Source organism: Eucalyptus grandis, chromosome 9, assembly GCF_016545825.1.
Source record: "Eucalyptus grandis isolate ANBG69807.140 chromosome 9, ASM1654582v1, whole genome shotgun sequence".
Taxonomy (NCBI): Eukaryota; Viridiplantae; Streptophyta; class Magnoliopsida; order Myrtales; family Myrtaceae; genus Eucalyptus; species Eucalyptus grandis.
In genome coordinates this window covers 33175618-33312432 of record NC_052620.1, presented here as the reverse complement: position 1 = coordinate 33312432, position 136815 = coordinate 33175618, and the positions used below count along the sequence as shown (strand labels likewise).

At 41.0% G+C, this 136815-nt stretch overlaps 21 protein-coding genes, 1 long non-coding RNA gene and 1 other non-coding gene across 30 annotated transcripts; 14 read left to right on the top strand and 9 right to left on the bottom strand.

The window, feature by feature from the left end:
- Positions 1–7173: 7173 nt before the first annotated feature.
- On the top strand, positions 7174–12448 carry LOC104419428 (protein LONGIFOLIA 1). Its single transcript, XM_010031089.3, has 5 exons — positions 7174–8428; positions 8997–9049; positions 9128–11056; positions 11136–11283; positions 11484–12448. The coding sequence occupies exons 1-5, from the start codon at positions 8275–8277 to the stop codon at positions 12260–12262; spliced, it is 3063 nt and encodes a 1020-aa protein (XP_010029391.2). The 5' UTR covers positions 7174–8274; the 3' UTR covers positions 12263–12448.
- Positions 12449–15448: 3000 nt separating this feature from the next.
- Positions 15449–17607, bottom strand: LOC104419427 (transcription factor TCP17). Of its 2 annotated transcripts, XM_039301550.1 has the most exons (3): positions 17331–17607; positions 16052–16915; positions 15449–15964 (listed from the first exon to the last, which is right to left on the bottom strand). In XM_039301550.1, exons 2-3 carry the CDS (start codon positions 16761–16763, stop codon positions 15747–15749), a joined length of 930 nt encoding a protein of 309 aa, XP_039157484.1. In that variant the 5' UTR covers positions 16764–16915; positions 17331–17607; the 3' UTR covers positions 15449–15746. The 2 variants fall into 2 exon arrangements, with proteins under 2 accessions (XP_039157484.1, XP_010029390.2); XM_010031088.3 differs by having other exon boundaries at positions 15449–16915; positions 17331–17593.
- A 7173-nt stretch (positions 17608–24780) lies between these two features.
- Positions 24781–28695, bottom strand: LOC104419426 (LRR receptor-like serine/threonine-protein kinase RPK2). Its single transcript, XM_010031087.3, has one exon. It carries the CDS (start codon positions 28532–28534, stop codon positions 25151–25153), a length of 3384 nt encoding a protein of 1127 aa, XP_010029389.1. The 5' UTR covers positions 28535–28695; the 3' UTR covers positions 24781–25150.
- LOC104420696 (histone H3.v1) lies at positions 28679–33169 on the bottom strand. Its single transcript, XM_039301803.1, has 2 exons — positions 32341–33169; positions 28679–28861 (listed from the first exon to the last, which is right to left on the bottom strand). The coding sequence occupies exons 1-2, from the start codon at positions 33132–33134 to the stop codon at positions 28717–28719; spliced, it is 939 nt and encodes a 312-aa protein (XP_039157737.1). The 5' UTR covers positions 33135–33169; the 3' UTR covers positions 28679–28716.
- A 2147-nt stretch (positions 33170–35316) lies between these two features.
- LOC104419424 (protein CHLORORESPIRATORY REDUCTION 7, chloroplastic) lies at positions 35317–36804 on the top strand. Of its 2 annotated transcripts, XM_018862917.2 has the most exons (4): positions 35317–35494; positions 35636–35851; positions 36074–36207; positions 36401–36804. In XM_018862917.2, exons 2-4 carry the CDS (start codon positions 35842–35844, stop codon positions 36671–36673), a joined length of 417 nt encoding a protein of 138 aa, XP_018718462.2. In that variant the 5' UTR covers positions 35317–35494; positions 35636–35841; the 3' UTR covers positions 36674–36804. The 2 variants fall into 2 exon arrangements, with proteins under 2 accessions (XP_018718462.2, XP_010029388.2); XM_010031086.3 differs by lacking the exon at positions 35636–35851 and having other exon boundaries at positions 35318–35494.
- A 61-nt stretch (positions 36805–36865) lies between these two features.
- Positions 36866–37807, bottom strand: LOC104419423. The gene is made up of 3 exons (XM_039301510.1): positions 37494–37807; positions 37262–37367; positions 36866–37139 (listed from the first exon to the last, which is right to left on the bottom strand). Exons 1-3 carry the CDS (start codon positions 37709–37711, stop codon positions 37098–37100), a joined length of 366 nt encoding a protein of 121 aa, XP_039157444.1. The 5' UTR covers positions 37712–37807; the 3' UTR covers positions 36866–37097.
- Positions 37808–39198: 1391 nt separating this feature from the next.
- Positions 39199–42851, top strand: LOC104419422 (exocyst complex component EXO70E2). The gene has a single exon (XM_010031084.3). The coding sequence runs from the start codon at positions 40184–40186 to the stop codon at positions 42137–42139; it is 1956 nt and encodes a 651-aa protein (XP_010029386.1). The 5' UTR covers positions 39199–40183; the 3' UTR covers positions 42140–42851.
- Positions 42852–43628: 777 nt separating this feature from the next.
- LOC104419421 (glycine-rich RNA-binding protein 4, mitochondrial) lies at positions 43629–47484 on the top strand. 3 transcript variants are annotated; one of them, XM_010031081.3, is made up of 5 exons: positions 43629–43772; positions 44835–44976; positions 45061–45129; positions 45671–45777; positions 46713–47484. In XM_010031081.3, exons 2-5 carry the CDS (start codon positions 44844–44846, stop codon positions 47115–47117), a joined length of 714 nt encoding a protein of 237 aa, XP_010029383.1. In that variant the 5' UTR covers positions 43629–43772; positions 44835–44843; the 3' UTR covers positions 47118–47484. The 3 variants fall into 3 exon arrangements, with proteins under 3 accessions (XP_010029383.1, XP_039158161.1, XP_039158160.1); XM_039302227.1 differs by lacking the exon at positions 43629–43772 and adding an exon at positions 43861–43952; XM_039302226.1 differs by lacking the exon at positions 43629–43772 and adding an exon at positions 44057–44421.
- Positions 47485–47911: 427 nt separating this feature from the next.
- LOC104431167 (uncharacterized hydrolase YugF-like) lies at positions 47912–57935 on the top strand. The gene is made up of 11 exons (XM_039302553.1): positions 47912–47920; positions 52666–53175; positions 54130–54224; positions 54311–54408; positions 54519–54568; positions 54738–54833; positions 55247–55336; positions 56012–56104; positions 56240–56335; positions 57157–57222; positions 57602–57935. The coding sequence occupies exons 1-11, from the start codon at positions 47912–47914 to the stop codon at positions 57728–57730; spliced, it is 1332 nt and encodes a 443-aa protein (XP_039158487.1). The 3' UTR covers positions 57731–57935.
- Positions 49054–49127, top strand: TRNAN-GUU. Its single transcript has one exon. It is a non-coding gene; the product is annotated as a tRNA-Asn (tRNA).
- A 2406-nt stretch (positions 57936–60341) lies between the features above and the next one.
- LOC104419420 (ribosome biogenesis protein WDR12 homolog) lies at positions 60342–65752 on the top strand. Its single transcript, XM_010031080.3, has 14 exons — positions 60342–60649; positions 60963–61063; positions 61391–61497; positions 62364–62399; positions 62516–62601; positions 63153–63211; positions 63304–63414; positions 63507–63632; positions 64025–64168; positions 64358–64466; positions 64602–64738; positions 64838–64873; positions 64976–65069; positions 65170–65752. The coding sequence occupies exons 1-13, from the start codon at positions 60487–60489 to the stop codon at positions 65063–65065; spliced, it is 1305 nt and encodes a 434-aa protein (XP_010029382.2). The 5' UTR covers positions 60342–60486; the 3' UTR covers positions 65066–65069; positions 65170–65752.
- A 2421-nt stretch (positions 65753–68173) lies between these two features.
- On the bottom strand, positions 68174–68981 carry LOC104419419 (transcription factor PAR1). The gene has a single exon (XM_010031078.3). The coding sequence runs from the start codon at positions 68943–68945 to the stop codon at positions 68568–68570; it is 378 nt and encodes a 125-aa protein (XP_010029380.1). The 5' UTR covers positions 68946–68981; the 3' UTR covers positions 68174–68567.
- Positions 68982–74209: 5228 nt separating this feature from the next.
- LOC104419418 (40S ribosomal protein S19-3) lies at positions 74210–76127 on the top strand. The gene is made up of 4 exons (XM_010031077.3): positions 74210–74358; positions 75222–75312; positions 75401–75584; positions 75816–76127. Exons 1-4 carry the CDS (start codon positions 74275–74277, stop codon positions 75886–75888), a joined length of 432 nt encoding a protein of 143 aa, XP_010029379.1. The 5' UTR covers positions 74210–74274; the 3' UTR covers positions 75889–76127.
- A 1375-nt stretch (positions 76128–77502) lies between these two features.
- LOC120286044 lies at positions 77503–79725 on the bottom strand. 2 transcript variants are annotated; one of them, XR_005546507.1, is made up of 3 exons: positions 79714–79725; positions 79537–79672; positions 77503–77864 (listed from the first exon to the last, which is right to left on the bottom strand). It is a non-coding gene; the product is annotated as an uncharacterized LOC120286044 (long non-coding RNA). The 2 variants fall into 2 exon arrangements; XR_005546506.1 differs by lacking the exon at positions 79714–79725 and having other exon boundaries at positions 79537–79698.
- LOC104419417 (uncharacterized protein At5g39570) lies at positions 77769–81196 on the bottom strand. The gene is made up of 4 exons (XM_039302552.1): positions 80160–81196; positions 79714–80108; positions 79537–79659; positions 77769–77864 (listed from the first exon to the last, which is right to left on the bottom strand). Exons 1-4 carry the CDS (start codon positions 80992–80994, stop codon positions 77769–77771), a joined length of 1449 nt encoding a protein of 482 aa, XP_039158486.1. The 5' UTR covers positions 80995–81196.
- Positions 81197–95709: 14513 nt separating this feature from the next.
- Positions 95710–98615, top strand: LOC104445715. The gene is made up of 7 exons (XM_039302551.1): positions 95710–95782; positions 96376–96877; positions 96976–97043; positions 97289–97434; positions 97698–97802; positions 98005–98297; positions 98380–98615. The coding sequence occupies exons 1-3, from the start codon at positions 95710–95712 to the stop codon at positions 97022–97024; spliced, it is 624 nt and encodes a 207-aa protein (XP_039158485.1). The 3' UTR covers positions 97025–97043; positions 97289–97434; positions 97698–97802; positions 98005–98297; positions 98380–98615.
- LOC104420693 (RING finger protein 44-like) lies at positions 97723–104249 on the top strand. The gene is made up of 6 exons (XM_039302550.1): positions 97723–97802; positions 98247–98297; positions 98380–98469; positions 98517–98592; positions 100615–101142; positions 103734–104249. The coding sequence occupies exons 1-6, from the start codon at positions 97723–97725 to the stop codon at positions 104247–104249; spliced, it is 1341 nt and encodes a 446-aa protein (XP_039158484.1).
- A 2000-nt stretch (positions 104250–106249) lies between these two features.
- On the top strand, positions 106250–106720 carry LOC104420692 (RING-H2 finger protein ATL64-like). The gene has a single exon (XM_010032487.2). It carries the CDS (start codon positions 106250–106252, stop codon positions 106718–106720), a length of 471 nt encoding a protein of 156 aa, XP_010030789.2.
- A 3864-nt stretch (positions 106721–110584) lies between these two features.
- LOC104420691 (RING-H2 finger protein ATL79-like) lies at positions 110585–111055 on the top strand. The gene has a single exon (XM_018862462.1). The coding sequence runs from the start codon at positions 110585–110587 to the stop codon at positions 111053–111055; it is 471 nt and encodes a 156-aa protein (XP_018718007.1).
- Positions 111056–119706: 8651 nt separating this feature from the next.
- LOC104419416 (mitochondrial outer membrane protein porin of 34 kDa) lies at positions 119707–122684 on the top strand. The gene is made up of 6 exons (XM_010031073.3): positions 119707–119931; positions 120051–120118; positions 120768–120878; positions 121567–121653; positions 121749–121957; positions 122084–122684. Exons 1-6 carry the CDS (start codon positions 119883–119885, stop codon positions 122388–122390), a joined length of 831 nt encoding a protein of 276 aa, XP_010029375.2. The 5' UTR covers positions 119707–119882; the 3' UTR covers positions 122391–122684.
- Positions 122685–123306: 622 nt separating this feature from the next.
- Positions 123307–124924, bottom strand: LOC104420690 (transcription factor MYB35). The gene is made up of 3 exons (XM_010032485.2): positions 124792–124924; positions 124542–124671; positions 123307–124123 (listed from the first exon to the last, which is right to left on the bottom strand). Exons 1-3 carry the CDS (start codon positions 124922–124924, stop codon positions 123307–123309), a joined length of 1080 nt encoding a protein of 359 aa, XP_010030787.1.
- A 4579-nt stretch (positions 124925–129503) lies between these two features.
- Positions 129504–132178, top strand: LOC104419414. The gene is made up of 5 exons (XM_010031071.3): positions 129504–129803; positions 129892–129978; positions 131156–131305; positions 131389–131586; positions 131705–132178. Exons 1-5 carry the CDS (start codon positions 129582–129584, stop codon positions 131804–131806), a joined length of 759 nt encoding a protein of 252 aa, XP_010029373.2. The 5' UTR covers positions 129504–129581; the 3' UTR covers positions 131807–132178.
- On the bottom strand, positions 130407–134508 carry LOC104419415 (pentatricopeptide repeat-containing protein At5g15340, mitochondrial). Of its 3 annotated transcripts, none has more exons than XM_039302216.1 (2): positions 130813–134508; positions 130407–130716 (listed from the first exon to the last, which is right to left on the bottom strand). In XM_039302216.1, exon 1 carries the CDS (start codon positions 134350–134352, stop codon positions 132466–132468), a length of 1887 nt encoding a protein of 628 aa, XP_039158150.1. In that variant the 5' UTR covers positions 134353–134508; the 3' UTR covers positions 130407–130716; positions 130813–132465. The 3 variants fall into 3 exon arrangements, with proteins under 3 accessions (XP_039158150.1, XP_010029374.2, XP_039158151.1); XM_010031072.3 differs by having other exon boundaries at positions 130407–130990; positions 131067–134508; XM_039302217.1 differs by having other exon boundaries at positions 131067–134508.
- Positions 134509–136815: the final 2307 nt, after the last annotated feature.

Sequence of the window (136815 nt, the reverse complement as noted above, 5' to 3'; positions counted from 1 at the left end):
TGGCCGCAAGAAATTCCTATCTACTACCTGACACGGCTTCTGAGTTCTGACCTTGCAATGATGGGGGTTTTATCTTTTAAAAACTTTTCTGTAAGCCCCTCGCTTTTTCAAAGCCATCATGTGATTTCCTCATCATTTTCCTCGGCTTGCTCAGAGTTCCTTTCTTTCGAGGATGGGACCTAATGCCCATATTCTCATTGAACCCCATGCGCCTTTCCCACTGCGATCCAGCCCCGTGCACGAAACAAGGTCCGAAGTACACGGTATGATTGTACTGCCGCGTATATGATCGTGGCAAGATTTCAAAAAGGGCGTCTCAGCAAAGTGAAATCTTTTTCAAAACGAGTTTGGTGAGATGCTGATCGGTTCTTTTTCATCCGATGCGAGGGTATCTCAAAGTACCTCAACACATGATGACCACGAGGGCGTATTTCAAAGAAATGATTTGGACCCACCGCGCAAAAGATCATCAGGAACATACCCACTCGCTAGGGTTCGTTCTTGGCCAGCTAGTAGTGAAAACAAAAGGAGGGCACGTAAAACATATGGAAAGCATATAAAATGTAGAGAGATTGCATATCTCTAAAGTTTGTAAGAGATACATTTGCCCAATTGTTTAGCCCGATACAACTCATACAGTGCATAGAAACTACTTCATAACCATTTCCGCAGGTCGGCATGTGACGGATGGGGTTATTTAACTCCCATTGAACTGGCAAACTTGCGCTGCATGGCTTGTTCGTTGAGGATCATGGAAGTGTCGATCGGGTCGAGGGGGAATATCTAGTCCAGCTCATTTTAATTAATTAGGGCCACTGGTGTTTTGCTGCCAAAATGCTTCTTGATTCACGTGACGAGGGCTGTATTTTAGTGACATGCCAATGAATGATTGTGGGCTTTGCGTGCGCATTTCAACTTTGCGGGAATGATTAGTATAATGGCTTTTTGGTTGTTTCCTCGAAGGGCTAACTGCTCGATCGAGGGTGCCCTCTGCCCATCGGCAATTACCATGTCCTTACTTGAATTAGCCAAGAAAAAACACAAAACGAAACTAGGGTTTTGATTGTTCACCTTCGATGTACTCGAGGTTGCGGGAGAGGGGATAAGAGCGTGGGAAATGAGGAAAGAACATTGAAGTTTCATTGAATGGCATGGTTTTCTTCAACCTCACGCTGTGTGATCCGTGAGATCTTGAAGATCATTTTCTATACTTGTAGAAAAAAAAAGGGGGTAGGATGGAATCTTTTGACTTTTTAAACCCTTCATTAAATGGGTTTGTTGCACTTTGGGGGTGGAACCATCCCTTGTTTGATGGCCACACAACTACTTCTTGTAAAGCTCTAATCGATACAAGCAAGATGTTATGTGTTTACAAATATTTATGATTGCTAGCTAGGCCGACCAGATTGATCTATAAAGCGAATGGATTACGTGATGTGGGCTGAACTTTGAAAGAGTCATAATCGACACATAATAGCTATCCACCGCAAAATTTCGAGAAAGCTTTTTTGAAAGCTTCAGTTTTGTCAATAAAATAAACATACTTTTTTTCCCCGTAAAATACACTCATAATATAGGTGTTTATTAAGTTTATTGTTCATTTCAATTACTAAAAGGAACGGATACTTTTGCATGTACTTTTACGGAAAAATAACAATATATACCGCCCGCATTCTATTCCATATATTTTTTGTCCAGTGCATTACTAATAGAGCTTCAAAGTTCTAGGTTGAAATCCTCTTAATAATGGACTAATTAATTGTCCTATTGTATCCTTTACAAATCATGATAATCACCTTGAAAAGTAAATTAAGATGTATTATGCAGGTAATTTATCTATATCTTAATTTTTTTTCGCCAAACAATTAATTGTCTCGGTTAAGGTTTCCATAAATGGGTTTTCCACAAAATTAAGGTCATTTGCAATAATATCCCCCACTTGTGCTCCTTGTTGGGACTTTTCCATGACTTCGGTGCTGTTTTTAAGTTTTGTCCCAGTTTGCCTCCTACGTTTGTCCTTCCTATTTCCATAAGAAATCTTCAACAGGACCTCTTCGTTATTTACTTGGTAGACTTAACTTTTTTGTATCATATAATTAGTCTCACTTTTCTTAGGGTGTTCACTTCACCTTTCTCTCGTGTTTTTACCTTTGTAGAGTTTGAGATTATAATTGTTTTTAACAAAGCCTTACACATATAATTAATTTTCATATTCTTAAATTCTAATCTAACGTACTTCCTTTTTAATCGAAAAGTTATCAAGCCTCTTTTATCGCGTAGGAAATTCATCATACTCACCCTTAGATTAACTAATTAATTATTTGTGACCACGAGTAAGTATTTTATATCACATATGGTACGATCAACTTCGAAATTTATTTTTTAAGAGAAATTTATAGCATTCAAACTTTCTCCTTTCCCTCCTATCCTCCATCTCTGACCAAGATTTTTTTAAGCGATGAGATTCAAATTTCTTTTTGGGTGCTTTTCAATTGGATTGCATTAATCCTAGATGGGTTTGACCCACAAACCCCTCCCCAAGTTATTTTATTTCTCAAATCACATGGCAAATTGGGGGTTGAGGGGGGATGAGGTGGGATATCACGTGCCAATCCAATCATGGCGACTGATTGAATGCTCGAATACATGCTCTTGGAATATAATAACTTTCGAATAAAATATACACAGATACATCACAGATATTTTTATTTTTATTTTTTGTTTAGCATAGTGTATGTGATAGAGAAAGTTGTGGGCGGGTCTTTGGTCCCTGTCTTACGAAGCTAAGGCGACCTTTCATGTGATGCTCCTACTTTATCCATGTGGTTTTGTGCCCTCCTCCCTCCTCTCTCTCTCTCTCTCTCTCTTTCTCTCTCTCTCTGTTCCTTCCATCTTCAACCATCACCATCGTACTCCCTCTTATCCTATCGCATGTTCCCTTGGACATTTAGGGTTTGTATCTTTTCGGTTACGAATACTTGGGTTGTGCGTGAAGATATGCCTGTATCCAAGTTCAAAGAAAGCGTAGATGTTTGTAGGCCACATCATTTTCAGGGAATTTCTGTACATATCCTACGTATAAAAGTACACTTTCGTACCTAAAAATTCAAACCATCAAGCGAAGTGATAATGAGTTTTTCGCATGATAAATGTGATGAATAGCTCATTGATCTTTCTTTGTTTAACTAAAATTTTTAGGTATCCCTAGTTTATCCTATGCATCACTTCATTCATTATCTGTTCTTACCAAGCATGTAGACATGAATTCTAGCCTAGCACAAGTCCTGAAATTTTAAGGGGAAAAAGAGAATCTAGCACAATGGTTCAACATGCATGAGATCAAGAACATATAGGCGGAGGCCAAACTTGAGTTAGCTCGGATGCTTAAAGCCACAATATCTTTTTTTTTGGAAAAATACTATCGAAGTCATACTAACTTGCCAATTTATTGCCCAATTGTGGGTGTGTGTAGCGTTTCATTTCCTTCAACAATCTTTAGATCCATATCGCGTATTGCCAAACTGCAAGGTTGATTCAAGAGAATTCCAGTGATAATGGGGTCTATACTAAAGTCGCATCCAAGGAAATCAAGCAAAATATATTCGTTTGAAATGATTCATGCTACACATAACCGAACTACACAACCCGAAAAATATAAAGGACGAACAAGTACGTAATTCTACCCATGAGTATGACTGTATGGGTACGAATTGACATGTGGGGCATTCCCATTCGAAGATAAAGACATAAGACATGAAAATGATTTTCCTCGTGAAGAAAAAGTGGAAGCAAGTAGGCCTTCTGGACTCGCCAACCCTAACCGGCTGATTATTGGGGGATGGTGGGGTCTTCATGGAATCATACGCATCATCCAATGCAACATGACAAGGGGATGAACGAGAGCATCCTCATCAAGATAGGATGATCGCGTTTTCTTCCATTTTCCCCTCAAAGCACTTCCTATATATCGGATCTAACTAATGAATAAGATTACAATAGCTTCTCACGTGAACAGACTCTACCTCGATTTGCACTTGTAATTAGATATGCACGACTTATAATATTGTCGAGATTTATCCTTTTGTAATCTTGGGTTGGACGCCGATCTTGGGATTGATATGCTTCATGATCCTGAAAAGGAGGGGGAGATGTGTAGCTTGCGAAACAAATGTGCTACACATAACTTTTTTTCCGTGAAGATTGTTGCATTATTCTCTGTAAAGCAGCGATGTGACAAATGCACATACGATAATGTTCTATAGGCTGCATCGCTCCAGCGACACAGGAAACGGAAAATGATAACCCCGTTAGGACAAAACAGAATTGCACGTAAATGACAATAATCGCGTGAGAATGAAAAAGATCCACGGTCCATCTCAATCAATTCAATGGCCAATTTCGTGATAGAAAAAAGGAGTGGGGCAAAGAGGTTAGACTTTGGTGGATCCACTAGGGTTTGAGTGAATCCTATAAGTCATCCGGATAGCTATGTCCACAAAGAAACCAACACTCAATGTGATTGTAGGGTCACGCTTTTCCATACCTTCCAAGTCCAATCGAGGTCCTCGACATGTATGTCGCATATGAATGCAATTCGATGTGAGCATCAAAGGACTCATACGAATGTACTATACAATTACTATCCCCCGGACCAACTCTCGCATGTATTCAGAGGGACTACCAAGGTTATGTCATGTTCGGTCTAAAATGGAATTAGCTTGAAAATCGTCTCGGCCTACCATGCAAATAGAGAGATATTGCATTAGGATTGGCGATGAGTAGGGGTGAATAGTTCCAGATTATATATGGGTTCCTTTTAGAACTTGAAATTTACCCGATAGCTTACCCATCGGAACAATTTCCTCATCATTTGGAACATGGAGCACTGAACTGCATCTTTCAGATACTCTAAAGCACTTAACCTCATCATGTTTTAAAGTCTACTCAGGTTCTACCTATATTATTAATTGGACAATTATAATGAATTATAATTTTTAATGATCACCGCTTGCTATTACAATTCATTGACCATAACTTATATTTAGACACGTGAAAAATATGAATATTAATGAAGAAAAAATCTTGATCATAAAATGAAAGTTTAGACTAGTGCTTCTAGATTATATGCTCACCATCGAATAACATGAGGTATCGTAAAATCACGTGAAAACATGAACTAAGAAAAATATTAAAACTTATTATATGTTTGAGTTTACAAGTTTCGGATTTCTACGACTTAAAACTTGGAATTTACCTATCGAAATAAGTTTATCAATTTTTGGAACCTGAAACCTATTATACATACTTTGAAACCTGAAATTGTACAACTTCCCACCAATCCGATTTTCAAATTCCAGACTCCATCTTAAAATCATGCTTACCCCTAACGATCAAAAAATAATCGTATGATATCGCTCTACATTTTATGCATACTTTCTTTATGTGTTCACCATGTCTTGCACTTATTTTAGTTCCCTTATCTCCACATTACCTCTGATAGTGAAAGGAATTTTCTGGAAATTCTATGATCACCATCAAGGGGCGAATGCAAATACAGCGCAAACAGGCACCATAATTAAATATGCATTTAATGCATATAATTCAGCACGTAATTGTAGTTGGCACTACAAAAAATTTAAGACCGTACCCAAGACTAGATCACAAGGCACCGTTTAGCGCAAAAGAATAATACGAGAGATCATCCATAAAGCAGCACATAATTCCCAATTTAAAAATAAATAATAAAAACAAAAGCTTTTGTTGGAGTTTAAAAAAGGCGGTACAACAGTACGTGAGATACAATGCGTATTACACCGCACGACGATAATCTCTTCCAGAAGAGAATACATTCGTACGGAAAAATTTGAAATAATATAAATAAAGGGCGGAGGTATTTAGGATTAGGAGCCTCTACCTTATCTCTCTTTTTATATATGGGGGATAAAATTGAGAACAACATGCGAACATGTGGCCTAGGTTGCATGTACTTAATCGCAGATGATCTCAAAGATAAGCGACGAGTACATCGGATTCACGTTAATTGGGGGTACCAGGCTTTATGCGTGATCGCTGTCTGAAGTACTGTGTGTCGGCTGTGGCCACGCCCATCACTGTCCATGTTCTCCTGTCCTTCGCTTTAGGTTCATCAATGCTGCCACCATTCAATCCCCAAAACCAAGAGGAAAGGGGGAGATAAAAGGAAAAATTTAGAGATCTTTCGGGGGTTTCAAAGTGTACGAAGTTTCGTCCGCCACGGAAAAAACGGGGGGAAGAACACAGACGGATTCGAATTCTTGAGAATGAATCGTCGAATTGTGTTTAGGTTTCGCCCCAATGATCTTAATTACCATGTGGTCCACTAGTGGATATTACGTCGACGTGGCAACATAGATCGATTACGTTGCACAGAGGAAAGATCACGGCATTTCCCGTAGAGAATGATGAGAGTGTCCTGCCCACCGAGCGTAATGTATGTCCTGTAGCCAACCAAAAAAAAAATTAAAAATTAAAATCTTTACGTCTTACTATGAATGCGACCTCCAACTTTGGCCAGATCAAATCGGTGACTTTGCAGTCGAGCGTTTGTGGAAGCTGATTCGAGATATCATTTGACGGCAATAGAACAAAAATGCCACCCGGAACCCAACTAAGATACCAACGCAATGAGTCTACATGAGCTGGAAATCACTTTACATCTAGAATCTTGGGCAAGGCTGCTTCATATTTGGTTGACTCCGCCCCATGCTTGATTAGAGCCGTTCCTTTCGACGCTAAATCGCGAATGAAAGTTAATTAATAAGCCACCTACCGAGTCGATATACAATAAATAAGGGATAATTTACGTCCAATCAAGATTGCTAACCTAGGCATCAGCACTAATCAGGAAAACAAACAAAAGGTATAGAACCTAATCAATCAATCTCAGTCAGATTCGAGGCTCAAATTAGAAACCAAGGAGCAGCACTCTAGCTGCGGTGCCGCTCTTACCCAAAAGTAAATTTCATCCATGCCATGTTCCCTTTAACCTCTCTGTGCGGATCGGATCTCCTCCATGTGACCCATAAAATAGCCTCAAAAGTCAAGGAGAAGGAAGGAAACTTCAGGGGCAAAGTGTCCCAATGGGATCTGATGGAATAAAGAAGCAGAATTCGATACAGATCTCTTCTTTCTATCGTGTCCCAAAGATGGAAAAGGAGCGTTTTCTTTAGGAGGAGGAGAGGAGATTCCAGAGCATAAACCCGCGTTTTGAATTTTGGGTTTTGTTTTGCTCGATTTCTATCCATGGTGGCGTCGACACTGGCCTGACACAGGCCACATGGTCGTGTAGAGAGGTCCAGCCTTCCGAGTTCAGACCCACCCACATTACTCTGTCCACACGAAAGTGGAGGAGGAGGAGGGGGGATTATTAGATTAGGACCAGAAAAAATAGAAAAAACTTCCTCAGATCTGACCCACAATTTCCCACCTCCAATTCATTACTAGATTGCTGTTGGATAGCTTCTCTTCCTCTCCCCCTCTCCTCTTTTTCCTTCTTTTCTTTAATCTCTCTCTCTCTCTCTGTCTGAAATGGGAATAAGAAAAGCCTGTCACCACTTCTCATTCTCTCCAGAACTGATGTGAACATTGCTTACATAACAAACATTTCACATTACATCACACCCCTTTGTCTCTCTCTCCCTCTCTCTCTCTCAAGCTATATAGGCTAGCTTTTTCAGCAGCCTTTTTATACTAGAGAGAGCCAAAAAGACACAGCGTTGCTTCGTTCTGCGAGGAAACCCAGAAAAACATCTCTTCTCGAGCCTGCAGAAAGATCGCTGCTGAAATGGTCCTCCAGCATGGCTACGGATCCTAGCTCCCTTCAGTTTCTCATTGGCTGATCCGATTTTTTCTTTTGGGTCCCCCCCTCCCCCCCCCCTTTCATATAATCCCACCTCCTGAATTTCACAGGAAACTTATCTGCTCACCTCGTTCTTGAAAGTCCGTTGTCCCATGCGTTTGCTCCTGTGCAGCATCGCAGGATTTGGTCTCTTCTGTTATCCTCATTTTCATCTTCAATTGTACTTCCATTCTCACCCGCCACAGAGCCTCTTAGAGCCCTGTACATAAAAAAAAGCCAAAGCAGAAGGAGAATGCATCCATGCTGAAATGCATGCGTGATTGTCTGCTTTGAAACGCGAAATTCAGTGCTCTCCCAGTTTACCCGGAGTTTCTGCTGCAGCTCCAGAAGCACATGCCTGCACAAACTTTGTAGGTTTGGCATTGTGAGCGCAAAACATGTCGACGAGAATCCTGTATTCATTGACAGATGACAAGGCAGGAATGCAGAAGCAAATCGGGTGTATGAATGGGATCTTTCAGCTCTTCGATCGTCAGAATTTTCTCTCCGGTAGACGCTTAAATGGCCACAGCCACAAGAGGCTTGTTGCAGGTAAGAATCTCCTCGGGACTCCTTGGCCTTTTCATCTAAATTTATCTCCTGGTTTGTATATGTACTGCTGAAAAGCAACTCAGTCGATATGGATGCGCAGCAATCATGCACGACCACCACACTGCACATTGATCCTAGCCTCTTCACTTGTTACGGGGGTTTTCTACTTTTAGCTTCCATTACCATGGTGTAAATTTGCTCACTTGATAGAAGAAAATTGATAAACGCTCCGCTGCCCGTGCTCTGCGGAAGCGGGAGGAAAATGTCAGAACAGTTGCAATGATCAGTAGTTAGAACTCGTGCAGATTAACCATGTGTTATTAAGCCAAACGCGAATCAGAACTCGTTGGAGAGAAAAGGGTTCTCTTAGAACTTCTTTTCCTTTTCCAACGAGAGACCCCGCTACAAGAAAATGACATGGTGTGGATGGTTTGATGAGAGCTGAATATTATCCCTGTGACTCATGAAAACATTTACGCACGGATGATACATCAGTTAGCTTGCATTCCGTAGTACGTAAATCTTCTTCAGTGCTGCAAAATACGTCTAACTTCCGGAGTTTCCTCAGGTCAAAATGCCACTGTTGATGCAGAGGAAGAAGGGGTCTTACAAAAATCTGCAGTAAGTCATGCGAAAAACCGAAGCATATGATCAGCGCTAAATTTTCCAGGATGTTGATTAGATAAATTACCAATGCAGGTGAAAAACTCCAAGGCAACAAAGTTTGAGAGACACAGATTGTCATCTGATTCCTCAAGAAGCTCTGTCTCGTCTTCATGCAATTCTTCTAGTTTCTCCTCGCTTGAGGAGACTAGACCAGCAAAGTCAGAATCATCTCTGTTCAGGCTAAGCACAACCCAAACTAACCAGCGTCACGGCTCGCCACTTCACCATTTAAATGCCGCTGAGCATTTGAGTGGACAATCCCTTGACCTCCCTGATATCGCCAAGGGCTCCAACTACAGAGGAGCCCATGGGGTTTTATTGAGGCCCCAAACCACAGATAAAGCAGCTACTTTGACATATATAGACTCGCCTAGACCAGTAAAGCCGTCAAAGTCTGTTAAATCAAAAACTTCTCATGTGTCTGAATCATTCAGAAATCTTCCTAACCTTCGCCAACCTCAGACTTCGGCCGAACAGATGGAAATTGACAGTTTTTGTTCTCTGTCTAAGAAGGACGCTCCTCGTTTCTCTTATGACGGACGAGAATCAAGGGACGCTTTGAAGTCCAACTTCAAGGTGAAAGAGCTACCCAGGCATTCGTTGGATAGCAAGAGAGGCTCTATGTCATTTTCCTCTCAAAGTCAGTCGCGTTATTTGCAAGGGAATCATCAAAGGGTGAGCCACAGTATGGTTCAAAGTGTGAATTTACCCCAAGAACAAGGGAGCCACACGAGGCAATCGAGTGTGGTAGCGAAGTTGATGGGACTGGAAGCCCTCCCAGATTCAGTGTCAAGCACCAAGCTTCAGGTCGGCGATAGCAGAACCAACTCACCTGAAGCATTGGATCCCTTCTCCGTTTCATCGAGAACACCTGACGGAAACAAGCCTGCTCTGCTATCTGGCTCCCCAAGGAAGAGCCAAAGGTCAGCCATCTCGCAGCAGGAGGCCACTGCAGATTCAGTCATGAAGTTCAACGCAAGTTCACAGTTTCCAATACATGCAACTGCACGGAGGAGACCAGAAGGAAGCCAAAGTCCCGCAGTGCTGGTCCCTGAGTCTACGCCATCGCATCCAAAAGAATCAAATTCAACCCTCTCAGTTTATGGAGAAATTGAGAAAAGGTTGCCACAGCTTGAGTTCAAGAAATCGGGGAAGGATCTGAGATTTCTGAAACAGATGCTCGAAGCAATGCAAAGATCCAAAGAGACATCGGAGGGCAAGGAAGATGTCCAGGCTCCAGAGTCTATGCTTCAAACAAACAGTTGCAGCTCAGGCAGCAGATCAAGAGTAGCTCCCTGTGGAAACATAAAATCTGAAGCCCCAGATTCTCCCAAAATCAAGAAAATCAGTTCCCCAAAGAAATTGCAGTCCACTATTGTTGCCGCGAAACAAGAAAGAAGTATAGAAAAACTGAACATCCCTGGATCCCCTGTCAATTCCGCGTCAGGTCTCGCCAAGCTCCAGATTTCTCCAAGTAGCAGGAGAAAATCTATTGAGCAGCAACAAAACGAGGATCTCACTCCAAGAAAGGTTTCCAGTAGGCAACCCCAATTCCTGGACAGAAAAATTGGTTCTAGAAACACATTGACGCGAGTAGCAGTGGAGCACCAACATGTTTATGAAAACACCAGTTCAGGCAGGAATTCAGGAACTTCAAGCCCACGGCTTACGCTGAAGCAATTGAGGGCAACAGATGCTCAGGGGACAAGTAACCAGGGGAAGCAAACAAAAGAACCACGGTCTCCTGGGAGAACACCCAAATCCAAAACTAATCATGTGCCTCTTAGTTCTGACCGAGAGAACAAGAAGAGCAGCCATACAAGAGATCTCAGCGACCAAAATAACACCATTTCTCAGCAATCGGCAGCTAGTATGGACTCCCAGGATGACACAGAAGTTTCCAGTGTATATAGCTTTGCTGAAATCCGTGGCACATTCCCTCAAGATGACCACACCAGAAAAGTAAGTTGCTCTCCTTTAATTTAAGAACGAAGCATTATCAATAATGCATACTAAATGTACTTCGTTATCTCCCATACAGAAAACATTCCCCACGAGAGAACAGGAATTGAGCAGGAAACTTGGGATACCTACAACAGAACAACCAAGTCCAGTCTCCGTCCTTGATGCATCATACCTTGAAGACGAAGCACCATCACCGGTGAAAATGACCTCAGAACCCTTTAAAGGTGACTTGCATTCATAACTCCAATAATGTTTTCACTGATCCATAATAATATTGACTCAGAGAACATGACTTACTTGCTGAAAGTGCTCTAATTTACTAATATAATCATACATGTAAGGATACACCAGAAGGTAGTATTGATTGTGCAATTTTTTGGAAGAATGCAAGGCTGAACCAGTTTCTTATATATCCTTATTGCAGATGATGAAGTTTCTGGCGAGGTAAAGTGGAATTTGCGAGAGCTAAACAGTTTATCTGATAGCAAAAGAAGCAGCTTTGGCTCAGCTATCAACCAGAATAGCTTAGTCAATCTTCCCCTGGTTCAGAATGAAATAAAAGTAATCTCCACTAGACAAGGACCTGGCACAGCATTCCCAAGTGACAGCACAAGCTCGGATCATGCATACATTTCAGAGATATTGTCAGCATCTGGTCTGCTGAGTGATCTTGATTCTGGATTAATGACCATCCGGCTGCTTTCAGGAAACTTGTTCCACATGCTAGAACAAATCAAGGCAAGCAACAACATTTCAAGTGGAGATCAGGCCAGAGAATGCACCATCCAGTCAAAACAAGGCGACAGAATGCGAAGAAAGCTGATATTTGATGTCGTTAGTGAGATCTTAATGCATAGACTACTATCAAATTATTCCAGGAACTGGTTCTCATCAGATAAGCTGGCAGGGAGAAAGACGGCACAACAGCAGCTCCTGAAAGGGTTGTGCTCTGAGATAGATCAGCTTCAAACTGACCGCCCATATTGCAGGTTTGATGATGAGGACGAGGATTCGAGGACTATCTCATCCAAAGATTTGACCCATCAAGAGCTGAACTGGGCAGGTTCTGACGACGTTTCAGGAGTAGTCTTGGACGTCGAGAGATTGATCTTTAAGGACTTGGTTAGCGAAGTAGTGAGCAGTTTGGCCACCGGTCCACGAGCCCAACCGATAGGCCACTGCAGGCGGCTGATTTTCAAGTAGCGCCTTTTAGTGTGTTTTCCTGATTCTTCTAGTCGCTCTGTTTCTGTAAATCTCTTCTGACCCTCGGTGACGACAGAGGGATCAAAACTTTTCTTTAACGAAATAGTAGCGCCGGTACTGACAATGTGATTGTGCTCTTTCTAGCCAGTGAATAACACCTAATACAAGCTCCACCCCTTTGTGAACGCTCCTCAAGTCCTCATCATACACCGTTTCATCCCTGCCATGTTTCTATCCATCTCTTTCAGGAGTCACGCTATAGCTGGGTCCTCCTGCATGTTTTGCTTTTGCCCATTAGCGACGCTCCTGGTGCGTATGCACATGGCGGGAGCACGCACTGCCGCTTTCCTGCGGTCTGTATCAAGGACGCATCTGCAGTCCACGTGAATTGCGACGGCAAATGCAATCATCTCGACACCCCATGATCAATTTGATCCCCATATTTCGTACTAGATTCAATAGAGACACGCCCCTCGTTACTGAAACGTTCACGCCTGAATTCCTCGACGAGAGAGAAGCGCTGGGACCGCAAAAGTTCAAACCCAACGAGGCCACCAGCATTCCATTCATAGCTTCTGGCTTCACACAAATGGAGCAGATGTCGGTCCGGTGAAGTTTCAGCAGAGAGATTCGCATAACTCTACACTGCACAACTCCCCGAAATCACTTCTTTTCCCATCACCTCTGCGATCTCCGTCTGCACGGCGCAACCCCTTCTTCTTCTTCCTCCTCCTCCTCTCCTCCACCATTCGACCTCATTTCCTGCTCGTGCCAAATGAAAACTCAAATCGACATGACAGTGCCGAGGCCGTGTTGGGTCGCGTCTTGATCCGCAGAAGCGCTAAGCCACGAACTTCAATGGTGCCAAAATCTTTTAAGCAACCACTCTCTTTTGAACTCTCTTCTCCAATGATTTCTTGCCGCCATTTCGGTATTACGGTTACGCGACACCAGAAATCGGACAAGTTCATCCAGTTTTATATACTCGATCTAATCTAAGACAAGTCGTCCGCGCGGGGTCAAGAATATTCATAAGAAATTTAGTTGCTCGATTCTATGGTCGCAAGAATGCTAGCCCAGCAAAAATTTCAACATGAAATCCCATGCTATTTTCGGCGCGGGGAGAATGAGGGCACAAATACTTAAATTTTTTACTAGGCAAACTTCTTTTTTGTTTTGTTAATTCGATCGATCGGCTTTTCCAACTTAACTCAGTGCAAGGCCTCTGTTAAACAAATTGCCGTATCATATGGTTTTGCCCGACATGGCTCGCTTGCTCAGCAAAAGTTTAGCATGACCGGTGACATGGCTCGCTTCCTCGGAAAAAAAAAAATTTGTGTTGTCTCCATTCAGATTGTGGGCGATGAGAAGAGAACATGCATGGTTTCAGTCATCTAATACATCTCTACTGATGTACCATCATCTCAAGTGGCCATAATGGACACAAATATGGACGGTTAGGGCCTATTTAACAGCGTTAATGTCCATGTTGACATTTTCCGTTCGTGATTTTTAGGAAGCCTCACATTGATTTATACAAAAGCTGATGTAATTGATTAAATATATGTAAGTACTTACACGTTGTTTTCCATCAGGGGCCCCGCTATTAATCCATATGAAAAAGGAACATATGAATATAATGATTAACATATCAATCGTTAATATTTGTTTAGATATCGATGATGATTCTGAATGGAATAGAGGATCATTGTTGATTTTGGAGGGCTAATACAAGCTAAAAATACCCTCCATTGTGGTTGCTTAATGTGCTTACTCTCAATAACTGCATTTCCTTTATAAAGTTTATAAGCACCGGAAAAAAAATTAAATTTTGCGTACGGATAATACAGTACTAATATTACTATCCTTGTGCTCAAATCTTAAACCGTTAAAAAAAATCGATCAATGTGTTAAAAGCTTGTTTTCATCAGAGGAGTTTTTTTTTAATTAGAGATAAAAAAAAAAAAAAAATTAATAATTATAAAACATTTGGCAACTAAATTGAAATTTTTCAAATTTTAGAAGAATAAAACACAAATGCAACTTAAATAAGAGTCGGTACACAAATTAATTGGTAACTTGATAGAAGAAAAGTTAAGTGACACAAATAAAAGTTGATAATTTCATACATAGTTGGTTAACTTAAGTTATTGATACGAAAAGGTAAATAAAATTTTAAACATGACAAGATCACGTTTTTCTTATTAGAGATAGGACATACTGATAGTTTAAAAAAATAAACATTGGCAACTAAATCAATTAAGTGATGGTATTCTATTCGGAGAAAAGTTGGTGATCAGTTTATTGAAGCTGGTAATCATTTTATTGAAGTTAGTATTTTTTCTAAAAAAAGGTTGAAGAATCTCAAAAATAACTAAGTAATTAAAAGTGACATTTCAATAAAAGTCAAATATACGTTGCTAAGCAACTAAAAAAGTTGGAAATTAGAGAGTAATTTAATCGGAGAAAAGCTAGTAAGTCATACAAACAAAAGATGATGGATGTCAATATGCTAGTAACTCAATAAAACAATTGGTTAAATTAAAATAAATAAAAAAAGACAAATATACGTCGCTAATTAACTACAAAAAGTGGGTAAATCAAAATTAGTGGGCAATTTAAAGGGAAAAAAGATAATAAATTTAAGTCTTTTGCAAGGAACACAAAAGTTGATAAAAAGAATGAAATAATTGCTGGTAAATAACTTAAATTATAAGAGTTGATAACCTAAAATTCAATAAAAAAAAATGATAAATCACTCAAATAAGATTGGCAAATTCATATAAGAGTTGATAAGTTTGAGGTGTTGTTAAGAAAAAATAAACATTCAAAAAAAAAAAAAAAGTTCGTGATTGAACTTCACTTATTATGTAAATGTTTAGTTTGCTCTAATTAGACAAATTACATGTTAGCTATTTGTCTTTCATGAGGTCAAATGTTTGATTCCTACCATCGTACCTCTCTCCTTAATCCTTCGAAGGAAAGAGAGATGTGCTCAAAGCTGCAAACTTGCAGCCATTGGTAAACTTATTGTATCGTTTTGATTTGATTTAAATAGTTATGTTATTCGGTGCATTATAATCATAAATGATTCTTTAAATAACATTGTGATGTACATGATACACCACAAAATGACATTCACATTTAAAAGTATCTAATTGGTATGGCAGAAATCAAGTACATATATGAAAGAACGCTCCAAGATCACTGATTTTCATGTACTGTCCAATACTTATTTTTCTTCTGTACAATTAAGGACCACTTAGATTGGCCAGCATTAAGGGGAAAAAATAACTATTTTTTTTAATTTTTTATCTAAATGCCGTATTGCCAATCACTCAATCAAACAACACATCCGTGTAAAGAAAACCATAAACAAGAGCTTAATTATTACATGAGCTACTTTCACCTCTTCATGGTGGCAACTATATATTTGCGTACCCTATACATAATTGCTTCTGCGCCAAATACAATAATTTACCTGTCATGGGTCTTTATTTGGCTGGTCACTTCCAAAACTGTTGTGTGAGTGAAGACCCTCCTCAGTACAACTCCCGTCAAGATGGGAGGCTCTCATGAAACTCGGATAACTAGCAGAGATCAGAAGAGGTGGTGCAAGAGAACTTGGTAGAATGTTGTGTGAGTTAACTGAGCTCACAAATTGAAATTGATGATTGGCAGGTCGAGGATCACTATTGGAATCTGTTGAAGTCGCAAAAAGCGAAGGAAAATAAGATGGTGTTGGTGCAGTGGTCACTCCAGGAGGGCACAGGAATATCTGAGAGCTCCCTGAGTGTAGAGAAAATGGAATGAAATTGTTGACATTTTGATGGTGAGGGTCTCCAATTTGGGAGGTGAACCCATGGATTGCGGCTGAATTAGGCAATAGTGACATGTTTGGAGGCTCCAAATGGAAGCTTGAGCTAGTTCTTGACAAGAAATAGTTCTGTGCTTGGACTTTTGAGGCGCCACAGTCATTGGGTTCTTGATCATCTTCCTGATGATGATCAGAACATGACCAAGTCCTTGATCTTGATGACTTGACCAACCCATCTTTGCTTGATGAGTCATCTCCAACAATTTCATGTGATTTTGACAGGATTGATTGATGGATTTGATGACCTAAATTGTGACCTGGTTGGATCAGTGGGAGAGGTGGGAGTTCATCAATCTCGTGCTTAGCAACATCAAGCAACCAGTCCACAACCTTGCTTGGTTGGCTGAGCCCTAACCTATCTTGAAGATCATACAGCTGAATTGCAGTGGGGACTGAGAGCCTGACCCTCCTGTCTCTCAACCCTTTGATGGTGCACACTTTGCTGTGCCGGTCCTTGCCTCCGAAGGCTCGCGAGACACGGACAATCCTTGGATCTCTCGACCTTAACCAGTGCGCAGCCGAACCAGATGATGATGAAGCCTTGAGGATCTTGTGGTTGGTGCTAGCGATTTTTTCCTGTGTTGGTGGTGAATCCGCTTCCTTTGGTTCTATATTCATCATCATTGGTCTTCCATGAGTGCGATATCTATATTAACAACTTGGAAGAAAGCAGTGCACAATCGTTGGTCTGGTCATTCGTCAATTTCCTTTCAGTTTTCAAATCTGCTGCATATTAACTCTTCTTGAGCTTTCCTGTGACTGTCTGTTTTTGAAATCTGTGAAGCAAAGAAGACAAAATCAGTTTATGTCAATTTGAGTTTTTAGCCATCTTCTCCATCCTTGAGATAGAATTCAAAGAGAGATCAATATAAACATCGAAAGCCTTTTTTCTTGGGGTTATTGTTTGCATGGAGATAAAGGGGAGTAGAGAAATTATAGATATTCTGGAGAAAGTTTTCGAATTCGTTTGGATTATGAGATTACATCACCAAACTCTGCTTCTCACAAGTCTATGAAACTGAACTGTAGTTCAACGGACATCAACAAAAAAGTATAAACATCAGCGGGTGATGCAATTGCAAACCAAGTTATATTCATCTTGTTGCATTAAGCAAAGAGATTCACTTTGCTGATAAACGAAATCCAGATCTAGAATTAATCGATGATGGAGCAATAAATAAGATGACTTACATGAACTCGGAGATTGCAGTGCTAAGCTCCTGTTATGCGTATCACCAATCAGCTCCAAGAACTTATACTTCTGTGAAGGGAAAATTAATGATACCCAGCATGTCTTCCTTCCGTGCAACTAATTTCTGTGTGGACACAGCTCTATCAAATCGAAGACAGCCTCAGAAAAACGTGGAGAATAAGTTTAGCGCTGAAGTCCTATGGCGGAAAGAAAGATGCCGAATTCAACTATGCACTCCCTCTCATAAAAGAAAACACGAAAAAGCAATGGGGCATCCTCTGCCACGTGGCGTGTCGCGACATCCTTCAGATGGAACGCGTTAGCCAATGACATATCGCATTCTCAGTCGTCCTTATAGAGCAATCATGGGCACAAAAGAAATATATATATGATGAAGGGCTAATAATCGCCATTTTCTAAGTGAGATGTTTTCAAGAACACAAAAAAGATTCCAGCAGAACTTGACTATCACTTATAAACAAACAAAGAATGATAATTGCAACTAGGGGACCATCTACAAATATATAAGAAAAAAGCGATAAAAAAGCTTTATCGACAACTACAAAAAGATCTTTGGTCTGAATCCCTACCTTATAGTTATATGTGAGGCATGCTTAGTACTGAGGATATTATTGGTGATGAAAAGTGAAACGAGAAAATAGGGCTTGAAGACATATCTTCTTTATTAGCAAACTCAATATGTTTGCATTTCGTTGAGCACACCCACCAAACCCTTTCAACAATTACTATCATGCCATAAACAAATTTGCAGCCAGATCACATGGGCAAGGAGGACGATGCCAGAAGATAAAAGCAGAAATTCACATATATAAGTCCATTTCAAGGGCTCCAAAGGGCTCCAAAAAGTTGTGGCTTATAGTTACTATGCCATGTCATCTTGATGTGTATGATGGCTACTGTGAGAGAGAGAGAGAGAGAGAGAGAGAGAGAGAAGAGAGAGAGAGAGAGACTATCCAACCTCATAGATGAGGGACCAATCTCACTGATTCTTTAATAAAATCCACTCAGAACAAAGAGGACCACACGAGAAACTTTTTCCCTCGAGGGGGGGGGGAGAGAGAGAGAGAGAGAGAGAGATCTTGAATTATGCACAACTTGATGTAAATAAGCCAAACACAGCCAACAGACAAGTACAATTATCAAGTTGATTATTTTTTCACAACATAAAGTCTCTTGAAATACAATTAAATTAGAAATGGTAGAGAGAGATTCAGCATTTTGGTTTCCATAACTGAGAGGGTCTAGGTAATGCGCTTTTCTCTTTCTAGGTGTTGCTGTTGAGCCACACTTCAAAATCCTAAAGAGTCCTAATTAAATAATAAAGCCTAGCTTGTTATTATTGTTCCTGCTAGCCCTCAATACTAGCAGAAAACCTAACGTTAAGTTGTTAAGTAGTTTAGCTCTTCTGTCCCGAGGTAATTTGCAAGACTTGCAGTAAATGAGGAACCCATTATACAGCAACATAGCAGATTTTCTTAGGGCTTTATTTTCCCAGCTGGAAGAGTTAACATATAACCAAGTCAGTGAAAATGATGTGCTTCTCTATCTCGCAATTTGTAAGTGAAAGTAAGGGGAGCTCAACCAAGTCAATGTCTAATCATCTTCAACCCATAAGAGCATGGATCATTTTAGTATCATCTTAAAGTTTATTTGGCTGATTAAAGTACAAAATTTAGATGTTAGAGAAGAGGACTACTTACTTTTTTTTTTTTTTTTTTTTTACTTGCAGATTAAAACCTCATTGTAATGGAAGGCTTGAATTTTCGAAATAAAATAGGGGCATTTCCATATTATAAAGCTCGTTAGTGGATAAGCAATCTTTAATTATGTAGAAAATGAGCATCTTGATGGAGGTCGGCCTGTTGCTAGGAGTGGAATTAGCAGTCATGAGCTAAAACATTGAACTTATGGAAGGATTAATCTCTCTCTCTCTCTCTCTCTCTCTCTCTCTCTCTCTCTCTCACACACACACACACACTTACTTGTTTAAGCATAGATTGTTTTCTTTATTTGTACTGTCTCTCAAGTTTAGCAATAGATTTTCGCATAAAAAGGGAAGATTCAATTCCACTGCTATACAATTGTTACGAGCAAGAAAACAGAAGCATTTCAGGGCGTCCAATTGCTCATGAAGAGCCAGCCGAGCAGCACAGAGAGAGAGAGAGAGAGAGAGAGAGATGCCTTTCGCTTTAGAAAGCTTTCTATGAACAAGATGCCACACATCCAACCGACTGTGTTAAATATTGTGGTTTATAATTAATATGCATTTTCAAGCGCTGACCTATTTGAATGGGTGACCACATATTAGTATGTCACATGATGTGAAGTTAATGTACTTCTATCTTGCAAAATTTCAATGTGAAAGCTGCATTTCCAATGTGCCTTTTTTATTGCACAAGAGATGTAAAGTATTCAAAAGTCAAGCTAAACCTAATTGTGGGTTACACGTACTATCGGATTCGGTATCCTAATCTCTGTCTCTAATGCTTATAGAAAGAGAATTATATGAAACTAAAATGTCATGTGACATATTGATGTGATGCCAAACATCTAATTAAGCGTGCCACCTGATATCATTTGAAGTATGCACATTGAAAATGATGAATCAATTGAAGGAATAACAGCACACACATCAATAGGGCAAATTACCAACAAAAAATATAAATTTATTTAATTCTAAACTTTTTAATTTGATCTATTTAGTTTTAAATCTTTTACGATTTGTCAATATAATTATTTTGGCCAATTTTGTATAGCAATCATTGACATGGACAAATTTTTGCAATATTTTTTTCTCTTTTTTCCTATTTCCCTTCCCCAGCTGCCCTTGTCTATGGTCAGCGAACTCTACTAGCCATCACCAATGCCTCGAGTTCAGCAGAGGGAAATTGAGAAAAAAGTAAAAAAGAAAAAAAGAAAAAGAAATGAAAAGAAATGAATTATTATTTTTATATAAATTGTAAAACAGTCCATATTAATGAGTTTTTGTCAATTTCACTGGAATAACTATATTGGTAAATCATTAAAATGTTTATAACTAAATTGACTAAATTGAAAAATTTAGAATTAAATTGGCATTCGTATAATAGAGTTAGAACTTTTTTTTTCTTTTTCTAATTATTCCTACCCAGCGTATCAATGATATAGAAGAACAGATTTCTCTCTTTTTCTTTTTTTCCCCCTGGGTTTAGGTTTAGGGTTGGGTGTTTACAGTTGGCAGGATGAAGAGGATGTCTGACAAGAGAAAAAGGGTCCCTTCTTCTCCTTCTTCTTCTAGGGTTTACTGATACTGACAGGGGCTTTGAGCGGGAATCTCAAGAGAAAGGGAGAGCACAGTAGAAGGTTCAGCGAGTAAGTGAAGAGAGCGTGAACTGTGAAGTGCAGTTGATGCAGATTTCACAGCAACGGCAGAGGAGAGATATCATTATTGTCACTCAACGTATGGTCCCCCTGATCCGAGACACACACCCCCAGCCCCTCCTTTCATTCTAAAATGATTTGTCACACGCGCTTCTCACTTTTTCCCAAGAAACTCTCGAGAGTTTCCACCTGAAACGAGGCCCGAGCTTTCTCTCTCTCTCTCTAGAAAACCCTCGAACGCCAGACGCCCACTGATTCTTTTCCTGCTCCGTCCATCGACATGGCCAGCCTTTGCGAGGCGTGTGAGATCTTCTTTCGTTTCTTTGTTTGGACCCCAACCGCATCCGAGGAGCGAATCTTGAAAGGATCACAGGAAATCACGTTTCTTGTACTAATTGTCTTAATCTGTATCCAATTTTTGGTGTCTTGCTTTTATCTACTTCGAAGCGGTCCATAATATTTTTTTCCCAGCATTATAATCAGGTTGTCTTGATTTGGACTCATATTCCTCCACTCAATCAAGCCAAGGCGCCACCACATGCCAATGAATTTAGATCAAATCACCGAATCTGATTCGATTTGATATGTCATTCGCCGCATTATTGATTCTTATGGCTTTTGAACTCAACAAACTCAAGTCAAAAGTTTAAAAAGAAAATAAAAAGAAAAACAGCATCGGAATTAGGCTATCTAAAAATTGTTCGTACTGATATATGGTTTAGCTAAATATTATTTTTATGCCCTCCTTGAATGAGTTAGGTAAAGCACTTCCCATCGACTGTTTTATATGGTAGTTCGATTATAATGCACAAAAGAATGCTCTTTAAACTTACTATCATCGTGGCATGTTTTTCTCTCTCTCTCCACCCTAGGGTTTTCTCCTCTCCCCTCCCTAGGGCTTTTTCCTCTCCCTCTCACCGCCGCCTTCTCTAACTTCCATGGAGGAAAGGGTTTGAGCTAGATCTCTCCCTCCCCTTCCTTTTTTTTTTTTTCTTTTTCATTGACTTATTTGGTTCTCTCTTTTCTTTTTTATGCTTTCCTAACGTTTTGAGGAGCTTTTCTCTTCTGATCTAATCGAGATCTAAAAGTTTCTCTCTTGTTTCGAGGAGGTTTTTATCCTAATCTAGTCTAGATATGGTTTTTTTTATATGATTTTGGAGTTTTGCTTCACTCAAGTTTCGTTGGTGTGCAAGTCCAGTTTCATAGGAGATTGAGGGGTTTCATGAAGGTTTCACTCTCACAGGTGTTAGATCTATGTTCGTTCAGCTTTGTTACTCTAAACGGCCTAGTGGTGGGGACGTCGAACTTAGGGTGCATTGTTGAAAAGCAAAGCCGTACAAATAGTTGGAGAGTACAGTGATCAATCGTCAATTTTTATTTCAAAGAAATCATATATCTGCTCTTTAAACATGTAACCCATAACCTTATTCTGATGATTCATCCATTATATGGATTTGCTTTGAAATTGCTTGGGATTTGTCTTGATTTGTCGTTATATTACTTTGTTTCTTTCATGCATTTTTTTCGGAAATGAATGAAATGTTAGTTTGACAAAAAAAAAAAAAAAACTGAATATCATCAATGCTGGGATTACTCCTTGTTTTTTTGCTATCATGAACGAATATAGCATGTAAATCTCAATTTGATCATGGTCACAAGTTAATGGCCAGCCAGTTGCTTCAATTTATCTTCCAAAATTTTTCCAAATCTACGAAGTGTTATGTATCTGTGAAATGATCTCAGGCCAAGTTATTTGCTCGCTATTACTATGACAATGTATGCTGATTACTTAAAAAACCAAGGAAGAGACTAAAGCCAATGCCACCTAACTTTCTCGTTAATGGTTAGTTGGGATGGGGCCACTAATCCATATTTAATGTGGGCTTTCTCTTCTTACATGGATCTCCTAATCTGAGTAGTCATCAAACTAATCATTTAATTTCAGGGTCATTTGATTAGATTCCTGTCTGCTTATGATTTCAATTCCACCTTTATAACTGTTTCATTAGTGGATTATCAGTGAGCAGCAGAATGGCCCATTTAAACTACTTTAGGAATCTAGTATGCCAAAAAGAAAACCGAAAGAGAAACATCTCGAGTGAAAGTGACACACAAGTTCTATGGTCATCGGAGAAAAGATTGAAGAGTAAATGAAAAAAGATTTATAGTTTCTAATAAGAGTTTGCAATATCAATAGATCTGTTGAGTTATTAGAAAAGTTGACTATTTGAAAGCTACCTAATCCATGTTAAAAAGTAGATTAAATTCCAATGAGTTTTGATAGCCTATAATTAGTAAATAATTTTATCGGGAAAAAAAATTAGTGAGTAACTCAAAAACAGTTAGTATTTTTATAGAAGAGTTGGTAACTTCAATGAAAGTTGGCCGACCTAATCGGCAGTGTTAATTACGTAGGTCGCATAGGTTAGAAAGGTCAGTTAATTACTCCATTAAAGTTGTTAATTTGATATAAGGGCCAATTACTTCAATAAAATTCAGTAAGTAGTTATCTGAAAAGATGGTGATTCGGAATTGATCAAACAAGTATTAGTAAGTTATTCAATTAGTAGTTAGTAAACCTAAACTCGGTCGGTAACTAAATTGAATAAAACTTTATAATTCAATCAAATTGAGGTCGGTAACCTCGCATGAGAGTTGGCAGGTTTAAACCTTTAACAAGTTTATGAGCTAGACCAGCTAGACCAGCTAGACCAACAAAAAAAGGTGATAATCCATAAGTGTTAGCAGGCTAAAAACACAATCGAGTCGATAACTTTCCAAGATATCGGAGGACATTAAGATCCGTTATTTTTACCAACATTATTATTGGAAGGTTATAAACGCTTCTAGGAATTTATGGACACGGAAATCTTTTCCAATTTCTTCAAACGGACAAACTTGGTCCAGTTCCTTTACTGTGGCGAGACAAATCAAGCCGCATTTATTCTATTTCATTGAAAGGATGTAGATCACTCAAATCTAATCCATCCAACCGATGGATCAACTGAAAAAGTGGAAAAAGGAGCAGGAAGACGACACGACAAAGAGCGCAGAAAGAGCATGCGCAGATAAAGAGAAGTCCTGCAGAGGTTCGTTTTTGGAGGGGCAAGAGCAACGTCTCGTGAAACACTTACCAAAGATCGCGCATGAAAGAGATGTCGGGATTCATGATTGCGTTCCTTTTGCCCTTTTCTTGTCTTCGTCCTTGTTCGCTGCCTCGGGATCCACTTCGCCTCGCGCATGAATTGTTAAAGTCGGTGGACGCACCGACCTTGGAAAGGAAGGGTGGTTTTTCAAGAATTGTTGCTTGTGGTTGTGGAGCGTTCGAAAGGTATGCCGTGATCGTTTTCCAAGCAATGTCTGTGTATGAGCTACGTAGATCATGTGTAGCCCACACGTTCGCGCCAGGATATGTTGACCTGCATTACACCCGAGGCGAGCTAAGCGGACGGGACTCTCGGGAAAGTTTTTCGTTTTTTCTTCATGGGCTAGGAAAAAGAAAACGACCAAGCGAAGCAAGTGGCTTATTGCCACGAAGGGTCGGCTTCCGAAAGGCGATTAAGGATCGAGAACGGCGATGACTCGAGGGTTTTCGAAATGAAGTGATCGGTCTCGCGATGCATATCTCGTGAGAATGTGGTTTTTGGGGCTTCAGTTTTATGATCCTAGATGCTGCAATTTTTTGGGCCGCCAAAAACCCAAAGGCCCATGTTGACTTCTTGAATCTTGAGGAGTGCACACTGTTCACTGCTGGCTATTCAAGCCGTGTTTGTATTGGCATGTGACCAAAGATGCTAAACTCACCAAGAAAACCACCATCTTTGTTGCAGAGTACACGTTCACAGAAAATGCAGCAACAAATGAATACTACCATACTTTTTGGTCCTTCACTGTCACACTCCTGGGCTGAATGCTGAAGGTAACACAGGACTGCTACACTTGTAAAAATGGAAAACGAAATTTCCAGCTTTGTAATCAGTATTTGCAGCAGAAAATCAGCAAAATCTGATGGAGAACATAAACCGGAAAGCACCAAAATGCATATCATAAGATATCAGATGGTTGCAGTGATGCAAAATTGAAGCAGCCATTATAAAGAATGATCATTTTATACAAAGGGACAGGAGTCTAATTTCTACAGTTTTATTACAGCCGACGAACCTAGAAAAACAAAACCTAAAAGTACTCGTGTAAGATGCGGAAAAGAATATCTGCACTCTTCTGCAGCTTCATCATAAAATGCCCCGACACCGATGAATTACTGTGGAGTAAGGGGGCCATCACATCTATGGTACAACATCTATAGTATAAAAATTCTCAACCTAAGGGGCATCTGACAGACCGAGTGGAAAACCGACAATTACAGATAAATTACACCGGGCCCTTTGGCTCACTTCCTATAAACTGCTATTTCCCAGAAAAACTTCATGAGGGAGCACTAACAAGAAGGGGGCTGAAGCTGTTTCAGCCGATGTGCGACTTGCTTCATCGTGGGCCTATTAGAAAGAGTATCAACAGTGCAAACTACGGCCAAGTGTAGAACCTCCACCAGATCGTCGTGGGGGGCCACGTCCCACAAGCCTGCAGTGAAGAACTCCTTGGCACGACCCTGTCGCAGAAGCATGCATGCCCATTGGACAATGTTGAAGCCATTCCCATATGAAGAGAAAGAGGGGTCTAAAGCCTTCTTGTCCGAGAGCAACTCAAGAAGTACTACACCGTAACTGTACACATCGGCCTTATCAGAGACACGGCATGTCATCGCATACTCGGGGGCCACATAACCAAAGGTCCCTGCCACACCGGTAGTGGCATGGGTTTCTGAAGTTCCTAGTAGCCGAGCCAACCCAAAATCAGACAAGTACGCATTGTAATCATCATCTAGCAAGATGTTGCTAGGCTTGACGTCGCGGTGGAGGATTCGGGGTACACATTGGTTGTGCAGGTAGGCCAGTGCACGAGCTACGTCGAAAGCAATCTTGTGAAGTACCCTCCAATCCACAGACCTTGTGGACCTTTCTTTAATGAATTTCTCCAGATTACCGCCTGGCAAATACTTGTAAATAAGGAACATCTCAGTCTCGCTGGCATGATAACCAATCAAAGTAACCAGATTCCGATGGTGATGTCGTGCCAGGGTTTTAATCTCCGCATGAAATTGTTGGACCCCCTGAAAACGGCCCACCGCCAGCCTCTTTATCGCCAACAATACCCCTGGTGAAATCTCAGCCTTGTATGTAGCTCCAAAACCACCACTACCGATGCAATTGCTTGCGTTGAAATTCCCTGTGGCTTGCACGACATTCTCATATGTTAATGGAATCCCAATATCTATGAAAACTGACAGTTCCCTCTTGATAGGACCGCAATTCGGACTTCTATGTTTCCACTTCCTTGTGTAAACACATACACCAATCAAGACCAGCAGCACGGAAACAATCGCCGAAGCAGAAGATATAGATGCTATTTCTACCACAGTAAAACCATTTCCAGAACTTGGTGGTTGACCTCCTGAGGATGGAGCTGCATAACTTGCCATACTATCTGCCCTGTGCAAATCTGTTGGCAACGGGCAAGGCTCGCTAAAATTGTTTCCAATAACATTACTGCACTTCATCAACTTATCATTCAAGCGAAGAGGCCCAAACAAGTCGTTGAATGACACATTGAATGAAGTGAGTGCTGTTGCATTCATCAAACCCAATGGGAGTTGCCCAGAGAGCTTATTGTCATTGAGCAGAAGAGCAGTCAGATTCTTTAATTTCACAATGTCATTGGGTATATCACCAGAGAGGGAGTTGGATGAAAGATCCAGCACTTCTAAGGACTGAAGCTGCCCCAAGCTGGGTGGTATGGAGCCAGTAAGATTATTATGAGCCAAAGAAAGATATTTCAAACCCTTCACTTGACCTAGACTGGGTGGGATCTGACCTTGCAATGAATTCCAGCTGAGATTTAACCCGACAAAAGAAAGCAGCTCTCCAAGACTTGGGGGAATAGAACCAGGAATTTGATTCCGAGATGCATCCAAAAGAATGCGCGATCGGCACGATTTACCCATGCCAGACGGAATCGGAGCAGAGACTTTGTTGTAACTGATATTGATGGCAATTATGTCCAAGTTTTGACAGTTCTCAAATATATTTTCAGGAAATGGTCCAGAAAGACTGTTCTCTCCAGCAAAAAGGGCATAAATCATTTGAGCATTCAGCCTCCTAGGGATAATCGGCATTGAGCTCAATGTTCCAGTGAAGTTATTGCGCCCAAGATTGTGATATATAACAAAACCATTATCTGCTGGAGCTGATGGTAAAGGTAGACCGCCTTGAGCCGTATATGCAATGAATGACAAATATCCAGTTGACCAGTTAATAGCATTGGAAGCATATCCATTGGTGGGAGAAATAGAAAGACAGCTGCTATTATGGAATCTGGGTATCGAACCAGACAGGGCATTTCCGCTGACATCAAACACAGTCATACACGGAACCTCGATTTCTTCAGAAAGCTGCCCATTCAACTTGTTTGAGCTCAGGTCAAGGAAAACCAACTTCTTGCAGTAACCAAATTGTTGTGGTACCCCTCCAGTAAGGTAATTCTGAGCCAAATTGACCATTTCCAAGTTGTCGCAAGTGCCCCAGTCGGTGGGAATCCTGCCCTCCAGGTTTGTCCTTGGGGCCCACAATATGCTGAGCTTGGGCAGTTTAGTGATTCCCTCAGGAACTTCACCATGGAAGTAATTATACTCATCATTCATTGAACGAAATCTTGACAAGACACTCCCTTCTGTAGTATTCTTGTCTTGAAGCGGGTCGAGCAAGTTCGAAAGCACAAGCACAGAGAGATTACTGCAGTTTCCCAGCTCAACAGGTATTGAACTGCTGAGGGCGTTCCTCGAAAGATCCAACACTTCGAGCTTCTTGAGCTGCCCAATTTCAGCTGGAATGACCTCCTCCAACAAGTTGGAGTATAATAAAAGCGACCTCAACTCTGCACAACTCCCAATGCCGCTTGGAATTTTACCGCCCAAGAAATTACCTGACAGATCCAAAAGCTCCAGTCTGCCACAATCGTTCCCAATCTCACTAGGAATAGAGCCAGTGAACCGATTGAACGACAGATACACAGCCCTCACCCCACTAACAAATCCAGGAACGCTTCCATTCAAAGAATTTCCAGCTAAATTCAAAACGTCCAAATCGGCAAAATTTGATACCGGCACGGACAGTTCACCTGAGAACTGGTTATACCCGAGATTAAGCACACGCAGATTCTTCATCCCAACAAACTGAGCTGGCAAAGATCCGCTCAAGGAGTTCCCCTCCAAATCAAGGACCTCCAACTTCTCCATTCCCCAGATTTCAGCAGGCAATTCCCCATCCAGTCCATTAAAAGGAAGTGCCAAGACCCTGAGCTCAGTAAGCTTAGCAATCAAGGGCGACAATCTCCCTCCCAATTTCCCACCACTCCCCAAACAATTCCTCCTAACTCCACGCGCGTAAAGCGGGAACTGAGCAGAATCAGCACAAAGGAACAAGCTCCCCTTACCTGCGCCGCCGTCCCCAGTGATGTTGAGGGACGAAACCCTAGAATCAACGCCACAGGCGACGCCGAACCAGCCGCAGTGCCCAGACGCGCCCGGGCCTGAGCTCCTCCACCCGGAGAGCAGCCCCGACGGGTCGGCGAACGAGCCCTTGAGCTGGAGGAGGACCGATTCGTCGGAATCCCCCAGGACGACGACGAAGGAGGAGAAGGCCAGGAAGAGGAGCAAAGCGGGTGCAGCGGCGACGAACGGCGATGCTCGGAAAGCGGGAGAACCCATCTCCAAACACCCAAAAGGGTGTCCAAAGAACCGGAAAAGCTCGAGCCTTGGGCGCCCGGGACGGCGGTTCGGGAAGAAGGCAGGCCCCCCACTCCTTCTCGTCAGCGACGGCAGAGGGAACGGAAGAGGAAGAAAACCCTAGCTCGGGCCATGGCGTGGGCGAGGGGGGGAAGGGGACAGCCCTACCGCGGTCTTCGAAGGGAACGCGTGATGAGTCGTCGTCGTCGGCGTCGGTGTTGCTGTTGGCGTTCTTCTTCTTCTTCTTCTTCTTCTTCTTCAACCTGGTCTTCACTGTCTCCTTTTTTCTCTTTCTTTCTTTCTTTCTTTCTTTTTCTTCTAAACAGGAAAGCAGCGGTCAATAATTCCGTGTGTCCTTCGCGTTTTGCGTAGATGTCGATGCGTGGGGTTTGTCGTTTTGATCGGTGGGGCCCGGCGGGGGAATACCGGGTGAGGTGTAGGTCGTTCTCATTCTCTTTTTTTCTTTTTCTTTTTCCTTTCTTTCTTTAATTAAGAAGAAGGGAGAAACGATTAAGATTTTTTTTTAAAAAAAAAACAAGCTTATTGACTCGATTATCGTACCTTAATTTCCTTCCGTCTTAGGCATGACGTTAAACTACGGCCCCGTGTCGTGCCTCGGCATCCTTCGGACTTCAATCAATTGGATGACGTCTTTGAAGGTTTCGATTTTTCTCGTGAGAAAAATCCAAGTTGATGAATTATCCAAAAATTTGGGTCTTTGGTTCGAAGCTTCTTTTTGGGCTTTTTTTTTTTTTAATTTTATTCTTTCGTTCTTAATTTTGAGGTTAATTTCACGTCAATCGGCCGACCCAATCCATACGTCGGACCCGTCAAACTAAGTTTGCTCGATGTGGTTGGTCGGGAGATTCCTCCGAAGCCCGACGGTCAAAGCACATCGCACCACGAAGGAGTCCAAGTTGGCAAGACCATCATCTGTTCAATATCCCACAAATTTTAAGTAAAAGAAATAGAAAAAAATTCAAGGAAAAGGATAATTCATTTGACGAGAAATTTCATAAAGCATCGGGGGATCGGACTCGACGAGCCCCCTCCCATTAATTAAAGGGTTAATATCACGAAGAAAATAAGTTTAAATTGATACATTTATGAAAAAATTTTCTAAACTAATTTTTTGTTCACAAAAAATCATAAATCGATATACCGACAAATTCACCTTAAATGATCACAAAAATTCAAAAATGATAATATATGTAATAAATTTACATAAAACTAAATTTTTGAACATTAAAAATCGAAAAGTGTTACAGTTGTGACAAATAAGACATTTGTTAATTTAGATTAATACCACAAAAAGTCACAAAATTATTATAAGTAAGACAAATATAGAGTGAAATCTCAAACTAATACAACAGTTAATTGTCGCATGTCATTCAATTCAGCAATTTAACCGTAAAATTATAAAAGAAAGTAATTAATGATATATTTATTACAAGTATACTAGTTTGGGTAAATTTGTCAAACATGTACCGATTTAAAGTTTTTTATAATTAAAAAATTAATTTATGGTAAATTTGTAACAAAAATACTGATTTGAGATTTTTTTGATATCAATTTCTTATTAAAACGTATGAGTCGTCCCAAGTCCCCGGATACGTATGGGCTTGGAAACCGATTTGACGGGTCAGTGAGGGGTCTTGAATTGGTTGCGACGTGTCTTTCAAGAGATTCCAAATCCACCGAAGGAAAATACATTCATGCGTTTCTTTATCTCTCCCAAGAAAAACCAGTGGTGTCCCCCCCGGCCCCCTCCCTTCCAGTTGCCATCTAGGGATGTGTGTTCCATTACGTTAAGCCCTCCACCACTAAAGCACTACAGATCAGCTATTACTTTAAACGTTTTCCTGCGTGGAGCAATCCGCGCGCACCATGTTGTCCACATGGAATATACAAATGAGAAGCGGGGAGAGCACGATTTGGGGAAGCTAACATCTGGAATCTCTCTAAATGGGAGGAACAGACAGCGCCACTACAGGATGGCTGAACTCCAATTAGTATTGCAACGGTTGGCCATATATGATTCATGGGCTGAGGTTCCCGAGAGGGACGGATGGGATCGGTTCATCAGCAAAAACGTGATGATTCAAGCTTTTTTGCATCGAGGGTCGTTGTCGCCGCGCACCCTTTAGTTTACTGCAGGAAGATATTTGAGCAACCATGCCTTTTGCAATTTAAATCTGTTGGTGGCACAGAGGACATCATTGAACATCTGGTGCATTTTCTTTTTGCATGTCTTGTAGTGGAAGGTTATTATGGTCTGTTGTATATTAACAAAAGCGAAGGTAGCTTTAATGGCATTATCTTGAGTGGGTGTCCAAGGAATCTGTCGAGTCTCTTTCTGATATATCTATGGATGGCCAGTTTTCCATGGGATACAGAAGTTCTTGTGTGTGTCTGTGGATTTATATGCTTCCACTCAACTAGTTCTTCTCACCAACACTGTGCTTAGCACATATCTGCTAGCATTAACTTTGGAGACTCCGTGGAAGCATGTGTAGTCAGAATATCTGCAGCTAAGTTGCGGCGAGACATCTGATTCAGTCTCGGTTTCCAGACTAACTAAAATCGACTTAATATTGCATCGATCATGGGCAAATCTCCTCGACAAAGTGCATATGCGGGCATGCTTGTATTCTGTTCTATCGCTCTTGGCAAAATCAATTTGGAGTTCGAGCTCATCTTGCAGGAGTTCTCGCACCGAGAGCTACGTAGAGATCTTTGCAGGTTCTTCAGCTTTTAGAAAGTCAACAGCAATTGCGTTTAGCGGCGCATCACACGATGGATGTGATGGCGTCATTTTTGTTTGTAACCTCCTATTGTCTTTTAGCTCATCGCATTGCTTCTGTCGATGATCAATTGTTGAGAATATGAAGCGACGCGACAGATTGGCATATCATGCATCAGATCCAACCACATTTAATGCGAGGAGAGAACTCTGGAAAACGAGAAGAGAGGGTGTGACTTTTACATAATCTTCTCTGAAACACCGGGAGATTTGTAATCGCTATTCCTAATTACCATCTCTCTTTCACTCTAAAATTCAAGTTAATACACATGATGCAAGTGCGCAAGCCGACCAGAGATAAGCTAAAGCACATGCTAAGATATCGTTAACTAGACCCGCACTGCTTGATAGTAGCATGCATATAATATGCAGGCCTATTATTATATCTAAAGGGAAGAGAGGCGCTTAAAACTATCAGTTGGATTGATGAAATGGACCGGCACTGAGAGACGACTGCGCGACGTGTCTGCAATCTCACTTTGACTTGAGAGATATCGAACAGCGGAATGAACAGCAAGAGAAGCAAGAGAACCAGTTGGTCAAAGTAGTCCTCGATGTCGCTTGCCTTGGTTGAGATTGCTCCGGCAATACCTCTGGCAAGTGTTCTTTCTTCGGTACCTCCTTGATCGAGGGCTTCTTTTCTTCTGACGTCCCTCCCAGTCTGACACAAACAGAGTTCGACGGTTAGGCTTTGGGGAGAGGTAAAAAACAACAGTTGACATGCGAAAGTTGGAATTGTTTGATTCCAAGAGGACTATTTGTATGCTGAACGAAAACAAACCTATTTGCTCGCATGAATTAGACTATGCACTCATACAAATGGTGAAAAACTGACAAATAAGATAGGGAATGAAACAGTAAATCCGACTGCCCTAGGAGCACGAACTACCTGATGCACTAAATGCTACCGGTTATGGATTGATCTCGAGCTAATTCAACCACGACCGACAGAAAGAAACTAAAATTAAATGGAGTTGCAGCTTACATTGGGAATGCAAAAGAAGCGGTGCTTGCGCCGCTGCCATCAGAGAGTGTAGACATGCTCGTGGAATTACGGACATCCTCAGTAGGTTGCATCTTTTCCTTAGCATTATCATCTTCACTTTTCTTGATATCTACATTGCTGGTTCTTGGAGGCGTTTCCTCAGGGAGTATTTCAGTTATTTGGAGCGATGGCTTCACTAAACCAGCAATCTGGGTCGCGGACGATGATCTCGCGCTTTCCTGCTGATAACCCACGGCCTCTGCCACGGGGGGCAGGGTGGTCGGGACGCTGAACACCTCATCAAGCTTGGTTAGTTCACCCGATTTATACAGCAAGAAAGCCTGATCCCTGGAGAAGCTGTTGTTTCCCATGTGAATGCTGAACAAGGATTCGTTGGAAGCGACACTCCAATCCATCGGGTTCGTCGGCTTGCTGTTAAAGACGGCCACTGGAATCCTATTCGGGTCATAGCCAGCGGGTCGTCCTGCCATGTAGCTCGTGGGAAGTGGAGAGGCGATCTCGCCATGTGTGCTCGAGATCGGAGATTGAGCATAACTCTCTGATGGGGAGAGCCCTTCGAGCTCTTGTGAAGAACCGTTCGATTTCGTCAAGGAATCGCTCTCATCTCGATCAGTAAGGGTTGATTCCGACAAAGAGACGGACTCAGATGAAGAAGAGGAGGAAGAAGGAGGAGGAGAGGCTTCCTTTCTCGGTAGCGTGTGTGTTTCGTTGCTGGTGACGTCGAAATGAACCTTCAAGAGCTTACTACTATCCCCCTCAGCCTCTTTATCCATGGGATTGACGATCTCAAGATGCCAAAGCCCTCGGAGATCCTACACTGAGCCATTAAAAGGGCTAAGTTAAGCTACGCAGACCAATGAAGTCGAATCATTTTTTCTGAATCAAAGCAAATAATTCAAGGACTAGCACGGTTCCAACAATAAGGATCAGGAAGATGGTGTCTTAACAAGCACAAATACAACCTTAGCAGACACGTATTTTTTGTCTTGGGGACCAGACAGAAGTTCATTCCGACGCGATTCGGCTTATGGGTTAGATCCGCTATATAACCATTGAAACTCTTGCACTTTGCAATCCGGAATTTCATACGAATGATGCAGGCTCTTCAGGAGAGAGAACTGCTGATGCAGGTACAAACTTTTCTTTCGATGGAGGGGCGCGGGAGAGATGCAGAATGAAGACCGTATTGCTTAGTACCGCACAGGAACACGGTAAAAACTAGAGACGCGTCATGCGTATTGCCCTTGCCACGCTTACTCATTCACCGATCAATGTGGCTCGATCCACGAAATGCCACAATTGTGTAAAGAGCCCAGGATCACGAAAACAAAAATCGAATCGGGCAAGATGAAGAGGCAAACGTACCAGAGGGACAAAAGCTCCAGCTGATGGAATCGAATCGAGAAAAACCGGAGTTTCCTAATGGCGAATCGCCCAATCGGGTCACGAGGAATGTCGGGTGCTGCGATTGCCGAGAGTAAGTACAAGAAAGGGGATGTGAATTGGAGCAGAAAGGATGGAAGGCGGGGTGGGGGGACAGCAAGGGGTTTGCAAGCTTGATGGTGATAAGATGGGAGGGAATGAGGAAAGCTGAGTTAAAAGAGAGAAAGGACGGCGGGGAGACGATTTCGGTGGGGTGTTTCTTTATTTCAACGCGGGCAAAGAGAGAGGATTCCTTTCTATGCGACGAATACCAATTGTAACCGCATTAACCGTTTTTCAAACTGAGCTTTTACAGTTCAGCAGCAAGCCTAACAAGAGGATGGGTTTTTAAGGCTCGAAGATAAGAAAAAAGAATGTTTTTTAAGAATGATACTAAACAGAATTGATCTCAGAAAACGTGTTTGTTCATACAACGTTGGACGTGGAGAAACGGGGAGAAAAAAAGGTAACATTCGTGTTGGTAAATTTCTAGATGTTTTGATGAGTTCTAAATATAACTAATGAAGAAACAACTCGATGAATCCCTTCTTCAGTAACTTGTTAGTAAATTTTCAACTTTGTTTGGTTTTTTTCGAATAACCGACGATATTGTTAGATTGCTCACTTTGATCAACATAGCTTAAGAAGGTGCTAAAGTTTAGGGGTGAGTATGATTCGAGGGTAGAATCGGGAATGTGAGAATCGGTCCGATTCTAGGTTCTAAAATATGTAAGGTAGGCTTTGGGTTTCAAAATATGGGAGACCTATTTTGACAGTTACGCTTTAGCTATAATGTGGAACTATGAATCTAGAACAAGTTTTCATATTTTTCTTGTTCAATATCTTTGTGCAATCCTACAAAATTCCATAATGTCTAATGATGAGTATGTAATCCGAAACTACTAGTTTGAGCTTTCATTTCTAACAATACAAATGACCTAAATTTTTACTTTGTTAATATTTTGTAATATTTACGTGTCAAAATATAACTTGTGATTGGTAGATTGTAGCAAATAGTAATCATTAAAGAAAATAATTCACTCAATCGTTCAATTAAAAGTACCGGTGAAACCTAACTCTGGAATTGCTAGAATTTGTGACGGGGTAGATTCAGGGTTCTAAGTAGACAGGGGAGGTTTCAAGTTCCATGTTCTAAAAATTAGGGAACCTATTTTGACGAAAAGGTAGGTTCCCTAATTTTTAGGTAGAACCTAAATAGAATTCAGAACCTCTCACTCCTACTAAAGGTTCAAACTCTTGCGTGAAATTATTGACCTCAAATGGAATGGGCCACCACTTTCTCAAGTGAAGTTTCAATCGTATCTTGAGTTACCAACGGTTTATTTGAGCTATATAGTAACATTTATACAGTCGATTTTAACTTACTAGTTTCTTAATGACTTATTAATAATTATTGAAATTGCTTTTATAAAACTCCCTATCTTATTGGACGCGTGATTAAGTTGCTTTGTTAGAAAGAGCCAAATATCTCAAGAACCCTTGATGAGATATAACAGTCAAATTTTGGGGATAGGACGCCTACTAATGTAAGGACAAGAAAGGTCCGGTTTCATAACATTATCCAACCATGGAGTAGAGCCCCTCTGCCTGAAGCACAAGCTCTCGGTTTGCAGTTGAAGATTACAGATGACATCAATGGAACGAGCCTTACAGATGCAGATTCAATGCGCCGCAGCACGGGACCTGAGCAGTAAGCTCCTCTTTTTCCCTTTTCTTGTCCCTAAGCTTCGCTGATCCCGGGCATCTCTCGAAACTGTTCCTTTTCCAAATTCCCGGGGTACATGATTCTGGAGATGACTCTGAGAATAAGAAGTTTTTCCGTTCATGATAGGATTGGGGTTTCGGACCGAGATGCTGATTGGTTTTTCTTGAGTACTTTACTGGACGGCCGTCTGAAAATGGATAATGATGCACTGGTGGGGTTAACCTTTCCATGAGAGAGTGCCGAAGACACCTCTTCAATGCTCAATCTCTAGTAGGAATAAGAAGAACTGGCTGATCAATTCGATTCGGTCTGCACAAATTTAAGACGTGAAGATGCCAATAAGCAAGATTTCTTCTTTTCAACTACAAGGGCTTTGTGTGATTTACTTAGTATAGACATTGCGACAAAGTAAATATGGGGACTGAGTGAATTTCATAGGATATGTTTATGACACTTTATAGGGTAAAATGGCTTCGATTATGATTGAATGAGAAGATTATGTCTCATTAGGCTAATCACCGATGGAGTGAATTGTTCTAATTCCTGGGCTTCGCTTTGTTGCAGGCGAAACGACTATGAGGAATAAAATGAGGACCTCCTTTGTCGAAGCAAATTCAGTAGGGGCCGTTCAGTTCTCTCGTCCCTCCGAACACCTCAAACTGCACAAGACGGGGAACCATCTGAAAAACATAGAGAAGGTACATGAACATCCGTGTGTCGTCCTTTGTCGTTTAGACAAAGGATCCATGATCGGCTTGTTGTTGTTTCATTTCTGCAGCAGAGGGTCCTCTTTTTTCTTTGTCAATTTGCTTAATCATGTTCCTTCTCCCAAAAGAATGACCAAACTTCAAGGGGTGTCGTTTAATGTGCTATTGTCTTTATTATGCTCAGATATGTGCATTCAGGCGGAGAAGGGCAAATCAGCGCACCGAGACTTACGTGCTGCTGGAACCAGGACAAGAAGAGACATTCGTGTCCGAAGAAGAGCTAAAGGCCAAGCTCAAAGATTGGCTGGAGAACTGGCCGCGCAAACCTCTCCCTCCTGACCTTGCTCGATATGAAACTCTCGACGATGCCGTCTCCTACCTTGTGAGCTCTGTCTGTGAGCTCGAAATAGATGGTGACGTGGGCTCAATTCAATGGTACGAGGTCCGCCTAGAGTGACCGAAGCAATGGCCGAGAACATAAATTAGCGTGCTCCACTGTTTTTCTTAGATAAATGAAGTTACTCGTATCGGTCTCTGGCATACTTCATTGAATGGAAGAACTTAATCGGAGCAACATTTAAGAAGTCATTTGCATTGTTAACTTCTCTGTCGTTCATAGGAGTATCTCAGAAGAGTGCGCTGAACATGATTAAGCAGCAACAGAACATTAATTTCTACCCGACATTGCATAATGTGACTGAGAATTGTCTTACCAAAAGAGTTTTACAATCAAATGGTACATACAGTCAAAAGAAAAAACAAGTTGAGCTTTCCCCCAAGATCCCAGAAGACCACCTCTGCATCACCAGCAGTGCAGGGCTATTCGATCTCATCTTATATCAAAAAAGATGTGCCGAGTCGCATAATCCTTCGCTTCAGAGTTAATGAAAGAGACCGGCATCTTGAACCCGCAAGTCCGGAACCTGCAATTCCACAAAAAATTGGATACTAACCATCAGAATCCCCAGAAATCACGCAGCGAAATACCAGACCAAAGCAAGCAAGACCATGTTTGGACGCGATGCTATTGAAAAGTTGTGGATACCTTGAGCTGATCTTTACTAGGAGGCAAGACGACGCCGCCTTTTCTGCTTCTGGCAAGGAGGCCTTTTGTGACGGGAGACACCATCAGATCAGTTGGGCTTCGATACCTTCACGTGAGAAAAAGCACAAACCAATTCAAACCGAAACTCTCGGAAAGGAAAATAAAAATCAAAACTTGATACAGATTGCCAACACGAGAGAGCCGGGCAGGCAAAACCCTCGATCCGATATACCTCTCGGGGTACTTGAAAGCCTTGGGGACTTTGAGGCGATCCGGCGTGGCAGGCTTGCGCAGCTCGCCGGGGACCGGCGAAATTTGACGACTTTCTTGTGACTGTGGGGGTTTCGGAGGTGGGGTCGCGCACTTGCGCTCCGAGTCGGCGCTCTTGCTGCCGTTCTCCGATAACACCGCGACATCAACCGGCGAATCGAGCACTATCTGCTTCTCCATCAGGGCCTCTGTATAAGTCGACTAAACCGAGAGAGAGAGAGAGAGAGAGAGAGAGATGACGATGAATTGAATGATGTGGGGTGGGGGTGTGGGGACTGTTTGTGGGGGGATTGGTATTTGAGCAGCGGCGAAGGAGACGGTGGGACATGGTTGGTGTGCTCGTGTTACCGTTTAAACGATGAGGAAGAGCGACTATTTTCTAACGGTCAAATTTGGTGTCCCCCTCCTTTGAGTTCACAAAGGGGGGGGGAGAGAGAGAGAGAGAGTTGCCCTGTTCTGACTCAATTTGTCTGACTATGGAATGGGTCATGCCAGCCATGGCGCTCAAGGCCCATCGGGCCAGATGGGCTTGGACAATGCTATATTTTTTTTTATTTTGAACAAATTGGACAATGCTATATAGCATTCAAAGTTTTGTACGATCTTGATTAAGATTGCAGTAGACTGATTTGACCCAAACAATTTAGATACCAGAAAAATTGTGAACTCATCATACCAATGCCTATTCATTCCAATTTATCCAATTTCATCTTCAACCATTCGATGATTTATCAATATAGTTATTTTGACTAATTTTGACGGAAAAATCACCGGCACGCATTGATTATCACTACATCTCACGACTCAATTATGCAGTGTTTCAAGTCAAACCTGCTCAACACTATCTTTTTCCTTCAAATGTTTTTAACTTTTACTAAAGGTGCGTTTGTTTCATGAAAAAATCAATAATAAAGAAAATGCTTTTCGGAGAAAGTAATTTCCAAAAATACGGTTTATTTTCCTTTGTTTGACAATGTATAGTTGAAAATGTTTTTTGCTGTTTGTATCCCATTAAAAATAATCACTTCATCACAAAAAAAAAAAAAAAAAAAAATGAAGAAGCAAAAACTCACTGGTCGTCCTTATGGCCGGTGACGAGTGAAAAAGAAGCAAAAAGAAAAAGAAAGAAAAGAAAAAAAAGCAAATTCGAATTTTTTTTTAATTTTAAAAATGTTTTCCAAATTTTAATTTTTCTTAAAAATAAAATATTCAAATTCAATTTTTTTAAATATATTTTTATAAGAATGATTGTTCGTAAACCAAGCATCAAATCTAAGTTTTGGTAAATTTGGAAAACGTTTTGTGTCCTTTTAAAGGGAAAACTATTTTCCGAAATTTAAGCTTTACTAAAAATGACGGAAAATGTTTTCATCGACTCATTTTCTTAAACGATCCAAACGCCGGAAAATAAAAAAATATTTTTCTCGAAAATATATTCCGCGAAATAAAGGCACCCTAAGTTCTATTCCGCAAGAGGAAGGGTGTCAGATGCGGCCTATCGAGTTTCTCTCACTTAGTTGCTAATTGAGGCATTCTTGTGATATGATTGGAAACGAGGCTTACAACTTAATCTGAATTTTGACCCATTAAACATCGTTTCCTCGAGCATTCGCCGAAAGTCCGAGGACGGCGGTTACCATCATTTCCTCGTAAGAAGCGAAATCATCATCTAATGTGATGGCGTAAATCTCTCCGAAAAGCCTCTTCCTCTCCACCTGTCCCGACAAGGTTGAAAATTCTTGAAAGGCTTTGGCAACTGCCCCCCGCGGGGACCGAGAAAAGTCCCCATCTCCCCGGCGATGCGAGGCAAAAAGGGAAAGAAGGAAGGCAAAACGAAGGAGAATACAGGGGAAAGAACTTCCAACGAAAGATCAATCATTTGTGTATAGATTAGTCGGTTTCGGGGGCGACAAATCCGCCATGGGAGTCGCGGCCTGACGAGTGACGAGCCTCCAGAGATTCAGAGAGAGAGAGAGAGAGACCAAGAAAAAGAAGCAAGTCTTTGCTTTTAGTTTCAGTCCACGTACCCTTTTCTCTGATCCGTCCGTACATCGGCTCCGTCGTCGTCCTCCTTTCCCCCCCCTGCCTTTAGAGATAGATCCTTATTCTATTCGGTTCCGTATTCGGCAGCCGTTTGACCGCCTTCCCTCCCCGCTTTTGCTGCTCTGTTTTAGCCCCTCTAGGATCAGATCTTCGTTGGGAAAAAAGTCCGTCCTTGGCTTCTAATGCTCGATACCCTCTTCTTCTCTTTCCGGTTCTTGCTCGCAGAACCGGGAAAGGAGGCGCCTTTGAGCTCGCCCAGGTAAGTTCGCGAGCTCCCGTCCGATTCTTTTTGCACCCTTTTCGCGTTCTTCTGGGAATGACGAATCCTGAGTAGCCATCTTCTTCTGGGTCTTCTCGTTGTCAATCTTGAAGTCTTCGGTTTGTATCTGCTCTGGCTGAGAAGCCAAGTTGTCAGTGTTTTCTGTTTGTTCATGTTCATTGGTTTGGTCAAGTCCAGAGGGTGCGACCTTTAGATTCAGGGAGTTTTTAGCATTGGGGTCCTAATTTTATCTGGGATCTTCATAGTCTCCCACTTTTAGGTGATAGAGGATCAGCTATTTTATTTTGGTGAATAGTGGTTTTCTAGGGTTCTTGAGATTTTTCTGGGATATGGATGATCTTGAGAGTGGTGCCTTGGATTCAGAAGGAGAAGGGAACTTGATTGCTGCCGCGCAACAGATTGCGAGGGCGTTGGCGTCGAAAAGAGAGCTAACTGATGAGGAGAGAAAGGCTTTGGTTCATCTGAGGGCCCAGTTATCCACCTTTACCTTAGATAGTGAGAAAAAGAAAAAGAATATTGAGGAAGGCGCCAGCAGAGAAGAGCATCTCGATGTTATTCACGAGAAGATCATGAGGTGGGAGAATGATCAGTCCATGATATGGGATTTGGGCCAAGACGAAGCATATCAGTATCTGGATGCCGTGGATGAAACCCGGAAGTTGATCGAACGACTAGAGAATTCACATTCAGATATGTCGGTTGAAAAGGACGAGATGTTGAGGAATGCCCATGATGTTCTTCAGACAGCTATGGTTAGGCTCGAGGAAGAATTTAAGCATATGCTTCTTCAGAATAGACGCTCTATCGAGCCAGAGCACACATCCTTCCGTTCAAGTGAGGAGGATGCTGCAGAAGTAGGCTCGATGATTTCTTCCTCCTTCGATGACTCGCTCCGCAGAGACAGCTTCAACAGAATCTCAGAGGAGTCAATAATCGATCTGGTTCATCCAGAAATACTACCTGACCTCAGGTGCATCGCGAATTTGATGTGCAGCTCAGGTTATGAACACGAATGTTCCCAGGCTTATGTCAATCTTCGCAGGGATGCACTGGATGAGTGTCTCTTCATCGTTGAGATGGAGAAGCATTGCATCGAGGATGTTCTTAGGATGGAATGGGCTACTCTTAATTTCAAGATCAAGAAATGGGTTAGAGCTATTAGAGTCTTTGTGCGGGTTTACCTAGCAAGTGAGAGATGGCTCAGTGATCAAATTTTTGGGGAGGCATCTCTGAATTTGAGTTGCTTTATTGAGGCGTCGAAGGCTGCAATTTTGCAACTTCTGAATTTTGGGGAGGCTATATCTATAGGTTCAAAAGAACCGGAGAAGTTGTTTTGCTTCCTTGAAATGTATGAAGTGATGTCTAAGCTTTCACCAGATATCGATGATCTATTTCCAGATGAGGCTGGGTCCTTTATTAGAACTCAGTATCATGAACTCCAGCAGAGGCTAGGCAAGTGTATCAGGATGACTTTCCTCGAATTTAAGAAAGCCATCGCTTCAAATGCATCAGCAACTGCATTCCCAGGAGGTGGGGTCCATCATCTGACCCGTTACGTGATGAACTATATGAAGAATCTCATTGATTATGGCGAGACTCTCGAGTTGCTTCTCAGCGACCATGGCAAAGAAGGTTCCAATTCATTCTGTCATGAAACTAATTCACCCGTAGAGGATGAACAGAGCGGGGTTTCTGGATGCGGATTTCCCAAACTGGCTCCCCATTTTCATGGCATTTCTTCTGTTCTGGAATCAAACCTCGATGAGAAATCCAATCTATACAAAGATGCAGGTCTGCAGCATATTTTTCTGATGAACAATGTGCATTACATGGCGGAAAAGGTGAAAAATTCTGAGCTTAGACTTATTTTTGGAGATGATTGGATTCGGAAGCACAATGGTAAGTTCCAACAGCACGCATTGAGCTATGAGAGATCAACATGGAGTTCCATACTCTCCTTTCTTAGAGAGGAGGGGCTTCACAGTTCAGGTTCAGGTTCTGTCTCGCAGACCCTCCTAAGAGAAAGGTTAAAGAACTTCAGTCTCGCTTTCGAGGAGGTATACAGGGCTCAGACAGCCTGGGTGATCCCGGATGTTCAACTTCGGGAAGATTTACGCATCTCAACATCCCTCAAGATAGTCCAAGCATATCGAACGTTTGTGGGAAGGCATAATGGTCATCTAAGCGACAGGCACATCAAGTATACCGCAGATGACCTGGAGAATTACATCTTGGATCTGTTCGAAGGATCGCCAAAGTCCCTGCCCAATCCCTATAGGAGGTGATTGCACAATTTATTTAGTTTTTGTAATCAAGACGAGCCTTTTGTTTCCACTCTCTACTAATCTGAGTTCGAGGGGTTAGCTCAGCCACTCTCTACTTTGTTTTACCTTGAAGTTGTCCCACAGTTTTCGCCCAGTGGCCGAGTAAAGTTCAGGCTTAGGGAAATTGCATATTTCAGTGTTGTACTCTGTAGGTCATTGCTGTATCGGCAGGTATAGTCCATATACTGAGCACCTGTAAACATTACCGAATTGTTTGGAAGAATGTTTCATCTGCTTTTCCTAAGGGTAATCCAAAGTCCAGCATGTAAGGAGGATGCTGCTTGGTCACTTGTGAACCCCTGTCGTTTTCCTGTTATTCGTACTGTCTATTGCTGTCTCGTGCACCAGCTCAAGGTGAGGAAAAGAGAGAAGGAACAGATTGACTTAGAGCAGAGCAATGGAAAGCACAGCATTCTGAGTGACCAGTCTGGGTTTGGCTTCTGTATTGTTTTGAGGTGCTCAGCTTGGCTGGCCGACTAGTGGTTGTATGGATAGGTATAGTCCACATCCCACTGCTTGTGGTTGTGACTTGTGGATAGTGAAAAAGCATGTGGGTGGTGTTTTCTTCATCATCATCACTATATTGTTGATCAATTTTTAGTCAAATAGCATATCAATTGTAGAGTTCTGAATCTGCTATCAAATGGAGGAATGCCATGATGTGTTTATTTTAGCATATGGATCAAAACCAGACCTACAAAACTGTTGTAGCTCAAATGTGAAAATTTCTTCTCTCCTAAATAGGGTCTACCCGAGTTAAGATGATCTCATTCAACTGTCCATGAAGCGAACGAAATTGTGCTTCAAGTATGAAGCCAAGAGCATGTTAGAAAGAGCAACGGTGTTAATTATACCGAAATTTCTAGCGACATCATTTAGACGATATATTGATATTGTTAATGAGAGAGGTCAACAAATTACTCTAAATGACATAATTAGCAAATTGTCTGTAAAGAAATTAGTGACAAGAGAGTAATCAAAATTAATACCGATCGGTTAACTTATGATTTATCTTGTCAATAATTTAGTTCAAAAAATTAATACCGACCAGTTAACTTATGATTTATCTTGTCGATAATTTAGTTCAAAGTAACATAATAAGTAGAAGAAGTATGGTTTTTAGTTATAATATGAGAAGATATTTCGTGATAGTGATTTTTTTTAATACGATAGTAATTTTCTTTTCTGTTTTTTGAGTATTTTAGTATTAACAGCTTTTGTTATCAATGAGTGACTTTTGAAGCAGATCGACGAATCCGAAATTGAATAGAAATCAAACTTGTGACATTAGCAAATCAAATCAAATCAAAATGAAAGGCCAAAATTTGAGGGGGCTGAAAGAAAAATTGACCCCGGTCAAAAACACAAACCTGGCAGTGAAGAAGGGCACCGTGCCCATTCTAATCCAACGGCGTAGAATCACCAGACGGATAATCCAACGGAGGAGCCGGACCGTCCTGTCGTCGTGTCTGTAATATCCATGGCGACGAGCGCGAGAAGCCAGGACAGAACAGAGAAGCTCCCTCTAAAACCCCAATTTCTGCTTCGCCCGACCGGGTCAGGGTTTTGGAATCGAAGAGAGACCTCGCTGGAAGTAAGTCTCGCGTATCTTCGCTGCGGCGCAGCAATTAGTTGTCTTTGGTTTTTGTTTTTGGTCATCACAGTACGCTGTTTCATGTGCTGCTTCGTGGCTGTGGAGGATTGCCAGCGGATGCTCACGGGGGTTCTGTCTCATTTGAAGGAGAGCCCACGATATCTTTCTTGTTTTTGGATGGTGGGTCGTTTTCTTTTTGCGCGATGCGGCAAATTGGAGATGGGGAGAGCTGAAAGGGGACATTTTTTCTTTCTGGGTAGACAGAGACTGAGGGAAAACCAAGGTCCACTTGTGGGCACTAGCCTTGCCCGGATTCGTTAGTACTTAGTGACCGGTGTCTATGAGGGTGATCGCTTGCGCACGATCTGAATCAGGCTCGTTCGCTGCTCCCTCAGTCCGTGAGATTGATGCGCCTAATGTTCTGCGCGCGTTTATCGGTCATGACTTGATTGAACTGTCCGAACGAGAAAATTCATCGTCACCGAGAGAAAGCTTTGTTTGTGTCATCTTCAGTGAAGACATCTTATCAACAAAGAAGTAGCGAACAGAGTTTTCTTTTTCTTATTAAAAACTTTTTACAGACAGTCATGCTTAAGATGAACGGAGGCCAAATGTGGGAGGCCCTGTTTGACGTTGTTTGATAACACTGGTAATCCTTCCAGATATAAAATTTGTTATTTGCAGCCAGCAAATTGCCTTTGTGTTCTTGATATACTGCAGTATTGCTTGTAGTCTCTCTGATAGTCATGCTAATTTAGTTGATAAGGAATTTGATTAACAAGGGACGGAAACAGGTGTACAGTTGTGTTTCGTTGATGTCCATGTATGCTTTCTATCGGGTGCATAATAGAAGTAGTTGAGAAATGCATAGAATTGGAATGAAACTCTACAATGTGTATTGACCTTCTTGATAATGTGACCCAAATATCAGTAGTTAATGAACTTCTTGTCATCAAAGACGATCTACTGTTTCGTTGTATCTCTTGGAAAAGTAAAATATTATGGCTTTGCATTTATAGTTGATCAGGATTAATGGATCTTTCTTAATCTCCCAAACTGAAGGTCTGAGCCATGGCATTCATCAGCAAGTTGGGGAACATTCTAAAGCAGACTGTGAGCAAGCATGCCAACTTTGACTCATCTGCTCATTGTCCATCTATGTACCAGGCTATTAGGTGCATGTCCTCAAAGCTTTTCATTGGAGGTATGGCAATCTGCTTCTCTTGTAAGTCATAATGCTTTCTGTTACTTTCCCAAGTGTGTTATAGCTTCTTTTGTTGCATTGCAGGTCTTTCATATGGCACCGATGACATGAGTCTCAGAGAAGCTTTTGCAGGATATGGGGAGATAATTGAAGGTACTCCTGATGTGTTTGTCTCTTTTATGGTAATAACAGTAAATGTGCTCTATTTGTTGTATATGTTGCATCAAACAGAATGTCGGATGCTGCTGACTTATGTGCAAGATATGCTTAGCCATTGATCTGATGATAAGCAGTGATTGCAGACAGAGTAGGCTAATCACATGTATTTACTGCCTCTTTGAAAGTACACTGTTTGTAATACTTAGATATACTCGTTTTTATGATTCAATGGCAGCCAGAAAGGCATTTCATCATCTGATCTATTGAAGAATACTTAAACTTTGGGTACAGCTGGTGTTATCATGGTCTTTATTGGGAATTGCATGAGATTAATGATATAAGATTGTCAGCAACCTGGTCATTAGTTAACACCAGAACCAATTTACTTTTGAGTAATTGGCAATTTGGCGCAGGTTTAGTGAAAGTGGATACGCAAGATTATTTAGTTTGCTTTATGTGTGCATTTAATAATTATTTATGGTTTCATACTTGAAAGATTGAGGTAGTGAATGCTGGTTATTTTGACCTTTTGCAGCTAGAGTAATCATGGACCGTGAGACTGGAAGGTCTAGAGGTTTCGGGTTTGTTAGTTTTGCTTCTAGCGATGAAGCCTCCAATGCGATCCAGAGCATGGACGGACAGGTAGGGATCTGTATTTGTACTTAATCTTTTCTAGCTAATCACTGAGGTGTTCTATGAGTTACAGTTCCAATGCATGACTGCATGCTATCAATTCCATCTGTGCTTGTAATAGGTAAGTTCTCCTATTTATGAGATTGCACTGAATGGCAATGGACTTCCAGTGTTAGTGATAACATGAATTTCCTTGTGGGCCAAACCAGAGAATGTCTTCACGTTGTACAATATAGTGCCCAGACCTTTTGTTTCAGTGCCTTCCTTAGTGGCAGGGGGTGAGGTGTCAATAGCTTGATGTACAATATCATTCACTTGCAACAAAAAGATAAACATTGCAAGAGGCTTGGATTAGGGATGGGCACAGGCGTGGCAAGGACGAGGATCACATTCCCCTTTGGCACCCCACCTAGCAAAGATCTGCCCTGCCATTGCCCTGTGCCTGCACCAGTCAGGGTGTTGGCAGACATCGAGAGGCAACAATGCCACGCGAGCACCATGCTAGACACAAAAGACTCTTAAAAGAGTCTTTACAAACTAGTCAATGCTCCTTATGGTCACCGTGCACTATACCCATTGTGCCTCAAACCCATCCCTTGTTTGGGTGGTTGGTTCTTTGCTATCTAATTGCAGATTAGAAAACAGAGTTGTTACAATTTCACAGTATTCATAGGGTGATAAGGTTGCGTCATGTGTTTATTTGTACAGTATATAAGAAATTATGGAGGAATTGATATACATCTTTCTGCTTTCCAGTTAAGCTAATAAGCTTCAGTGATTTAAATTAGTGACACAAGTCATTTTCTTTCTGGAGCGCCCGTGAGATTCCCACCTAATTGTGTGAATTTGTATGTTATGAGATTAGTTGGTCATGGTTTGACTAGGTCGCTAATATCAATTCCAACCGACATCCATCTGATGTTTTTCTGTTATCCTTTCATTAGGATCTTCATGGCCGAAGGATAAGAGTGAATTATGCTGTAGAGAAATCTCGCGGAGGATTCGGTGGTCCTGGCTTTCGACAAGGTGGCGGTGAATTTGGTAACGCAGGTAATTTCGGTGCTGGAGGTTATGGAGGAGGCGGCGGGTATGGTTATGGACAAGGAGGGGCCAGCTACAATGCCAGAACTGGTGGATATGGCGGTCGCAGTAGTTATGGGGGTGGCAGCAATTTCGACAGTGGAAACAGCGGTGATCTTGGTGTTGACAGTAGGGGAGACTTCAGTGTTTCTGGTGGTGCCGATGGTGGTGACTTCTCTCCCAGTGATAATGCTGGGGCAGAAACATTGGGAGACAATCCTAAGGGCGATGACAATGAACCCGATAATTATGCCAACACCAGGGTCTGATCAAAAGCCATATCTTGTCGGCTAATCTCAATGAAGTAAATAGCCAAGGGACAGAGGATGAGTCAGAGTTTAAAGCTCAAAATGTGTTCTTTGTTCTCTTGCTTTTGTGTTCTTCCCTTTTTTCTTGAAGACAATGATGGTTATAACTCTGCCATGGCCTGTTGTTAATGTCACCTCTCATGTCCGTCGAATAATGTAAAAAAGATTGTTTGCTCGGGGAATTGTACTCTCAACTGAACATGTAAAAATCAAGATATTAGCCCCTTTCACCCTTTTGGGGACCTAATCTCCATTCTTTTAGATACTGGTGGGGACAGATCATGTTTTGCTAGGATGATATGTAATCGAGCATGGTGGTTACAGTGCTCGCGTTTTGGGTTCTGCATGTTATCGTCTTTGCCTTTGTTCTTTTTCTTGATTAAATGTAGAAAAGTCAACAAGGTAGGAGCCAGGCGGAGATATTTTCAACTTTGTAATGTCGGTGAGACGAGATGAGCGATGAACCATCTCATCTTTTTTCTGTATTCTATACTTTGTAAACATGTTTCAGTCCAAACAATGACGATGCATGAAACAGATTCTGTAATCTCTCCATTTCCTTGCATTGTAAGCAACATTTAATGTGCAAAACTTGAGAAAATAAGAGTGTAGAAATGACCCGTCCGAATCCATTTTGTCAAATTTATGGCATTCAGAACGCAAAAGAGACTGAAAAAGGATAACTAGTAGATAGACTGAACAGCTATGGCAGTTAAAAGATTAGTGGTAATTTAGTTCCTAAGCATTCTGTAAGGATGAAAAAGGTAAGAAAATGGATGGACATATGAGTAGGACATGGCGTGTCTCTCCTTGAATTGTTCTGAAGATCATCTGTTTTCACAAAAGGGCCAAACATGAGGTCCAAATCAGATTTTCCAAGTCTCGGTGGGATCTGGTTTCGTTGCCATTCATTGCTCTTCTTGTTTTTCTCGACGCACTCATTAAGCGTCCAATTGTTTTCACGTTTTAATTGCTTAGTTATTCGATGACCTGGCCAATCGAATGATGACAATGCGAAATGCGTCCCCCCTGGTATTGCGTTGAATTTGACATACTCACTTATGATTGACTCGGTTGCCCTCGTTGCCCTCGTTGCCCTCGTGTACCTCTGCCTGTGTAATGCATCATCTTCCTTTGTTTGGATTAATCACAAAATAAGATTTAGCGCAAATCAATTTCGATTGCTCGTTTGCTATGGTCAATGATCATGTCCCTAAAATGTTTGAGATTTGAGATTTGGCTCCTACTTGACCCAAAAAATCCGGAAAGGAGATTCACCAGAAAGTCATTGCCTCCCATAATCCCGACATGGAACGGCTGCCCTTTAATGAGGTCAATGGCTGTGCTGGATGAAGACTTTTATACCAAGGGGCGAGGTGAAAAGAAAAAGAAAATTGTAATGAGATGAGGGGGCGTGATTCAAGGATATTTTTTTCAAAGAATTTTGATGGATGAAGTGTGCAATTTATAAAAGGGGTCTTATTGAGAAGCGATATCTACTACATTGATAATACATACTGAGAGTGAGAGCGCACTAGAAATTGGACATTCGGTAAGTGCCTTAAAGCATATGCTGATAAGATCCTTGTGAAAATTGCACAAACTATCTAGGGTTTTGGAGCATTAGAACTCACTATCAACTCTCTTTCGGGTCTGTCTCTAAGTCAATAGAGTGAATTTGGTATGACCATTACCTAGATGACGACATGAATGAAAATTTTGAACCCTATATTTTTGCTAATTATGTTATAAAACTCATGTGCATAAAGTTTGCATCACGCCATGTCACCTTCGAATTGCAAATTTATTGTCAAAATGCGTCAATACGGAGAAATTGCATTTTCTAGGTCGTTTAACAAGCTTCTTTAGTTATTTCGGTCTACCATCTGACCAACAAGCTGGAATAGCTCAGTTGGTTAGAGCGTGTGGCTGTTAACCACAAGGTCGGAGGTTCAAGCCCTCCTTCTAGCGACACCTTATTGATTTTTCTACTTCTCTCTCTTTTTTTTTAGGCCCTTGTTTTCTTCTCACACGGACCATTTTTAAAATACTCCATTAGTCGACTTAATTAAAAACGCCCACCTGGATTCATTCATTCTGGGTATTTTTATTTCTCAACTTCTTCTAAATTAATCATAATTAACATTTAAAACATCGATCAAGAGAGAGATACAAGATGATTTGGGTAATCACAACCTAAATGCGAAGTCAAAGGACAGTCTAACTAAGGGTTTTGGGGATAGATTTGGGTAAAAAATATCATAGTCTCACTATGATCCCATTTAGCAAACATATCGATTTATTTTTTTAACTATCAAATTGTGAGGAACTCACCAAGCCCATTTAATATGGATTGTTGGATAAAAAGGTGAAAAAAAAATACTGTTGTCCTGTCCAATCTACTTTGCAAAATCGGTTTCATGTCATAACTCGCCGATATTATAACTAATAAGGGTTCTGGTGGATAGATTTGGGTCAAAAGGGGGTCATAGTCTCGCTTTGATCTCAAATCCTTTCTTTAACTATCAAATTGTGAGAAACTCTCTGAGCCCATTTGACATCGATTGTTGCATAAAAAGGCGAAAGAGAAAAAAACTGATGTCCTGTCCATTCTGCTTTGCAAAATTGGTTTCACATCTTAACTCACCGACATTATAACTATGGGTTTTGGTGAATAGATTTGGATAATAAAAAAAAAGGAGTTATAGTCGCGCTATGATATCATTTAGCAAACATGTCAACTCTCAAATTATGAGGAACTCTCCAAACCCATTTGATATGGATTTGGGATAAAAAGGCGAAGAAGAGAAAAATCGTTGTCCTGTCCAATTTGCTTTGCAAAATAGGTTTTATGTCATAACTGGTCAACATTATATGAACGTTGGGTATTCAAAAGTGATCAAAGTTACATTTGATTAAGAAAAGTTATGATGAGTAAGGAAACTTATTGGCACATAAGGTTATCGCCAAGAATGAAGGATGTGGAGAACTTCATTTTAAATAATTATTTATATCGCTTACAAAAATGAATGAATTAAAAATACTATTATCATTTACAAAAATGTTTAAACATAAATTGTTATCGATAGTAAAAATATTTTTCATTAACTAAATATTTCAAGTGAATCGAGCTATTGATTTTCGAAAAATATTTTTATTTTTTTTTTTCTACAAAATATATGGAGTGCAAAACTATACAAAGTGTAAAGGAATGTTACGAGTTGGATAGTTATTGCACAAAAAGGATTGTACTATCAACTTAGAGTTACCAATGAGGTCCTTTTGTCATAGTTAATATCCATTTTTTTCTACGTTAATAAGTCCTCGTGTGTGTCCTCGTGTGTGTTTTTTTTTTTTCTTTTGATGAGAGTGGTCACCTAAATTATAATTTTCGGACTGAGGAATGATTTTTTTTTTCCGTTATAGTTAATGTAATTATTATGAATTTATCACATTGCAGAATTGAGATCCAAGACTGAACCGAAGTAAGAGTGAGGTAGGAAGTGACACAATTTATTACTCAAGTGAAGTACTGTTTCGCCAAAAAGCATTGACAAAAAAAACCTTTCAAAATATGAATCCATGTGTAAATTATTAATAAATGATGTAAATGGTGCTTTGTTGATTCTTGCATAGGTCACACGAAGTGATGAGAAAATTAGAAGTGCTGAAATTGAAGACAATCTTTCAAGCCATATAGAATAGTATTGAAATGTAAGGAAAAATAGAAAGCAAAATCGAACGACTAGTGTTCATCAATTGATTGGCTGTCTTTTACATGAGTTGCAATTCTAATATTTATAACTATTATCGATGTTAATCAACATATTGATACAATCACTATTTACTTTTGAAGTCTCCAATCCCACAACCCATGTTTCTAGGCCTCTATTGTTAGTGGCAACCAAAATATATGGAATCCACTACTTCATGATTGTGCCAGATTCACTTCTTGATAGAAGCCCTGTGAATCGCATTGTGGATTGCCGACTCAATTGCTTAGATCACCACTATGCATTGAGCTCATCATAAGTCGTGGCCTTCTGTCGATTAGGTGAGGCCTTACTTAACAACGCTCCCGTGCTGGAGACTTAGTTTTCCTTGTTTTATCTTTTGTCAATTAGAAACATTCACTTTCTCGACCTACCATACTTGACGGCAAAAGGCCTTCAACACTCAGCAAATTTAACATTTATTGCATTGTGTCCGGTCTTTCTTACTCGTAATTGATAGTAAAAAACTTGAGCAATTTTTTTGGTAAACAGTATGACAACTTTTATTTGGTCAAAAATCAACTCTTACTTTCGATTGAAGTAGGTTTTTCACACTAAAAGTTAGTAGAAAAATCAATTGACTTTAAGGATTTGTTTGATAATCATTATATTTTCGGGAACAATTTCTACTCATAAATGACTATTTTTTATTATGTTTTTTAAATGAATTTTGCGCATTCAAAAACATTTGATAACTTATCAAAATTTATATTCTCGAAATAAAAATACGTTTGGTATATTAAATTTTTTGTGACTTAAAATTTTTTTTAATTTTTTATTACTTTTGTTATATATTTTCTCTTTTAATTTTTAATAAATTTACTATATTACATTATGTTATTTTATTTATTTTATTACATTTTAAATTTTATCATAAATTTATTACATTTTTAAATAAATTTGTTGTATTTTTTAATATGAGCTTATTATGTAATTTTATTATATTTTTAATATAATTTATGTTCGACCAAAAAATATATATAATTTATGTTATAATTTTATTATATTTTTAAAATTTATTTTAAAAATTTTAATAATTTAATTGTATAATTTTGTTATATCTTGAATTATTTTATTAAATATTTTTTATTTTATTATAATTCATCATATTTTTTAATATGATTTTATTTTGTATTTTTATTATATTTTAAATAAAGTTTTATGTTATAATTTATTATATTTTTCAAATTTTTTTGAATATTTTGGTAATATAATTATATTTTTGCAATTGGCTAGAGGAAGAAGAAGATAAGAGAAAAGGAAAAGAAGAAAAGAAAAAAAAAAATCATTTGGCTTGATTTCTAGAATTATTCCCAGAATAAAGAATTAATTTTTTTTTCTACTTTTTATTACAAATCTTCGACAAAAAAAAATTGTAACAAATCTATTACTAAAAACAAAAAAGTTATCAAATTTTTGGATTTTTTTTTTTATTCTAGGGAACAAAAAGAATAGAAATCGATATTACTTAATACATTAACAAATAGACTCTAAGACTAACGAAAAATGAATGATTAAAAAATATATTTTTAAAAATGATTAGTTATATCCTTGAATAATGAGTTAAAGGAAAAACGTTTTCATTATTTGTTTAATAGTACTGTGCGCAATAAAAATACTTTTAATTCATTCATTTTTATAAATAATGTAAGCAATTTTTTTTCAGGAAAGTATTTTAAATTATTTAATTCTGGCGAAATAAATGAAACCTAAATATAGATTTATTTCATTTCTAGGAACAGGAGTGTTGGGATGTATGGGTTGAGTTAGGACCGAGTGGCTTTCGAACGTTTAAGGACCCGCGCTTTGCTCGTTTCGAATCCGAATCGGTGCTGCCGTACCTTCCCCAGGCGACGTCTCCCAGTCTCCTGGGGAAGGTACACGTCAGCCGCACCTACTTAAACCCAAACCCTCCTTGGCCACCCTTTTGTCTCAAACGACCCGCCACTCGCCAGCGCACCCCTCCGCGTCGCTCCTCCCTTCTTCTTCCTCCGTCGTCGCGATTTCTCTCGGTCGCCGGACGAAGACCCCTCCACCACCAGCCGGCGTCCGTCGCGGCGAGGACCCAGAATGGCCTCGCGTGGGGCCGCCCCCGGGCGGCGGGACCCGGAGCGGCGGCGGCGAGACGCGCCGCGGGGCCGGGGGATGGGTTCCCCTCGTTTCTGCCCAAGGAGGTGGAGAAAATCAAGGACCCTTTCGCTCGTCGCTTGGCTCAGAAGATCGAGAGGGTCCCAGTGCCGGTGCAGGTGCCTTCGCTGTGCTTTAAATCTCTGCATGCGGTTTCGTTCCTCGTGGCCGCGGTGCCGGTTCTGTTCTTCTTTGGTGATTTCGTCTCGTTGCCCGATCTCCGGCTTGCGCCTTGCCTGAAAACAATGAGAGAGGTTCATTCCGTGCGCAATGTAACGATTAGTGACATTGCTCGTGAAGGCTGGCATTTCTGCTCGTGATTCTGTTGTTGTTGGCGTACTGTGTGTTCTGTGTGCGATTTGTCCGTGCATTGCAGTCATCTCGTTGGACCAGTGAATGGACCCCTACTAACCCATGTGATCCCCGCGACAAAGTTCCCTCTTTTCAAGCCCTATTTCGCTTCACCTAATATTTTCTCCACGTTGAAATAATGTGGTTAAATAGATAATATCTATTATAATTCTGTAGATGGGGAAGAAATCACGGTAGTAGCAGGGGAAGGAAGAGGGGGTTTAGATTGCAGTAAAAGCTTTCTTCTTGTCGTGCGATATTATTGATCGGATGAGTTTCAGCCTGTCGACGCTGTACGCGGGCATTTGAACTTGGGCAAGTTTTCTGGCTTCTTTCTTTTTCACTTTCGGAAATGGATAACATGTAGATGAAATGTAGACGGAAAATTTTCCTACTGGTGAGTGTTGAGTGGCAGCCTGTCGACACTTCTTCAAACCGAAACTAAAATGAACAAGAGATAGAAAAGATGATGTGGTGAAATTGTTAGCTTAATTGCAGTGATGGGGCCAATATTAGTTTTATTTTTGCAGGGTTGCAAACTGTAATTTGGCTAAAATTTTGGGTGGTGTCTGTGATTTAAACAAACCTATCTCAGAGCTGCCGTATGATAGACTTATCACTCGGGCCCTGTGCTTATTTGACAGGACAAAGTGTTCAAAATGCCTGACGTCAAAAGCTGCTGTATGATAGACTTATCATTTTAATGCTTGTCACACTTGCAGATTGAATCGTCTGATGGTTGGGTAATGAGCAGTTGCGTGAAACCATCGATAAGAAGTAACAACAATCCGGTGGTCCTGCTACACTGCTTCGACAGGTTTAAAATTAATAGCAATCTTATCATATTAGCAGAAGACTTTTACTAATTACTAATATATGTCTGCCATGTTTTTGTGACTTAAGTTCTTGTTTAGAGTGGAGACATGCATATCCTTTACTTGAGGAGGCTGGTCTGGAAGTATGGGCTGTTGATGTCCTTGGATGGGGATTCTCTGACTTAGGTTGATCAATCTGCTTGACTTGTTCTTAGCTGGTTATTAACATCCTCCGTCTGTACTCTTGATTGGGTCCTCAATGTTGCATTTTTTTCTTTTTCATGTGCATATGGTAGAAAAGCGTCCTCCATGTGGTGTCTCATCCAAGCGACATCACCTCTATCAGGTGACTCCTTGGCTCTTGATTACGTAGATTTGGGAAATGTTCTACTTCTGTTGTTACTTTAGGATCCGAAGACCATGTTGCACTCTCTTCTTTCTTATTCTGATGTTGCTACTACCAACTTTTTAAAGCTTACAGCGACTAAATTAAGATTCGGTCTTCTGCATTTTAGTTGTGGAAGACCCATATAAGAAGGCCAATGGTATTAGTCGGACCAAGTCTGGGAGCTGCAGCTGCAATTGACTTTGCTGTCAATCACTCAGAAGCTGTGAGTAGATTCTTTTATGCTATTCCTGTTATTGAGCTTTGCACAATGTGGATACATCTTGCTTGGGAAAATATGGTACATTAATCCAACCATCTCTAGTTCCTTAAATGCATGCATGACATTGTTGTTGAGCTCAATTGAGTTTTTCTGCCTTTTTTTCCCTTTTGCATTCAACTGGATCAAATCATCAATTTAAATCCGCCAATGAATTCCTTCATGGTTTGACCAGTTTGACTCTGGAAAAACTAAAAAGCTTTTCTTGTTCTTCATCGTTTGACCTTTTCAATTGTCATGGATGACCACGGACTCAAGCCTGACTTTTTACGTACAATCCACCTAAATCGATTTTTTTTCCCTCCTTTTGTGGTTATTGTCCTCTGGTTTTCATTCTTATGCACTTTTTGGCTCGACAGGTTGAGAAGCTGGTCTTAATCAATGGGTGTGTTTATGAGGAAGGCACAGGTCAGCTAGCGAAAGTACCCAAGTTGGTGGCCTATGCTGGGGTAGGTCTAAAATTGAATTTTGTGGGACATATGTGTCAGACAGGATATGTACATTGCCATTAATTGCACTGAGCACCAAATACTTTCCATGAATTAGCACTCTCTATTTTCCTTTTGTTTCAAGTAGCTTGCAGCCATTTCACATGGCATATGCATTTAGTTTGATTAGTTGCTTTGAGATGGATTAATGTCTGATAATGAAGCGACTACCTGACTGAATCTTACCCAGCCAAAAGATAGAGATAAGAAGAGGAGAACCTGATGGTCAATTTCCATCTCCTAAGGATGGAGGGTCTGAATACCATAATCTTAAAACTCAGAATTCCGATGCAATTATCAAGAAATCATTGTGCCTTGCATCTTATACAAGGAAGTATTCTAAACACTTAAAGAGCTCACTACATTCTCATGCTCTTAAAGCAAGATAAGATGATTGCATTCTTCTGATATCATTATTCCTCATTGCATATCTACCTCCTCTTTCATAGACTGAGTCAACTTATCGGTCTTATTTTTCTTATCCTTCAAGCACTGATGGATTAAATGTTATAAAGGCAGACCCTTCTCTAAAGCAATCCCATTGCTACTGCTATGCACATATGCAGTTTGTTTTAGTTCTTTGACTTTCCTTTTAGCTGGTCCTACCTGAACATACGGTTGTCTGTTATACATCAGGTTTCTTTGCTGAAGAGCATCCCACTGCGGCTTTATGCCAATATGTTGGCCTTCAAGGGAATCTCTTTGGCTACATGTTTTGATTGGACCAATGTAAAAGCTCTCTGCTCTTACTTGGTTCTGTTTCCTTTGCCCCATAATTAAGTGATCTATTTCATCAACAATAAATGAACTAGGCTTATAGTTGGAGCCATCTAAGCTTCTTTATGTCCTTGTGTTGCATTCTAGGTTGGGCGCTTACATTGTCTACTACCGTGGTGGAAAGATGCAAGTGTTAGTTTTATGAGGAGTGGGGGATATAATGTCGTTGACCAAATAAAAGAGGTACAGCAATTTTGATGTTTCTGCTTTATGTCTGCCTGATAAGCAGACGTTCTATGACAAGTCTGTTGGTGAATGCCATCAAATGGGACAAAGATTTGTTTTATTAGTGCATTGGATTTTTTTTATTCTTTTCTTATGCTAATACATCTGCAATTATATAGTGTAGATGGTTCTTATGTTTGTAGCGTTGATTGGTGCAACTATTGAAATTTTGCATGCTAACCTCTTTTTGTAATTGCGCTGCGATTAATTAATCAATGTTTCCATTATTTTAGCCCTCTAGCTGACCTATCTAATGGAGAACCTTCAGATGCTAAATGTTCCTTCATAATAGTGTAGCTGCACAACAGTGGGAACATCCATCATGGTGTCCTACCATAGATCAGCAGTCAAGTGTGATAGTAAAGGACATCTTGGCCTATAAGCTATAGTAATTGATTGAAATTTCCAGGCAGTGGATGGAAACTTTGCTTTTCCATTAGGTTTAAACTGACTACGCACTGGCATAAATTGTCAAAGTCCTTACCAGACTAATTCAAGGCTGTAGCGGACTATAGTTGCTACCAGTTGAATCTATTTTAAGGGCTAACATGAGTCTGCTGATAGTGCTCGTCTGATTCACTCCCAACTTTCTGAGGAACTCAATGGTTGATATCACTCCTGATTTCTTTGTAATGTATCTGTTCATGATTAGAGAGGAACAGAGGCCACTGAGACAGTTGTAAACTTTAAGTATCACTGGAGTCAGGATTGAGAGAAGAAATCTGAATGACCCATTCTCATGGGTGCACCTCTGACTCGACAATATCGTACTTCTGCAGGTAAAGCAGAAAGTTCTGATTGTCTATGGCGAGCATGACAGGATAATCACCAAGAAGCTCCAAGTGGTTAGTTCAGCTTGGACTTGTAGTAGCCTTCAAAGCCATAATGATTTGCTGTAGAATGAGATACTTGCAAAAATGATTTTGAAGCTGGAAGTTGTATAGCCTCCATGGCTTAGGTTTCCATTGATTCATAAACTCTATTATAAACCAAACAAGGGCAGTTTTGTTGATTTTGCTCTCTTATCTGATATTTGGCTTGCCATCCATTTTTCCTTTTACGTATTCTTGTGTTTGAAAAGGACCTCTAGCTGATCCCTTCAGATCTGTGTTACATTGTTCTGCTCTCTTTCTGTTTTATTTTTCTCCCCCGCATTTCAAAGGATTTTTTGTTTTCCCGCACTTTGAATTTCTTACTGCCCTAACGAAAATGCTGGAAATGCAGAGGCTCCACTGTGAACTGCCAAGTGCAATCATTCGGCAAGTGCCGGACTGCGGTCATTTACTTCACGTCGAGAAGCCCAATGCCATCGCGAATTTGATTGCGGATTTCGTCCAAGGCAGCAACTGCTGAAGAAGTTCGTGTAGTGGCGCTTCCCAGTTTTCCTTTTTCAATGACTGCTTCAAAACCTATATATGAACAGGTCTTTACTGTAGACATGGACGAGAAGGTAGATGTTTTCTCTTCCCCCCTTAGGCTCTCTAATCGGCCAGACTATCGAGTTATTTACATCAATGTATATAAGCAAAGGGAAAGAGAAAGAGGACGTTTGTACTTTTCTCACAAAAAATTTGAAAACGCTCACCCCACATCTTGCTTCCAATTTGGCCTTTTTTTATTTTTTTCTGGCCGGCTTGTTTGGTTCGGCTTTGGGAAATGCCATTGGAAAAATGCAGATACCCTTAAAGGGACTTTTCCGAAATGCTTTAGTGTTTGGCAGATTATAATTTAAAGTGCATTGAAAAGTGACTTTGATGTAAATATCGTTTGATAAATCCTGCATGTGCAAAGGGTTTTTATTAATTTTAAAAAAAAATAATTAAAATCAAGTCCGATAAAACTCCGTTCTTAAGTGATCGACCGATTTTGCCATCAGCCACCAATTTGGGTTCACGCAACCGTTTGTAACTCTCCCCACTCATCTTGCCTAGTTTGGTCATGCAAAACCCAATTTAAAGTGGCATCACCATTTAGGTCCTGCTTGGCCATGCGACCCAAGTGATGGACCCAAGCGACACCGCCATGTCATTGCGCGATCTAGGTGGCGGCATGGCTTGAGGTTGCGCGGTGAGGCCAAGGTGGTGACACCCAAGGCACTCGGCGGGTGGGCGCGAACTCAAATCTAGTCGCCAATGAGGCCCAAGCGATGCCACTTGAGGTTGTGCGGTGGGGACCTCGCCCTAGAGTTGACTCTTTGCGATGGGAAGATGAACACTAATAATAATAAAAAATAATAATAAGGTCAATGAATGGATGATAGAAGGTTGACTTGCATTTTCAAAATGCTGAAAACTCAAAACCTGGCTTTAAGCTTTCAACATTCCCAATAGTAACATTTGGCCAAGGAACTTAAAAAAATGATTGTCAAATGCTTAATACTTTTCCCAAAGGATTTTGGGAGCCCATAGCCCCTCCCACAACTGAACCAAACAAGGCTTTAAAGTTGCATTTGGTGCCTACTCAATATAGGAGAAAGTTGGATATAAATGGGATATAGATCGAATAAAATTATCCCATATCTGAGATGAATTAGAGGTAGATAGGATTTCTAATATCGTAAGAAGAAAGTTTCTTCTCAAATAACAAATTTCTTAAATTAACAAATTAAAATTATATTTCAATATGAACAATATATGAATTATAATAAAACAAATTCAAAATAACAAAAATAAAAATTTAGTTTTTAATTTAATCTTATTTTTATTTATATATTCGGATTTAAACTTATATTACAATATAAATTCAATACATAAGTATATATTTAGCACTTGTTTTAGTATTTTAGGTATATTAGTATACTTTTCCGTTTAATAAAATTTTATTAGAGATTAATGGAAGGGGAAAAATAAATAAAAATAATAATTAAAAAGAGATGAAAATAATATAAAAATAAAATAAAAATAAAATAGACGAGTGTGGCAAGAGATTTCTACTATGTCTATTTGTAAAATTTATGATTCGTATAAACATTTATATCAAATAATATGTGTAATATAATGTAAATATATCCAACTTTATTATTACAATCACTAAATGTAAATATGATATAGTAAAATCCCTGCATTTATATCCTATGGTAAAATTCCACGCACTAGTTTAAATGAATTTAATTTATATCTTATTTTGGTTAGAAATTCAGTCTTAATAAAAAAATTTCGCATTGAACCAAATGTAACCTAAATGCTTTTTGCTTTCAATATTATTGGTTTAAATGAATTTAATGACAATTTTAATGAGAAATCTTTGTGATATATTAGAAGACTGTGATTTTTTTATTGCTCTCGTGAAGTTATGTTTGTTTTTATTCGGTACTTTTTTTTTTTTTTTGGGAAAATTTCTAAAATTTGTCTTAATAAAAAAATTTCACATTGAATCCAAATTACGAGGAATGTAAAAGTGAAGATTTTGTTATTATCTTTTACTAGGTACTTAGAAAATTTCTCTCAATCTTTTGTGAAAGTTGATCTTAGAAATACAAATAATTTTATAGTTATAATAATTTTACACTATGCGTGTTCACGTGATGGTTGTGAATTGGGACATGGAAATTGCAATTTTCGATGGAGACTCAATAAATTCATCGATTCAGTTATTGCAAATTGAAATAATTATGCTAAATATACAACAGACAAATAAAGCTGATTTTTATTCAAATCTGATCTTTCATTTTTGGAAATTTCGAGTGAACTCGAAAGCCTCGCCAAACACTAAATAGATGAAGAAAAAATAAAATATATATACCAATCAATTTTTTTTTTCTTCTCTAACTGATACTTAATATACATTTTCTTCCATGCGGTTGATAAATAAAAGATCGAACGACTTTCATTTTTAACGAGAAGAGGCTGAGCGACCGAAGACAAAAACGACAGGGAACCCTGCGCTTTGGTGGAAGCAGGGGGCAAAAACGACGCGTCGCGTTCCAACAAATTGAAAAAAAAAAACCGAAAATGAAAATCCTCTAAAACCCTAGCCAAGATTCTCTTCTTCTTCTTCATCACCATAGCTACTGCATAAGCTTAAACCCTGAAATTCCCCACCGACCGCCATCCTCATCGGCGTCCAACTTCCGGCGCTCGCGCAGCCTCTCTCCGAGCTGTTCCTACGACATGGACGGGGATGATTTCGGCGAGGAGACGTCCCGGCGGGTTCAAGTCCGGTTCGTCACGAAGCTGCAGCCCCCGTTGAAGGTCCCTCCCGCTTCCATCGCGATCCCCGCTAATCTCACCAGGCTGGGCCTCTCCACCGTCGTCAACAATCTCATCCAATCCGGTAAGAGCTTTATATTACTCTCGAAGCACGATGGAATGTTGCGTGAACAGTCGCTCGTCCCTTTTATTGATGGAATTCACTGGATGCTTCAACGTAGGAATGTGTATTTACCGTGCTGTGACAAAGTTCGTTCCTTCTTTTTTAGCTTCATTTCGGATTTTTTTATTATTTTATTTTGCTTTTTTATGTGAAGGTGTGCGGTTTTTGTATTGGTTTTTACGTGCATTAGGCTGCGTGGGGTGAATTTTTTTTTTTTTCCTTTGCTGTGGCGTGGATTGATCGCGGTGCTAAGCTATTTGATTTTCTCTGCCAGGGGATCCGGATTGGAACCCGGAACCGTTTGATTTTTTGATCGATGGCGAGCTCATTCGGATGTCGCTCGAACAGTTTCTTCTCGCCAAAGGGATATCTGCGGTACTAATATTGTTTCTCTCACCAGCACAGTGTAAAGATAGCTAGAATATAATTATCTTTATTCGACGTAAGTTGGTGAATTAATTTTGGTTAAAATGACTAGTTACTGAGGTTTGGGTCTTCGATATTGATGCAATCTGCGGATAGTTTGATGTGGTGGGATAATCCGCTTTATGACACTTCTGTCATCTGAGCTTCCTAACTTGTTTAATATTCTCTTTCGAGATGTGGTCCGTAGTTCATTTAATTGAAGCAACAGTGAATTCGTCCTGCTATTTTCTTTTGCTATTAGTTTGATATATAAGTAGGAATTTTTGGTTATTACAGGAGAAGGTATTGGAGATAGAGTACATTAGAGCTGTAGCCCCACGAAAAGAGGAAGATGCATCTGAACATGAGGATTGGGTTAGTGCAGTTGATGGGTCTAATCCTAGGTAAGTATATTGACATCAAAAGGATAAAGGGATGCAAGGACGCCTTTTCTTTGCATTTGAACATTACTCTTGAAACGCTGCATGCTTTGTCAGGGGATTTTGTTTGCATTTTATGGTGTTCTCACTTTTCGGGAGATATATCCTAGTGTTATGAAATTGCTATAGGTTTGTAGATCTTAGTTTAACGATTCTCTTCTAGTTGAAGGTGTGGCTTTTGGGGTTCTTCCAGAGCTTTAATGTCTGATAACTGCAAATCTTAGAATTGTAGTCATCGACTTAAAAGCCTAATGTCTTCTTTTTGGTTATTGTGCTTCATCTTAATTGGATATTGCGGATGTATTTGTTACCAGCTTGCAAATGAAAAGTTCTGTATCAATTTCAGCAGTAACAAGTTTGTTAATATAACTTGTGATATTTGCAATTTCATACAGTTTGAAGTACTCAAGAGAAGCTTTTTGGTTTTAATGCTTTTTTGGGTTTGAAAGTCTTGCAAGCTCGTTTTAGAAAATGGGAGCACAGCTCCCTGCTCATTTAATGTGATAAGCCGCGCTGAATGGGACTCCTTGAGGAATTCTGTGTTGTTTCAGGACTTCAGTGCAGAATCTTATATTCAAAAGGTGATTTGTCACAAAGCTAGACATTTTCCTAACACTTAAAACCACCTCTAGTTTTGGAGGATTCACAATACTTTTGGCATAACTTAATGTATTTTAGCTTGGAAGTGGGACTTATGAACATGTTAGACTGGATAACATCCATCCGTACGCTGAACTGACCTAACCAAGTACACTGGATTTCTCTGGTTTTTGTTTTCTTCTTTTGGGCTATTTATTCTTCTTCTCAGTTTTTGTTTTATTATCTGGCAGGTTCATTTTGACAGGATGTTATGATGGTTTAGGAAGGTAATACTTAAAGAAGCTTGTTCCTCACTCCTATCTTGCACCAGCAATCATTTTACGAAATTCACTCTGAGTTTCAACAATTTTTACTGACGATGAATTTGACGTCTTGAATTAAGGGTATGGGATGCTCCCGGATCATGCAGTCATATATTAGGAGGACACAGTGATGCAATTACTTCTGTCAGTGTCATCGATCAAGAAGGTACAAAGCACATGTGAATGCATCCGCTGAATTGGACATGTAAATGATTGTAATTGTATCATCATTACCATGGTTGTTAAAGTTGGGTTCCTACTTTGCATGATGGGGTTGCTCATTAACTTTTATGAAATTATATATGATTACGATATACTTCTACTGTTTTCTAAACTTGTTTTATCACCAAATTATGGTTTCTGATGAATCTTCAGATCTTCAGAGAGGACACTGTATCACGCATGGAGATGCAATTTAAATGATCCAATGTTGATAATACAAATTGCAAAATTTATCTGTAGGTTAGCATGGCCTATAGGTGCTATATCTTTTTTTGCCAATACTGTTCAAGGCAATTTTTCCTTTCTGAAACTTTGGTGTAATGAAGAAATTATGAAATGAACGAGGTGACTTTTAGTGTCATGGTCCAGCTTTTCCTCAAGTCACCGTTATGATTTTTATGTACTGCAAGCAAAGCATATGTCCCCTCATTCCGAGGGTGCAGTCCCAAGTGTAGTTTGCATATTGACTATGGACTGCCTGTGGTGTGAATGCAGGAGCTGAGAGTGTTTGTGTGGCAACTGCATCAAAAGACAGGACACTAAGGTTGTGGAAGGTAATTAAATGATGGTACTGCCTCCTCTTTTACTGTATGTGATCCCTGCATCCACTCAATTATTATTTTTTTTCTCTCTTTTGCATGAAAAGATTCATACCGAGGCATCTCTTAATTCTTCTGCGATGATGAGGGCATTTAAGATTCTGCGGGGGCATAAATCATCAGTGCAAAGTGTTTCAGCGAGTTCTGCTGGAGACATGGTCCTGTCTATACCCTGGTATCATTGTATTGTTAAAAACATCAGAATTATACCCCAAGACTGAGCCGGCTTCTTTTTGGTTGCATAAATCAGATTTGTTCTGGTTCTTGGGATTGTACTATTAATTTGTGGAACACGAAGGAGTTGGCTGCAGACAACAATCCTGTAACAGTCAAGAAGAGAAAAGTTAATAATCAAGTTGAGGAATCTCAAATGGAGGTATTGCTTCGTGCTTTGCTATGTTAAACGTACTTCTGCACGGATTTTTAGACTATGTTAGATGTGATTATTACCTCATTTTGAGTCGTCTAAGTTGTATTATGATGGTTTCCAAAATTCTTGAATAGCTCCTGCATTTGGACCCTTTCTTTCAATTAGGAAGTCATTCTTCCTTCAGGCAACACAGATTGACTCTACTGTTGCATAGTGTTAAGGAGTTAGTCACCATCATTTAGTAACAAATACCAAATTTGCTGGGAAAGTTGTTTACTCTTCTGTTTATTACAAACATTAAAGGGTCGGTCGAGTAGTTATAACAAACTAGCACAAATATCTGGACTAGAAAAACTTTCTTTGGCAGCTTACTAACATTGATTTTTCATTGCTATCAGGAGGAAGCTGTGTCTACACTTGTAGGCCATACACAATGTGTATCTTCAGTGATTTGGCCACAAGCGGAGACAATTTATTCTGCTTCATGGGATCACTCTGTGAGACGGTGGGATGTCGAGACTGGCAAAGATATGTTGAACATTGTATGATAAATGATTTCTACCCTCTCCCTTCTTGCTTTATTTGTAGTTGTAATAGGCCTTTTGGAGCTTTTATGTCACTAGGGCAAAATTTCTGCAACACATATTAGTAGTTTTGAGTAGCCTGGGAAATGCTAGAAGATTGACTTTCTTCCCATTAGACAAAGTAAAATTGGCAATTCCTGCATGCAGTTCTGTGGGAAAGTCCTCAATTGCCTTGATGTTGGAGGTGAAGGCTCTGCTTTGATTGCTGCTGGAGGTTCTGATCCTATTCTTAGGATATGGGATCCTCGCAAACCAGGTATTTTGCAGTTGTCTTAGTAATAGTGCACTCTTCTGAGATGACATGCAAGTAAAAGCGAGGCAGCTCAAATAGTTTTCCTTCTAGTACTCATCCCCTCAATGTCTCTCCTTGATAAAACTTGCATTTTCTCAGCAAGTTCGGCCCCCATCTTCCAGTTTTCCTCGCACACTTCTTGGATATCAGCTTGCAAGTGGCACGATAAATCTTGGTTTCATCTACTTTCTGCGTCCTATGATGGGAAAATAATGCTATGGGACTTGAGAACTGCTGTAAGTCAACTCTTAACTTTGGACCAATTAGCCACAATTACGTCTTTGGCAGAGCTCCAGTTTTAGAAATATATTTCTTGATGCAATTTTCTCTTGCAGTGGCCTCTAGCTGTCATTGACTCTCACAAAGATAAGGTGTGGCTTGTTTCCATGTCTGATTATCTGGCTTTGAGTTCTCCTTCAGTTGCTGTTCTTTCGTTCATTGGCTAACTTATGGCTTTTTGTATGGTGGTGCAGGTATTTTGTGCGGACTGGTGGAGAGGTGATTGTGTGGTTAGTGGTGGGATGGACTCAAAACTGCGGATTTCTTCGGGGATACCTATCTAATGAGGTTTGACATTTTTCATTTCATCTGCCGAAGTTCTGAGCTCCGGCTTCTTCCTCAGCTATGGTAATTCACCACTCGGTTCCGTCTCTTTCTTCTATTTCAGGTCTTTGATATAATCATGAGACCATCTGGTGAAATGCTGGAATCGTGCTTCTAATGATTGCTACCGTGCTTGTAAATCAACACCATTTTGCCGATGTTTCTAGCAATTTATATGAGAGCTCGATTGGGATTCAGGAATTCGAGTAATCATCTGAAGTCCAAATCTAAAAGTTATTTATCAACAGTTCTTCAAGTTATCCAGCTTTGGTTTGCAAAAACCAAGATTTGCCTTTATGATAGGCAATACATGGAGATTTTCTGCGAGCAAACATCATGGATCTGCGAGCCTTGACCAATTGAAGACAATCTGTAACCCTTGAAAATGTATTATTTGATTGAATTGTTGCAAAGGATAGCTGGATGTATATGCATCCAATGCGTAAGCACGTGCGAGTATGCTCTTTAGTTCTTCACATGTTCTATTGTGTTTCAGACAACAATTTGGTAATTGCATCCTGGGTAACGTTTGTTACGTAAACTTTCAGTAGGCTGGTTTGCCTTTAGTAAGTCAATTTTAGGTGAATTTTGTTAGTACATGTAACAGCTGTTCTTGTCGCATAATCTTTGCTCTTGCTTTTCCCCTCTGTAGTCTGTTAATGATCAAATACGATACATTTCGATTTGGCCAACAGAACGACGATCTCTATCTGGAGCTGCTCTGCTAATGTCACTCCTCTTGCGTCGAATTATAGCGGCCAAGACTCGCTCATGCTCCATGACCACTCGCAGTTGATTTTCTAAGTGATGTTATTGCGATTGATTCATGGAAAAAGAAGGAAAAGAAGGAACTAATTAGCAGGATTGAATTTGAAATGACGCGGAATAGAAATCTTAAGTAAAAATGACTTGGTTTAGCCAAACTAGCTACTCTCAGCTTATGCAGAGAAATTGATGCCCCTATTTTGAAACAAAAGGAAAGTCAGGAGCAGCAAGAGGAAATGCCTTGAAGGCCATTTCAGAGGCAGAAAAGCGTTTGTGCAGAGTGATTGTTTTCGACGATATAATTCAATTCAATTCGCGTGAAAACTTGCCCAATAAGCTTACATCCGACGATAATATATCGTGCTTTGCCCAAAGATGTCATAAAGAGAAACCAGTGTTGCTAAGACATTCGGCCTCTTGCCCCTGGTAATGCGACTATGGGTGCTAAACGAAACCGTCTTTACTCCAACAAAATTTCATGCGAAGCAATTACATGGTTAAGTAGGGTTGTTAATATTACCTGAACCAAGCTGAAAATTCCATGTATATTTGGTTTGGTTTTCATTCTGTTCGGGTAGTGAGGAAAAAAAATCGGTACCTTGATAGTTCATTTCGGTTTGGTATTGCACTGGAATCGCATTAAAGAAACCTAAACAACTAAACAACCTCGAAACCGTAGCTAATTGTTGCAACGAAGAAAGCTGAGAGAACGTTTTTTCTTTTTTTGGTCAGAAGTAATAAAAGAAAGCTGAGAGAACGTTAATCTCGAAAGAAAGCATAATTCCATTAGGGTTAAATTAATAAGCATTCATACTTAGACTGATTATCGATAGTGGCAATGAAACACGCATTGCCATTGCCAAGTGGTGCTGCTCTGCCCCCTCTAAGAAGCACTATCCCAAGGTGAAAATCTTAGGAGTCATAGCGTGTGGTCAAATGTAACCGATGAAACCTACGGATCCTAATAGTGACAAAAAAAAAGGGTTTGGTACACGTGGAGACAAATGAGTTTTGATAATATATAAATACATATATGTATGTTTAGATGGCTTTAGTAAGTAAAAAGTGAGGTAGAATCACATTGAATACTGAGAAGACACTGCACTAAGGGAAGGCAAGGAGTGAGGAGGCATGCTATCATCCTTTACTTTAGCCATAAATGGTATACTGAATAGCGAATACAATCTGCAAATTTGTCTACTCCTTGAATGAGCAAAGAAATAGAATGTGACCCAAAATCAATGAACATCCAAAAGGACAGCCAAGGTAGGTAAATGGTCCTGATGATCAGTCGCCCGCTTTAACTCTTCCCCCATACTTCTTTAACCTCACTCTCTTTACGAGATGATTAGATGGGCACGAAATCAAGAGGAGCGGGCGAGGCTATCTCTCTCCTTCTACTTTAATATTCCACAACATCACATGAATAGCCCAACTAGCTCTAGGAAAGCCGTCGAAATCTTAAATGAATCGGGCGAGCTCACATGTATGACTGAACGACGCAGGTCTTTATGCAGGATCCATCTAACCCAACAGCGCATCCGACTTTGGCTCACATGCACTGGACATTACACGAGAGACTTATATTAAGCTACTTTTCATGGCATTATGTTGGCGCGCTCGCACAAGCAATAAATACGCAAGAAAGAAAAGAGGGGGCATGTGAAGGAATGCAGCCGAGCAGCCGAGCTGACACATTTCCACACACCCCCCAGCCCGACAATAACTCATAACAAATAATAAATATCGTATCATCCCACCAACGCGAGCGAACGAGGGAGACCTAAAATGTTGGCTTTTGCACGTGCTTCCCTCCCTTCGTGTCTCGTTTCGAGTGACACTGATCCCTGTCGTCCAATCACTTGCTCGACCCCCCGGCATCTCTCCAGGGGCACTCCCGTCTTCTTCACTCGGATCTCCATCGCGTTCTTGAAATCATCCCTCGAAAATTCACACCGACCCTAGATATTTCTCAGTTCTTGAACGTCGAAAGAGCGACCATACATCCCAGAGGGCCAGAGCACATGCTTTCTTGTGCTCCGAAGACACTAACGCAACATTCGGATGGATATACATAGCCAATTTGATATCTTAACTCGATTCATCGTCTTCGAATGCACATTGCCTCTTTATAAGATATTTTTTTCTTGTTCTCTCGCCCCTTGAACTCCATTCTCTCTCTAAGAAAAAACACCGAGATGAGGGCCGGCGACGATCACCTCCTCCCGCCCTTTTTAACTAGTGATATTAAAAAGGTAATACTGCTTGGACTAATTTTGATACGGTCCATCCCACATGGAACAGTCTAGGAGCGACGGGAAATTAGTTTAATCTGAGCTATTACATACACCATGATATGGAAATAAGAAGAACTTCGTGAGAATTGCAAACTAGGAGCCTACATAAACAAAAAAAATGGACCGAGATATATGGATAGAAGACAGAAACTATATATAACATATTTTCTTGGAAAAATGCGGTCCGACGAGAAAATAAAAGTGAAGAAAGGAAGAAAAAAAATCAAGAAAATGATGTCCAACGACAATCTGAGCCCAAATGATGTCTCTTTCCTTCTAATTTCGTACAAGATATTCCAGAATTTTCCTCTGCGCTTGCTATGTCGCCAGCCAAAAGCATTTTTTCCGTCGGAGTTCAATCTGAAGAACCATCGTCTTTTCTCGTGGGGGAGGCTGGAGACTATAATACAGAGGAAGCGTCGTCGATCTCGCGTTGCTTCTCGGGAAGATCGGCCGATCCGTAGAAGTGGATCAGCTTCTGGAGGACGACGACCTGGGTCCTCAACCGGAGTATGTAATCCGCCGTTTCTTGAAAGAGCTCGTCAGTGGCGACGGCGTCGTCGCCGCCGTCCCTGGTGACCGGGATGAGGTTCTTCAGGGCTTCCAGCTTCTCCGAGACGGCGTCATTGGAGGAGGAGGAGGAGCACGTGCCTCCGACCGGCCTCCGCCGCTTGCTCATGCAGGCGCGCGCCAGCTTGCTGGCTCGCCGCCGTCTTCTTGACGCGGCGGCTGAGGAGGCCGTCGCTGTTCTTGATCTTGTTCTTGTCGACGAGCTCATGTTTTAGAGAGAGAGAGAGAGAGAGAGAGAGAGATGTTGGACGTGTTATTTAGGAAGGGAGGGAGATAGGTTACGAGGTTTATGTAATGGAGATTTGGGAAATGGCCCTCGGGTTTGCGGATTTTTACGGAATTGCCATTGCTTTGGATCTTCGTTCTCCATTTTCTTTATTGCTCCTGTTTTTTTTAATGAAAAACGAAATGCAACTGTCTTTTTCAATTCATTTGTAATCTAAGCCATTTTTCCAAGGAAAATGAGAGATACTAGGGTGCGCATAGCAAAAATTGCTGTAATGTAAATTTATTTCTGCCGTAAATTAATTTCTCAATTTTTATTTTAAACTGGAAGTTAAAAATTTTAAATTTTTCCGATTTTTCTTCAAATCTATTTCGGAATGTAAATCTATTTTAAAATAAATCAAATTACGTTACTAAACATATTTTTCCAAACTCGTTCTAACGTGAAAGAAATAAAAACAAGAAATCAAAAAAGAAATTTTATCACGCTTGTACCATAGCCTCATTCATGAAGTTAAATTTACAAAAGCAGAGGCGAATATCATATCGTTAAGCATTTTGAATACGATTTGCTCATCTAAACATATACGTATGAAGTGACTTCACCTATCGGAACTTGCAGAAAATTGTTCGGACCTCTCGTAGTTTAAGCTTATAATTAATTCCGTTTGTCACCGAAGTCCTCGCGCGTCCTCGCGCATTCTTCGACCGAACTTTACTGACCCACATCTTGCGGGATCGAATCCAGAAAAATCTCCGGATGGTACAAATGGATCCGGAAATGGAGGACAAGCCGGAAGCAAATTCTAACGTGGAAAATGGGGATTTGTATACATGTAGACCGAGTCCAAGAAAGCACAGGGAAAATGTTCGATGAGACAATTATTCAAGGATAACGTGGCCTAAATATTCGTATTCAAGGTTCGTTGGCCCTCGCTTGTGGCCGTTGATGGTCGGCTACCGATCTCGCCTGCCAGAGCTGTAAAAAAAGAAAGAAAGAGAGAAAGAAAGCAAAATAATAAATTATTGATAATTCAAAAGATATTAAAATATTATTAAAAAATTTCCACATCAGTAATGTCTGTATCACACAAGACAACCAGTATCTATGTCAGCGATTTCTAATTAAAATTAATCAAATTGACTAACTTAGCCAAATTTGAAAATATGTAGAACTCAATTGACATAGTTAAAAAGTTTATAATTGAATTGACAAAAATAAGTAGTAGGTTTATGACTTTTTGAATAATTTTTCTTTAATTTTTTGTCCAATTTTTTCTGAAAAATTTTCAAAATTGCCCGATTTTGTTCACCTCCTCCTCCTTCGTTTCCCAAATAAAGCCTATGGAATCAAATGTTACATGTTTAGCTCTTTCGACATGCTTATGAATCTTTTTAGATGAATTTCGACACCAATAGTGTTTCGTGCTCATGAAATAATGCATTTCTCTATTTGCTTTTCACGATCCATAGAAAGTGTACAAATTGCCCTAGTTGGTAATAGAAGAATTTCCAATCGCATGCGACCTCGATCGAGTGAATTTGATGGAGAGACTGTGTTGACCAAAGAGCACGATAGGCGAAGTGATGGTCGAGGAAATCATAATTCCTTTCGACCTAACTCGCAAATGACGGTTGAGAAGACATCAACATTAATTTCATCGAATGTTGCACACGAACAGTCTCCGTATTCTAGTGTCACGTACCTCTACGAGCAAGATAAGATATTTTTTCCCCCATGCAATAAATGAGGCAGATGATGGCCACCCATCGGCTGGCAAACCCTAAGGTTTTTATTAAATCTAATTTATGTTCCTAAGGAACAAAAGAGACCCTAGTTGTTGTTTCATACGCACATTGCTTTACGACTGTAAAAATGTTGTCGTCAATGCCCTCCTCCACACGTCTAGGGCACGAGGAACTCGAAATATCTCTCTCTTCCTGAACAGGAGGAATTACAGGAGCAGCAAATCACTGTATCAAAAATTATCAAGTCATGCAGGAATGAATGAATGGGTTGAGAAGGTCTGGGCCCCCAGCACGACTTTAATGGTCCAGATCGAATTTGAATCGTGACGTGATGGTGGGGACTTAGGTAAGAAGAGCATATGAATAGTGGGTCCTTCTTCATTTTAAATCTTTCTTCCCCTTTTTTTGGGGGTGTTTTCTTTCTTTTTCCTTTCTTTTTGAGGATGGATTTGAAGGTTGAAAAAGAAGACGCGGGAAGGGGGGGGGAAAGAACAGTGGCGCAAGTTGCGAACCATCTTCTTTGGGCTGCAAAAAGCCTGCCTGTCTGGAACGGCACATGCGAAGTACGGGGTGGACGGGAATGGAAGCAAAAGGCCATTTCAATGTACGCGCATGTGGCTGCTGCCCCTGTTGCATCCCTCCCCACATGTCGCGAGATCGATTAAACCCCACGTGCTTACATCTAACAGCAGCAGATCAGAGCTTGGATTAACCTCGCGGCATTCGTTTCTCTTCCTTTTCTCTGAGAAATTTAGAGGCGATGGTTGAAGAAGAGGTGATATGGGAAAATGCCATGAGTAGAGCCGTATCTTGCAGGTGCTAGAACCTCGGGCCCGAGATTCATTCGGAACCTGCGTTGGGAGAGAATGTTCTATGGGATGATCCGGAAGATTAAGGCAAAGACAAAAAAAGCTTTTGTCCTGCTTCTTAAACCGAATATGATATCATGATAAAGGACTCTCGCTCTGTGCACCCGACACATGCATGGCAGTCCGGATAAAGACTGTGGTGGAGGAGGGCATTCGTGTAAATGAGGCCAGGAGAGTTAGGGTTTTAAGGGAAAGAGACGTGGAGACTTTTCTTTTTATCTTTTCTTTTTGGAAGAAGGAGGGGGTGGCTTCCTCAAAAGGGCCAGGCAAGAGGACCAGAGAGAAAGAGAGAGGGAAAGAGAGAAGGAGAGCACATGGGAAGAGCACATGGAGATAGAGAGGGGGAGAAAGAGAGAGAGACTATGGAGTTTTGGACGATAGCGAAGGGAGAGAGAGAGAGAGAGAGGAAGAGAGGGACGTGGCATGTGAACATGAGGAGACAGTGCAGCAGCATGAATTGTACAGCATGTTCAGCACATTCCCCGCATGCAGCTCCTCCTCGTGGCAGCTCATACGCATCATCTTTTTTTTTTTTAAACAGAACCCAGCCCCCCTTTTCCTTCTCGATCTAAATGTGGGTAAATTTAAATCGATCCGCACATGTCTAGGAGGAGGCAAATCTCGTTAATTCCGGCATGCGCGACAAGCGGCACCCCCCAAAAAAAGAAAGAAAAAAGCATGTGATCTGAGCCTTAGTTTCTGCGGACAGAGGCGCTCGCAGCAGCTCCACTTCCAACCCGATTACTCAGCTCGAATCTGCATCATCAGCATCATCAGGCACCGATCATCCCGCCTGAAGATGGAAGGAGCTGCATGGCCATATTCTCGCTCGGATGTGACGTTTCGAGTTCCTGCAACTTTTGCGGCAGCAGCAGCAGGGTCTGATGAGAGGGGCGTTGACGACGACGACGACGACGACGATGGTGATCGAAATTTGGAACGGCCTGGGGCGCTTTATTCCTTTTGTTTTCCGGTCGGCAGATGCGTCCACTCGATCAAACATAGGTGTTGCCGACGACCCGAACCTCCCCTGGCCCGCCCCTGTTTTGTCGGGCGTGCACCACTTGAATCTCGCCATTTGGACGCTTCCGGCATCGATAACGTGCCCCCTTTCTCGGCCCCTTTTTCTGGCATACGTAGCCCAAAACACCACCCCTAGAAAGACGTTAAAAAAAATTGATACTGATAGTACTTCAATTTTGACTCCATATATAATGCAGTCTCCAAATTTTAAAGCAATTTGCAAGGTAGTTCATGGACTTTCAATTTATTCGATATAATATTTAGAATTTTAGTACATATTCAATTTAGTTCATGAACTATATAAAAATATTCAATATTGTTAACATTAAATATTTTTATATAGTTTAATGATGAAGTTGAACATGCATAAAAAAAAATTTATGAATCGTATTAAATAAATTAAAAGTTCATAAATCGCATCGCATATTACTCTAAAACTTAGAAACTACATTGCATATTAAGTCGAAGTTCAAATACTATCTTCATCATTATTCCTATATGTTGATTACGATTGAACGGAATCGAGATAGCTCTCAAGCGTTTATCTCTTGACTATTTTGTCGATTTATCGAGGGGTTTGTTTTCTTTTTTCTTTTCTTTTTTGGTTGTCTTTAAAATTGAAGTCGGCCGGCTCAAGAGGAAATAAAAGGAGATAGATAAGAAATGAAAAAGAGGGAGAGGAAAAAGGGACGTGAAGAGTACCCTTTTGTTTCCTTCGTGTGGTACCACACCCTGCCACAACCCTCATGGAGCGGTCTACTCCTCCACATGGAAACATGGTCCATCACCCTACAACCCCCTCTCCACCTTTTTTTTTTTTGATATCATGGAGGCAATTATTGACCAAAAACTTATGACTTTAGTCCTCTATTTTTCCACATTACCAAGAAAATATTTACTCGATATATATGTAATTTTCTATCTAGGAAAGAATCATTTTTTGTGCAGATACGAACCGGAACAAAGCAAAAGGAAGGAAAAAAAGAAAGAACCACATGGTTTTTACCCGAAACATCATGGCTAAAGAAGACAGCTTTAATCGACACAAGTTTGTCGATGTATGCAGTACACAAAAAGATCCCTATGTCACTTGATATTCCCCAAATGTGCTCCGATGTTAGTCCTACCACAACAGACTCTGTTTTTATCACAAGGAGTTGCTGATCCGAAAGCATCTTAACAAGATCTCGCGTTTCTTAAGATGTGGAATATGGGTCATGAAAAATTAACAATTAGGCTCTATTTTTTATTTTATTTTGGGTAGAAAATGAATGAATTGAAAAAAAAATTATAATTTTTTTTAATAGCTTGAAATAATTGATCAATCGAAAATAATCAACGTCTAGACATTTTCGTGGAAACGAAAATATTTTATGCTTTTTTTTTTTTTAAGGAGTTTTCTCATAGGACAGTGTCGATGAACTATTCTTGGTGATTCTTGAAAGATATTGCACCCAACTTGGTCCCCAGTGGGCTGGCCCAACTAAAAGCCCAGTCCTCCGAAGACCTCTCGGGCCCAGCCCAATCCGTTCCCGGCCCACTCTCTTCGATCTCCATCTTCTCCATTCGACCGAAAAACCCTAACCATATATAAACAGCCCGACCTCGCGACCTCCGTCGCTGCTGTCGCTGAAACGGAGGTCTCGCTGCTCTCGGCGCACCGACTCGACCATGGCGACCGCGAGGACAGTGAAGGACGTGTCGCCGCACGAGTTCGTCAATGCCTACGCGGCTCACCTCAAGCGATCCGGCAAGGTAAAAAGCGCGCGCGCTGAGTTGGAACTACGGGGAATGTTTTTTGAAGCTGAATTTGTTTTGCGTTTGCTAGGGCGTGATTGGATGTGTTCGTATCGATTTGGGTCGTGCTGCACTGTGAGGTTGATTTTCTATGGTTGAGAGGGCTGCCATTGTGTCTCATATCGAAGGTGGCTTTGGAGTTCCCGTAGGTTTATGGATGTGCAAATTAGTGGTTCGTTTCGGCATTGATTGAGATTGCCTTGGCGTGTCGAATGGATTGGAGAATCGGGGAGGTTTATCATGCTGGTGGTGCGGGTTCTTGTTGTTTGCAGTAGTTTCGGAGTTGCACTGGTTTGTGAGGTTTTGAAATTTTTCGTATGCTTCGGATTGAGTGAATGCCTGTGAAGAAAAAAGTGCCATGGATCGGTGGCCGAGAAGGGTCCGTGGAGTCGCAAGGCATTGTTTTCGCAATGCAATAAAGATGATCATTGTAATACGATCAACAATGTCTTGGTTGATACTCGTGTGTTGTGGTTTGGTGTGCTGCTGGGATAGAATTTCATGTTTTGGTAGCTTGAATTTGAACTCTGCACTCAAGCAGCTTTCTATGCTTCTCACTGCTGGAACTCTGCTGTTGATGTTTTTCATTGAGCATGCTGTTTCTTTTCAGAATCTTTTTGTAATATAATGTCTAATTCTTCATGTAAACTCAGAAAAGCACCTCGAGTGCTTTGGAAAAGTTAATTTAGCAACGAGATCCGCTTCAGTTAAGCTACATATGCTTTTGCTCCTCGTGAGAGGGATTTTTTTTTTTTGGTAAAGCTCGTGAGAGGGATTGTTTCTGTCTTAGTACTTAAAGATTCTTTGATGTCTCTGAACAGATTGAATTACCTCACTGGACTGACATTGTGAAGACTGCCACGTTCAAAGAGCTTGCTCCCTATGATCCTGACTGGTATTACATCAGAGCCGGTATGAGTGATTTTCCATTTGGGTTATATTAAATTCAGTGGTCTTCTTGAAAAATCCATTCAAGCTTAATTTTAAAATTTATTTGCAGCCTCAATGGCGAGGAAGATATACTTGAGAGGAGGGCTCGGCGTAGGTGCTTTCCGCAGAATTTATGGGGGGAGCCAAAGGAATGGAAGTCGGCCACCCCATTTCTGCAAGAGCAGTGGTGCTGTCGCCCGCCACATCCTTCAACAGTTGCAGAATATGAACATCGTTGATGTTGATCCAAGGGGGTGAGTGCCCGGATTTTTAGCCACTTAGCTCATTTATGGCAAATGGCAAAATTATTAGATCAAATGCGGGTATACATATAGGTTTTACTTGATTAGACTTTGCTGGGGACATGCTAGAATGCACAATAGTCATCTCTTGAACCATTAGTGCGGTTTTATATCCGCATTTTTTGTGGTGTGAATAATTCGTGATGCCAGCTTTAAACTTATGCTGGATTTTTGTTTGTGCAGTGGAAGGAGAATTACATCAACTGGTCAACGAGATCTTGACCAAGTTGCCGGCCGGATTGTGGTGTCACCATGAGCAATCTAGTATTAACTAGCCATGTTTTAGGTAGAATTTAGATAACTCTCATAATCTTTGATATAGAGATGAACTTGTGCGCGGGAAATTCAGGTTTCAGTTTTTCGAGATATCTTTTTTTGGTATAAGACAGTCTTTTTCAGAGGTTGAGAAATTAGTCAAATTTTTATATCCTGAATTCGATTCGTTTGGCTTTATGGCACGCACAATTTGAATTATACGGCTTTCTTGAACTTGAATTCTCCTGCTGCCAATTCTTCAGTCTCCAGTGGTATTGCTCAAATTAGAGAAGAGGGATGTCTTCAGATATGTTACTAACCGGAGAATGATCACCCTAAATCTGAGTTGTTTTCTTGTTTGATCGGACTTTCACAATAGTACATGGTCACAACTAATTTCTTAAAACTTAATTTAATACTTGGTTATTGAACGATGCATGCTTCAAAAATAATTCTTTTAAGTAAAAACTGTTTATGCATTTTATAGTATTCGATGTGGTGATCATTTTATAGTATTGTATGTGGTGATGATTCATCTTCAAATATAAGATCTAAATCTCCTACATTAAGTTCCAGGATGCATTGGCTGCAAAAAGGTTTTAGAACTTAATGTTGGAATATACGGTTTAAAGTTCATATGACTTCCGGAACTAGCTGCAGAACAGTATGGAAAATTTTGTCACTTGGAGACTGACGTTGGTGTAATCTATAGTATCAATAAAAGCAATACGGATAGAGAACAAGTGGCAGATACTAGAAATCGAGCAAATACAGTGGCAAATAAGTATAAGTAATTGCCAATTACACGATAATCTCATCAGTCTCCCTTTGAGGGCAAATATAGATAATATATGGTTTTATAAGTATCCAACTTTTTAGAAACTAGTATTTCAATTGATTTTTCGAGAGGTGATTCATTTGTCGTATTATATAGCACCAAATATACTTTTGATGTTAATTACTTAACAGATTCGTTTTAATTGGAAGAGTTCGCGAAAGAGAGTGCAGCCATATGTAACATGTCCCGTCCCCCGGCAATTATGCACGTGGCAATTATCATCCACCCTACGTACCGCCATGTCATGAATAAGCACGTCCCATCACCCTAGACGAAGAAATTATTTAATCAGCGAGCTATATATATATATTTATTTATTTATTTATATAACCCCTTCTCATTGCATTCCTGCGCTACTACACGACACAATGACACGAATCCATACCCCACTTGGACATCATTAGGTATTAGATTCATATATATATACTATATTTATATAACCTATCTTGGTCAAAAGCGAAACCGTTAAATCTGTTTAATCTCACGAGGTCCCCTTCTCATTGCATTCCTGCGCTACTACACGACACAATGACACGAATCCATACCCCACTTGGACATCATTAGGTATTAGATTCATACGCGACATATCAAGTTAGACAAGAATCATGGCACACCAATAGGATTCGCATGATGCAGGCCAACTTCATCTCACCATGAAAAGATGAAAACTCGCATGCTGGGATCGAAATCATATCTTAGTAGCCACGCACTGCTTGTGTCCATTCAAGCATGCGCCATTACCGCCAATGCTTTCTGACAATATGCCGGGTAGCCATGTAAAACATCAGAACAAGCCTGCGTTATGTCTGAGGGACATGAAGTCACGATCATATCATATCATACCATATCATATCATAAAACCTCAAGTACCCGAAATGTTTGGGCATTTATTCGAAGGACAAGCGCAAGACACAACACAGATGTATGTCACGAACTCAAGCAGATGACAGAAGCAACAAACGACACGCACAGCATCCTGGAAACCCTTTATTTAGTAGCTTAATATAGCATGGGTTCCCATCAAGAGGCGACCAAGGATTAGATCACTCGTCATCGTCATGGTGCTTGTGGTGGTGGTGATGCTTGGAGCGGTAATGCTTCTTTTCCTCATCCTCATCATCACCAGAGTCGTCATCTCCCTGCAATGTAAGAATAGCTCAGCATATCAACATGGGGCGCAAGAGGGGGTGAAAGCTAAACATAAACAGCTCACACTCCAATAGAGTATGAGCGAGGCAAATATCCGAGTTCTACCGACTTGGGTTGAAGATGGTGTTTTAACAGTGAAAACGCCATTAAAAAATTCTTTGACACATCCCAAACTATATTTCAGTCTGAACAAGAACTTAATCTATGCTATGTGGCACAGTCACGACTATAACATTAATCTAAGTATGAGACAGGTCAAACAGTGCAGAAAGAATGAATAGAGGGAGGAAGAAACATTTCTGTGAGATGGATAGGAGAAAACAGGCAAAATGAAGTTAATCTATTGTTAAAGGCATACAATCAAGTTCTAACATGTAAATGGTCACAAGTGGTCAGGAACCAAAACAAAGTCACAGTTCCAGCCATGTGAATCAATGCATGCCTTCCTCTTGATTATGTGTGATAATTAAATCCCAAATTCAGTTTACAGCAGACTCTGACCTAGTACTCTCTTCGAGCAAATAAGCTTAATCAAGTTCCGGTAGAGCTGGATTACTCCAAGAACTTGGGGATCCAATTGACTGAAAACAGAAGTTCCAAGGGTTTTAATTTTTCCAGTAAAGGCGATGGGGGGACAAGTTGTGTTTGGGAAAGATTGAGGGTTGACTACTTGTTCTATACTTTTATTTATTTTCACCTGTATGTACATTTTAACTAGACTACTGAAGTATGAGATCGCATATACTCTAAGGAGTTGTTCAGTGAATGCTCCTCTTTTTCTTCCTTCCACACCGTGATTACAAAGTCAAAGAAAGTTGGCAAAACTAACTTATGGCCTCCAACCTAAATAACATGACTCAGTAGCCTGGCCTTATCAATCTGCGGAAGCTTATGATGCATATATATAAATATATCCAGGAGTGTAACCTAAGGAGTTCAGTGGCTAATACCTCACTTTTCCTCCCTCCCCCAACTGGCTGGATAACATCAAAGACAATCCACAAGCCTATATTAGGGCCTCTCCTCTATGGAACATGATTCACTTGCCTGACCGTAAAATTCTCTTGCGGAAGTGTTCAACAAGAACAAGAGCTTGTATTCCTACTTATGTGGAATGATTAGCAAACAAAAGTGTCTTCACTCTTCATTATAGATAAAAGGGAATTTCCCAGTAATGCTGATCTCACTAAAAGGTGCCACTCTCTCATGCAACTTCGGAGGAAAATCCATTGCTCAAACGATAGATATCTAGCTGTCCAGAGTAATCAGTGCAAGAGCATCTCAGCATCACTTCAGGTAACCTCAGCAGGCCCGGACTACAACTTAGATTGGACATTCAAATTAGATGCCAATGCCGTTAAATGACTAATTCAATCCCTTGTAACTTAGGTTCAACCAATATACATGCCAAGAAACTACTCATACTAAAAAGATCGGACAATAGCAGTGAGGACCAGATTTCAGAGAAGGGTAGCAGCATATGTATGTAACCACATTATCCATAGCAGACAGGACAACAGTATAATTAATCCATCGCATCGAAACGAAAACAAAGAAGTACCAAATTACATAGAAAACTGGCAGGACTATGCAACCAACGATCCTAACATCACAAAGAGTGTCATCCTTTGCACCAAGGAAAACAGAATCGATGGAACTTACATATTTCTTGCGGCCATAGCCCTCCTCCTCTTCGCCATACCCATACCTCTTAGGCTTGTCCTCATCCTCATCATCGTCCTTCCTCCCATACCTCTTAGGCTTGTCCTCATCCTCATCATCGTCCTTCCTCCCATACCTTGGTTGTCCATAACCTCATCTTCCTCCTTCCTCCCATACCTTGGCTTCCCGAACCCCTTCCCCTCCTGGGCTCCCATAGCTCGGCCTCTCGAACCCTTCCCCTTCCTGGGTCCCATAGCTCGGCCTCCTCGGAGGCTCGTCCTCGCCGCCGCCATAGCTCGGCCTCCTTGGAGGCTCGTCCTCGCCGCCGCCATAGCTCGGCCTCTCGATCTCAGTCCTCTGTGGCCTGCCGCCATACCCAAATTCACCGCCTTCCTGCTCACCATACCCGGGCTTGCGACCATACCCGGATCCGAATTCGGACCCACCAGATTCATACTCGGTCTTTCCACCATATCCGGATCCATACTCAGTGCTAGGCTTCTCGTACTCGGTCCGGCCACCATACCCGGATCCATATTCCGTGCTCGGCTTCTCGTATTCGGTCCGGCCACCATACCCGGATCCATATTCCGTGCTCGGCTTCTCGTATTCGGTCCGGCCACCATACCCCGATCCATATCCCACGGTCGGCTCCACGGTCGGCTTCTCGTACTCAGTCCGACCGCCGTATCCGGATCCATACTCCGAGCTGGGCTTTTCGTACTCGGTCCGGCCGCCATATCCGGATCCGTACTCCGAGCTCGGCTTCTCATACTCGGTGCGGCCGCCATATCCGGATCCGTACTCCGAGCTCGGCTTTTCATACTCGGTCCGGCCGCCATGCCCGGATCCATACTCAGATCCGGGACGGCCGTGCCCGGATCCATACTCCGTGCTAGGCTTCTCGTACCCGGAACCGTACTCAGCCTCCGGACGGCGACCATACTCGGATCCAGGCCTCTCGTAATCAGGCTTCCGGCCGTACCCAGAGCCTGGCTCCTCCTCCGGCCGCCCGCCGTACCCAGGTCCGAAATCGGGGCCGGGACCGCCGGGACCGCCGGGCCCGCCGAATCCGGGACCGCCCGGACCGCCGAATCCGGGACCGCCCGGACCGCCGAATCCGGGACCGCCCGGACCGCCGAATCCAGGCTGGGGAGGAGGGGGCCGCCGAAGGGGGCCGCCGGGGCGGGGCTTGGGGCGGGCGTAGCTGCTGTACTCGGCCTGGAGGGCGTCCTCGGCGTAGGCGGCGGGCTCGTCGTGGGAGGAGGCGAAGTGGGGGCAGTCGTAGTCGTCCTCGAGGCCGCCGGTGGAGGAGGAGGTGGAGGGGTAGCAGATCTCCTCGGAGGGCTCGAGGGGGCGGCCGTAGGTGACGGAGATGTCGTAGCCGCCGCCGAATGGGGTGGGGTCGTACTCGTCGAACTCGATGTCGTCCTCCTCGCTGCGGTGGTAGTACGGCATGATCGGTTCTCTCGGTTTCTTCTTCTTCTTCTTCTTTCTTCCTGCAGATTGAGAGAGACTGGGGGGGAGAGAAGGTGTTTGTGAAAATGCGTGAGGGATCGAGAAGGCGTTTCGAAGGGGGTATTTAGTGGTGGGGCCGACGCTGTCGATTCGAGGGGACGCGCGAGATTTCCTGGCGGATCGAGCGAGTGTCGGCAAATGGTTGGACGGTGGATTTGACTTTTGATAATGCCTACATCGCGACGACGACGCGAGATATCCGCGCTTATCTTGGGACGACGACGACGGCACGGCTAATTTCAATCCATTCCGACCATGCCGACTCGCCGACCAGATCGTCTTTTCTTTTTCCGTTTTTTGTCACGTCCGACTTTTTTTGTGCATTTTTTTTATCAAGTTAATTTATATCTAAACACGTGTAATAAATACGTTCCGAAGTAAAAGTAAGTACCGCGCGAGGTCGGTATGCTTTCCGGCGTAGGCAAGTTGAACAACATCCGTCTTCTTGAAATTATAAGGGAAAATGGCATAAATTATTTCTGAATTTTGACTTAATGTATTATATGATCCTTGAATAGTGAACATCTTCACATAGTTTAGGGATTAAATTGTACATAAGATCACATTAAATAAATTAAAAATTTAGAAACTACGTAGAAATCATTTATATCATCATCCTAAATTATTTTAACTTACTTACTATTTTGCTTTTTATTTTGAATTTCTCACTTTTATGTGCCAAATCTGCCGATCCTCTTTGTGCTCTACAGGGATAGCTGAACAAATACAAATGGCGATTGCTTGGTTTTATTTATAAAATGTGCATATTTTTTCTGATTTGTGGCCTCTAAGTAACGACTTAGTTCGTTATATTTTTTGATTTAAATTATAAAAGTACAGAGTAGCATCCTAATTTTATTTAATGTTATAATTGAAATAATTACGAATGAAAAATGCCAATTAAAAATGATTGTGCGCGGTGCAGCGGGCAAGTATTCTTGCGGTTAATGGAGATTTTCCAATAAGGAATATCACAGTCTCACTCTGAGTTTATCATCTTTCACTCTTGCCTTTTCTTTCTACTCTTCCTTCTGGCACAGTTTTTTACTTTCATTTTTAACGATTTTCTCTTAATTATGTTCAAAGCTATTTGATATAATTCTTATAATTTCCTCAAGTATCTGTAGTATCCGTATGATCTTAAGGTCATGCAACTTAAAATGCAATCATGAATTTTGAGATTAATATTGTAATAATAAGTGTCGGGAATTTCTATTTTAGTTAATTGATACACACCTTTAAAATTGTAATAATAATGATTGTATGCGAATATATCTTATAAATGAAGATGAATTTTTTCTTTGCAAAGGAGATGCGTATATCTTTTTACTAATTGAATTATTGAAGTTGTTAATATGGGATATCATTTAAAAAAAATTACATTTGGTTCGATTTCAACAAAGTATGAATGGCCACAAAATAATCCATTGAATAAGTTTCTCAACTCTAAATTTGACATGTACACTCAGAAAGAAAGGTAAATTTCGATTTATTTTTTCATCGGTCGATAGAATAAGCTTCAAAAATTTTGATGTACATAAATAAAACAATCTAAATTCTGTTTCCAAAAAAATATGTAGAAAAATTCAGATTTATAAAGAGTGCTTCAACTGTTGAAAAATAAAAAACGATTTAGCAGGCCATAATATCAATTTTTAGTGACGATGTCATCATTGTTAATTCTTTCTTTTTTTGTCCAGTGGCGACATATAGAACAGTATTCTAATGATATTTATAACTTGTGTGCATCAACGTGCGACGAGTGTCTTTTCTTTCTTTCCAGAAACCCTAAGAAGGAACAGAATAATATAATTTGTTTTCCAACTTCTTAAAAAGGCACACATGGATATGTGAGCAAAAGAGGAAAAAAACTAATGAAGGAAATAAAGGTGTGATTTGACTTTTGTTTTTAGGGAACGGATGTGGAGAAGATTCGATACAAATTTCGTTATGCTTTGGGTTATAGTTAGCCACGACAGAAATTTCGGATTGGATTTACTATTATATATAACAGAAGGATTTGACATGCCTCTTTTAACATTCTTTACAAGTGAAATATACTGTCAAACGCTGCAAATTTGATACTCTTCTCACATATAGTGATCTAACGTGATCTTAGTTTCCCAAAGAGGCCAAACATATAACTGAAACACAACATCGTTTCATCATTTTTTAACTATTGAATCTCCTAACCAATCAAAGCTTAAAGGCGCAGACCAGTTGTCTTCCAATTCATAGAAGAAACAGCCATTTCCTTAGCCTCCCTCAGTCGCTCCGTCGCCTCCTCCTCCTCCCTATTCCGCCACTGCGGGTTATCTCCACTTTACAGCCTCCCGCAGGATGCTGCTGGCTTGCGCGAACATCATAGTCCTCCTCGGCTTTGTCTGTTGGTACTGGCGCCTGCGACAGCAGGTTGGGAAGGTAACCCTGAACGTGATCGTGGTGCCCAGAGACGGTACGTGGAAGCTCAATATTAAAGAGTGTGCGATTTGCCTCGAGAGTTTCAAGAAAGGAGAGAGGTTTTGCTTCCTCGAGTGTTACCATGGGTACCATGAAAGTTGCATCATGGAATGGGCCTTGAGAGACCAACGTTGCCCATTTTGTCGGGCTTCAATCCGAGTGAGATGGGTAGCTACTATTACGTTGACTCTTGCCAATTCCTACAAATTTACGATATGGAAAAAGCTTAGATGATTGTGTGGTGCAATCTTGACCCCATATTTTCCCAAGGAATCCAGAAGACTTGTGTGCCAGGTTTCCTTGGGAAATCTGGAATTTTGAGTGGAATTTTTCAGATCTCATTACCTTGGATTTTATTAGTTTATTGCATGAGAATTAAAATTTGCTTTTCAAATTTGCTAGGTGGATTTGAAGTTGTCTTATATGAAATAGATTTTATATCAATATTAAGTTATTAAATTAAACGAAATTGTTCATTTCTCTCTTCCATAAAATGCCTGCAATCTTCTACTAATGAAGCTGAATTATTAACTAATCAAATCTTTGATAGCTCATTGCTTTCGAAGTGATACTAAAGGCTCAAAATGCACCATTATTTTGAAGTATTTTTGGCATCATTAGGCTAGCATTGTCCTTATTATTCTCTCTTTGCTTTACCGATTTCATGTCACGCTTTAATTTTTTTTTTCCTGTTCTTAAAACAAAAATGATATCTAACATGATTTTTACATAGCAGAATACAAATTTGCTATTTCAATTCAGTAAAAAAGAAGTCATCTACAAATGGACAATTACCAAAAAAAATTTCGAAGTGGTCTAATTCTAAGTAACTCTAAATAAGTAGCTACAAATGGACAAATTAAATATCTTGCTATTCGGTAACTTTCCTCCTTCTATTGTTTAGTAATGGGGATCATTTATTTCTCTATTTGGGTTTTTTACCCCTTTCTTAGTCAATGATGACCTTAACTTACTTAGTCTGTTGCCTTCTCTTGGCATGAGATAATCATGGTCGAGAGGCCACCATTATTCCTACTAATGACAGTGGCTTTCACGCTAGCACTTACAATATGATCCAATTAATGACATGTTGAAATTATCTTTTTACATTATAGTATTGTAGCAGGAAAGTTATCTCATTCCTTGAGATACAATTGACACGTTTGCCCATGTATAAAGGTAATTTTTGAGTTATTTTTTCATTGGTGATAGAATAACATATATAGATTAATCGAGATCTATAAAGTATGCTACAAATCAAATAGTGAAAACTCAAAAATCAAAAACATTGATGACGTGCTAATTATTATTCTAGTGGTACTTATAACTTGGGTGCAACGACGTGCGACGCTTCTCTTTTCTTTTGAAAACCCTAGGAGGGAACAAAACAATTAAATTTGTGTTCCAACTACTTAAAAAAGGCACACATCAATATGCGAGCAAAAGAGGAAAAAACTTAAAAAGGAAAACAAGCTGTGATTTGACATATATATCTATGAAAAGGTTTCTGCAATCGAATGACACAATGAAATTACTGATACATCCATTGCTTAAGAATATGTATAGCGCTATTATTCAAATAATTGTGGGTATTATTGAAATTTTTCAGGATAGGTATAGAGATTGAAATGACATTGGGTTTACTATACAATATGGAAAGATCGAGATTTTATTTCCTGAACTGACAGTTTAATATGACTATACTAATCAAACTTCGAGGCTAATTCTCAGCATTACAACAGCATAATGGGATCTCCTCCTCCTCTTGTTCCTCCTTGGACTGGCAGCGTAGGCGCCTCCGACAAGCCGTTCGCCCCGAGAGCGTCAGCATAAGGCCTCGCCACTTGACGCCGTTGACGCAGCGGCCTTCGCCAAGCTTGCTGCCGAGGGCTCCCTCGCCGACCATCTCCAGGCCTTCTGTGCCGCCGCCCACCTACTTTGCTACCTGGACCTCACCCCGAGCCTCGAGAAGCACCCGACCAACTCGAAGAAACACCCCGACGGCGAGTACGTCCCTGTCAGTGGCATAGCCATGAATAGAAGTGGAGCTGAGAACCTTCTTCAGAGAATTGAGGCCGGGATAAAAAGCCCAAGGGGTCCCTTTTGCCCGGTAAGATGTCGTCCAGATTACCCTTTTTCAACTGGGAAGATCCAATGGCAGATCAGACCCGGCCACACCCTAGGCCCAGCAACGCCTAGTAGTCTCGCTGTCGCTAATGCATTATGTGGCAGATGGCCATGCCGTGGTTGACCTCGACCTTGGTCTTGGCATAGAGCAGATCCGCCTCGTAGACTCGGACCTTGGGGACCGATTGGCAGTTGTACAAGTATGGGAAGAGCAGCTCGTGGCGTGACACGGCCTTGGTCACCCTCCCGCCGTTGATCCCCTTAATTGTCCCAACCATGACGTCGGGCCTCGACCCAGCTGCGTTGGATGTGCTCGATCCCAACACAAAGGTGGAGATCAACCACAGCGTGGCCATCTGCCACATAACGCTTTGGCGCGAGTGAGACCATTGGGCATCACTGGCCCTAGGGTCGCAACTAGGTCTGGTCTGCCACTGGGTCCGGGAAGCAGAGCACCAGGCAGCGGCACAGAAGGCCAGGAGTTGGTCGGCGAGGGTGCCCTTGGTGGCTAGTTGTGAAGGCCGCTGCGTCGGCGGCATCAAGTTGCGAGGCCTTTGGAGAGGAGGAGGAGGACAGAAAAATTCACAAGCTATTCACTCTAGGAGGATGTTAAAAGATCATGTTTTGCACGTGTTTTGCACGTGTTTTCTAAGTTAAATTGTTATTTGTCTATTATTATCTCCATGACTTGCACGTGTTTTGCATGTGTTTTCTAAGTTAAATCGTCATTTGTCTATCATTACCTCCATGACTTGCACGTGTTTTCTAAGTTAAATTTAGTTAAATCCATGAATTTGCAAATGAAAATATCGTGACTATTGACTCTATTTGCCATCACCCAGTTTCAATTGGCGATTGTCCAAGTCAGGTTGTTTTGAAATATCCAATGATAAACCTCAATCGACCTGGTTGCGACCTTAGGGCCTAAAAGGCCCAGTGGGTGGCACTCCATGCTGATGTGTCCAGGTGGCAAATTGCCACTCCATGGTTGATCTTTAACTTCCTGAACGAGCACGTGTCGGACATCGAAGCCATCGCAACCTTGTCGGCTTGCGCTGCCTCGAGAGGGCAGAGTCGACCGGGCCGATAAATGTCGCTGAGCGGCCTGCGTACTCCATCGCAATGGTCAAAACTTAAATGTTGGATTAGGACTCTTGACAGCCTTTACGTGGGGCAACGTCGTGTCACAGCCCACATGACCATCAGTCACCGAGGCAAATTTGAGTCATTCTCGCATTAATCGCCAGAGATCGATTTGGGAAGGGTCGACCCCGGACGAGCCACAAATAGCTACCGTGAACAGCTCATCCTAGCTATTCGAAGACTCAAATGTTCTTTTATGAGTGTATCGTGTGTGATATTCATGTGATCCAACACATCGAACAGCTCAACTTGTATTAGGTATTATAAGCTATGCCTCATTGATTGCACATTTACTTCTTGTTTGAGCTATCCCTCGACAATAATAATGTGACAATTTGGATGTCGCTCTAAAAGAAATTGGGTGCACCTTCTTTTGACTTTTCGAGGATGAATTTTCCCATGTATATAATGTTAGGCTTGTAGGCAAACGTAAATGTCGGATGGGACTATTGCAAGCTTTTAAGTGGGCCAATGTCGACTCACAGCACGTACATCCTCTTACTCATCGTAGCAAACTTGAGTTATTCTCCGCATTAATCACCGGTAATCGATTTAGGAAGTGTTGATCGTGGACAAACCACAAATAGCTATTAGAAATAATTCATTCTAATTATTCGAAGACTCGAATATCTTCATTTATAGGTGCATTGTGCGTGATATCCCTGTGGCATGACGCATCAAACAGCATGACTCGTATTAGTTATTATTAACTTTACCTCATTACTTGCGCATTCGCTTTTTGTTTGACTTATTCCTCAATAGTAACGTGACGATCTCAACATCGCTCTAAAAGAAATTGGCAGCGTCTTCTTTTGGTTTTGAGCAGTACTCATCAACTCAATCACAAAGAAATGGGAATAGACCCTCCACCAAATTTTGGAGATTAGGAACATTAGTCAATCGTCGGTGTAATGACTGTGTACCTCACGAGGCGCCATGAAAAGTGTTGCTGTAAGAGTGGGGACCGAGACTCAAAAAAGTTAGTACACGGGCAGAGAAAAGCAACTCCATGCATTCTACAGACGGTGTGATAATGGTGCTATGAATGGCACAATGCATCGTGAAACAGTGATTTGGAGGATTAAGTCTTCGTGTTATGGCCAATGCAGCACCTATCCTGATTTGAGAATCGATCGGATTGCTTTGGATCGAAGTGAAGGACAAAAGCAACTATAGCCTCGTCTTTTTTCCATAATGGGATCAAACTTTTCAATAGTTCTTTTGAGTATTGACTTTAATCTCATAACGTGTGCATATGCAAGCTCGAGGAAATGGGTAGATATGATATTTCACCTAAAGCTCTTACGTTCTATTTGTGGATAAGATTCCAAATTTAACATCAAAACAATGGCTGATCTGTGGACCCACGTTCGTCTGTTCAACCTCGAATGTGTTGCAGTTGTCCTTAAGTTAGTTGGCCTTAAATTTCGTTTTCTAGAGTCTAGCGTTCAGTAGTTGCAGCTCGGACTTTTGTTCTCTAGCGGACTCGGACAGACCTACGTAAGACATGAAACTATTCACTCTCATGCCATACCATGCCCCTTCGGAATCGCATGAGACTACAGTATTTGTAGAAGTTGGGCAAACTCACTTGCATTGATGAAGTGATTTACAATATATACATAGGGTTTAGGGCTAAAGTAATACAATGACAATTATGCCCTTTAATATAAACCCAATTTGCCAATAGTATGTCTCGGCCTTGAGACTTTAAGACTTGGGACGAGGTACATGACTTCGTGCTTTGTCACATCGCTTTTTACCTAAAACTGGCACCGCAACGCATCATGCGCTTTGTCAAAATATACGAAGAAGTAGTAAATGAAGTTGAGAGAGTAGGCATTAAATCATAACAGAGCAAGTCATCACTATAATCCGTCATTCTGACCCACAAAAAAAAAAGAAAAAGAAGAAGAAGAATCTTTGATCCGTGATCAGTAATAACCTAACTCGAATTTGAGGTTGAACATGGGCGACTCAATTCCTAACCGCTGGAACTTTCATCTTCTGTGTCAATTGGCCACCGTCCATGTCACGTCGTTTTCAAAAATCCAATGGCAAACCTCGATATGTCCCGGACTAGACCCTAGGGCGAGGAATGCTGCATGATTAGCGCTCCAAGCCGATGTGTCGAGATGGCAAATGGCGACGCCAAGGTTGATCTTGGTCTTGAGTTTTGGATCCAATAAATCTGCTTCGTAAACCCGGAGCTTTGGAGCTGAATGACAATAATAGAGAAGATAAGGAAACAAAATCTGATGACAAGTCAAGGATTTGGTCACCTCACCGCCGTTAATCCCTTTGACTTGTCCGATTAGGATCTCGCGATTCGAACCTTCGATACTTTCTGTGGACCGGACCGCCACATTTTGTCCTAGGATCAATGTGGCGAAGTCGATCATATCCTCAATGGAGGACACACTGCTTGGACTCACCGCGGCTTGGTGCTCTCTCGCACTTGGCGAGTGCATCTAGCATTATCTTCTCCGCGGCTTTGACACTGCTAGCCATCAGGGGGGTGGCGAGTGCATCTGCCATTATCATATCCTCAATGGAGGACACACACTGCTTGGACTCACTGCAGCTTGGTCCTCAGCAGCATTGCTCTATCCACTGCTGCTCTGACTTTATGTTTTCGCAGGTAGGCACTCGTCCTGACAAGAATTATGGACGTCAAAACGAGATGCTATGATGTTGCAGCCATCAAGGCCATTCTGTTCAAACATTGGTTTATGAGCAGGCGAAAACAATGACATGATGTGACCTTGATTGCCGAAAGTTGCACGACCGCTGCACGATTGCCGCACGATCGTCGCACGACCGCCGCACGATCCCGCTCAATCGCCGCATCACCATCACACCATTGCCCCCTCCTGCGGCCGATAGGCTGTGGAAATTTATAATCACAATTACTTCCAACAGGAAATTTTAAAAGGAAAAATTCAATTAAATCAATTGCATAAAATAACAATTTTATTTTAAATCATCATTTTGGATTGATAAAAAGTAACATCATCCATGAAGTGCTCACAAGAAAATATCAAGATGCCTCGTTATACATAACTTTTTCATGTTAATATTTTCGGCATATTACTAGGTACTCCTATAACGTCTTTACTTTCTCTATGTAAATATAATTCATAAATGGTAAGGAAATTAAACAAATTTTATTTGATGTAATAAATTAAGAGCCCTAATATTATTCTTTAGGAAATTTCGTTTTTCGACATAAATCAAATATGCGAAAGTAAAATCTAAAAATAAAAAAGGAAAGGAAATCTAATATATGTGGGATGCCCACAATAAACATACATCTAATATATGTGGGATGCCCACAATAAACATAGAAGGAAAAAGCTTAGAAGGAAAAAGCTTCCTGGTCCAACCAACATTGCAACCTTTGATTCCGAGAAGAATGGATGAAATGGAAAAAAGCAAAGCTTGAGAAATTATGATTGAGTGTCGAATATGAACTACATTGAATCTAAATTATTAACAATGGTGGGTTCATGTAGGTACCACGTGAATCCCACCAAATCACACGGTCCATTTTTATTTGAGCACATGGACTCGCCTTAATCAGGTGATTCCTCGCTCAATCCATGATCGTCCACGTCATGTCATTCTCGACGATCCAATGGCACACCTCTATTTGCTTGGGTCCGGACCCGAGTGCCACCAATGCACCGTGGTCGGGTCTCCACGACGATGTGTCGAGATGACATAGTGACCCTGTGGTTAATCCTACTCCTCCTCACAAAGTTTAAAATCTCGGCCTCGTAAACTTTGCACGGTGTGAGAGTAGTACAACAAGTATGGGTATAGGATCTGGTGGCACGACACTGACTCAGTGGGTTGTCCGCCCTTGATCCCTTTGACCAAGCCGATCACGATCTTCTGCTTTGACCCATTGACGTTCTCTGTCGTTCGGACCGTGATGCCGCGGCCGAGGACAGATGACGCGAAGTCGACCATGTCCTCTACGGACCTAACGCACCGCTTTGTCTCACCTCGATTGGGTGGCCTCTTGCACTCGCATAGTGCGTTGAGGATCATGTGCTCCGAGGCCGAGCCCTCTTGCACAGCGAACAGCTCCTTCACTTCCCGTAGCCGCTGGGTCAAGAACAGTAATTTTGACGTGATGGCCCGGGGCAAAAACGACCTCCGGGGCATCTTGTCGACGATGTCGAGCATTTGCATGACAGTCCCTAGCCTCAACTCGGACTCCCTGAAGAATATGCTTGGCTCAATCGTGGTTTGGCCTTTCGATCCCTTGCCGTACTCTTTGAACGTGTCATTGCCCTCATTGAACGACTTCCCATAATTCGCTAATGTCATCTCAGCATTCATTCTAGGAACAGCTTGTTGGAGGCGCTTAAGCCGCCGGTCCAAAGACTGGGGACTTTATAGGGAGAAACAAGACGAGGAGGAGGAAGCAGAGGAAGCCAGAAAAATTCATAAGCTATTCGCTCTAGAAGGATGTTAAAAGATCTGGTGACACTAATAAGGCCGAAGGCATGAAGGAAATAAAAGAAAGATCGTCATCACCCATGTTTTGCACATGTTTTCTACGTGTTTTGCACGTGTTTTCTAAGTTAAATTGTCATTTGTCTATCATTACCTCCATGACTTGCACGTGTTTTGCACGTGTTTTCTAAGTTAAATTGTCATTTGTCTATCATTACCTCCATGACTTGCACGTGTTTTGCACGTGTTTTCTAAGTTAAATTTAGTTAAATCCATGAATTTGCAAATGAAAATATCGTGACTATTAACTCTATTTGCCATCACCCAGTTTGAATTGGCGATTGTCCAAGTCAGGTCGTTTTGAAATATCCAATGATAAACCTTCGGTCATTCTGACCCCAAAAAAGAAGAAGAAGAAGAAGAATCTTTGATCCGTGATCAATAATAACCTAACTCGGATTTGAGGTCGAACACGGGCGACTCAATTCCTAACCGCTAGAACTTTCATCTTCTGTGTCAATCGGCCACCATCCATGTCACGTCGTTTTCAAAAATCCAATGGCAAACCTCGATATGTCCCGGACTAGACCCTAGGGCGAGGAATGCTGCATGATTAGCGCTCCAAGCTGATGTGTCGAGATGGCAAACGGCAACGCCAAGGTTGATCTTGGTCTTGAGTTTTGGATCCAATAAATCTGCTTCGTAAACCTGGACCTTTGAAGCCGAATGACAATAATAGAGAAGATAAGGTCCGGATGACAATAATAGAGAAGATAAGGAAACAAAATCTGATGACAAGTCAAGGATTTGGTCACCTAACCGCCGTTAATCCCTTTGACTTGTCCGATTAGGATCTCGCGGTTCGAACCTTCGATACTTTCTGTGGACCGGACCGCCACGTTTTGTCCTAGGATCGATGTGGCGAAGTCGATCATATCCTCAATGTAGGACACACACTGCTTGGACTCACCGCGGCTTGGTGCTCTCTAGCACTTGGCGAGTGCATCTGCCATTATCATATCCTCAATGGAGGACCCACACTACTTGGACTCACCGCGGCTTGGTCCCCAGCAGCATTGCTCTATCCACTGCTGCTCTGACATTGTGTTTTCGCAGGTAGGCACTCGTCCCAACCAGAATTATGGACGTCAAAACGAGATGCTATGATGTTGCAGCCATCAATTCTATGACTGGTTTATGAGTAGGCAAAAATAATGACATGATGCGACCTTGAACGACGATCGTGCACGATCGTCGCACGACCGCCGCACGATCGTTGCTCAAGGCACCACCGCCCCCTTCCACGGCCGATAGGCTGTGGGTGGCAAGCTCGTGGCGGTAGTCACCTACGTCGAACTTCCACTCAGCCACCCCCTTTATTTAAGGACTTAAAGGATTTCAACATCCCCACAAACACGACGAAATGACGGCTACTATCTTCCTTCTCCTCGTTTTTGCCACCCCTGCTAGGTCAAAGCCGCTGGAGTCTCTAGTCCCTCCGTATTTATGACCTATTAGAAAAGCCCACACTCCTTCCTAGATCTCAAACCCCCCTCTCCCGACGGCTAGCAATGTCAAAGGGACCGGAGGATTCTCCGGTCTCTCCGTATTTCTGTATTTCTAACCTTTCAGAAAAGCCCATGAGACCGGTAGGATTAGTAGTTAAATAAAACCTCCTATTCTCACCGTGTCTATCCTCGCTGGGTGCAGATGGTTGCACAAATTGTTCTTGATACGTATCCGGGCCATGTTCCTTGTGTTTAGGAACATAATTAAATGAACTGAACATTTCTGAAGTGTACATTATATAGTTGTAGAACAAGTGAAACCTTGTGATTGTGTTTTCCTGTGCAATTTATTGTGAAATGAAGGGTTTCACATAGCCATCAAAGCCATTATGTTTTGTGATTGCGTTATGAGTAGCCGAAAACAATTACATGATGCCACCGTTGACCGAAGATCGCCGCCCGCTGCCGCAAAACCACCGCATGACCGTTGCATGATCGCCGCACGACCAGCACGATTGCCGCAAAACCACCGCATGACCGTTGCATGACCGCCGCACGACCAGCACGATTGCCGCATGATCGTCGCACGACTGCCCTCTCTTGCTGCCGGTGGGCTGTGGGCAGCAATCCTGCGGCGGTGGTCAACGACCTCGAACTTCCACTTCGCCACCCCCACCTCTATTTAAGGGTTTAAAGGATCTCAACATCCCCGCAAACACGACAAAATGGCGGCTACCATCTTCCTTCTCCCTGTTTTTGCCACCCTCCTGACGGCTAGCAATGTCAAAGCCACCGGAGTCTCCGGTCCCTCCGTATTTATGACCTATCAAAAAAGCCCACACTCCTTCCCAGATCTCAAACACCCCCCGGGCAACGGCCAGCAGTGTCAAAGGGACCGGAGGATTCTCGCTCCCTCTGTACTTCTGTATTTCTAACCTATCAAAAAAGCCCATGAAACTGGTAGGATTATTAGTTAAATAAAACCTCATGTTCTCACCGTGTCTATTCTCGCTGGGTGCGGATGGTCGCACAAACTGTTCTTGATACGTGTTCGGGCCATGTTCCTTGTGTTTGGGAACATAATTAAACGAACTGAACATTTCTAAAATGTACATTATACAAATGTTCAGAAATGTACATTATACGGTTGTAGAACAAGTGAAACTTTGTGATTGTGTTTTCCTGTGCAATATATTGTGAAATAAAGGATTTGTCAAAGCCATCAAGGCCATTTTGTTCTGTGATTGGTTTATGAGCATGCGAAAACAATGACATGATGCCATAAGTAAGTTGGACAAATATCCAATTCTAAGCAAAATCAAAAATCAATAATACTACATGTCCTAGAGAGCACAGCTTACCTCCATAAGCTCAACCTTAGCAGCGTCAACACCCTCGACATCATCAAAGTTGACTGTCTGACTATTAGGCCGCCTCTTTTTTGCGGGGCTATTAGCAGCAGAAAGTTGTCGATAGAGAAGCCACATCAATGGAGTCAAAGGAATCCACTATGATATTTTAGTTATCAAGGTACTCCTGACGGACATCAACACTGACCGAGGGGCCGAGCTATAAATTGTTACTTTTTCTCTCATCAAACTTAGAAGAAACTTTTCATCATGATCAATCTTCCGAGTGGCATATTGCCACTGTCGCGTAGCAGCACGTGCTCTCAGAAATTTCTTAGGCATGCTTGCACCGATCATCTTTCCAGCTGGAACAACACCATTCTTTTCAGTTACATCAACAGCAGTTCCAATTGGAGAATTACTCTCTATCAACTTTTCCTCTGGAATTATCATTTACCTGACTTCCCGAGCTCGTGTTGTAATGTATCTGACGAGACCCTTCTTCGAGCAAAACCTTAGTAACATTGCCATCTTGAAGGCTCATCATCAAGACTGAGTAAGGAACAAGCTTTGGAGATGGCAAAGCTGTCACTTTTTCAGAAAAGTATAACAAAGACCCAATGCTACAGAAACTGAAGCTGAAAGAGTCACTCTCTTCAAATTCTTTCTCAAGAACACCCCCAAATCATTCGACATGGACATAGCCGAGACCCTCTTAAATCTCGAGGCCAACAACCAAAATCTCGGGTGCAATCTCAGCGAGAATTTCCTCCTAATACCTCCTTCCTTTCCTCACATAACCCCGCTCAATATCACTAAATCCATCGCTTCCGGGCTCAATTCTACTTCTACAGGACAATCCAGGGGGCCACTTAGAATCGCCACGAAACCTTAAAGGCCGAATCCAATCATGTCTAGGGAGCTTTTGCATCAAGTTAACATTACAGGACGACCCACGTTCGAATTTGCGCAAAGTTTGGAACTTCACCACAGGAAACAGAGCAAGGCCGCCGCCAAGACTCCGATGCGCACAAGAACCGGCCTTTCCGACCCGAACGCCCAGGAGCTCTCGAGACTTGAAGAACCCATTATTGCAAATGACAGAAAGACAGGCCATGTCCGAGCGCACGCCAAGATCGTCTACCTACGCATCGCTTCCAATACTGCAAATTTACCAAAGCGGAAGAACAAGAACTGTGGCTAAAAGATGGGTCCTTGAAAGTGACTGATAATGGCGGGTGCTTTGGGGGATTGCCGAGAGGGTCGAATCTTTGAAATCACCTCGTTCTCGTCGATTCGAGAGGGAAGGGAAAATCAAGAACGAGCAAGGAGGTGCGGGACTTCCTCTCGTGCTGTGCGAGACCGGCTTCGTGACTCGCCCGGGGGTAGCAAGAGGATAAGAAACGGCGGAGCGTTTTGCCGACGCATTGGGCGTGTGGCGGGGTGGTAAATCGAGGACGTAACTTCAATGAATTGGTGCGTTTTTCCTTTTTTTTTTTTTTTTCTTTTGTCAAGAATAAATTGGTGCGTTTTTCTTTGAAACATAGATTAAATAGCTTAGATACATTTAAGGTGCATGCATTTGGGTTTTCCAAGTCACAATGATTGCTGCTAATGTCCTGGCAAATCCATTAACATCGGGAGGAGACCCCACATTAAAAGCCAAACTCATGGGTACTGATTATATGCTAAGTTTTGTGGGAATAATTCAAGTCGAAATTATTTGCAATAGATAGCATGTTGGATAAACATGCCATGAGCTTAATCTAAGCACACAAATTTAATTTTTAACTAATTGGCCAATTTATTTGGACACACTTTTTTTCTTTATAAAATTAGGATGAGGAGAGATTAACCCATTTTAAGGCCTATAATATACAATAAGCAAATGTCAGAAATACTAATATTCTATGTATATATGTGTGCGGTGCTTAGGGGTGAGCGTGGTTCCGGGTAGAACCGGGAACCGGAACCGAACCGGAGGAGGTTCCGGTTCGGTTCCCGGTTCTAAGGGGACTGGTTCCGGTTCCCGGTTCTCTTTTTCCAGGAACCGGAACCGGCGGCAAAGTTAAAAAAAAAAAACCCTAATTCCTTCCACGCGATTCCCCCTCCCCCGCCCTTCTATTCAACTTTCCCCCTTTCCCTTTCTTTTTCTCTCTCTCTTTTCTCCACTTTTTCCTCCTCACGTCACTTCCTGCCCCCACTTTTTTTTTTTTCTCTCTCTCTCTCTCTCTTCTCTTTCCCCCTCTCTCGGCCGAACCCCCACCTCTTCTTCTTCTTCTTCCTTCCTCTCGCCGGTTGCTGCTTCACCCACCACCACACCGCCGCCCCACGCCCTACTCACCACCACCTCTTGGCCACCGAACCCCCACCACCCACTGCTCGTTCAACAAGCCGTCTCACCGTTGAGCCCGACGAGCTGTCTTGCCGTCCGCGCCACCGTGAGGCACCGCCGCCGTCCCTAAGCCACCATCACCACCTCTTGCTGCCGCTTGCTAAGCCGTCCGGGCCATCGTTGCTCCGAACCGTCACCACCTCCACCCGAACTGAGTTCTTCCCCCCTTGGCCGTGGGTTGAGCCGCGGCTGCCGCCGTCTTCGGTGCGCCGTTCATGCCGCCGTTGGTGCTGTGAGACTCGTGCCCTCGTCGCCGTCGCGCCACCTTCGCCGCGTGCTCGCCGTCGCCAGATCAAGAAGAAGCTGGTGAAGAAGATGAGGCAGAACAGGCCCATCCCTCACTGGATTCGCATGCGGACCGACAACACCATCAGGTTCATATCCAATTCCTTCACGTTTTGTCCAAAAAAAGCTGTCTTCTTATTTTATTTTATTTTTTTGTGGCCTAATTTTTGTCGCCGAAATCGTTCAGGTACAACGCGAAGCGTAGGCACTGGCGCCGCACCAAGCTAGGGTTCTGAGGTGTTTTCATGGGAGGAGGTGCTTTTGTCCTCATATGTTGTTTCTTATACTTTTAAATTATTTGACGTTCATGGTGACGATATTAGATATATCACTTTTGATTTTTAGAAATATTACTATTGGGATTTTGAGGAAGCCGTATCATATGAAATTCATTATCACGGTTGTCTCCGACTTTTGCTCTAAATCTATGTCTTGGTGTTGTGTGAGTTAGTATTTTCTTGCTTGAAATTATTTTGACTGGCTTAAATGCTGGTCTCTAGGGGGTGCTTTGAAGCCAACGGATATCGAGCCGCTCTGGGTTCATGTCACATGCGCGTGGTTTTGCCCTGAAGTTGGCTTTCTGAATCATGAGAAAATGGAACCAGCCACTGGAGTACTTAGAATTCCTCCAACTTCTTTTTTGAAGGTAATCCATACTTATTTAGATTTACAGTTTTGAAGATTGTTGTTTCTTTGATGTGGTGGATTGTACTTATTGTGGGAATGATAAAAGCATTTAGCAATAGAGGAGAACCCGATTTCATAATAGCTTTATAGCAGCTTCTTTGTTCAGTTGAGTATTTGAGTTTGATGTTGATTTTGTTTGTTGTCTACTGCTTAGTTTATTTGCCATTAACTTCTAGATGCTCAGTGCTTCTTTTCAAATGCTTTTCTTTGCTTGTGGTGCAGAGTTGTGTAATATGTAAGCAGACTCATGGTTCCTGCACTCAATGCAGCAGATGTCCTACTTATTTTCAAGTTATGTGTGCTGCAAGAGCAGGACATAGCATGGAAGTAAGTCCTTATATAGATATATAATATTTTCATGACTTTTATCAGAACTAACATTGGTAGAATTTCTTGAGCTGGATTTTTTAATCTATTCTGACGCTCGCTCTTGCTTTCTTTCTATTTTCTTTGGCGTTGGATTTCAAGGAAGGATATGTTAGATAGATACTCATGTAAGTTTACACCGATTCTATATCTTTGTTTTCAGTTACACTGCTGGAGAAGAGCGGGAGTCAAATAACAAAGAAGTTGATATATTGCACCGATCATAGGTTAGATTGGTTCCCCTTGTCTACATGTTTTAATTCTCTGCTTCAATCTCATGTCCAGAGCTGTTTTGTTAAGTCTATTGCCTAGAAGATTTAACAACTATGATCCATTGACTAAAAACTATATGGTGCATGCTGCCTTGTCCTGGAAAAATATGATTTTACTTGGATGATTATGCAGAAGGTTCGACAGCCAAGAGGTTGATTATAACTATGTCATGGTCATTAACAAGTACGTTTGCTTCTCCAATTTTTATCATCGCATTTTGCTTGATGTGTCTTTCATAATGGCTAATATTAAATTACTGTTTCAGAGGACAGAAAAGCATCAAATATGTTTCGGTAAATCTGGTATACATGGATGGGGACCCTTTGCTCCAAGAAATATTCAGGAAGGAGAAATGGTACCTTCTCCTGAAAACTACCTCATTATTTGCATGTTATGCTTTAGTTGGACGGAAATGCTGTATTTGTCATTGTACTTTTCATTTATTCTTGGAAATGGAGGACATGATAAAAAGAGACAAGTACAGCGATTTATATTCTCAAATGTTTTTCGTTTTTTTCATTACCATAAAGAGTGGAGTTTAGGAAGTGTGTTTCTTCATGATTTTCCCTCCCAAAGCTTTGTCTCTTTGGCTCATCGGGTTCATTGATTAGCATTGAAATCATGATCTCGCATTATCCGTCGGTTTGTCTTCTAAACATCTTTGAGACATTGTGCAGCTCTTCAAGATCGTGAAGAACTTGTAATCGATGCCACAAATAAAGGGAATATAGCTTGGCTAATTAATCATTCGGTAAGTTCCAATAGAAGCATTTTTTAAAACTAAAAATGAAAAAAAAAAAAACCCGTTGGAACTCGTTGGAACCCGGAACCGACCCCCGGAACCCGTGACGGGGGTAGGTTCCTGGTTCTTGATTCTCACGGGTAGGTTCCAGGTTCCCAAAAATGAGGAACCTGTACCCGAGGGTAGGTTCCAGGTTCCAAGCGGAACCTGTAAGGAATCGGGAACCGCTCACCCCTAGCGGTGCTTACAAATCCCCATTATGATACTCTCTAGCTCAATCCCCAATTACTCTACTAGTAGGGTTGTATGCCTGTTGGCTGATATTAAATTAGAAAAATAATTATTTGAGTTGTTGAACTCGTTTAAATAATTCACAACAACTTATCAAGTCATTTAGTATATGAATTTCAATTTTATGTAACATCATTATTTCTTTATTGGAACAAGTAACTCATCTCATTGACATTATGTTCAAAAGAAACGGAAGATGGTCAAAAAGTAAGACTTGTGCACTCATTGCATCGCTTAAGGAGAATGGTAGTACATACGTCCCGTAAATGATACCGCCAATTCGAAACGCCAAATTACCACTTTAAGACGAGTTGTGGAATAGTAAGGCTAATTATATAGAAAGGACGATGCAAGGCATGGTAAGACATGTCTACTCATTACATTGCTTGAGAAGAATTAGTCCTTGATCAATTTGCTTAAAGGACTAAATTGCAAGATCACATGAAAATAAGGAAGCCCAAAACGGAATTCGCCGCAATTAGCGTGCGGGAGAAATATATTCAAAGGACCCCATTTCCGGGCCGAATTTATTATAACGAGCCAATCGCCGTTTGTTGCATCTGCAAACAGAAACGAAAGCGAAAGCGGAGGAAGCTTAACATTTCGGAAGAAGCTGTCTTCGCGTGATACTGTTCAATGCTTCCTTAGCTGTTCATCCTCGTCTCGCCCTTCCTCAGTCAATCCGACCTGACACTGAGTTCGACGATCCGATTCGCCGACCACAACTCGCGGCGCCTCTCGAGGGGTGGAGGATCTCCGGCACCCGGGTTTGTTTTTCCTCAAAAATCGTCGAGTTTTTTCATGTTTGATTCGCTGGTTCTCCTTCGATTCTTTCCGGGCGATGGTTTTGACTTTTGAGGTCTTGTTTTGAGTCTGATACGATGAAAGAGATCGTTTTTTTCCTTGGGTTTTTGTTTTTTTTTTCTTTTGGGTTGTGGTTGTCTTGTCTTGTCAATGGCGGATTGTATTTGGGGCGACGATCGGCGAGTCGATTGTGCTGGCATTGATACGCGCTTCTGTCTCTGTTGTGGGAAAGCCTTTCTCAGCAATATTGAGAGCTAGGTTTTGGCCCATAACAGCGAGGCCAGCAAGGCCAGCAAGGCCAATTCTTGTGGGTTGCGAAGGGGTGGCCATTTTTTCCCTGCATAAAGCAAAATAATGTAAGAAAATTTACAGTTAAATCTCTAGAGACTTTTCTTCGAGGGTACTTTTCTTTTCCTTCGGTTTTGGGGTTCGTTTGGGAAAAGAAACACAAAAAGGGCAGGAAAAGCTTGAGGGGGTCAAAAAGTCAAAAAGAAAGAGTGAAAGAAGAGAGAAAGGGAACGTGAACTAGAGGGAGAAAGCAGAAGGTACAGCAAAGGGGCGGAGAGAGGGGACGTGTAGCAGAAGAAGAAAAGGGCCAAAAAAAGAAGAGAAGAACAGAGGGTACTGTTCATCTTCTTCACGGGTTCTCTCCGCCGGTCACAGCTGCTGACCGCTGCGCCCGCGCTGCTGCGGCTGCACCGCCGCGCCATCGCCGCTCCGCTAGTCGCCGGAGTTCCCCCCTCAGCCACGAGCTCGCGCTACTGTCTCGGTCCGCTGCCGCCGTCCCCCTCGCCGTGCCAGAGCCACCGCCGCAGCGACCTGCAGCAACCCGCGAAGCTGTCGCCGTCCCGCCTGCTGCCCGAGCCACTGGCCACCACCGTGCCAGCGCCTACCCCGTCCGCCTCGCTTGCTGTGCCATCGCCGCTCGACCCTCCGCGACGCTTGCAGCGCCCTCGTCCGCGAGCACCGCGCCACCACCGCCCGTCCGCCACCCTCGCGGCTCCACCAGTCACCACCACGCCTTTGCCTGCACCTCCGCCGAGCCGCCCCAATCTCTGCAGCAGCGCCGCGTCTCCGCCTCGCTGCGACCCTCCTGCTGTCCGCGACTCCCTCCGCCAGCTGCTGCTGTTCGTCAGCCTCGCACCAGCAACGGCCAGCGACTCCGAGCTGCTCTGCCCCCTTTGCCAGCCGGTCACTGCTGCTGCCGCCGGGCCTCACCAGAGCTCCGGCGACCCACCATCACAGCGACCCGTCTTTGAACCATGCCGAGCCCTGTCCCGATCCACGAGCCGCCGGTCGTTAAATCCCGTTTGGAAAAAATTCGAATTAGGTAGTTTTTATTTATTTATTGTTTTTTTAATATTTTGTTATTTTATTCGAAGTATTCCTTGGCGTATCCTATTGAAAATCCCTAACTAATATTCACAATTGGATGAGCCTTTTAAATTGGGGATTGACAGTGTGATTTTCGCACTCAAAATCTAACTTGCAATTGCACGGAAAATTGCCAATCCGATCTCACACTTGAGATTCGATTCGTGATTTTATTTAAAATTGACCAATCTAATCCAATGCGCGAGATATAATTCTTCAATTTATGGATATCGATCTTATCTTGTTGGATGTGCTTTCGTGTCATTTGAGTTGATTATCTTTTTGTAAAAAAAATTCAAGAAATGTGAGTTAGATTAGGATTATTTCTTGTTTTAGAGTTATTTTGCATATTTAGGATAGGAAATTTATTTATTTCGAATTTTTGAAAAAATAAAAATCCAAAAAATGCATTCGTTTAGGATGTTAGTTTTTTTTTTTAAAATTTTTAATTGCACGTTTAAGTATGTGGCAATTTTAATTTCGAATCATAGAAAAGAAAAGAAAAAAATTAGAGTCATTGCATATTAGGATAAGATTGCATGTTTAATTTTTATTTTCTAATTAATTATGTTTAGATTTTTTTTTTCCCATTGCATCTTAGGTTAGGGATTAACAAGTTAAGATAAATTAGGGTTTAGTCTAACGTAATCCTTAATGTAATTTGGATGATATCTTAATTTGGATAGATAATTTTCGCAATTTTCTAATTTCAAATTTCATGGAAAATACCAAAAAATGTCTTACAATGAATTAATTCTCTAGGATAAATTGCATGCTCATTAAGAAAACCCAAAAATATTTCACTTTCGTCATATAACTTAGGTTATATTGCCATGCCATATTATTTCATATTAGATTAATAGCATGCATTGCATAAAACATGATTCTCATTAAATAAGTGAAAAGAAAAAGTAATTGCATATTAATTAGAAATCATATCTAAGACTATCGATGTGAATTCTGATCTAATATTGCAAATGCTTTCGTTATTATAAGGTAAGTCTTGCAATTTATTCATTACTTTATCTGGGTGTTAAATTAGTGATTTGCACACTCGCATGATAACCTAATATGTTAGGGTTAACAGCAATTCAAGCTGCTTGCCAAACTTTTTTTTTTTAAATAAAAAGGAAAATGTACTGAAAGGGTATTAGAAAAATCTAGTGTAATCAAGTCTCCAAACTCACAATCTCTAGTTTGTAGGAGTAAAATAAATCTCCGACTTGGGTTTCTAATTGACCCGTCAAAAATAAATTAGTAGCGACTCCTGATTGAAAATCATTTGTATGTTAAGAACTTCTAAGTTGCGAAATTGGTATGGGTTTGGGAGAGCCCAAGCTAAATTTAAACTTAGTAATCTATTAACCAAATCCTAAGTGGTTCACCCGAAAATTTGGTCGCGACAAATGTTGTCTGCTTAAGACTTGTAATCATGGGTACCATGAAAGTTACATCACGGAATGGGCCTTGAGAGACCCGTGTTGCCTGCTTTGTCGGGGCTTAATCCAAGTGAGGGCAGCTAGCTAGTGTTATGCAAACTCCTACCAATTCCATGTTGGATTTTCTAAATTTATGGTAAGATCTAATTAGCGATATGTCGAGATTTTCTTTTTACATTCTAGTATTGTATCAAAAAAGTCATACAATTCTTTGGGATGTAATTGACATGAAGCCCACACAAAAAGATCATTGTTTAGTTATTTTTTCATTGGTTGATAGAATGGTCCTCAAATATTTTGATACACATCTATAAAACCGTCTAAACCTTAATTTGAAAAAAATATTTATAAACTGAGACTTATAGAGAGCGTTACAGAAATTGAAAACTTAAAAATTGAAAACATCAATGATGCGCTATTTATTATTCTACGTATCTTTTTTTTTTCTTTCCAAAACCCTACGAGGGAACAAAATAATAAAATTCGAGTTCCCAACTGCTTAAAAAGGCACATATCAACGTGCGAACAAAAGAGGAAAAAATAGCTAACGAAGGAAATCAAACTGTGATTTGACATGTATCTCGTATGGGAACGAGGGGTGAAGAAGCTTCAACACAAATGTAGTATCTCCGAAAAGACTTGTGCAATTTAATGATTCAATGAAATTACGGTCGTCTCCATTGCTTCAGAATATTTATAAGGCCATTATTCATATAATTCGTGGGTATTATTGGAATTTTTCGGGATAGGGATGGAGATTGAAATGATAATAACGGGTTTACCATGTAAGATGTATAGAGAGAGATTTTACATGCCTATTTTGGCATTTCTTGCAAGGGAATGTTGCCGTCCAAATGCCACCAATTCAGATCTTAGTATGCCGAAAAGACCAAAAACAAGTGGTGGAAACCCAACATTATTCCCACCTTTCATTAGCTGTTGAATCTCTTGTTGAGCCATGGTTTAAAGTGCACACCAGTCTGTCTTCCAATTCGAAGAAGAGATAGGCACATCATGCCTCCCTCTCCCTATCCGTCGGTCGCTCCGGCGCCTCCGCCTCCCGACCATGCCATGGTAGGTCTTCGCTTTACGGCCTTCGCCTTGTATGCGTCGCTGCTAGCATGTGTAGACGCCATGCTCATCCTCATCGTGGTGGGCTACGCCTATTGCTTTCGCTGGCGCAATCGGGCTCGCTTTGATCCTGAAATCGAGATGCCACGACAACAGGTTGAAGCGACGGCCCTGTCAGTGATGGTCATGAAGTATCGTGGCGATGCGAGGGAGTTCAACAGCGACGAGTGCGTGATTTGCTTGGCGAGTTTCGAGGAAGGAGAGGAGTGCTGGGTGATCGAGACGTGTGACCATGTTTACCATGAAAGTTGCATCAAGGAATGGCTCTCCAGAAATCGGCATTGCCCACTTTGTCGTGGCTCGGTCCAAGCGGCGCGGGAGGCTAGTCTTACACCGGCTCCTACCAGATCTTAGTTCAACTCTTGTAATCTATGATAGGGACCAATCACCGGCTTGTCAAGTCTTACATTCTAATATTTTTATCACATGTAAAAATAAATTAACAGAAAATATTTTCATTGTTCATGAAAGAAGTTTAGACATACATTATTGTCAATGATGAATATTTTTCTATCGACCAATTAATTTAAGCGATCGGTTTGAGAGAAATATGATTCTTAAATCATTTATTATCTATGAAACAAACACACTCGTGATGATAATTGAATCCTCTTTTCTTATGTTTCATTTAGCTTAATTGAAATTTCATGAAAGCAATACATCTAATGATAATTTTAAGGTAAGATCTCCAAAAGATTTCATGCTTCTTGAATGGAGCCTGTATCTGAAGAATGATATCCCCAATCAATTTGAGATTTATCACTGCAATCTAATGAGTCGATTACTATTCTTTTCTTTTTTATTTTTTTGGTCGGTAGAGTCGATTGCTATTCACTAGTTGAAGAATTTCGGATCTTATGTGGAAAATACTTTCATTAATGTAGAAATGCATTATTTTTAATTTAAAATTAAATCCACATCAAATGGCGTGATAACCATAATGTCTAGCGAAAAAGTACTCGTTTTAGAGACAACAATACACCAAAAAAAAAAAAAAAAAAAAAAAAAGAGACAACGATATAAAATTTGAGAACTATAGCTAAGTAAATACTCTAGCAATAAAAAAAAATGACAGCTATGTAAGTACTTCATCTAAATGAAAATGATCATCCAGAAAAGGAAATAAATGCTTACCCAGAAAGACAAAAAGCAATCAAAAGGATAGGAAAAAAAGTACAAAGAAGATGAAAAAAAAAAAAAATCTCTATTCTACGCAAAACCTAACTGGAGAAGTGGACAAGTGTCAAAATGATATCTTATGTCTCTCACAGCATCTTGTGTCACTGCTAGAAATCACATGCCATTACTTGTGGCTGATCATTAGCGAAAAGAAGAAGAAAGAAAAAAAAAAGAAAACAAAGAAATTAAAAAATATTAAAATATCATTAAAAGTTATCTATATTAATGTCAGCCTGCCATGTAGAGTGATCGATATCCACGTCAAATTCTGGTTAAAATTGGTTGATGAACTCAATTGGCAAAATATGAAAAAATTTAAAATATAATTACAAAATTGAATATTTATGATTAAATCGGCAAAAGTACATTAGGCTTAAGGCATTTTGGACAGTTTTTCGAGTTGGATTGTGACAGAACATGAACAACTTCCTATATATATATTGTTTTAACAAGCCTCCCAATTTTAAATTCGACACGTACTCTTACATATAATTGCAATTTTTGATTTATTTTTTCGTTGGTTGATATAAGGGTGGTCAAATATCTTAATATACCTATATCAAATCATCTAAATTTTACTTTCACATTGTGTTTAGATAAATTAAGAATTATAGAGAATGCTACAGATGTTGAAAAATTTAAATTTAAGCAGCCACAATATCGAATGTTTAGCGTAACAAGGTGTAATTAGACTTGTATATTTTAGGAAACCCCCCGTAACAAGATTCAACGCAAACTTAATATCTGATAAAAGATTTGTGTAATTAAATGACAAATATATATGTGTGTGTATATATACATATATATGTATATATACATACACACACACACACACACACACACACACACACACATATATATATATATATATATTACCTTTTTCTATAACTTAAAAATATATATGGCTATTATTCAAAAGATACATAATTATGGATATCATTGGAACTTTTTTTCTTTGGATATTTGAGATAATATTAGATCTACTCTATAATATACAGAGAAAGATTTTTCATGCCTCTAATTCAAGAAACTCATCACATACGACTAATCTGACTCGGATCTTTTATCTTCCGAATTAGAATGAAACCAGTAGAAAGACAGCACCAGGGCATCGTTCTTTAGCCCTTAAAGGCCACACCAGGCCCCTTCCAACTCAAGGAAGAAATAAACACATCATGCCTCCCCAGGCCGCTCCGTCGCCTCTGCCTCTGCCTCTGCCGTCGCCTCCTCCCGACCTCACCGGGCAATATCTGTTTGCAATGTTGTACGCGGCATGCGTCACCTTCGCACTCCTCGTCTTGGTGGGCTGCGTCTATTACTATCACTGGCGCCACAACCGCATGAGTCGGGCTCGCCATGATCACGACATCGAGCGGCTGCAACGATGGGTGGAAGCTGTAGCCCCACAGGTTGTGGTCGTGGAGTATCATGGCGATGCGAGGAAGTTCGATATTGACGAGTGCCCGATTTGCCTAGAGGTTTTTGAGGAAGGAGAGCAATGTGGGATGTTCAAGACGTGCGGCCATGGGTACCACCAAAGTTGTATCAAGGAATGGCTCTCGAAACACTCGCGCTGCCCGCTTTGTCGGGGTTTGGTCCAAGTAAGGCAGGCAGCTCGTGTTACACTGGTTGCCACCGGCTCCTAATGCAACTCTTCTAATTCATGATCAATGTTCAATTAAGGACATGTTGAGATTTTCTTTTTCTTTTGTTACAATCAAACACTGTTTCAGGAATATTACACTGTTTTTTGAGATCTAATTGATGCTTAAGTGACGATGGTGGGATTCTCTTTCTTTTATCTTTTCTCCCGCTCTATATATGAACTTTCACGTAAGCAATATCCCTTGTTGAGTAATTTTAGAGAATGATTTCAAAGTGATTTGATGCTTCTCAACTAGGAGGTTGATCTTACTTGTTGAGTAATTTTAACTAAAGTATCCCTTATTTTCCCAGTAAATGCGGCTTCAAGGTGATGATCAAGAATGAAGGTTAATCAATTTGAGATTATTAGTGCAATTGATTGAGTCGTCTTGTGGGGAAATTCTTTTGTTTTTGTAGACATGCATCATCTTTAATTTAAATTTAAAATCCAGGTCGAAAGACACGATGAGCATAATGCCTTTTGTAAAAGTGGCTGTATTGGAAGCGTCCGAATAAAATCTTGAAAGGTCGTGTACATAAATCAAACTATTTGATCTATACCATATCAAAATATGACGATTGATTTTATGAATGAAAAGTCCGTGTTCCGCGACAGATTTTATTTTACTATCAAATTTTTTACAGCAACATTCACAGATATGATATAATGACCACAACCTTACACTGTACTTTATTTTCATTTGTTTTGATGATTAAAAAGAATAGTTATTAGTTATTAGTTGATTATTTATTTCTATTCAAGTTAATAAATTAAAAACTTTTTTCTCTTTCTTCCCTACGCATTTTCAATTGCGAGGATCAACTCCTCATTAATATGTCATGGTTCTACCAGACTCCCTCAGTGAATGGTTTTGATAATATACATATGAAAAATCATGACATTTCCCCTAGATAACCAAGTTTTGTCCAACTGTTTATGGGAAATATGGACCTGGCCTTAGAAAAATCATAAATTCATGCAACTTTCTCTACTGGAAAGGAAATAAATGATTATCCAAAAAAGAAGCAATTAAAAAAAGGAAAAAAGTAAACCGAAAACGAAATGAATTATCATCATTTGAGATCCTTCTTTTATATTATAATAAATCATCTCTCGCGGCATCTCATGTCAATACAAGAAATTATACAAAGTCATTGGATTATGTAGATCACTATTATCTGGACTATTAATTATATGAGTCTTGTTAAAAGATATATATCTATCTTTTTTTCTTGTTAATTTGATCTCGAATTCGCATGTCGTTGAAGCCCTTGACGATAAAAAGAGTCACGAACTATTTTCTTTTTCTTTTTAAGATAGCACATTATTATTTTGCCCTTTGAAATCCTTATTTATTTCAAGGAAGAAGCTCTAATCATAATTTCCTTTGGTAATTTACTAAGATGAGTTGATGCCATGGAAATTCTCAAACTAGTATGCTTGTGATAGATTTATCTCAAACTAATTTTTTCATCACAAAAAACTTAAAATTGATACACCTATAATAAATTTACCTAATTTTTTTTTTAATTATCAAAAACCTCAAACTGATACATTTGTGACAAATATACCATATGCTAGTTTTTCACTAAATTAGATTAATATCACGAAAAATCATAAAAATGATACACTTATGACAAACTGAAGATAAAACCCCAAAATAGTAGACCCATCAACTACCATATGCAATGCAACTCAGTAATTTGATAGTAAAATTTAAAAAAAGCTAACGGAGGCTAAATTTGTCACAGATGTACAAGTTTGAAATTTTTGAGGTAAATTTATTATAGATATATTAATTTAAGATTTTTTGTGGGATCAACCTTACTAAAAATTTACAAGAAAAAGGGTACATTTGAAAATTTTGGTTTTTGGAATGTACCATGATGATTTTATCTTTTCGACCGAGGGAAAAAGAAAATAAAAAATGAAAAAGATAAAAGCCCCAAGAAATTAGGGTTTGTTCTTCTGGATTTTCCCCCAAATAGTCATTGTCCTGCATTTCCTAGTAGATCCTAGTTCGACTCTTGTAATCTATGATAGGGACCAATTAATGGCATGTCGAGTTTTTCTTCTTACATTCTAATATTTGAATTTATTTAATCTTTGTACCATTGTCATTGAATGAATGAAATTTTTTTATTGTTCATGAAAAAAATTTAAATATAAATTATTATTGACAATAAAAAATATTTCCTATTGATTGATTATTTCAATTTTCAAGCAATCGTTTTTAAGGAAGAATAATTTTTAAATCATTTATTTTTTATGAAATAAATGCATCCATAACGATGATTGAATCTTCCTTTTGATCTTCTTTTGTTATGTTTCCTCCAACGTAATTTAAATTTCATGTAGGTAATATATTTAATGATGATTTTAAGGTAGGATCTCAAAGAAATTTTATGCTTCTTGACTAGTACGTCTATCTTGTGAATGAACGTTGATTGATTTGATATTATATGATACTGTCACTTTCTTCATTTTTCTTATATGTTTAGTTTTCTATCTTTTCAATTCTCATCCTACTTTCTTTTATTACCTTCTTATCCTTCTTCTTTTCTAATGTGACACTTGACAGGAGCCACATTGGCATAGCATATTTTTAAAAATTAATAACAAATTATATTAATATTTTCCGTTAACTAAATTGAATGGAGTTAATGATATGATTTGATTACACCGATTTGATAAATTTTTGGACTCAATAGTATTATTTGGAAAGTCGTATAACTCAATTGCATTTTTACGTTTTGCTCTTAATTTATCTTTAAAGCTAGATGATTATATCAAGTATTTGTATGATCTTAAGGTCGTGTAACTTAAAATGCAGTCATGAATTTTGACATTAATAATATAGAAGTGTGAAAATTCTATTTTAGCTAATTGATATACACCTTTGAAATTGTAATAATAATTATTGTACGCTGTGTCTGATAAATGAAAATGAAATTTTTATTTGAAAAGGAGACGCTTAATTTATTACTTATCTCATTTTTTACTAATCATATTATTGAAGTTGTTAAGATGGAATATCATTTTAAAAAAATTTACATTTTGTTTTGGTCTTAACAAAATATGGATGGCCATGAAATAACCCATTGAATAAGTTTCCCAACTCTAAATTTGACATGTATGCTCCCACGAAAAGGTAAATTTTGAGTTATTTTTTCATTGGTTGATAAAATAGTCCTAAAATATTTTGATCTACGTATATAAAACAATCTAAACTCCGTTTCAAAAAAAATAATGTAGATGAGTTAAGATTTATGAGGAGTGCTTTAACTGTTGAAAAATTAAAAACGATTTAGCAAACTACAATATCAATTTTTTAGTGTCACAAATAAATGATGATATTGTCGTTGTTAAAATATATTTATTTTTTGGTCTCGTGGCGACACACAGGACAATCCTAGTGATATTTATACGTGTGCATTTACGAGTGACAAATGTCTTTTTTCTTTCCAGAAACCCTAAGAAGGAAAAAAATAATATGATTTGTTTTCCAACTGTTTAAAAAGGCACACATGAATATGTGCGAAAAAGAGAAAAACTAATGAAGAAAAAAGGGTTATAGTTAGCCGCGACAGAAATTTGAGATTGGATTTACTATTATATCACACAGAGATTTTACATGCCTATTTAGCATTCTTTGTAAGTGAAATTTTACTGTCCCACGCCACTACTGTGATACACTATTTTCACGTAGAGTAATCTAACGTGATCTTAGTTTCCAAAGAGGCCAAAACAAATAACTGAAACACAATACCATTTCATCATTCTTTAGCTATTGAATCTCATAATCGATCAAAGCTTAAAAGCGCACACCGGTTATCTTCCAATTCAAAGAAGAAATGGCTACATCATGACTCCTCCGCCTGCCCCGTTGCATCCTCCTCCTTATTTCGCCATCACAGGTTATCTCCACTTTGCACCCTTGTCCACGATGTTGCCAGCATGCTCTGAAGTCATAGTCCTCCTCATCGTAGCGGGCTATGTCTATTGGTACCAGCGCCGCGATCGTGCGAATAGGGCTCGCTTGGATCATGACATCGAGTGCCAGCAACAACAGGTTGGAGTGGCAGCCTCGCCGCCTATGGTCGTGGTCATGCTGTCTAGTGGTGATGCGAGGAAGTTTAATATTGAAGAGTATGTGATTTGCCTTAGGAGTTTCGAGGAAGGAGAGGAGTGTTGTGTGCTCAAGACTTGTAACCATGGGTACCGTGAAAGTTGCATCATGGAATGGGCCTCCAGAGATCAGCATTGCCCGCTTTGTCGAGGCTCAATCCAAGCAGGGCGGGCAGCTCATGTTACACCGACTCTTGCCGATTCCTAGTTCGATTTTTCTAAATTTACGGTATGCTCCAATTAGACATATGTCGAGATTCTCCCATTAGACATATGTTGAGATTTTCTTTTTACGTTCAAGTATTGTATCAGAAAAGTTATACCATTCTTTGAGACATAATTGACACGTGTGCTCACACATAAAGGTAATTTATAGTTATATTTTCATTGGTTAATAGAATAGTAATCAAATATCTCAATAAACGTGTTTACAAAATTGTCTAAACCTTAGCTCGAAAAAAATATTTAGATAAATTGGGATTTTATAGAGAGTGCTACAAATATTGAAAACTTAAAAATCGAAAAATTGATGATGTGCTGATTATTATTCTAGTGATACTTATAAACTTGTGTGCATTAACTTGCAACTCGAGTCTTTTTTTTCTTTCCCAAAACCCTTGGAGGGAACAATTGTGGGATCCCAAAAAAATTCAAGACAAGCTCTAACGTGTATTAAAGCCCATAATTAGGTAATGAAATTACCTATGGTTTATGCTTTAGCCATTAGTTTTCTCTTAAGACTAAGTGATATGTGCTTGTGTTCATGAGCTTTTAAATTAATAATATAGGATAAATTAATAAGAATGATTTATTCTTGGCCATGTGAAATTTAAAATTTGAAATCTATAAAAGAAATAATTAAAAATGAATAATTGAAAGTGAAATTGTGGGTTTAATTAGGTTGGGCCTTAGGCCCAATGGCTTGAGCTCTTGGTGGGCCAAATGGCCGGCCCATTGAAGCCCAAGGGAGAGTGACCGTCGACCATGAGGGGGGAGAAGAGTGGCCAGCCCAATCCAAGGCCAAGACCATCTTGCATGAGCTTGGCCAAGTGGCAAAAAGAGGATTGCATGCATTGGCTTGTGGAGAGGCAAATAATCATTGCCAATGATGGAGTTTTGGGGGAATAAAAGGGAGAGGAAGAGAGAGAGTGGCCGGTTCAGAGCCACCGTCCAAGTGAGAAAGAAAGAGAGAGAGTGAGGCCGAGGAGGAGGAGGAGCTCGCCCGTTGCCGCCCGCACGCCGTCCGCCCGTCGCCGGTGTGCCGTCCCTTTTGCTGTCATTCGCTTGGTCCTAGAGGCAAGTTAGGATCCACTTTCTACTCTTGCATGTATGTCTTGCATGTGTGGTTGAAATCTAGGATGTTTAGAGGCAAGAAACCGAAGCTAATGTGGTTTGTTCTTGAAAATGCTTGCTGATCTCGTGTAAACCGCCTGACCCAGAAACTTGTGGAGGCTTGCATGCATGTTTCGAGTTCGATTTTGACTTTGATTCCTTCATGAAAGTTGTAGCCAACATCTTAAAATACAACATAATAAAATTTGGTACAAAATGGTGGATATTTAAGTGGTCAAACCCTCTTCCTACGAAGACCCTAGATCTGGAACTGCTTTGCTGACCTTTTGGTAGTTTGTGGGTTGCATGTTGATTTTTACCGAGAATCTCACTTAGACTTCTTCATGAAACTTGTCTAGAAACTCCTAAAGACTAACATAGTCAAATTTTAAGTAAAATTAGAAAGTTTAGCCTAGTGAATAGACTTACTCTTGAAGACGGTAAATCTGGAAACACGGTATGAGACACCCGAGACTTCATGGACCCATATGGTGACTATTCTTTGAAAATTTGGCTTAGATACATTAATGAAAGTTGTAGGGGACCTCTTGAAGTAAAACATATCCAAATTTCAGAGGAAAATCAGAAGAATAAGTGGGTGAAAACTAGATATTACGGAGATAACTACACTGGACGTTTAGGTGCTAGAATCAGAAGCTTCAGATGACTATAGAAAATTATCTAGAACGAATCTGGCCTAGATGTCTTCATAAAAAATCTACTTTAGTGTCTTAAATATAACCTGGTAAAATTTCATAATTTTTGGAGGTCATTCGGATATTTTAATCGAAATATTTCAAAAACTGTGCAATCTGACTTTGTCCGAATTTTAGCATGTTGCAATGTATGAACTATGTCTCTTTGTGTGAAGCTCTTTTGGGCATGTGTTCTTCATGAAATTGTTACCTCTATGTCTTACCTAGTACATGCTCTGATTTTGTGATTTTTGAGGGTCATATTAATATTTAATTTAAATATTTTCCAAAATTGTGCAAGCTGGAATTTAGTGAGTTTCAAAAAGGCATGTATTATGAACTATTCTAGGTTGTATGGATTTCATGGATCATATTGTCTCTAGAAATTGTATCTTGCTGCATGTATGATGATGATTGGAAATGCATATAAAAAATTAAAAGGATGAAAGTGATCTTGTTTGCCATTACATCATATGCCATGCTGAGTTGAGACATAAATGGGTGAACATAAATTACAATAAATGATGAAAACTGTTGGAGGCGGATGATAATGCCCTGGGAGTGTTAGGATGCCCGGGATGGGGGGTGCCGGATGCCTGGATTGTATTGAGATACATGGCCGGATGTCCTCGGGAGTTTCGAGATGCCTGGAATGGTTGGGTGCCGGAAGCCTCTGAGGTTTTTACCCGAGGGGATGTCTCGTGATGTCAGTTGGGATGCGAGATGCCCGAAATGTGAGGGTGCCGGATGCCCGGTGGTGTGTACCGGAGGTTTTTCTCGTGATGCCAGGTTGGGGTGCGAGTGATAAAGTATGGGATGCAATTATTGATCCCGGGAAAGAGTGATGTGGTGATCGAATTGAAAGTTAAAAGTGGAAATTGAATCATGCATATATGATATGATATGATGGTGATCACCTATGGCATGATGACATGCATATATGATATGATGATGATCACCTATGGCATAATGACTTGCATATATGATATGATGGTGATCACCTATGGCATGATGACATGCATATATGATATGATGATGATCACTTATGGCATGATGACACGCATATATGATATGATGATGATCACCTATGGCATGATAACTTGCATATATGATATGATGATGATCACTTATGGCATGATAACTTGCATATATGATATGATGATGATCACTTATGGCATGATGACACGCATATATGATATGATGATGATAACCTATGGCATGATGACACGTATATATGATATGATGATGATCACTTATGGTATGACAACATGCATATATGATATGATGATGAACACCTATGGCATGATGATATGTATGTGATATGATTGAGATGAGTATATGAAGATGTGTGCACATATAGTGTGTTTGTATATGCATGGCTACAAGGTAGGTTATGCTTGGAGGCATGAATGTCATGTACTATGTTATGATTGTATTATGTGATGCATTGAGTGGTTATTGGATCATTTACCTGCTGAGTGACTGTACTCACCCCTTCGGGGACCAACATTTCAGATTAGCAGGATGCCGCTCCCTGCTGTCATGCTGGACGTCTTTTACGGTCTTCCCTCGGATGTAGAGGTTGAGTGTGTGGAGATCGACTATCCCACCATTCCTGGACCAACATTTATTTGAGTTTGTGTGATAGTGATGTACAATGTAGGCCTGGCTGAGGGCCTTGTCATTCAGGAGTTCATGTCGGTTTACGTTCGACGAGATGGGGCAATGCGAGGGATGTTGCCGCCACCACCGCCTGATGCACCGGGATGGGTGTGAGGGCCCATGCGTGAGAAATAGGAGCTGCAACTTTTTGGGATGTTAGCCGACACTAGTTGATGGGAGATCTTGCACGATAGACATAGTGGGTCGAGTGTTTCTTTTTTGGGTTGTGGCCGAGTGTAGTTAAAAATCTTGGCCTTTCTTTTGATGTATCGACCCAAGAAAAATCCATCATGAAAATATGTAAATAAAAGTGTCTGGGCTCTATCTTTTCTTATGATGTTTAGTGGTGTGCAATTGTATCATGGTTGTTGGAGGGAGAGATGGCGAAATTAAATTTTGCTTCCGCTAATGAGTCGCGCTGGAACCGTTTTCAAAAAAAAAAATCTATGAACTATGACGCTTCTACTAGGAGATGTATCTAGTGTTCCATTAGGTGCTTGTGGCGACCTAAGGAGGTTCGGGGTGTCACAGCGGATACCAAGAATGGCCGTGACACCCCGAACCTCCTTAGGTCGCCTAGCACCTAATGGAACACTAGATAAATCTCCTAGTAGAAGCGTCGTAGTTCATAGATTTGTTTTTTTTTTTTTTAAACGGTCCCAGCGCGACTCATTAGTGGAAGCAAAATTTAATTTCGCCATCTCTCCCTCCAACAACCATGATACAATTGCACACCACTAAACATCATAAGAAAAGATAGAGCCTAGACACTTTTATTTACATATTTTCATGATGGATTTTTCTTGGGTCGGTACATCAAAAGAAAGGCCAAGATTTTTAACTACACTCGGCCACAACCCAAAAAAGAAACACTCGACCCACTATGTCTATCATGCAAGATCTCCCATGAACTAGTGTCGGCTAACATCCCAAAAAGTTGCAGCTCCTACTTCTCACGCATGGGCCCTCATACCCATCCCGGTGCATCAAGCGGTGGCGGCGGCAACATCCCTCACATTGCCCCATCTCGTCGAACGTGAACCGATATGAACTCCTGAATGATAGGGCCCTCAGCCAGGCCTACATTGTACATCACTATCGCACGGACTCGAATAAATGTCAGTCCAGGAATGGCGGGATAGTCGATCTCCACACACTCGACCTCTACATTCGAGGGAAGACCGTAAAAGACGCTCCACGTGACAGCAGGGAGCGGCATCCTGCTAATCTGAAATGTTGGTTCCCAAAGGGGTGAGTACAGCCACTTAGTAGGTAAATGATCCAATAACCACTCAATGCATCACACAATACAATCATAACATAGTACATGCTATTCATGCCTCCAAGCATAACCTACCTTGCAGCCATGCATATACAAACACACTATATGTGCACACATCTTCATATACTCATCTTAATCATATCACATACATATCATCATACCATAGGTGTTCATCATCATATCGTATATGCATGTCATCATACCATAAGTGATCATCATCATATCGTATATGCATGTCATCATGCCATAGGTGATCATTATCATATCATATATGTAAGCCATCATGCCATAGGTGATCATCATCATATCATATATGCATGTCATCATGCCATAGGTGATCATCATCATATCATATATGCATGTCATCATGCCATAGGTGATCATCATCATATCATATATGCATGTCATCATGCCATAGGTGATCATCATCATATCATATATGCAAGTCATCATGCCATAGGTGATCATCATCATATCATATATGCATGTCATCATGCCATAGGTGATCATCATCATATCATATCATATATGCATGATATATGCATGATTCAATTTCCACTTTTAACTTTCAATTCGATCACCACATCACTCTTTCCCGGAATCAATAATTGCATCCCATACTTTATCACTCGCACCCCAACCTAGCATCACGAGAAAAACCTCCGGTACACACCACCGGGCATCTGGCACCCTCACATTCCGGGCATCTCGCATCCCAACTGGCATCATGAGGCATCCCCTCGGGCAAAAACCTCCGAGGCTTTCGGCACCCAACCATTCCGGGTATCTTGAAACTCCTGAGGACATCCGGCCATGTATCTCAATACAATCCGGGCATCCGGCACCCCCCATCCCGGGCATCCTAACACTCCCAGGGCATTATCATCCGCCTCCAACAGTTTTCATCATTTATCATAATTTATGTTCACCCATTTATGTCTCAACTTAGCATGGCATATGATGTAATGGCAAACAAGATCACTTTCATCCTTTTAATTTTTTATATGCATTTCCAATCATCATCATACATGCAGCAAGATACAATTTCTAGAGACAATATGATCCATGAAATCCATACAACCTAGAATAGTTCATAATACATGCCTTTTTGAAACTCACTAAATTCCAGATTGCACAATTTTGGAAAACATTTAAATTAAATATTAATATGACCCTAAAAAAATCACAAAATCAGAGCATGTACTAGGTAAGACATAGAGGTAACAATTTCATGAAGAACACATGCCCAAAAGAGCTTCACACAAAGAGACATAGTTCATACATTGCAACATGCAAAAATTCGGACAAAGTCAGATTGCACAGTTTTTGAAATATTTCGATTAAAATATCCGAATGACCTCCAAAAATTATGAAATTTTACCAGGTTATATTCAAGACACTAAAGTAGATTTTTCATGAAGACATCTAGGCCAGATTCGTTCTAGATAATTTTATATAGTCATCCGAAGTTTCTGATTCTAGCACCTAAACGTCCAGTGTAGTTATCTCCGAAATATCGAGTTTCCACCCACTTATTCTTCTGCATTTCCTCTAAAATTTGGATATGTTTTACTTAAAGAGGTCCCCTATAACTTTCATTAAGGGATATAAGCCAAATTTCCAAATAATAGTCACCATATGGGTCCATGAAGTCTCGGGTGTCCCGTACCGTGTTTCCAGATTTACCGTCTTCAAGAGTAAGTCTATTCACTAGGCTAAAATTGCTCATTTTACTTAAAATTTGATTATGTTAGTATTTAGGATGTTCTATACAAGTTTCATGAAGAAGTCTAAGTGAGATTCTCGGTAAAAATCAACATGCAACCCACAAACTACCAAAAGGTCAGCAAAGCAGTTCCAGATCTAGGGTCTTCGTAGGAAGAGGGTTTGACCACTTAAATCTCCATCATTTTGTACCAAATTTTAGTATGTTGTATTTTAAGATGTTGGCTACAACTTTAATGAAGGAATCAAAGTCAAAATCGAACTCGAAACATGCATGCAAGCCTCCACAAGTTTCTGGGTCAGGCGGTTTACACGAGATCAGCAAGCATTTTCAAGAGCAAACCACATTAGCTTCGGTTTCTTGCCTCTAAACATCCTAGATTTCAACCACACATGCAAGACATACATGCAAGAGTAGAAAGTGGATCCTAACTTGCCTCTAGGACCAAGCGAATGACAGCAAAAGGGACGGCACACCGGAGACGGACGGTCGGCGTGCGGGCGGCGATGGGCGAGCTCCTCCTCCTCCTCTTCCTCGGCCTCACTCTCTCTCTCTCTTTCTTTCTCACTTGGACGGTGGCTCTGAACCGGCCACTCTCTCTTCCTCTCCCTTTTATTCCCCCAAAACTCCATCATTGGCAATGATTATTTGCCTCTCCACAAGCCAATGCATGCAATCCTCTTTTTTGCCACTTGGCCAAGCTCATGCAAGATGGGCTTGGGCTTGGATTGGGCTGGCCACTCTTCTCCCCCCTCATGGTCAACGGTCACTCTCCCTTGGGCTTCAATGGGCCGGCCATTCGGCCCTTCAAGAGCTCAAGCCATTGGGCCTAAGGCCCAACCTAATTAAACCCACAATTTCACTTTCAATTATTCATCTTTAATTATTTCTTTTATAGATTTCAAATTTTAAATTTCACATGGCCAATAATAAATCATTCTTATTAATTTATCCTATATTACTAATTTAAAAATTCATGAACACAAGCACATATCACTTAGTCTTAAGAAAAAACTAATGGTTAAAGCATAAATCATAGGTAATTTCATTACCTAATTATGGGCTTTAATACACCTTAGAGCTTGTCTTGAATTTTTTTTTTTGGATACCCCAATTCTCCCATCCTTAGAGAATTTCGTCCTCAAAATTAGCATAAAATTCGTGTTCCCAACTACTTAAAAAAGGCTCATTATCGATATGCGACTGATAAAGGAAAACAAGCTGTGATTTGACATGTATGTCGTTGGGAACGAAGGGTGAAGAAGCTTCAATGCAAATGCAATATCTACGCTGCAACAAAAAAAAAAATGCAGTATCTACGAAAAGGCTTGTGAATTTAATTACTCAATGAAATTACGGTTGTCTCTATTGCTTAAGAATATTTATAGGGCCATCATTCATATAATTTGTGGGTAATATTGGATTTTTCAGGATAGGGATGGAGATTGAAATGATATTAACGGATTTATCATGTAAAATGTAAAGAGAGAGATTTTACATGCCTATTTTGGCATTTGTTGCGAGGGGAATGTTGCCGTCCAAACGCTAGTAATTTAGATCTTAGTTTCCCGAAAAGACTAAAACAAGTGGGGGAAACCCAACATTGTCCCACCTTTCATTAGCTGTCGAATCTCTTGTTGAGCCATGGCTTAAAAGTGCACCCCAATCTGTCTTCCAATTCGAAGAAGAGATGGGCACATCATGCCCCCCTCTCCCTATCCCACGGTTGCTCCGGCGCCTCGGCCTCGGCCTCCCCACCGTGCCGTGGTCGGTCTCCGCTTCACACCCTTCACCTTGTATGCGTTGTCGCTAGCATGTGCAGACGCCGTGCTCCTCCTCATCATGGTGGGCTATGCCTATTGCTTTCGCTGGCACAATCGGGCTCACTTTGATCCTGATATCGACATGCCACGGCAACAGGTTGAAACGGCAGCCCTGTCGGGGATGGTGTCATGAAGTATTGTGGCAATGCGAGGCAGTTCAGCAACGACGAATGCGTGATTTGCCTGGCAATTTTCGAGGAAGGAGAGGAGTGCCGGGTGATCAAGACATGTGACCATGTTTACAGAAAAAAGGGGCACATTCGGAAGTTTTGGTTTTTGGAATGTTCCATGATGCTTTCAGCTTTTTGGTCCGAAGGGAAAAAAGAAAATAAAAAAGATAAAGGAGCCTCGAAAAATTAGGGTTTGCTCTCCCGGATTTTCCCCCAAATAGGCGTCGTCGTCCCTCGCGCTTGCGGCCCTGTGCATTTCCCCGCTGCTCCGCTCCGCCCTTCGACGCCTCGCGTGCTCCGCCTCCCATCTCCCATCTCCCATCTCCCATCTCCATCTCTGCAGCCATGGGCAAGGGTCCCGGTCTCTACTCCGACATCGGCAAGAAAGCCAGAGGTGCGTTGTGTCCCCCGGGAGGGTTTTTTTTTTTTCCCGTCCCTCGTCCTTCGATGCGAATCGGTGCGCCGGCGCGCTCGATTTTTTTTCTCGCTTTTCATGTGCTCGCCGTTTCGCAGATCTTCTCTACAAGGACTACCAGAGCGACCACAAGTTCACCATCACCACGTTCTCGCCGACCGGAGTGGTGGGTCTTCGCGCGCTTCTCGCCCCGGCGTCGCCTGCCGCGGGTGGCGTTTGCGTTTTTCTTCCTCCGAGAGTGCAATTTATCGTTTAGGTTTGGGCGAGGTTGTTGGGGTCTTGCTCGTTTACTCGGCATTGATGTTTGGCTGCCCGCGGTCGATTGAAGAAGCGTTTGGATGGGGGCATGCATTTTAGTTGCGTGGACTTAGAGTTGTTTGATTGAATGCTGCCGTTTCTTGGGTGGTGCGGCGAAGAAGATTTGCTTGGTGATTAGTGTCGGGCGATTGGTTCCGGGGGCTACCTTTCATTTGTTTCCATTCTTCGTCTGTGATGTCAAAATCCGATCTTTGGGGAATCTTGATTTAACTTGTGGAGAAGTTACTATTCATGTGTCATTTGCTCTTGTTTGGTCGTTATTGCCTTGCTCTGCTTGATTTGGCTAATTGCGCTCGGAATAAACTAGTGTTAGTTTGTGCTTCCCATCGAGAAGAACGTTAAAAGATGACTTCGATTTCACTTGGTTTAGTCGAATTTGGTTATGCATTTTTCCTTTTTTGGACGACGGTTGATTCATCTTCTTTATAATGTCGCGGTGCTCGTGCTGACACATGGTTTTGCTGCATTCTTTGAGAATGGTTCGCTTTCTGCTGCAGACTCTAACGTCAACAGGAACCAAGAAAGGGGAGCTGTTTCTGGCTGATGTTAATACCCAGCTGAAGAACAAGAATATTACCACTGACATCAAAGTTGACACAAGTTCCAATGTAAGGTTTTCTTTTATCTCCACTTGTGTGAATGAGTGATTGAATGATGGGAGACTGAGATTTTTTTGTTTCTGGTCTCTTGAATAAGCCTTGCCCACGTCAAAAATGGACTGTTGCAGGATGTTACACTTGTGTTGGCTTTGATCATTAGTACCATCGTATCTTGAGTTTCACGTTTCAGCTGGACATTGCATTTTTTAACCAATATGGGCAGTGGCATCTGTTTATGGTGATTGAACCTGGTGGTCCCTGTTGAGTGGGAGTTTATGCATTATTATTTCCTGATATATAGAGTATGACCTCAGGGAATTTTCCTCTTAGATATTTGCATTATGCACAGAGCAGAGTAGCTCCCTAAAGCCATAGTTGAATCCGGCATTCACTGTTCTCCTCTCTCTCTCAAGCATGCATGCACGCAAGCACACGCACACATAATTGAGTACTGCATGGGAGGTTTCATCTCAATCTTAAGAAGCTTAATGGATGCCCCTTGAAAATTCATTTTTGTTATATTCTTTATTCTCTGTATTGTTACTATGATAACACAAATCATAAGTTGGATCAAATGGCAATTATATTCTTAACTAAGTATTTTGAAGTGTGTAGCTCTCATCACCAAATGAACATGCAAATGGGTAATTCATGCTGTACTTGCTTGTTTTGCTGAACATTCTATTGTTACTGCCAGCTCTTCACAACCATAACTGTTGATGAGCCTGCTCCTGGTCTGAAGTCTATCTTTAGCTTCAAAGTTCCTGATCAAAGGTCTGGCAAGGTAAGCTTATCTTTCCATTGCTTAGTGTTGAGTATCTTTATGTGTTGCTTCTCTGCATGTTCACCTAATGATGTTTACCTTTCTCCGTGTCCCAGATTGAGCTCCAGTATTTGCATGAGCACGCTGGGATCAGCTCTAGCATTGGTCTGACAGCAAACCCCATTGTCACCTTCTCTGGAGTTATTGGAACTAGTGCTCTGGCACTTGGTACTGATGTGTCTTTTGACACCAAGTGTGGCGACTTTGCCAAGTGCAATGCTGGTCTGAGCTTCTCCAATGCAGACTTGATTGCTTCACTGACTGTGTAAGTAGCTCTTGATTATCAGTTCTAAGCGTACTTAAATGTGGTAGAAGCAACTTCTTAAGACTTGTCAGCATGAAATGCTTCTTTTTATAGTTATTTCTTTTCTCACCGTTGTGAATGATACAGGAATGACAAGGGCGATACACTGGCTGCGTCGTACTACCACCTGGTGAATGGTTTGACCAACACTGCTGTAGGTGCTGAGTTCACCCATCGCTTCTCAACCAATGAAAATACCATCACTGTCGGTACCCAGCATGCATTGGATCCTTTGACGTCTGTCAAGGCAAGAGTGACCAATGCTGGCAAGGTAAGTGCTCTTATCCAGCATGAGTGGCGACCGAGATCCCTCTTCACCATTTCAGGGGAAGTTGACAGCAAGTCCATAGATAAGAGTGCTAAGGTTGGACTTGCTTTGGCTCTCAAGCCATGAGGCAAACCATCCAACTTGTGTGAGTGCCCTTGTACAAGACGAAGGGAAGCGGTAAATTCTGTTCAGACCGACATTCGGGTGTCTGTCCTTTATGATTCGTCTCTTTGAACAAGAATGCTGTTGAACGTTACTCTTTCCATTGTTTAGATGGTTTCGAGTTGTGACAATAAGATCTGTAAAACGCTGTCAGTGTCCCCTCTGAGGTTTCATTGAGTTTTGACTCAATCCGCGTCTTTGTTTTTTTGCAATCCAAAGAAAAAACCATTTGAAGAGGCCACGGCCCTAGCCCTAGAATTCTGCGTGATTTGTTTTATCTAGCGCTTCCTCTTTACGTGCGTTTGGGCCTTGCCCTGTGCATGGGATTCAACACTTAACCCTGTTTGTGTATACTCAATGAATGCTGAATGCTGATCTCTAAGCAACAGCATATCGAGATCCTTGATTGCTTTACTCGGATTTGATGTTTTTCCTGATTACTTGCTTTACAATATCCTTAGAGCAAAGAATTGAGGTGTGTGATCTACCTAATCAGCTTAGGGATGATTCCAGCACCGGCCATGCAAATGTTTTTCTGGCCGAGCTATGCCAATTGGCTGATGCTCGCTCCTAGGTCCCAAGAGGGTTCACTAACGAGGCAGCGCCTCTTATTTAGCTCGCTTACCTCAGCCATCATGTCCTGATGAGCTAAAATAATTAGCCCGACGGGGTTCCTTCTAGAGTTGGTCTTGCTCTTAAAAGAAAATTTGATCTCACAGGAAAGCATGACGTATTATTAACTACGGGGATGTAATCAACATCATCAAACCAGCGACAAACTTCTCGCCAGACTGCCTTAACGATAACTAGGGTTTTTTTAAACTCGTCTAGCACGCATATTAATCTATACCACTTCCTTCAAACAGCATGAGGTGCTTCGTCAGTAATCTAGAAGTCCATCTATAAATTCTGGAAATAACTCCGACCTCATCTTGCTGTCCTTGTCCAAGATGGCGTCCGTGAAAGAGCCGAAACAAGAGTACGAACCGTCTCCGAAATGGCAATCCAGTTCTAGCGCTCCCTCGCACGAATCTCCGGGTTCGGCCCATTTGGCTTCGTTTTTACAAGCCATTGTGCCGACAGGGGTGTTGGGGAGCGCTTGTTTTGCCATATCGCTCGCACAGTTGATGGACGATGAAGACACTATATCCTGCAAGTCTCCTTCGCGCTTCGGCAATACATTGCCAGTGGGAAATGGCTGATGCGAAATCGAATCGCCAGTCCAGGCAACAAAGGGAGGAGGAAGCGGTGGACCATCCGATTGTTGCGTGTTAAATCGTGTCAGAGTAGGAGAGGATGACGAGGAACAAGAAGACGTGACCTCGCTCAATACACATTGATATGGTTGCAGCTGCATAACATCTTGGTTCGCCACCTGGTACTGAGACCAAGAGAGGTGATTTTCGGCAGTGAAATTCTCATGAACTTGCTCCATCACGGGCTTCATGATCGCATCCAAGTGAGAATTGGAGCCTGCAGGGACCTGAGTCAAACACGATGGCGCGGGCAAGATTTGGCGATGTCTGGCGTTTGGGCAGCCGCTCATGTTCTCAAAGTCTGAGAAGATCTGAGAGAAAGGCTTGTGGGTTAAAGGATCGATTCCCATCTTTTGGAGCTTCTTCTTGAGCTTGGTGTTCCAGTAGTTCTTGACATCGTTGTCTGTTCTTCCGGGCAGATGTTTTGCAATTAGAGACCATCTGCAACAAGACCATATCATGTAACCAATAAAAGCGTGAGAGGAGTACTTAGAAAATACGTAAATGCTGCATGCATTGGAATTAAGTTACACACATCGAAACCTTTCATGACAGAAAGATGGGTTGATAATGAACTTTACCCCACCAACTGTTGAGTTCATTAACGTTTCCTTCCAAACTCAAGATCTACGAAGTTAAAACTACAACCCTCTGTCTGCATTAATCCACTCATCCGCGGAAGAGTCTTCTCCGTGAAATTCGGAGGGGAACTCGACAGGAAAATGAGCAGCGATTTGAATCATTCATTCAATCTAATGAAAATGCATGATAAACTCCGTTCCTTGTAAATTCTATCGGCTTTATACATTCAAAAGAATAACGCCATTCGACAGAGAAATGATGAGCAAACTAGTGAGACCTGCTGCCAAAGATTTTGTGGAGGTTGATGATGAGATCTTCTTCTTCAGGGGAAAAGCCATCATGCTTAAGGTCAGGCCTCAGGTAATTGGTCCACCGAAGCCTACAGCTCTTTCCACATCTGTTTAACCCTGCATGTGCGCGCGCGGGCACACCTAAAGTAAGACTGAGCTCTATCAAAACATGGAAATAACGAGCTGAGAAGGGACAATGATCTTGTTCATGAAAGGATTGGAAACATAAAAGAAGACCAGCTTTCTCAGGGACCAAAGTCCAGTTGCCAGTCCCGTAAGTCGATACGTATGCGAGTATCTTGGCATCTTCTTCGGGCGTCCAAAGGCCTCTCTTCACGTTCGACTTGTCGCAGCATGGCGGTCTCTTCATGACGGCTGACAGAGAGAGCGAGAGAAAGAGAGAGATCAGAGAAGATGAATATGAGGAATGCGTTGAGACGAGAGGAGGAGGAAGAGGGAGCGTTTATGAAATGACGAGGCGAGGAATGCATGGAATTGGCCCTGCCCAGCAAGCCCTATTTGCATGTTTGTGTATGAAGCTATTCATATAAAACGACTCGACGAATGACATCACCTTCTGATGCCTCTCTCTCTCTCTCTCTCTCTCTCTCTCTTCAAGATGCAGATACAGAGAGTCACACACCCTAACCCTTTTTGCCTCTCCAAGAACTGTTTGTTTGAGGATCATTGGTATTGGGTGACTCGTTTAAACCAAAGACGGTTTGATTTTGATTCTCTCTTGGTTAAAAATTGTGTAAAATGCAAAGTCGTGAAGTCCGCATGTCGAGCATGGTGTTACTACAAATGCTTTAATGTCTCCAGAATAATCTTGTTCGGTCTCTGTGGTTCTCAATTCTGTCTTATGAACATGTCAAGAACAATTCACTCTCATTCGCACTCGGCTTTCATCCATGCATGCTCCATCTTGTACCTATGTTTTTATTTCAGATTAAGTTATGCAATTACTTACTCTAAAAATTTATGCTATGATTGTACATCCGCAAAATGTTTTTCATAGCTCAATAATCGCATTTTTCTTCTTATAGGCAAAGAGAAATGTAATCAGGATATTTGACATAAGGTAACTCAAACAATTTTAAGGCTTCATAAAAGCGAATGATCAAATTCATGACGAAAATTATTATCTTGAAAGATGGCGGTCCACAAAATTATATCTTTTTTGTTTGCATATAGAGCTTGGAATTAACCAAACTTGGCGTTGAGGACATGCTTTTACATGATGAAGACGCGCTCCAAAGTGCTTATGTTCAAAATGAACGATGACCCATCGAGGTTGCGGGCCTTTCTGCGGCCACCCTTGATTGACGTCGCCCGGGGCGGCTTGCTACTTCCAATCGAGGTTGCCAGCCGCAGCGATGTGGGTTGTCCATGGAGTACGTTGCACACAGCAGAGAGAGAGAGAGAGAGAGAGAGGCATTGGCGGCTGAAAGCAAGGCGGCGGCAGTGGCGGTGCCATGACGATGGGTCATGGTGAATGGTGATGGAGGAGGCTGCAAGCTATAGGGCATGTGGTGGGTTGAGGAGTTGGAAATGGAAGCTAGGATTTGTAACAGGTGAGTTGAGAACTCGGTGGCATTCTATTCAGGGAGGACAATCGAGTCATTTCGCCGTCAGATTATACCTGAGGCTGTAGCCTGTAAAGCAGTGGCTTTATAGCAGAGGAAAGTGATTTTGTGGTTAATTGTGAGGGGGGTATTTGGCATTTTGTGAGAGAAGAATAAAAAAAGTTATAATAAGTCGATTCTAAATCTTTTAATTTGACCAATTTAATTCTAAATCTTTTTGTATTAATACAAATTCAATCCATCCACTTAATTTAGGTTGGAAATTGTTAACATGAACTCTGATAGTTCCACATGACACGAATAACACTTATGTGAATATTTTTATATAACTTTTAATGTTTTCAAAATTTTTAAACATTTTTTCCTTTTTTTTTTCCACCCTTTGGTTGGTGAGGCCTTCAGCTAGAGGCTAGTCTGGGTGAGGGCCTCTGCACCGTTGCTGGCCACAAGCGAGTGTCAACCCATTGCTTAGATCCAAGCAAGGGCCGAAACCTTCCCCAAACTAGGCAAGGGTGTTGGAACCCTTGCCGGCCATGGGTGAGGGCCTCCGCGCCCTTGTCGGGCCAACATGTAAGGATTTCGACCCTTGTCTACCAAAGAAAGAAAGAAAAGAAAAGAAAAGAAAAGAAAATTTCTAAAAATTATTTAAATTTTATAAAATTTGTTCACGTTAACGTTGGTTATAGTACATAAAAGTGTGAATGTCCGCGTCAACAATTTCCAACCTAATTGGCCAGATTCTGCTAATGCTAAAATGTTTAAAATTAAATTTGTTAAATTAAAATATTTAAGAATGAATTTATATCAATGCCATAGATTTATAACTTTTTTAATACTTTTCTCAGCATTTTCTCATAAGAGAACTATACATAAACCCAATCATTGACTTATACTTGAGAGCTAGACATAGACTAACAATCAAGTCTAAATTACGACAAGTATCGTGATTTGAGGAATTTCTTTTCGAGACTTTAGCTTAAAGCTCTCAAATTAGATTATGTGAAGTAACATGTGGTCCACGTATTGCAGTGCGCAGCTTTGCATTCCCTAGGGATGTTTTGTAATTCGATTCGATACGGCTTGTGCCAAGAGGGTTGGGGATCTCAACCTACGAAACATACGTGACCCGACTTCGCCAAAGAATCCACAATCACATGGCTGTCCAAGCTTCTTGTGTCAATGAATCAAAAGTTGGTATTGGTGCCTCCAAATCCACTTCAAAACCAACAACACATGCACAGTAGAGGTGAGCAACACGAAGAGACCAAATTGAGAATCACCCATATTGATTGATTTTGAGCGATTTTCAAGGGCGCTGATCTAATTCTCGGTTCCATAAAATTGGAACTGATAATTTTCGATCCAATTCCTAGTTCTGGAGAGAAACCGAACTGCCTAAATTGGATCAATGATTTTTTTTTTTTTTTTATTTCTCATGCAAATTTCTTTCCTTTCCCTTATCACACATCCTGCTCGGAACTACTTTGTTTTCCATATTTATCCTCTGTGTTTGGGTGAGCTGCTCATAAATTAACCACTATGAATAATATATAAACTCTTAAAGAGTGTACAATACTGACTAATTAGTATCATAATAGAGTTGTGATGTGGTCAAATCCATAGACTTATCATTAGAAATGAGTAGTTTCAAATTCTCAATGTCTGGACAAGAATATGTGCGAAGGGTTGCATTTTGATTTCACTTTTATCTCCTATTGGACCACCTGGGAACCAATCCTTTAGGTCCAATTCACAGTTCTCGGATGAGATGGGACCGGACGGGACTGGAAATTGATCATCTCTTATGCACTGTCCAGCTGGCCCTCGGCCCTTCCGAATTAGGCATCCATCGCTAAGCTCGGTGGAGGGTCATTTCTGGGCATGTGATGTGAACCGTCGGGTGTCGAGTTTTGGCCCGGTCTGGAGCTGGCTCTTTTCTCTCTCGTATTTGCGAAACCACTCGACCTAAATGATGTTGCTTTCCTAAACAAACACGAACCAGTCGATTTCAGCCACATGCAGTTCGGTCCAAAGCTCGCATGCTATTTTTGGATAGAGCCCATTGACGACCACCTGTCTCTCTTAGGGGTGAGCATGGTCCGGGTTGGTCCAGGCCACCCCCTAACCCTAGGACCAACCCGTGCACGGTGTCGGTCCTCAATTTTAGGACCGAGGACCGACCCTATTGAGCCTGGGACCAAGGACCGGACCGACCCAATGGGTTCGGTCCGGTTGGTCAACCAGACCGATCGATAATTTTTTTCATCTTATTTTTATACTTCCTAAAAAAGCAAATCTACAAATTCAAATTACACATCCATCAACAATACAGTATTGTGCAACTAAATTATAAAATACCAATACATATTTAGCAAATTTAAGATGACACAATAATAGAAATTTCGTATCCGCTAACCGCTCATCGAGATATGGGATAAGATGGAAAGTTATTGTAATCATCTATCTTTAATATTTATAACACCATATGCAAAAGCGTTTTCCTGATCATGTAGAGTCCACTCAACCAAAAAATGAGCTTCGCACCACTTGACTAGCATTTGATCATGTAGAGTCTACTCAACTAAAAAATGAGCTTCACACCACTTGACTAGCAAATCACCGTAGCAATGCAAAGTACTACTCTACTCTTCAAAAACTTCTACCATTTGACACAAATTGAAAAGCAAAGTGCAGCTGAAATTCATTAGTAAAAAAAAATTAATCATAAAAAGTTCAAAATAACCATGAATATATAACTTCACATCTTGTTAATTCACTTGAACTTCTAAACACTTGAAAACAAAACAAACGACACATAATTAATACTTAACAAAAGTTTTAAATTGAAATTACTATTAGTGCTATTGATAGAACATCTCAATATAATATAATATAATAGACATTTTACTTAGGTTTGAATATATAAAAGAATTATAAATAATATAATATAATATACGGGGTTGGTCCTGGGGTTGGACCGACCCAAAACTCTGGTGACCGAGGACCAACCCGCAAATGTTGGTCCTGAAATTTCAGGACCAAGGACCGACCGGCCAGTCCCTTGGGAACCGGACCAGACCGGCGGGGTTGGGCGGTCCAGGGTCGGTCCAGTCGGTCGACCCTAAACCGCTGCTCACCCCTAGTCTCTCTCCCTCTCTGTCTGTCCCAATCAATCATGGCCACGAAATCCGAGGAGGACCCATGAAAAGAAATGGAAAAAAAAAAAAAAAAAAAAAAAAGAGGCAGTAGAAGAAGAGGAAGATGAGTGGGGTCCAGAGATGAGTGGCGCTCACTGAGGAAGCGCCGCGTGTACACCGCGCCGACGATAAAGACCCCACGTCGGATTCGCTTATCTCTCCATCGTCAGCGTCACCTCTCTGATCCTGCAGTACCTTTCGCCAGGGAAAGTACTCGCAGGAGGAGGAGGAGGAGGAGGAGGAGATGGCAATAAGCGAGCTTGGAGGAGCTTACTTGGCGCCGTGCCGGCAGCCGCTGCTCCCTTGCTGGACGAGCGGGAGGAGCAAGTGGGGGTGGCCGAAGCAGCAGCGCCGGTTCTTGCGGTGCCACGCCGCGAGCCACCGTGGGGAGGCGGCGGCGGGGAAGGAGGCTTCCACTTACAAGTCCAGGATCGCCACCGACATTCCGCTTTACGAATCTCCTGGGGTCTCTCTCTCTCTCTCTCTCTCTCTCTCTGTGTTGGGCTATCTGGGGGTTACTGCTTTTTGGGTGACTTTGCGTTGACTGCGTGCAGGCTTCGTTCGATCGGTATCTGGAAGACAAGCCCAGAGTGTTCCAAGCGATCTTCCCTGATAATCGAAGGAGCCAACAGCTCAACGAGGTTTTTCCCTCTTGAATTGTTACCGCTCTGTTTCTTGTTGATTCCACCGTTGCTGTCTAAGTTAGTTCTTGGGCGTTCGATCGCTGTCTAGAAATTGATAAACACGTGGCTTCTTGTGGAGTTGAGAGTAATGGGCACAACCTCTTCACTCTCTGTTTGATTTCTCACGCCGCATTTCCTTATGGACGCGCAGCCGAAGTTACATTTATTGGTGTTCAGCTCTCGTCTCTATGATGAGCTGAACTGGGGTCTCGCTATACATGATTCTACAGAGTCTTATGAACTTTTCATGTTTATGGTGATTCTTGAACTTTACCAGGGAGAAGATGTTGGGCATATTCTAGAACGCACCATACCTCGTGGCCATCAAAGAATCATAATGTCTGGTCTGGGAAATTTGCGGCATTGCCATTCACATGACAGCTATATTTCTCAAAGTGCTGTTCATTAGGACAAACAGAATGCAATCACAAAATTTTCCAGCAAAACTTAAAACCTCAGATGCAATCCGAGTACCATACTTGATACTAGTTGTACATTTCTTGCAGTGAGTGATGGAAAAGATAATTTACCGTAGGCTGACTCCATATAGGCTTGGAGCCCCTGTTCTCAGGCTGCTCTGAAGCAGTAGTCACACTTGGCAGACAATTCAACAACTCCTGCTGCCAGAAGCTCATGCTTCTTTATGGTTTATCTTGAAGAGGCCCATCTATGTTTTACAAGGGTGACTCTATATGGCTGCATTCGATGATACCAACGTAAGAAAATGAATTTGTGAGCAAGAAGGTCATCCTGAATTTTTTAACAGTGGGGAATCATAAACACTGTAAATACCTCTAGGTTAGTGCTCATGATCACTTTGATAAATTATGGGCGCAACTAACCAGTGAATCTTATTTGAATGGAGGCTAGAAAATTGGGCTAATCAAACCAATTGACTCTTGTGGCTTTCAATCATAAAAAAGGAGGCATGACTTCTTCATCTTCATCTATTAGAGGCATATTGCTATATCTGCAAGATCACGCTATTAACTGAGTTTGCTTGCTTTACAAATTCTAGTCAGGTCTCAAATGCCATCGCTATTTACCTTGCAAATGGTATTCCTTTTTCTTTTTCCATATTTCTTTGCCGGACCACTCTTCTCCTGTCCAAAATCTCAAGTTTATCGTCATCCAGGAAGAGTGGAGAATTCAGATGCTGCCCATACAATTCCTATTCCTGACCGTCCGGCCTGTAATAGACATGAGATTGAGATGCAAATCAAGGGGGAGAGATTATCCGCCACAAATTCCTCAAGATGTTTCTAAAGTACTTGAACTTGATATTGTAAGGACTAAAGTTCAACAAATCTTGCGTGGTCCATTTCTTTTCCTTACCTTTATGATGACTCCAGAACCATTCTTCCACAGACACGGTGGGAGCTCCAAGGGCTGGACAGCATTCTTCAGCCATCTCATTTTGCACTCGGTGTAAAAGGAGCACTTTATCCAGATAGACATGGAACAAGGAACCGACTCAAAGGTCAGCTAGAGATGAGCATGAGCTTTGTCCTACCTCCAATGCTTGCTCTGGTTCCAGCAGATGTCCTCCAAAGTGTTGCAGAATCAGTGAGAAAATTAAAGCCACCTAAAGTTCACCATCAGTGTCTTTTTATTGTAGTTGCTTTCTGCAAGAATTTAAGAGATCTCTGAGCAATACCTTATGAAGACCCGTATTTTTGTTCAGGTATTGACGAGGCTGGTAGAGAACATGAAGCACAAAGTTAATGGCAGCTTACTTGCAGATTATAGCAAATTCAAACGAGAGCAACCAAGGGAGCCGCTTTAGTCCAACCATGACAGGGCAGTGAGCATGCCTAAAGTGAAAGTTGAACGCAGTGCCCCACACCGGACAGACAGCCTGAAGAATCTTTCTTACATGCCAGGATCATTGCATTTTCGCTAACTGAACTTCATCAGTCCACTTACATGTTGCCTTCATACGGATATAGCAAAATATGGCTGACGTGTGAGAGCACCCCTGAAGCTCCATGTAGCAATAGTCAGATGTAGGCATTGCTGTCAGTCTCTCAATCTTCAAGAATTTCTTCACTTTTCACTAATTAGGACAAGCCAAATAGCTTAACTTTCAAAATTGTAAGCTATATTGTATTGGCATGTTATCTAATTTGAGACGTGAACAAGATCTGCAAATTCATAATTATGGAGCTAAACCAGAAGTTTCGAGCTGAGGCAGGGCTTTTCAATGTAAATGGCAGCCCTACCTTTCTTTGACAGGCCAATGATTTTTGAACCTCTAGGCTCTAGCCCAGCAGGAATTTGTTTCCTGCAATTTGAGAAACCAACTGTAGCATAATCCAAGCACCAAGCATCGCTATTACTGCAGTTGACCTACCACTGGAATTAAAGTTGGTCATTAATGCGAATCTATGACTGAGGTTCAAGATCTAACAAACTCGGAAAGTTTTCAGTTGAAGCAGTCAGCATTCACCGATAGTCACAGCAAGAACAGGAGCCATGCTTGAAGTGGTGAAACCGACTTCGGTCTCTTATAACAATTTCCCTTTCATATATGTCTGAGACAATCTTTATAGCGGCATGACAATCTTGACATATTCTTAGATTTTTCATTATGTACAAAGGTATTCGAGCCCTGGTGCTTATAAGCCCAAAGCACACTGCCAACTTCTCACTGTGTGAGAACAGTGCCTGCTCCTTCTCTTCCTCATTGAACACATGATCGGAACCAGTTAATAGTTGTAAGCTAGTATTCGGACTGTAACCGGCCAAACGCAATCTCCGTATCATTTCATCCAGCATAACATATATTTCTCTTGTTCGTGGATGTGACTTATCTCCAGCAGAGAACTGATGAAACTTGCCATCAGTATGGATAAAGCTTATTCCAGGCACCTTCCTCGTGGCCCCCCTCCTAAGAATATGCCTAAGCGAGTTGGCTTTCTCCAACTTTCCTTCCAGAGCATACATATTAGATAGCAATACATGGTATTCTGTATTTTGAGGATCCAACTGAACCAGCTGGTTCAAAATACGTTCGGCAAGCTGGAGTTTGCCATGGACATGACAAGAACCCAAAAGAGATCCTAAAACCACTTCATTCGGAGGGACAGGCATCGTCTTTATCACCATCTCTGCTTCCTCTATCTCACCAGCCCGACCTAGAAGATCCACCATGCATGCATAATGTTCAACTTTAGGTCTTATGCCATATACAAATTGAAGATCGTGGAAAAAGCGACGGCCCTCATCAAGGAGGCCAGAGTGGCTGCAAGCGTTCAACAGAGACGTAAAGGTCAGGTCATCCGGCTTTGCTTCTCTGAGCATCTGAGGAAACATACCCACTGCAACTTTACCCAGCCCGTGCATTGCCAATCCACTAATTATTGCATTCCATGTGACTGCATTCCTAACAGGCAAGTACTCAAAAACTTTCGATGCAGTATTAATCCTACCACATTTGGCATACATGTCAAGTAGTGTTGTCCCCACCATGACATCCATATGCTTACCCATCGTCTTCAAAGCATAAACATGAACCCACTTCCCCATCATCACATCTCCTGACTGAGCCGAAGCGGATAGGAGAGAACAAAGTGTGACGCTATTTAATCTCATACACCAACCAAAAATTGCTTCATGTAAAAGGCTAAAAGCTTCCTGGGTATATCCACTTTCCACATAGCCCACAAGCATGACAGTACTCGCGACCTCATTTCTCTCAGGCATCTGATCAAACACCCCCCTCCCACTTAATACGCCTTCCCACCTAATCACGCCATCTAAAAACACAGTCCAAGACACCACGGTCCACTCCTCCATCCCAAAAAACACCCGCCTCGCTTCGCTCATCAGCCCGCTCTTCACATACACATCCATGAGGGCATTAGATGCCTTGGTACTAGACTCAAACCCCATCTTCACCAACCACCCATGTCCCTGCATCCCCACATCCGCATTGATCAACCGAGCGCAGGCATTGAACAGGCAAACCAGGGTCACGTCGTCCGGTCTCGCGCCCGCATTTCCCATCTCCACGAACAACCGCAGAGCCTCGAAGGGCACGCGATGACGGGCGAGGGAGCCCATCAGCACGGTCCAATCGACGTTGTCCTTGTGCGAGTCAGGAATTCCGTCGAACAATTTGCGCGCGCAGGTCAGCTCGCCGCAGGAGGCGTACACGTGCAGGAGGGTATTGCAAAGGAAAGAACTCGGCGACGCGGCGAGCCCAGTGGTGAGCGCCAAGGCGTGGAGCTTCTTGGCAGGGCCGAGAGAAGATCGCCGAGCGCATGCTCGCAGAAGGGCGCGAAAATGGTGGGAGAGGGAAGTGGCGGCTTGGAAAAGTGGCCATTTCATAGGATGATAGGAGGGACGAGGATGTCGGGGGATGCGGAGCGATTCCAGATTGATGAGTTGCAGAAGTCCCTTCGATCCGGTACGAGAGTTAGGAAAACATTTGCAGAGGTGAACACGGGGCCACGGAATCGATCGATCTCTATTAGCCGTTTGTGTTACAACTCTCGGAGGGAAGTTGAGGGCCTGTTTGGCTGCCAAACAGTGCCAGATTTGATTTGCGAAAAAATAAATTTAATTTGAGAAAAAAATTTGATACGTTCGAGAATTAAAGAAAATCGTTTTCTCTTTCATCATCTCGGTTGCCATCCGCCATCGCCCGCCATCCATCCGCCGCCCGTTTGAAATAATTAAATGGCTGAAAATTATTATTACGACTGAGGCAATGAAAAAATAAATCATTTTTTAATCATTTTTTTGAAGGCCGAAAAATATTTTTAAATGAAGAAGAAGAAGAAGAATAGGAAAAAAAGAAAAAGAAAAAAAGAGAAAAAAAAAAAGAAAAAAAGTAAAAAAGTAAAGAAATTATTTAAAATTTATTTAAAAATCAAAAGAAATTAATTTGGAACATAATTAATTGTCAAAGAATTTCCAGAATAAAACCGGTGTATCAAACGACTTTTTTTTAACAGAAGATAAAAATAATCATTACAAAGTTAAACTAGTGTTTACACTATTTGATTTGCAAAAATAAATAATTTAAAAAATATATTTTAAAGATAATCGTTTTATCGTTTGAAATAATTAAATAATGACAATTATTATTATTACTGATAATGAAAAAATAAATCATTTATTTAATCATTTTAAAAATATATATTTTTTATATTATTACACGTCCTGTTTTATTTTATTTTTTAAACTCGGGAATTGGCTTTTTGTATCATTTCTGACTAGGCAAATCACAACTCAGGTTCCGACCACCCAAAAAGAAAACCTACAACTCGAGTCTATCACATTATCGTTGCTTGCTATATCTACAAAATCCATTTTTCATTTGATTAGAAATGTTCACATTGACGGCTCGTGAAAACATTTGATTGTGCAATTATAATGAAGGAGCAGCCATTGCAGCCATTGACTTTGTAGCTTGCTAGCATCATGTACGATTGAAATCCGACCAAATGGATGGACACAATAAAGTTATAAATGTTTAGGGCCCATTTTTTTTTTTTAGCAAAAAGGAATCCAGGAAACATAATAAATACTTGAAAGCTTTACACCTTTTGCATCATTGCTGAACTGTGCTAAAATATAGATTGTCGTTCATAATAAATATTTTCTGTCAATTAATCATTGTGAGCGACACTTCGCAATCATTTATTTTTCATAAAACAAACAGAATATTTTCTTCTTAGGCAAGAAGAAAGTCTTGTTCACACTTGGTTTATGCCGAAAACCTTTACCAAAATATCATCTCGACTAGGCTACAAATCAACTGGTTCAAAATAAGATTGACAGTTGAAATAATTCGTTGCTTCCAGATTCTCACACCACGTCTTCTATCTCAAGCAATTCAATTCGACCTAAGATGGAAGACCAATCGATTTGCAAGGATTGCTAGCGATCCTAATCCAAATCATGCTTTTATATATCATCAAAACAATGCACAGAAGGAAACTGAGAAGTATCAGCAGTTCAAGCAAAAATAGGATACAGAAGAGATCACGGCATAAATTTCTTTGATGTTATCGCTCAACAGGCAAAGAAGACAACAAAAACAAACACCCCACACTTCAAACCAAAATTCAAAACCACAGTAAACATTAGAATGCCTCAATACTTGAATTTGAAGTGTTCCAAAATAATATATTCACATACAAACCCAATAGGTGAAAGTATAGTTATTAATATAATCCAAAATAATATATTCACATACAAACCTAATAGGTGAAAGCATAGTTATTTGAGTCCATATGGGCTAGAGCCTAGTAAACTTGCATATAAAAACTCTAGGGTTTCTTTACGTTGGAAATAATACTGTTGAGCGTTCCAAAGTTGACGCATCTTGGTGTAATACTTCAAGCAACCACTTCTTCTCTCTCAAATCTATAACCTCCAACAATGTTGAAGTATTATATTTGTGTGTTGGATTTGAGCAAGTAAGGTGTCTTGCCGAAGATTTCGTTAAGACGAACTCATGGGTATAATTTACTTTCGATTTTGATGGTGGTATTGGCCGAGATCTGAGTTTGAAGATTCAAGTGACCGAAATCTTTGATTCAAAAACCCAAAAATTATAGCCAATTTTAGATGGTGAAACCACTTGGACTTTAATCTACTCGTTGATACAAACGCTTTGAATGGTCACTCGCATCAATCGAAGGTTGGACGGGGAAGTTACGGCATCCAAAAGTTTCCATCTAAATTTCTAGCGTATTTCGGGGACGAAATTTCTAGCAAATTTTGGGGGCGGAAATTTCCAGCAAGTTTCAGCGATAAAGACAATCCATCCTTAGGTTTTTA

What these genes read in the sequence shown, in the direction of transcription:
- LOC104419424 (XM_010031086.3), top strand. Translation starts at nt 35,431, where the DNA reads ATGACATCAATGGAACGAGCCTTACAGATGCAGATTCAATGCGCCGCA. An exon ending in CGCAGCACGGGACCTGAGCA is followed by an intron (nt 35,495 to 36,073) that starts GTAAGCTCCTCT and finishes GCTTTGTTGCAG; the next exon opens with GCGAAACGACTATGAGGAAT. An exon ending in ATCTGAAAAACATAGAGAAG is followed by an intron (nt 36,208 to 36,400) that starts GTACATGAACAT and finishes TATTATGCTCAG; the next exon opens with ATATGTGCATTCAGGCGGAG.
- LOC104420691 (XM_018862462.1), top strand. Translation starts at nt 110,585, where the DNA reads ATGACTCCTCCGCCTGCCCCGTTGCATCCTCCTCCTTATTTCGCCATC.
- LOC104445715 (XM_039302551.1), top strand. Translation starts at nt 95,710, where the DNA reads ATGATTGCTGCTAATGTCCTGGCAAATCCATTAACATCGGGAGGAGAC. An exon ending in ATTAAAAGCCAAACTCATGG is followed by an intron (nt 95,783 to 96,375) that starts GTACTGATTATA and finishes CGAACCCCCACC; the next exon opens with TCTTCTTCTTCTTCTTCCTT. An exon ending in CGGACCGACAACACCATCAG is followed by an intron (nt 96,878 to 96,975) that starts GTTCATATCCAA and finishes GAAATCGTTCAG; the next exon opens with GTACAACGCGAAGCGTAGGC.
- LOC104420693 (XM_039302550.1), top strand. Translation starts at nt 97,723, where the DNA reads ATGGTTCCTGCACTCAATGCAGCAGATGTCCTACTTATTTTCAAGTTA. An exon ending in GAGCAGGACATAGCATGGAA is followed by an intron (nt 97,803 to 98,246) that starts GTAAGTCCTTAT and finishes ATGATTATGCAG; the next exon opens with AAGGTTCGACAGCCAAGAGG. An exon ending in ATATTCAGGAAGGAGAAATG is followed by an intron (nt 98,470 to 98,516) that starts GTACCTTCTCCT and finishes GTTATGCTTTAG; the next exon opens with TTGGACGGAAATGCTGTATT.
- LOC104419421 (XM_010031081.3), top strand. Translation starts at nt 44,844, where the DNA reads ATGGCATTCATCAGCAAGTTGGGGAACATTCTAAAGCAGACTGTGAGC. An exon ending in CTCAAAGCTTTTCATTGGAG is followed by an intron (nt 44,977 to 45,060) that starts GTATGGCAATCT and finishes GTTGCATTGCAG; the next exon opens with GTCTTTCATATGGCACCGAT. An exon ending in TCCAGAGCATGGACGGACAG is followed by an intron (nt 45,778 to 46,712) that starts GTAGGGATCTGT and finishes TCCTTTCATTAG; the next exon opens with GATCTTCATGGCCGAAGGAT.
- LOC104420696 (XM_039301803.1), bottom strand. Translation starts at nt 33,134, where the DNA reads ATGGATAAAGAGGCTGAGGGGGATAGTAGTAAGCTCTTGAAGGTTCAT. An exon ending in GCTTCTTTTGCATTCCCAAT is followed by an intron (nt 28,862 to 32,340) that starts GTAAGCTGCAAC and finishes TAGAAGAAAAAG; the next exon opens with AAAGAAAGAAAGAAAGAAAG.
- LOC104419422 (XM_010031084.3), top strand. Translation starts at nt 40,184, where the DNA reads ATGGATGATCTTGAGAGTGGTGCCTTGGATTCAGAAGGAGAAGGGAAC.
- LOC104431167 (XM_039302553.1), top strand. An exon ending in TCGTTGACCAAATAAAAGAG is followed by an intron (nt 56,336 to 57,156) that starts GTACAGCAATTT and finishes GTACTTCTGCAG; the next exon opens with GTAAAGCAGAAAGTTCTGAT. An exon ending in TCACCAAGAAGCTCCAAGTG is followed by an intron (nt 57,223 to 57,601) that starts GTTAGTTCAGCT and finishes CTGGAAATGCAG; the next exon opens with AGGCTCCACTGTGAACTGCC.
- LOC104419414 (XM_010031071.3), top strand. Translation starts at nt 129,582, where the DNA reads ATGGCAATAAGCGAGCTTGGAGGAGCTTACTTGGCGCCGTGCCGGCAG. An exon ending in GGAGCCAACAGCTCAACGAG is followed by an intron (nt 129,979 to 131,155) that starts GTTTTTCCCTCT and finishes ATCGTCATCCAG; the next exon opens with GAAGAGTGGAGAATTCAGAT. An exon ending in TCCAAAGTGTTGCAGAATCA is followed by an intron (nt 131,587 to 131,704) that starts GTGAGAAAATTA and finishes ATTTTTGTTCAG; the next exon opens with GTATTGACGAGGCTGGTAGA.
- LOC104419426 (XM_010031087.3), bottom strand. Translation starts at nt 28,534, where the DNA reads ATGGGTTCTCCCGCTTTCCGAGCATCGCCGTTCGTCGCCGCTGCACCC.
- LOC104419420 (XM_010031080.3), top strand. Translation starts at nt 60,487, where the DNA reads ATGGACGGGGATGATTTCGGCGAGGAGACGTCCCGGCGGGTTCAAGTC. An exon ending in GTTGATGGGTCTAATCCTAG is followed by an intron (nt 61,498 to 62,363) that starts GTAAGTATATTG and finishes ATTATCTGGCAG; the next exon opens with GTTCATTTTGACAGGATGTT. An exon ending in CAGTGTCATCGATCAAGAAG is followed by an intron (nt 62,602 to 63,152) that starts GTACAAAGCACA and finishes GTGTGAATGCAG; the next exon opens with GAGCTGAGAGTGTTTGTGTG.
- LOC104419419 (XM_010031078.3), bottom strand. Translation starts at nt 68,945, where the DNA reads ATGAGCTCGTCGACAAGAACAAGATCAAGAACAGCGACGGCCTCCTCA.
- LOC104420692 (XM_010032487.2), top strand. Translation starts at nt 106,250, where the DNA reads ATGCCTCCCCAGGCCGCTCCGTCGCCTCTGCCTCTGCCTCTGCCGTCG.
- LOC104419416 (XM_010031073.3), top strand. Translation starts at nt 119,883, where the DNA reads ATGGGCAAGGGTCCCGGTCTCTACTCCGACATCGGCAAGAAAGCCAGA. An exon ending in CATCGGCAAGAAAGCCAGAG is followed by an intron (nt 119,932 to 120,050) that starts GTGCGTTGTGTC and finishes GCCGTTTCGCAG; the next exon opens with ATCTTCTCTACAAGGACTAC. An exon ending in CTGATCAAAGGTCTGGCAAG is followed by an intron (nt 121,654 to 121,748) that starts GTAAGCTTATCT and finishes TCCGTGTCCCAG; the next exon opens with ATTGAGCTCCAGTATTTGCA.
- LOC104419417 (XM_039302552.1), bottom strand. Translation starts at nt 80,994, where the DNA reads ATGCCGTACTACCACCGCAGCGAGGAGGACGACATCGAGTTCGACGAG. An exon ending in GGGATATGGATCGGGGTATG is followed by an intron (nt 80,109 to 80,159) that starts GTGGCCGGACCG and finishes GATCCGGGTATG; the next exon opens with GTGGCCGGACCGAATACGAG. An exon ending in AAGGGGTTCGGGAAGCCAAG is followed by an intron (nt 79,660 to 79,713) that starts GTATGGGAGGAA and finishes TATGGGAGGAAG; the next exon opens with GACGATGATGAGGATGAGGA.
- LOC104419415 (XM_039302216.1), bottom strand. Translation starts at nt 134,352, where the DNA reads ATGAAATGGCCACTTTTCCAAGCCGCCACTTCCCTCTCCCACCATTTT.
- LOC104419418 (XM_010031077.3), top strand. Translation starts at nt 74,275, where the DNA reads ATGGCGACCGCGAGGACAGTGAAGGACGTGTCGCCGCACGAGTTCGTC. An exon ending in ACCTCAAGCGATCCGGCAAG is followed by an intron (nt 74,359 to 75,221) that starts GTAAAAAGCGCG and finishes GTCTCTGAACAG; the next exon opens with ATTGAATTACCTCACTGGAC. An exon ending in CTGGTATTACATCAGAGCCG is followed by an intron (nt 75,313 to 75,400) that starts GTATGAGTGATT and finishes ATTTATTTGCAG; the next exon opens with CCTCAATGGCGAGGAAGATA.
- LOC104419428 (XM_010031089.3), top strand. Translation starts at nt 8,275, where the DNA reads ATGTCGACGAGAATCCTGTATTCATTGACAGATGACAAGGCAGGAATG. An exon ending in CCACAAGAGGCTTGTTGCAG is followed by an intron (nt 8,429 to 8,996) that starts GTAAGAATCTCC and finishes GAGTTTCCTCAG; the next exon opens with GTCAAAATGCCACTGTTGAT. An exon ending in GACCTCAGAACCCTTTAAAG is followed by an intron (nt 11,284 to 11,483) that starts GTGACTTGCATT and finishes TCCTTATTGCAG; the next exon opens with ATGATGAAGTTTCTGGCGAG.
- LOC104419427 (XM_010031088.3), bottom strand. Translation starts at nt 16,763, where the DNA reads ATGATGATGAATATAGAACCAAAGGAAGCGGATTCACCACCAACACAG.
- LOC104419423 (XM_039301510.1), bottom strand. Translation starts at nt 37,711, where the DNA reads ATGGAGAAGCAGATAGTGCTCGATTCGCCGGTTGATGTCGCGGTGTTA. An exon ending in GCTTTCAAGTACCCCGAGAG is followed by an intron (nt 37,368 to 37,493) that starts GTATATCGGATC and finishes TCTCACGTGAAG; the next exon opens with GTATCGAAGCCCAACTGATC. An exon ending in CTAGTAAAGATCAGCTCAAG is followed by an intron (nt 37,140 to 37,261) that starts GTATCCACAACT and finishes GTGGAATTGCAG; the next exon opens with GTTCCGGACTTGCGGGTTCA.
- LOC104420690 (XM_010032485.2), bottom strand. Translation starts at nt 124,924, where the DNA reads ATGAAGAGACCGCCATGCTGCGACAAGTCGAACGTGAAGAGAGGCCTT. An exon ending in TTTGGTCCCTGAGAAAGCTG is followed by an intron (nt 124,672 to 124,791) that starts GTCTTCTTTTAT and finishes GCGCACATGCAG; the next exon opens with GGTTAAACAGATGTGGAAAG. An exon ending in CACAAAATCTTTGGCAGCAG is followed by an intron (nt 124,124 to 124,541) that starts GTCTCACTAGTT and finishes GTCTTGTTGCAG; the next exon opens with ATGGTCTCTAATTGCAAAAC.